This window comes from Mirounga angustirostris, unplaced genomic scaffold, assembly GCF_029215605.1.
Source record: "Mirounga angustirostris isolate CCGP_5_RB_7025 unplaced genomic scaffold, mMirAng1.0.hap1 SCAF_9, whole genome shotgun sequence".
NCBI lineage: Eukaryota > Metazoa > Chordata > Mammalia > Carnivora > Phocidae > Mirounga > Mirounga angustirostris.
Window position 1 is genome coordinate 31580795 of NW_026991717.1, and position 128304 is coordinate 31709098.

The window sequence follows — 128304 nt, forward strand, 5'->3', positions numbered from 1 at the left end:
AGGGACGTGGGTTTCTGCACAAGCCCTACCTCTGTGCCCATGTATGTTGGGTCAGTGTGTCTCTCAGGCAGGGCCCCTGTTGCTCCTGGCCCAGGGCCACCCACCATCCTCCCAGCTCCTGGGAGGCAGAGAGACAATTGGCACTCAGGGTCTCTCCAGCAACAACAGAGTGACAGAGAACGAGACCCCCAGCCAGGGTCCGGGAGAGTCATGTGACTGTAGTTTTACCACCAGACCCTGGCAGGGGTGACCCATGGAGGCCAGGCTTCTCCCTTCCCCCGGAGAGAAGGGAGGGAGCTCTGGTGGGCACCCTGCCATTCGCTGGACCCTCATCAACCCTCCGCTGTCTGCTCATGGCTGGAGAGAGCTGCTTCTCATCCTCCCATGAGCCACTCTCTGAACACCTGGGGGTATGGCTGGCCTTCACCGTCTTTTGGTGCTCCCAGGTGCAGCCAGAGCCTGGCATAGGGCAGGAGCTCAGCAAAAGTCTACTGAATGAATGAACCATCATGTCTGTGTGAGTCATGGGCCAGGCTCCAGGGCCCAAGTACCTGAGGGCACAGGTTTAAGTCCTCTGAGAATTCAGACCAGGGCTTCCCACCAGGTCAAGGGTGCCCCGGCCCCGCTCCGAGTCAGAAGGGATGGGGTCAGCACTCAGCCAGGCCTGGGAGGCCGTGCCCACCACCCTTCTGCAGGTCACCTACCCAGTCACCACCACAAAGGAGGCAAGGCCAAGAGAGGGGGACTGCTTTGCCAAAAGGTCAATCCCAAGCTAAATGACCCTGTCATTCTGTGGGCTGAGGCACAAGGGAAGTCCCATTCATCTTCCACAGAGGCCGCATCCCCTTCTTAGCGGGGCCATCTCTCTTCCAAACATCTTCATCCCCCAAAGACTCATTCTGAGTCCTCCAGCCTCCTCTCCTTCCCTTGGGATCACAAACCAAGGGTTACTTCTAGCTTTGGGGCTAATACCCAGTCCCTACCCATATCTGGCGGCAGCTGGAGCCTGTCAAGCTGAGGGTCTGTCCCAGACTGAGCCCTGACTCTAGTCACAGACTGACCCCAACCTAGCTGCACACTGAGCGGGTCACACAATGAGCCTAGATCTTTATTTAGAGACAGGCCATTCATTATTTCCCTGGCTCTGGGCCTTAGCTTCCTCATTTTTCCAGTGGAGGGCCTTGGAATGGGATAGGCACTAAATCCAAAAAACATGATTCAGAGGCTGGCCTATAGCTTCCCTGACCCGGCGACACAGGACAGCAGTAGGTGCTGCCACCCGCCAGCCCCCACCCCCACCCAGTACTTCCGGCCAAGCATCCCTAATTTTTGTAGCCACCGTGATAAATGGCATTGTCGGCAAAATGACATCTTTCTAATCTGCTGCAAGACAGATGGGTCCCCAAGCTCACTGGCTCTCTCTCGAGCCTGCCCAGACCAGCCTCGCTGAGGAGTGGGGAGGACAGGACAGACATATACCCCAGGCCTGGGGGCTAGCGCGGTGGGGGAGGGGGCAGGGGATTTCGGGGCCCAGAGTCAGGTATGATCCCAGCGGGCTTTCCTACAAGTCCCTATTTGTGACTGTTGTTTTAATATTCCAAAGATATTCTCTGATTCTATCCAAAGTTAGGTCTTCAGTTCAACTTTCATTTTCAGTTAAAACCTGAATATTGCTCCAACTCGGCCCCAGCCTCCACAGAGACCCGCAGGAGAGCGGGCACCTACCTTCCCCAAAGCGGCAGAGCTGGAAGGGGTGGGGTGGGGCAGGGTGCGCCAGGCTTGGACTCATGAGTAAGGCAACACTGCCCCCTCCTGGCTAGTGGGGGGCTCCTCCTCTCCTCCTCTAACCTGCACTGCAGGGCCAGGGCGAGGTTGCTGAGTCGGGGGAAAGTCAAGCAGCTCTCCAAAGACAACATGCGGCAAGCAGTCTGCTTGGCCTCCTTTGCCTCCTCCTAGGCTGTCTGCGGCCTCCAGGCTCTGCCCATTCTGTCCAACGTTCTCTCACTGCCCAAAGAATCCTGAAAATCACGCATCTTAACTAGCCCTATCACGCTGAGGACAAAGCCTGAGTGCCCTCCAGTGGCCCACAACCTGGTCCTCTTATTGGCCAACCTGCTGCAGCCCAGGCTCCTGCCCTCAGAGCTTACCCCAGGGTCCTGTCCCGCGCACTTCGGTCCCGGGTGCCTGTCTTTGCTCTCATCTTTACAGACACCAAGAGTACCCCCCGCTACACACCATCTCCACTTGTCTTCTTGTGTCCTTCTGCCAGGAAAAACCCCCTGGACCCCTGTCCCTGACCAGACGACCCCTCCCTCCTCTGCCCTGCTCCTCACGCATGCTGACCCCTGTCAGGGACCACAGTCACACCGTTGTGGAGCTGGAGGGAACTTGGACATGCTCCAGGCCTACGCTTCCCCCCTCACTGTCCCAAGGGCAGCCCTGAGGGGCCCAGAGGACAGGAGCTGCACAAGGCCACATTGCACGTTAGTGGCAGAGTTCAGACTAGAACATAGCTGGCCAGAGTCTCTGCCCAGGGCTCCTGGCTGCCTCCCCTGCTGAGCCGGGACAGACCTTTTTCCAGACAGGGACCCCTACAATGCCTCCCAGGATCCCAGCCCCTCACCCAGGGCAGGCCCCAAAGGAAGCAACCATGTTTGCAAAACAAAAAACTGAATAAGTGAAAATATTTATCTAATGCCTTCTGTGCGCTAGACACACCAGGCACCAGCCCTACTACTTGAAACCTTGGTAAATTGCTCAGTTCAGTATAGAAAAATAACTTCTGTGGGGAGTGGGGGGTGAGTGCCCCAGGAGGGGGCTTAGTCGGGAATGTCGATGACCAGTGGGCATAGGTGGAGTGAGTGCTTGATGCCCATGGTGAAAGCAGGCGGGCGGGGCTTGTGCACTGTGACCTGCTGGACGTCGTGCGAGCCTGGGCCAGGCCGAGGTGTGTGGTCCATCGGGTAGGCGAATCGCTTGGCCATGTTGTAGACGGGGCTGCGGTTCTGGTAAACGGAGGGCTCAGGCCGGGCATGCACGGCCGGCCCAGGGCCTCCTGCCACATTCTCCTTGTAGAACCAGTTCTTGTGCCCCGAGGCAAAACTATAGCAAGGAGCCGCTCGGCTGACGGGGTTGCTGGGCCCCAGCAAGAGTGGCAGCTGGTACTGATTGGGGGCTGGATTGGGGTCCATTACTCTGTACGGGCACCGGTAGCCAAAAGCACACTGGGGAGCCCTGCGTTCCCCAGGTGGGTGGGTCTTCTCCAAGTGGTAATGGCAGGGGGCTGGGTTGGGGCTCAGGCCTGAAAGTGGATAAATGGAGGGGAAGGGTCTCAGGGTGGGAGCCAGGCCACATCTCCTGGTGTCCAACTGATGGGTCCAGGTAGAGAGGTAAGAGGTCTTGGTGAGCCTGCTTGATGTTACTATAACCACTTTATCGTCGGGCAGGGACATCACCACCCCTGCACAGGGCTATGGGCAGGGGGAGGGACTTAGGTCACAGTGACATCAGGATTGACACTGTTATAAGATAAAAATCACAAGTGTCGTCAGAACGTCACCCTTGGGATGTCGGCATCCTGATATCATCCCCGTGACAGCACCCAGAAAACATCCTGAAATCACTACAGTCTGTGAGCTCATTAGCATGGCAATATCCCTGGTGCACCATGAGCCCCCATGACATTTTTATCATAACCTTGCCTGCTGCCACACATGCATAACATTGGCTTCAAGACCTAAGTATTGTGACACTGACATGGTGACATCAGAGTCTTGATATAAGCTTGCAGGGAGATGCCAGGATCCAAAGACACACCTGGCAAAGGGGAGTCATGACCCTTTGTCCCTGCTCAGGTCCTAAGGGTGGACCCCCGCTCCCCATCCTCCCAACCCCCACACCCCTCTCCCGTCCCATCTTACGCAGGTTAGAGATGCGTTCCTCCATGGGAACCTGTGGGCAGCTGGACATTCCAAACCGGGTTATTTTGGGATCCAAGAAATAGCAAGGCCCAGGGCTGCAAACGTCCATGACCCCTGCAGGCAGCCACAGAGAGGCCCAGTCAGCCCCAGAGGACGCCCTAGGGTGAGCCTGGCCTGCCACCGGGTGAAGATCCCCTCTGCCCAGTAGATAAGTGAGGGCTCGCATCCGATTCCTTGGGCTCTTGGGTGTTTCCCGACCCTTGATTTCCTTGTCTGCAAAATGGGGCTTTTAATGCATGACCTACCAGTCTTGAGAACTTGCTCGGAGAAGCAGATAAAATAACAGCTGTGTAGCAGCTTGGTCAGCTCCCATCGGGGATTGGTGCCAAGGGGTAATAATAGGCACAGTGGCTATTGTTAGTACTAAGAAGGGGTCCAGCCCTGGACAGGCGGTTCCCCTGCTGAGGAGGCCATGTCACGCCAGGGAGGGACCCAGCAGGCCTCTAGATCTCAGAGCCCCAGAGATACTGCTCAACACCCCTGCCCACCCTCTCCTCTCACTGGCCTTGACCAGCAGCCAGAGTTCTTCTGCGGCTTTCTGCTCTTGCTCTTCCAGGGGGTTCTAAGCCAACTGCGAAGCTTGGGGGGGCCACCATTCCCACCAGAGTCCCCCCTCCCCAGCTATTTCTGCCCAACTTCTGTGACAAGTGAACCCACAGCAGCCAGAGCTGAGGGGCCCTGGCCCAAGACGAGACAGAGGAGACTCCCCTGCCCACTGGACAGCCCCAGCCGCCCTTCAGAGCTCCCGCAGGAGGTCCAGCTGGGAGCTCCCCACGGAGCGGCCTTTGGAGGTGTGGGTCACCTGGGCATCCCTGCTGGCTTCCTTCAGGACCCAGTGAGCCACCTGGGTGTCCTCTGCAGGGCAGGCCTGGGTTCCCAGGGTCCCGTGGCTACAGGTAATGGCTCCCTACTTCTCACTGCCACCCCAAACATCCAACAATAGTAATCCTGAGCCCGAGGGGATGACGGGCGTGGCGAGCACTCACGCTTCTCCGAGTGTCTCGTGTGCAGAGTATAGGCTGGCTCCTGGAACATGGAGATGTCGTGGTGGAAGTAGCCGGTGCCAGATGGTCGGAGGTACTTGGCCGGGCCCGGACCTGCGAGGATGGACAGGGCAGCCCTCAGCCTCGGCGCACGGGATCAGAGGCAAGGGAAGCCCCGAACCCAGTGTGCCATGAGAACATTGGGATCTTTGCTTCTGCTGACGTCACACTGCCGCAAATCCCACCATCGAGCTTCCTTTGGGGGAAAGACAATGTTCCCAGATAAAATGCAATGTGTCTTAGACAGGCAACAGGTAATATGAAAGATAATAGTTACAATTAACCAAGAACTTACTCTGCACCAAGCACTACACTAAGTATTAACACGGATTATTTCAGCTAAGCCTCCCAACAACTCCATAAAATTGATACTATTGTGTTTCCCATCTTACAGATGAGAAAAATGAGACTTAGAAATATCAGTTTGCTCAAAGTCACACAAGCCTGGTAATGTGAAAATTCTGAGACAATCAGCCAAGAGACCGCAATCATATAATCACATACTAAACCACCTCCCACATAGACCAACAATCAGTCATTAACAATGTAGTAAGAATTAGTTTGTCTGGGCGCCTGGGTGGCTCAGTCGTTAAGCGTCTGCCTTCGGCTCAGGTCGTGATCCCAGGGTCCTGGGATCGAGTCCCACATCGGGCTACCTGCTCGGCAGGAAGCCTGCTTCTCGCTCTCCCACTCCCCCTGCTTGTGTTCCTGCTCTCGCTATCTCTCTCTCTGTCAAATAAATAAATAAAATCTTTAAAAAAAAAAAAAAAGAATTAGTTTGTCTGCTTTCAGTGTAGGGTAAGATTCAAGGGAAGTGAGGAAAGCTAAGGGTGGGCTAAAACCTCCTTCGAATCCCTAGCTTTTTTCCAAAACTGGAAAATCATACACCGTGCTCCCTTCCACTCCTACCCCCATGAAAAGTCCCAGCAGCTAATACTGCCTCTGGGGTTCAGCTTGAAGGTGCAGATCTTCTGTGGGCTTGGAGGAGAATCCTCAAGAGCTTTGCGGGAGGCAGGGCTGGAAGGCTGGGGCACCTTCCGCAGCCCTGTAGAGAGAGGAATCCAAGCTCAGGACAGGGGCCTGCTCTCACCTTTGATCATTGCCATGATCACAGGGGTCTGCTTTACCTCCCGCCATGAGGGCACCTGAACTTTCTCCTCTGGGCCCTGCCCATTGAACACAGAGTTCCTGGCCCCCTTGGGCAGTTTCATGGCTGGGGCCCAAGAGGGGGCAAATAGCTACTGAGAGATCCAAGTGGTGGGCAAGGGGCTAGGCCTGTGTGGAGCCTGTTCCAGATGCCCTTGCTCAAGCCCCTGTGTCCACTCTCTCCCCAACTCGAGAAGCTGCTTGGGGGTTGGGAAGGAAGTCAATCCTCTGGCTTGAGCAGCTGAGGCCGCCTGGGGTGCAGCCAGCCACAGGACCTAGCAGGCTAGAGCTAGGGATGACATCACCGCAGAACTTGGGCCGTGAAACTCGGAGTGTTTATTTCCCCCAGTTACCATGGCAGCTCAGCTATAGAACCCTGAAAACTAGGCCCCACCGCCCCCTACTCCCAACCAGGCTACATGGCCTGAGGGTGCCCAGAACCCCGAGTCAAGGAAGGAAAAGGGAGAGGGGGAGTGACAGAGCCAGCTCTTCTCTACTAGTGGGTGCCCTGAAGTCAGAGAAAGGAATGGAAAGTGTGGGTGGATCCTGGGGGAAATGTTCCCGCATCCTGGAAAGTCCCCTGGGGTGGCCCTCTATCCCCTGCCCCTCCCATCTATCCCTGCAGGTTCTGGACACGCCCTCCCTTCTGTCTGTTTCTCCTTGGAAAATGATCAAACCGATTATTTCACACTAAGGTGTAACTGTGTGATAGCTTCCCGGACTCCTATCCCTGGGCACAGTGTCTTTAGAGATCCATGTCTAGCTCAGGGAATGCTTGCTTGCCCGCTGCTGGCATTTCAGGCAGGGAATGGGGAGCAAATAAGGAGGATGGAGGGATGGCATTGAAGCCTTAAGAAGCAAGGCACTTCCTGTGCCTGTGGTCCAGAGTACCCCCTGGGGTAGGGGCAGTGTGAGAGGGAACATTGAGGGTAGAGAAGACACCCAACTGCCAAATGATTGATTGATGAGCCCCAGGGCGGAGGAAATGCTGGGGATGCCTTCACTCCCTAAAACCCAGGAGGTTTGGGGGCCCTAGGGCCTGCCTGCACCCACCAGTTCATAGCTCAGACTGGGGATTTGATCCAAACCAGCTAAGAGGGGTTTCTGTCTTGGGAACAGATGACCCCTGGCTTTAGAGAGGGTGTCTGTCACAGCCCTGGTACGTAAATAAAGAAGCTGAGTCCCCCAAAGGGGCAAGGACTTACCCAAAGTCTCCCATTGTATCAGCAGCAGAGACAGAACCAGGACACAAACCCAGGGCTCTCTTTGGCTCACAGCCTCTGATCTAATGGAAACCAAACCCCGCTCTGAGCTCATTCCAGCCAGCAGGCACGATGAGGACTCGGAGCAGACAGGCCAGATGTGCTGGGCACTCCAGAAGCCCTTGCAGGACTGACTGGCTCAGAACAGAGGGCAGGGTCCCACCCAGTGGCCGCAGACACCCCCCTTTGTCCCTCACATCACCCAGGGGGCCGCCAAGCCTCTGATTCCTCTGATTTCTGGAGAGAGAGGGCTGCGCAAGGCTAGGATTGGCCTGGCCTCAACTGGCCTTGGGCCACGGGCAGTGCCGCCTCCTCACCCCCATCCTTGTCAGCTTTTCCTGGAGGAAGCTGCGGGCCTGCTGGGCTCAAGCCCTGATGGTCCCCTCATGCTGACAGGGGCCAGATGTGGGGCTGAGACCTCTACCTTCCTGATCTGGGGCGGCAGGCGGGGTGGAGTTTCCAAGTATTTCAGACCTAGGGAGGCTGCCTACAATACGCGCCCCCCCCCCCCCCCGGCCACCCGGCCCCGGACTGCTCCCGTCTGTCGCCTGTGTGCCTGGCTCTCTGGGGGCAGCTGAGCCACCCTACACCCCAGCCCATCACAAGCCACCCTACTTCTGCTCCAAATGCTCCCTTCTTTCCAGCTTTAACAGAAACCTAGCTCACCCTGGAGACAGCCTTGGTCCTCTCCAAAGCTGCTTGTTCTGTCTCTCACACTCCCGCCCCTCAGAGTCCAAGGTGGAGCAGATCCCTGGTCTCCTTGCTACTCACCCGGGGGCAGTGTCCCCTCCCTTTAAAAAGTACCACCCCTCAAGGGCTTCAGTGTCCAGGGTGCCCCCCTCATCTGCTCAGGGTGGCCATCTGTCCTGACTCGTAAACCTGGCGGCCCTGGCTCATGACCTTCTTCCCCACCCACCCTGCCCCTGCCATCACCCAGGGGACTGAGGCTTTCCGAAGGACAACCCGTCCCTTGGCCTCCCAGTTCCCAGACCTCCTCCTCTCCAAGTACCTCCCCTCCACTCCCTCACAGCCCCCTCTCCCCAGCACATCCTGAGCTGCTCACCGTGGCCCACGGCACTGACCTTATGCCTCCCTTTGGAACACCACCTTGGCTGACATCCTGTCACTCTGCTAGTCTGGATGCACAAATCGCCTGCTAGCGCCGAGACCCCATTGCTCACTGCGCTCCTTCTCCCTCTCCCTCGGTCCCCTCCTGCTTTCACTGCCCTCCTTGTGCGGCTGCTGAGTCCCCAGGTCCAACTGTCTGCCTGCACCAGGCAGTGAAAAGCTGTTGGGATTAGTATCACGGCCTCCGAACCCTGGACTTGTCACCATGCCGCCAACTGTCCATGTCCACGCTGGTCAGCTTGCTCTCGTCCTCTCCCCGAGGTCGTTTCCAGCGTGGCTCATTCCCCTCTGCATGTCCTGTCAGCCCCCTGCACCCCCTCCTTCCCAACAGTGGAAACAGGCCAGCAGACGGGACTCTGACCCAAACCCGCCCCACCACACCATCGGGACCCCCGGCTCCCACTGCCTCCTGCGGCCCAGGAGGACTCACCAACACCTTCTTCCATTCCCTCTGCCTAATCAAAGACGATTGACCTTTCACATGGGCCCCTCCCCTCACGCTCTCCATACCCTACGTCCCTTCCATGTATTAGAAACCATCTACTTGACCCCCCAACACACATACACACACACACACACACACACACGTCGCCTCCAGGGCCTGTATCTCTCTGCCCCGTCCAGACCAACCTCCCCTGAGAAGCATTTTTCCTGTTGTCTCTATTCTCTGCAGGCTGGTTTCAAGGCATCGCTACCCCTAGATGACAACCTGCCTGGGGAAGCTGCAGCCAGGGGACACTTCACCCCTGCCGGACTGGCCTCCCGCCTGCCCCGGACCCAATAACCAACCACTCCCTTCCTTCGGCGCCTCTTCCCAGCTCCGAGCTGTTTTGGTCTTGATCCCATGTCCCCACTGCCCTTCACAAGCTTTCCTCCTGGCTCTTCCTCCTCAACCTGACCTTTCAACGTTGGCTTAAGTTTATTCATTGCAAAGGGGAAAACAGTAACTTTACAGGGAGGATCCTGGCAGGCATCACCTCAACCAAGTGATGTAAATTAACATCACCAACAGTGGGCCAGAGAAACGTGGTATACCTCCAAGAGGATGCACTGAGAGAGCACAGCATCACTTCTGGGCTATTCCGGCCACAGATGCATGACCCGAACCCAATTATGAAGAAACCACATAAACTCAAATCAAGATTCACTTCACCAAAAACTGGTCTGTACTTGCTGAAAAGGGCAATGTCATGAAAGACAAAGAAACACTTAAGGAAAGAACTTTCCCAGATCAATAGAAATCGAGAGGGAGGACAACTCAACGCAATACAGCAACTGGGATTCTCCTTTGCTATCAAGGATACTACTGGGGAAATTGGCAAAACGGAACGAAGGTCTGTAGCTGGTTAAAAATAGGGTAGCAATGTTAACTTCCTGATTTTGATCATTGCTGTCTGGTTATGAAAGAGAAGGTCCTTGTTCTTAGGAAAGAGCTACCAGATGGGGCGCCTGGGTGGCTCAGTCGGTTCAGCCTCCGCCTTTCTGCTCAGGTCATGATCTCAGGTCCTGGGATCGAGCCCCATATTGGGTTCCCTGCTTAGCAGGGAGCTTGCTCCTCTCTCCTGCTTGTGCTCTCTCTCACTGTCACTCTCAAATAAATAAATAAAATCTTAAAAAAAAAAGAAAGAAAGAGCCACTGGAGTGTATAAGGATGAAGGAGAGCCATGTCTGCAGCTCACTGTGGATTAGCTCAGGAAAAAATATGTATATACATAGAAAAGAATTTAAGATCTGATAAAATATTGACATTTGGGAAATCTAGGTGAAGAGTATGTGGAAAATATTTGTAATGGCCTCACTGCTTTTCTGTAAGTCTGAAATTATGTCAAAACAAAAAGTTGAAAGAAAAACCGTTAGTGTCTCAGGGTTTAGTCCTGGGCCTTCTGTCATTTTACCCCACCCCTCCTCTTGCCTGGGTAGCCTGCCCTCTCTTTGCTTCAGTCCCACTGTCTGTACTGCCATGGTTCCCAAACAGACGTGCCTCTGGCTGGGGCCTTCCCAGGGGCTTTCAGCCCTCATACCTGACAGCCCACACAGTGTCACTGGATTTCTCACAAACACCTCAAAATCAACATACCCAAAGCTTCTCTCCTGAGATGTCGCCTGTCCCCCATTTATCTCAGTGAATGACGCCACCAGCCATCCGTGTGCCCAGACTGGAAAACTGGGCTTGTCACGGACATCTCCCTTGTCCTCCCATCTCCATATCCAACAGGCACTGCATCACTGTGGGGAGCCTGTGAGCTCCCCCAGGAAGGACCCTGCCATTGAGTCTTGTGTCCCCAGTGCCCAGCATAGTGCCTGACATATATGGTAAGTACTTAAGAAGTATTTGTTGAGGGGCTCCTGGGTGGCCCAGTCAGTGAAGTGTCCAACTCTTGATTTCAGTTCAGGTCATGATCTCAGGGTCCTGGAATCGAGCCCCGCATCGGGCTCCGCACTCAGCGGGGCTTCTGTTTGTCTCTCTCTCCCTCTGCCCCTCCTCCCATTTGCTCTCTCTCTCGCTCTCTCTCTAAAATAAATAAATAAATCTTAAAAAAAAAAAGATCTGTTGAATGAATAAATGAGTCGATCCATTGATTGATCAAGGAAAGGTCTCTCCTCGCGGCAGCAGAGTCCTACTTTCAGAGTCCCAGCCAGGCTCTCTGGACTATCACTTACACTTGCACAGATTTGCATCAGTTATCTGCTACTGCATAACAAATTATCCCCCAAACCTAAGAGCTTAACATAGCAATAAACCTTTACTATCGCACATAGTTTCTATGGATCGAGAGTTCACAAGCAGCTCAGCGGGACAGTGTGGGCTCCCAGTCTCTCAAGAGACAGTAGTCAAGAGGTCAGTGAGGGCCGAGGTCATCTGAAGCTTTGACGGGTGCTGGCAGACCCACTTCCAAGATGAGCGGTGAGCTGGGGCTGGCTGTGGGCAGGAGGCCTCAGTTCCTCCCTTATAGGGCCTCCAGGGGCCCCTCAGGCATGGTGGCCAGCTTGCCCCAAAGCAAGCAGTCAGAAGCTGCCGTAGCTTTTAAAGATTTTATTTATTTGTCAGAGAGAGGCACAGCAGGAGAGGGAACACAAGCAGGGGGAGTGGGAGAGGGAGAAGCAGGCTTCCCGCGGAGCAGGGAGCCTGATGCGGGGCTCGATCCCAGGACCCTGGGATCATGACCTGAGCCAAAGGCAGACGCTGAACCGACTGAACCATCCAGGTGCCCCGGAAGCTGCCATATCTTTTATGGACCTCGCCTTGGAGGTCCCACTCAGTCACTGCCGCAGTTCTTAGTGGCCTCGCAGCTCAGCCCTGTTCCGTGTGGGAGGTAGCTAAAGGAGGGTTGAATGCCAGAAGGTGGGGACCATGGAGGGCCATCTTGGAGGCTGGCTACCGCGGGTTTTTCACTACAGCAGGACAACAAGCCAATGGGGCCCGAAGAGGCTGAACTCCAAGCTGTCTGTTCTCGTGTAAGGTGGCGCATGCACTGAGCCCCACACAAGCTGAAGACACCCTGCAAGCTCCCTCTGGCTGTCTCTTGGGTGTCAGTCTTGCCTTTCCTTCAAGGGACTCCTGGGAGTCATGCAGAGGGCAGGACCCTGGCATCAACAATTGTCATCCTCATAACCACCAGGCACTGCCCCTCCAGCCCCTCTGTCGGAAAACCTCATCAGACACCATGGTGGTTCTACAATTTACAGGTGAGAGAAGAGGCACAGAGACCTGAAGGGACTCGCCTGAGGCCACACAGGAGAGGCTTGGCAGAACCGGACCTCTGGCTCCTAACCCGACAGTCTTTCCACCGCCCTGCCCAGCTGCCGGCTCAGATCCACATCTCCTAACGCCCGTCACAAGCCTCGTTTCTGTCCTGAGCAGGTACTTCTCCGCCCTCTTTCAGGAGCCCTGCCCTAGCCCCCAAAGGCCAGACTCTGAGCACGTATGTTCACAAATTTTCCATCCGAACAGGAACTCTTCATCCCCCTTCCAGACGCGCTCTCTGCAGGCAGCCAGGTCTACTGCGGGGCACAGCAGGGTTAATAGCATGAACCAATATTTAGAAACAGCACAACCCCAGGGGCGTCAGCTGCGGCCAGCTGCCCATAGCCACTGAAGCCACAGGCTTTTATGGACATGGTGTGGCCTGCCCCGGGGACCGGAGACTGAGGGGGTCCTACACCACCCCTCAGCCCTGTCTCCCCGATCCAGCTTGGACGTGGCACAGAGCCCGCTCCCACTCCCAATCAGCGCCAAGCCCCACCACTAACCTCCCATCCAGGGCTGGCTCCTGGGGACAGCAAACACAACTTTTCAGCTCCCGAATTGTGTAATTGTTGGGAATGGCTGCCTCCGCCCCTCCTGGGCCTGGCTGCCTGCACTTACAGGAGCCCCACGGACACCTCCAGCCAGGAAAGGAAGCAAGACCACTCCTAGCAGAGGCCGCTGGTTGGAAGCCCAGGCCTGGGAGCCCCTGGCCATGAGACTACAGGGCCATGGAACTGGGGCCAAAAACCTGTGACCCTTGCACAGTAGCGGCCTGGGTTCTGTGTCCCTCACGGCAGAAGGCCAATTTCCTAAGGGCAGGACCTGGGCAGCTAGAGTACACCCCAATGCAGACAGCACCCCATCTTGGGCAGAAGCACCCGCCATTTACCAGCAGGCTGGCTTTGGCCACGGACTCCCTGGGTGGAGGCCATGTGGTCAGAGTGTAAAACACAGAGGCACCCAGAGGGCCCGGCGTGGGCCAGGGGCAGGACCGAGTCATAGCTGCTGCCAGAGCTGGCACTGAGTCCGGGAAGCGTGCAGGGTAAGACGGACCAGGCGTGCCTGGCCAGCATCACGGCTGAACCCTGGGGGCTGGCAAGCGGGTGATGCTGGGTTCGCTGTTGTTTTGTTCTCGCGGAGGCCGATCACTTAGAGAAACTGAGGCAGCACATACCACAGGTCCCTGAAGCTTCAGAACACTCTGAATCCTTCTTCATCCTTCAAGTGTATTCTGAGTTTCCCTCAACCCTGCTCCGAGTGCTATCCCCATGCTTTGCTGAGAAGGAGTTAGTCGAGGGGCAGGGGAGACATTGTGTCACACCTCCTGACCTGGCTAGGCTTGCCCTGGGAGGCACTAGGAGTATTCAGGGATCATTATTCCAGGGAGTCCGTGGAAAAGCAGGAAGGACTGGGAGGGCTTCCTGGAGGAGGGTGAGATGTGGCCAGGGAGGCAGGGGCAGTCAGGGATGGCCACCAAGGGCAGCTGGCCAGCCCAAGCCAGAGGACTTCATGGCAAAGGTTGGAAGGCAGAGGGAGAAGGTCTGAGCCAGGGAGGATGCCAGGGAGGCCCTGGTCCGCTCTGCTCGGGACCCGGCCTTCAGGGACCCAGGCGGGCATGCACCTCCCGTGCCTAGCCCAGGGGCTAGCATGCAGCAGGCGCTCCACAAACACTTGTCTCTTCCTTCTCTGTAGCCCTCACATGCTCCTGCCCTTCACAGGAGGAGGCCAGGGATGAGACAAATGAGGAGCAGGCACTGCCAGGTCCAACAACCTTTGCTCTTGAGACAGTAGGAGGTGGTCAGGGAGCAGCTCCAAGGCCACATGGGGCCTCAACTTTCTGCCAGTCTGCTGGCATGACGTCACTCAGCGCGACCCGGGTTCCGGCCCTGGGTACCGGCTGGACAAAGGCCAACCTGCGTATGCCGGAGCCCCAGCGCCCGTGTCCACTGGGGCCTCAGTGTCCTCATCAGTGCAAAGGGAAGGCTAGCCCCCATCACGCACAATTCCCAGGGTTGTCAAGAGACCAGGTGCGGGTTTTGTAACTGCGAAGCCCCAGCAGAGAAGCAAGCGCAGGTTACGACTGCTGCGCTGGTTGCCACTATTTGCCCGGGCCCCTGTCTCTCTCCCTCGCTGGCAGCAGGCAGAGGGGCACTGCGAGCTAGTCCTGACTTGAACCTTGGCTGCGGGCTGCAGGCTGCGGGCTGCGGGCTGCGGGCTGCGGGCGGGAACTCCATCCGGAGGCTCCACAGACAAAGGGCTCCTGGTAGTGGTGGGTAAATCTGCATGGGGGGGTGGGATTGGGGAGAGAGAGAAGATGAGGAGAGGGAAGGGAAGGAGGAGAAGGGAGGGGAGGGCGATGGGGTGGGTAGAAATCTTCACCCAAGTTCTTGATTCTTCAAGAAGCAGAAGCCACCTCTTCTGTTTTCATTCCTAAAAAGAAAGCTCTTTTCCTCCAAACACAGTGTTCCCAGAAGTGCCCCCAACCCTAGGCCCACACTTGGCCAGTTATTAACCCCTAACAAGGACCAGGTGCCTTGCTGACTGGGGGTGGGTACAGGGACAAGTTGTGGAATCAATGGCTTTATTGCCACTGGAGACCAGCTGACCACAGCCCCGCCCCAGGCCTCCTAGGGTGAACCAGATGCGAGTTCTTCCATTTGCCAAAGTCCCCACATAACAGCAGCACTGGCTTCTTAGTCAGCGTCAGTGCACATTTATTGAGCACCTACTGTATGCAGCTGCCTCTGGTGGGGAAAGTTCAGCCCTCAAGGGGCTGACTTTTCATCAGGGGAGGTGATGAGTGTGGAGCTGTGTACAAACTGTGAAGGGCAGGAGCATGTGAGGGCTACAGAGAAGGAAGAGACAAGTGTTTGTGGAGCGCCTGCTGCATGCTAGCCCCCGGGCTAGGCACAGGAGGTGCATGAATGCATTTAATCGTCACTAACCCAGTTCTACAAATGAGAAAACTGAGCCACAGGAGAGGTGAAGCAACTTGTTCAAAGTTGGACAGCCAAGTAGGAGAGCTGGGATTCAAACTCAGGGCCTGGGTTCAAGATCAGCTCTCACAACCAGCACACAGACACGGCGCCAGCACATTGTGCTGTGTGGTAAGAGCACCAGGTTTGCCGTCAAAGACCTCGTTCCACCTCTTCGCAGCTGTGTAGACTTGCTCAAGGCCCTCGATCTTTCTCAGCCTCAGTTTCTTCATCTGAAAAATGGGGCTCAATTTTGTGGCAAACTATGAAGTGTTGTACACATGGTGGGATAGTCGCTAGTCAAGGAGAGGGCCTGAATGCTCTGGAAAACAGTGTGGTCTCCTCAAAAAACAAAATAGAAGTACCATATGATCCAGTATTTCCACTTCTAGGTATTCAGCTGTGCAGAACCACAGAACCTCTGAGATCCAGTCTTTCCACTGCCAGAAAGAAGAAAACAGAAACATGAATTCAAAAGGATACATGCACCACCAGCAGAACAGTGTTCACTGCTGCATTGTAGCTGCAAGATATGGAGGCAGCCTGGATGCCCAACAACTGATGAGTGGATGAAGAAGATGTGGTATATACATACAGTGGAATAATACTCAGCCATCAAAAGGAACAAAATCTTGCCATTCGCAACAACATGGATGGAGCTAGAGGGTATTATGCTAAATGAAATCAGCCCGAGAAAGACAAATACCATACGATTTCACTCATATGTGGAATTTAAGGAACAGAAACACATTTAAGAAGCAACTGAGCAAAGGGAAAGAGAGAAAGGCAAACCAAGAAACAGACTCTTAACTATAGAGAACAAACTGAAGGTCACCAGCGAGGAGGTGGGTGGGGAATGAGTTAAACATGTGATGAGGATTAAGGAACGTGTGTGCTGTGATGAGCACCAGCTGTGTATCGAAGTGTTGACTCACTAGATTGTACACCTGAAATTAATATTACACTGTAATTAATTATAAAAAAATTTTAAGGTGAGGAGGGTCTGGGAAGAGAGTGCTGATGGGGTGGGTTGGGGGTGGGTTGGGGGTGGGCCGAAGCAGGCAGGTGTGAAAGAGGGATTCTTTTTTTCTTTTTTTAAGATTTTATTTATTTGAGAGAGAGAGCATGAGCTGGGGGAGGGGGAGCAGAGGGAGAGGGAGAAGCAGGCTCCCCGCTGTGAGCAGGGAGCCCGATGTGGGGCTCGATCCCAGGACCCTGGGATCATGACCTGAGCCGAAGGCAGACGCTTAATGACTGAGCCACCCAGGCGTCCCTGAAAGAGGGATTCTGAGGAAAGAAGGGAGGGGAAAAGTCCTGTGGGGTGATCTTCTACCCATTTGCTGAGTGGAGAAGCCAAGGCCAGGCAGTGCCGATGCTGGGGCTCGGCACAGAGCAGGCAGGGCCTCTGCAGGCTGGAAGTTCTGCGTTAGTATCGCCCTTTCTCCTCCTGTTTGGGGTGAGGCTGATGTTGTTGCCTCAGAGGGAGTCCAGAGGAGCAGGACAGCAGCCTGAAGCTGTTAGGTAGGAGTTAATGCAGGGCCAGATTTCCCGCAGGCAGCCCCAGGAAGTTGAAACACCCAGATTCAGGAGTTAGGAGGCCTGGGGTCCTTGTCCCAAAGGGCCAGGGACCTACACTCCACCTGGGGCCTTGCAAGAACCACTTCCAGTTCTGAGCCAGTTTTCTCCTCCATAAAATGGGGCGGGGGGGGTAGGGAGGGAGTGGTTCTCACCCACCTTGTAGGGTTATTTTGAGGCAAATGATACTGCCTTGTGGGAGAGTCTAGAACATCTCTCCTTTATAGACTGGAAAACGGAGGCTATGCAGGGCAGAGAAGGCCAAGGTCACAATGCCAGGGGACACAGAGCAGAACCTCAGGCTGGTGCCTCTCTGTCCAAATGGAGTCCCGAGGAGACCTGAGAGGAAAGCAGCCCAAAAGCAGTCTGGGTGGGGGTAGGCGTCTGTCCTCCTAGGCCTGGAGCTTACACGCACGCAGGCGCGCGCACACACACACACACATACACACACACCACACACCAATCCTTGCAAGGGCAGGAGAAAGAGAAGTGAGGGGGCTAGCCCAGCTCAGGTCTCCTCCCAGAGGAGGTCTCCTGGAGCCCTTGGGTCAAAGCTCTGGGGGTCTAGGCTCCTCTGGGACTTTGTCCCAAATCTGCAGGGCGGGGCCTGGGTCTAACAGAGCTGTAAAGGTCTCCTCAGCCCTGCACGGGGAGGAGCAGCCCAGCACGGGCCCTTTAAGAAAGTTGGGGGTGAGGGGGGCCAACGGGGGAGCCCTGTCCTGAAACCGGAGAGGGCTGGCGCCTGCCCCGCCCCCAGAGCTAAGTGAGGCGGCTCCAGAGCCCCAGCCGGAGGCAGTTGAGCCAGCCTTCCAGGCTTCTCTCAGCTCCCGCCTTTCCTCTGGTGTCCAGGCTCGGACTCTGCTTGTCTCCTCGAAAATCCCGCAGCACAGCCCACCGCGATGCGCTCGGGCCAGCAGCCTGTGCCTCCGGCCCCTGCCCTGGCCCTGGCTTTGACCTTGGCTATGTTGGCCAGATTCTCATCCGCAGGTGAGTAAGGTGCCCGAGACCACCGGCCTGGCCGGAGCTGGGGGGGGGGGGGGGGCTCCTTGGGTAGAAAAATGGGACAGGAGGGCCCAGAAGTCACCCCCAGACTGGGAGACAAGGGGGCTGCACTTCTGCTCCAGGCTGGGCTCTCTGGGAGTTCCACTCTGGGGTCGAAGCAGGATCCCCAGTGAGAGCTCTCCAGCTTGGGGCTTCTGTGGGCTCTGGCTATTTGAGTGTGGCCCCAGTCAGATTGTCTAGGGTGTGGCTTTGTGCAGGACTGTCCGCTAAACCAGTGGGGCCACCCAATGCTGTCTGGGCCCCCTGAGCCCAGCAGGCTTTTGGTGACTGCACTGGTCCCAAAGGACACTCCGTGACAGCCAGAAGCCAGTACTCCGGCCTCCGCGGCCCAGGCCAGGAACGGGGCTTGCGCTGCAAGGCGAGAAATGGGGAGGGGGCCGCCCTGCCCCACCCTGTATGGGGCCCCACATGTGCCTCAGCCTCCACAGCCTGCAGCCTCCTCCAACAGTTCCGGCCCCCTTCCTTGCCCCCGGGTAAACTTGTACAGCCTCTTCACCACCAACTGCCTCCTGCCTTCCTCTCTAGCTCCTATCTCCTCACCCCCCTCTCCTAACTCAGAAGGCCTGGTTAGTGACAGATGGGACCACCCACTCCTCAGCCTCCCTTCAGATACCCCACAGCCCCACAGGGGCCTGTCCCCCAGACAACCCTGGGCAACCCCGCCACATTTCCCTCTCCCGGGCTTTGGTGCTTGACCCCAGCAGAGACTGAGTGACAGTTCACCTTCTGAGGGGCACTAGGATGCATCTCCTCTCTGTTACATGCCAGAAATCCTACCATGACGGCATTCTTCCTTGAGTCAAGGCATGGTCTAGTTATGCCATAAGAACCATGGCCTCAGGGCCCATCAGTCATTACTACCCATGTATGAATCAGTGCTTCAGCCTGCATCGTTCGGGACCATTCCCAAAAGCAGCTCTGAGCAGTGGAAGAGGCTGATTCTCCCTTCCAGGGGCCCAGGCCACACCCTCCTCCCCATCAGATGGGGAAGCCTGCTCTAATGGACAGCATCATGAGGCACCCAGAGGGAAATGAGTCAGGGGAGGACCCCCCACTGGGGTGAGTCAGAGCTGGATCCCCAGGCTCTCTGCTCCTATTCCCAGGGACCCCCTCCTTCAAAGTCTCAGGGCCCCGGTGATGGGCTGGGCCTCTGGAGAGGTGTGAAAGGGCCATCTGGGGTGACTGGAGTGGGCGGCTTATCCAGCCTGAAGCCTCCAGCCAAGAGAGTCTAGCACCCCCATCTCCTTGGCCTTCGACTGAGAGCCATCCTCAAATACCTTCTCAGTATCAAAAATGTGCAAGCATTGTGCTGGGCAATAAGGAGTACACAGAAATGGATGGGCTGAACTTGAACTCATTCAGAAGGCAGAAAAGTAAATTAAAACTCAAACAGCAATTCCTATCATGTCTGCAAAGATCCAGATGAAGAATATGGTGAAGAGAAATTGCCAGGCAAGCTGGGGCAGGCCAGAGGTGATCCTGGAGCCAAGCTTTGGAGGATGGGAAGGGGGTCAGTACTCTAGGCAGGAGCTCAGCCTGAGCAAAGGCACTGAGGTGGATGTGAGAAAAGCATGTTGAGACAGGAAGACCAGCAGCCTGGTTAGAAGGCATATTTTGAGCACCAGCCAGGAAGAGCCATTGGGCTGGGGCACAGAATCCTTAAATGGCAGAATACAGCCCACAGCCTATGCCCTGTTGGCAATGGGGAGCCAACGAAGATTTTAAGGCAGGCGTGTAGCATGGCAGTGGTGGGGTTTTATAATGTTAAGCCAATCTCTGCCTGTAGGAAGAATTTGGAAATGGGAGGGGGTTGGAGAGCTAGAATCTTCTCCCCCTCCCAGGCAGAGTTCCCCTTCAACAATCCATCTCTGTCACCAAGCCTGGCTCAGCACCCTCTCCTGGTCTCTGCAGAGGGTCAGCCCATACCTGAGGAAGGCATCATTCCCATCCCTCCTGGACACCCTGAGCCCCAAAGGCCCTCGAGGTCTCAGGTACCAGAGTGAGGCGCCCTGGGACACTTTCCCTGCATTCATCAACATTCCGGGACATCTAGGTCATGAGGCCTGAGAGTCAAGCACCCTTGGAGACCATCTGGGCCAAGCTTCTAGTTGTACAGACTGGGAAACTGAGACCCCAGGGAGGAAGCAAAGTGCTCTAGGTCCCACAGAGAAGTGCAGCAGCGCAGGAAGAGCCCCCAGCCCTGCTTTGAGGGAGTGCTCCGCCTGTGTGGGAGCTTAGGCTAGGGCCACTCTGCCAGTGCGGGGTCTAGCTCCTTCTGAGCCCCGTGGGAGGCGTTCGGCAGTGGGGGAGACTGGGTTTGAGCTGATGTGGACTTGGTATTCCAGTCAGGGGAACAGCATGAGTAAAACTGAGAGGTCAGAGTGAGCACAGAGCCTGCAGGACCAGTGGCTCCCATACCTCTTACCTGGCCTGGCACCCGCTAAAGGTGGGTGGTTGAAGTAGGACTGAGGGTGGGGCAGGAGTACCCCGAAGGGAGGACTCCTGCATTACCCAGGTGAGGACTCTGACCTGACGGGGTGTTTTAGAGAACAGGACCATGGAGCCATCAAGTGCAAGGAGTTGAGTCGGAGTAGATTCTTCTGCCTCTAGGGATCCTCTGGGGAACAATGGTGCTGGAGACGTGTGTGTTTGCGTCCGTGCGCACTGCCCCGGGGCCTCTGGAGCAGGGCAGAGGCCAGCCCCTTGGCCCGGCCCACCCAGGCTCTGGAAAAGTTGTTCAAAAACCAAGTATAACTGAGCCTGCCCCCACCCGAGGTCCGCCTGCCCTCCGGGGCAGGACAAGGAGAGTCTTTCAGTGCTGTCCGCCTGGGGGCTGTGGAGGGGGCTGCCAGGTGGGCCAGGCAGCGGGCAGTGATGGCAGGAGGGGAGCGGGCTGTGCATGGAGCTCTCAGAGGAAGTGTATAGGCTGCTTCTGGGAACTGGGCGTGCTGCCCAGGAGGGGGCAGGCAGGGGAGGGGGAGTTGGAAATAGCCCTGACGTACACACTCACTGGCGCACACAGATGTGGGTGTGCACACGAGTATGAACAGCTCTGTCCACAGCCGGCCGCGCTCACAGACCTGGGCTGGGTGGGGCCCAGGAGAAGGAGGTGGGCAGGATGGGCGCAGGGGCTACCCGGCTGTTCTGCGGCTCCTGTTCAGTACCAGGAGCAATCAAACAAGGGGCCTTCAGACTTTGGCCTGCTCCCCTCCTGGTCCCTCTGCTCCTTCATAACCTCTCCCCCAACTCCGGACCCCACCCAGCTCCTTGCTGGCCCCCAACATGCCCCCTGCCCCGGCATGTGCCCAGTTCTGTAGAGCTTTCTAGAGTTAAGACTCTCTCCAGGTGCAAGCTTCGGGTGGGTTTCCAAAGTGCCACGTTATCATTATTACTGAATGTAGATGAGTGATTTTGGAACAAACTGAGTTTGAACAATTTCGTACTTGGATTCTTTCTGGGGTAGAGGCGCCTAGCTCTCTCGCTTCTCAGAGGGGCGCATCATTCCAAACAGGGGAGAGGGTAGAGCTGTCTTCTAATTGGGCCCTCACCTCCAGAGACATCCCACGGTGGGGGGGGGGGGTGCTACCCGTGTCCTGCGTAGCCTCACAGCAGCCCTGCAAGTCAGGGAACGTTCCCATTTTAGAGATGAGGAAACTGAGGCTCAGAGAAATGCAGGGACTGGGCTCGGTCCCTCTCCGGGCACACAGGCCACAGTGTTATCACTCCCCTCAACAACAGCCCACATGGGGCTAGGTGGGTCCAGGCCCCCGCAGCAGGGGGGAGAGACAGGTCTTCAGGGGCGAGACAGCTCCCCGAGGACCCCAGAACTCTGCTCCTGTGTCCCCATACCCCACCTCTCCGACCCTCCCTCCTTTGTCACAGCAGAAGCAAATCCTCTTCAGGAAAGTCCCCCACCCCCTTCGACGGCTGGGGTAGCAAATGAAGCCACGTTCGTCCTAGGGCAGTGCAGGGCAGTGGCACTGAGGGCTGCCATCGAGGTGGCCTGGTGGCACGGCTCCCCGAGCTCCGGACAGTGCCTATCCTGTTGACCTTTCCTTCCTCCCGCTCCGCTCCTGCCCGCCCCCAGCCGCTCCCAACCTGCAGACGAGCCAGCTGTGCCGGCTCTGAGGCCCCTTAGCCAGGCCTCCGCCCCTGCTTGCGCCTACCCACGTCAGTGTGTCTCTCTCGTGGCTTTAGCCACGCGCTGGGTCAGTGAGGCTGCCTCCCGTCCCAGACCTTACTGCAGAGGCTCCGCACCCCAGACCCATCTCCCCATGGTTCATAGGGAACCTGGGGCCCAGAGAGGGGTAGCTACTTTCTCAGCATCACACACCAAGTCCTCAGCAGGAGGGGGCGAAGCCTCCCTGCTCTTTGTCCTTGCATCCTGCCTCGGGTGGTGGCCTTGCCCACAGGACCAGCAGCTCCCTGCAGGCAGACCTCCCATCTGCTTTCCTCGGGGGTCTCCACCGTCTTGCTCCAGACAGGGCTGAGCCCACAGAGGGGCATGTTGATCCCTGAGTCAACCAGTGTTTTTCAGACTGTGCCCGGGATGCCCCAGGGCTTTACATCCAGAGGGGGCTGAGCCTGGCAGTGTGGGAGGCCAGCCCCACCCTCAGCCACACATAGCAGCTCCACGAGCAGGCTTATAGATTTGAGTTTTATGTAAGATGTGGTTTGGGTAATGTGTTTTGCGACTTGAAAAAAAAGAAAAAAGACGTGAAAACCAAGCAATTGCTTTGAGTTGAAACAGAGAGCAGCGAAGACTCAGGTCAGATACAAGGAAGAACTTCTTGGCTTTCAAAGAATCCAAATCAAGACTGATACCAAGAGCCCCTGGAAGGTATCCTTTCCCAGGTAGAGCAAGGTCCGGGGGCCTGAAGGCAGGGAACAGCACACAATCCCAGCTTCCTCCCAGCCAAGCCTGGGGACCTAGCCCCTCCTGCCCCAGCATCCCATTCCTGCCACTCTTGGAACCAAACGGGACATTCCCGAGCATCCAGGTAGGCAGGAGCCGCCCGGGGGCCACCTGCCTGCAGGCCCAAAGACACCGTGACTATGCTGGGCCCTCTCTCCCCCTCTGATCTATCAGCCTCTACATTCAAGGTGATCCTGTGTCCCAATGGGTGGCTGATGAGCCCGGCCATCAGATGATAATCCATGATCCCTGGGGCCCTTCCACCTTTCTTCAAGCTGTTCCCTGCAACTGGTCTTTTCATCGTTCAAGGCCCAGCTCCAGCTCCACCACCACCACCCCTGTGGGTCTTTCCCAACCCTTGATTGCTGAGGTCCACAGCCTGTCTTCCCCCTTCCTGGGGCCTGCCCTCCTTCTCTGTGGGGCTACAGGCCTTTTTGCCCCCTGCTCCACGACCTCCATCTGTATGATGCCCAGGAGGTACGTGTACACACATGCGTGCACACATGTACACACACATACAGTGTTGCTCAGCAGCCTGGCTCAGGGCCTAGCAAGGAGTGTCCAGCCCTCAGCCAGCGGCCCTGGGAGAAACCCCCGACTCAGGATTCACAGCCCCCAGCCCCCAGCTCCACAGCCGAAGCAGGGCCTCTGGCTGGGACCAGCCTCCTCTCTGGGGAGATGGAGGGGGCTGGAGAGAGGAAACCAACTTCCTTTCCCACCTAAGAGCAGCCCTCCCCGCCCACATTTCAGGAGGGGCCAGCTATAAATATCAGTGGGCCCAGGATGCTGGTTCCCACGACTCCAGCCCCTCCCTGCCTCTTCCCTGCACACAGCAGCTGGGGCCATCCCCCCTCTCCTGCAGCTGGAGGCTAGCCAGGCAGGCCTCAGGCCCAGAAACACACACACACTTCCCACCATGGTCAGGGAAGGAACAAATCACCCTTTTTGGGTGCCTTGGAGCAGCTAAGAGCGAGCCCCCTCCCGCTCCTCAGTCCTGACTCAGGCCCCACCTCTCCCTCTTCTGAGTCCTCAGCTCCGGGAACTTCTGCCTGGCTGGGGGAGGCGGGAGGTCAGGCACGCCGTGGTAAGGAACATGGCGTTAGAGAGCCGAGGATTTCATTCCAGCCCTACCCCTTGATGTGTGACCTTTCTGAGCGTCAGTCTTCTCTCTAAAATGGGGATAAATGATTCCTACCTCCTATGCTGTCAAGGATCAAAGCCCTTTGCCAGAGTAAACACTCAGCAGGTGCCTGCTCCTGAGTTTGCTGTCTTTCTGTTGTTCCCATTGTTTTCTGGACCAGGGGCAGACCCAGCAATAAGGGGAATCTTTGAGCAAAGTTCTAAGGTGGGGGAGTGCATGAGGGGGTCCTGTGAGCGGGTCTGCATGGGACTCAGAGACACGGAAAAGGGGAGGTGGGTCCCCAAGGTAGTGAGCAGCCAGCTGCAGCCCAGGATACTTCAGAAAGGGGGAGGGGGTCCTGCATCTGACTGACTCGCTGGGCTGAGGTCCACACACCTCTCCCACCATGAGGAGAAGCAGGACAGCCCTCCCCACCCCCACCCCAAAGCCTAATGGCCCCTTGGACGGAGATCTTTGGTCCTGGGTACAACACAATCAGTATGTGTTGAAAGAATCACCAAATGAAACTCAGACCCTGTCCAGAGAGCAGATGGGTGGGGACGAAGAGAATGAACAGGCACCGGGAACTTTTGTAGGATGGGGAGCCTAGACACCCATCTTTGCCCTGCCTACTGCCCACACCTGGGGCCCCTCTGGAGGTGGGGGTGGGAGGCAGGGCCTATGATGCGAAATGCCCTCCAGGGCTCCCATGAGGCTGTTAAGGAGTGGTGACTCCTTAAGCAGGAGGACCTGCATCACGACAAGCAGAATCCAGATGGAGGGAGTGAAGCACCCTCTCCGTCCCGAGCTGCTTGGACCCATCGGGGATGTTGGTGATGCCCGAGTCTGTGTGTGTGAGAGATCAGAGCTGGGGGAGGCGAGGGCAAGTGAGTCTTGGGAACGGACTGCAGAGCGGGATGAGCAGCAGGGGCCGTGCCTGCTGGAGGAGCTCTCTGGGTGAGAGGCTGGGCAGAGTCTGGGCCCTCATCTTCTGCCTTCACCCCCATAGAAGTAACTCGCCTCAGCAGACCACTGGGCAGAGCTCAACCAGCTCCCCGGATGTGTGCTAAGCACATCCAGGCGCCTGCCCCCGGCTGAGGCTCCGTGTCTCGGCAGCTGGTGAGGCCCAGCTGAGCTCTTCCAGGGCCAGATACTCAGATGAGAGCCTGTCCCTCCAACTGTTGACAGCCCTGAGGCAGGAGAAATGTTGTAGGGACTGGAGCCAGCTGCGCAACCACAGCCTTGGGATACTTGGCCCTGCTGTGTGGCCTCGGGCAGACTCTCCCTCTCTGGGCCTCTGGGTAGGATATTCAGTCCCCGAGGTCAGCTGTAAAAGTGTGAGCTCAAGACCCTTGAGAATAGGACAGGGGGCTCTCCTCTGTCCAGAGAGAGCCAGCTGCCTGTCTGGGGCCAAACAGCAAAGCGGCCTGGGCCTGGATGGGGGCGAAGAGGCAGCCCAGCCTGCCTGAGCTCCCTGGCACCTAGACACCACTTCCCAGTGGGCACGAAGCCCCGGGGCTCTCCCCAGATGAGACTAGTGGCTCCGCTCCACCCCCTTGCTCTAGCCTCACCCTACCAAAAATAAACCCAGACCACCCCATCTTGTACCAGCCGGACCCACCCAGCTCCTCCAGAGCCAGTTGAGTCACCGCTCCAAGCTGCTCCTTTTTTTAACTGTCTGAGTCACAGGCTGTGGCTAGGGCTTCAGGACACATGCCCCCAGCTCCAGCCACGCCACAGCCTCCAACGGCTCACCCAAGGGGGGCCTGGCTAGAGGCTGGCAGCAGGCGTGAGCCCAGGCCACAGCCTCCCCCTGCAACACCTCGAGGCCGGGGGCACACGCCCCCCTGGCAAGCCAGAGCCCACACCTGTCCCCAGCGGCCCTGGCACCCCCTCGCCTCATCTGCCCGGGGAAGTTTTTCAGGGATCTTGGTGACAAAGCCCATCTGTGTCGGCGCTGACCCCACAGCATTTCTTTGCCTCCAAAGAGGTCTGGGCCTCCCACCCTGGGACGCAGGGTCTCCAGGCCCTGGGCCCTGCCATGATGGGAGTGGGCCAGGCCACAGAGACCTGATTCCTGCCCCTCCTCACTGGCTCCAACTTAGACTCTGACCCCTCTGCCCAGAGCTCCATGAAGACTTTCTATGGCACGGAGGCCTCCACCTCAGGTCTGTCCCGGCTTCCTCTATCCGCTCGCCTCACAGGGTCAACCAAGCTCCAGTCTCTCTTGCCCCATCCCTCCGTCTCTTCCCCATGACTGTCTGTCTCTGTCTCTGGCGGCCCCGTGTCTCTGGCCCTGCTCTGTTCCTTTTCCTCCACCCAGTCCCTGTGGTGCCTCTCCATCCGGCACTTCACACGCGCAGGTCCTTCCCCGGCCATCCCAGCAGACACAACACACCCTCACCTCCGCCCATTCCCAGAAGGGGCTCCGGGCCCCAGGGACCAATCCTGAGAGAAATTTTCCATCCCCTCACCCAAGTCCCCTCGTTCCCCTGCCCTGAAGCACAAGCTACATCCTGTCATCCTGTCGTAGGGGATGTCAAGATCCCACAGGCACTTCCGTGGAGGCTGAGACAGAGGGGCAGGGGGCCTGGGAATGGCCCCACCCCCAGCCCCTGCCTGAGTGGGAGCCCCCACAGCCTCAGCCCCAGCCATCTCCTGTCTGTGGCCATGGCCTCCATCTATAAATAGGGGCTCTGATGCTATTTTCTTTAAAAACAAGCACCAGACTCAGTCACCATAGACCCAGAAAAGCATTCCCTGGCTGAGGCAGTGTCCCACCCCACCCCAGCCATGGCCCAGCTCCCCCCTCCCCCCACCCGCCTGGGCACTGGAGTCCTGAAGGGAGAGGAGGACTGAAGAGAAACCTGGAGGTGAGACTAGGTCGGGGAGAGCGGGGGCCAGCTTCCAGATGCGGCCCCTGCCCGCCGGGTCAGCTAGAGAACGCAGCCGCCCCCCTCGCCCTCCCTGCCTCCGGTCTCCCTTCACCAAGCCGCGCCGGTCTCGTTTCTGAGACACCAGTGTTAACAGAGAGGTGACAGTAGCTCAACTCCCCAAGCCACGGTTGAGTGTCTTGGCACCCCAAACGCAGAGAAGGAACTTTGGGCTGTGGAGAAGGGTGGGGGAAGACTTCCTTCCTGAAGGAGCAGGAGGGCATTCTGCAGGCAGGAAAGAAAGAAGAGCTGGCCTGAGCAAAAGGCTGGGAGTGGGGACCCATCAGGTGCAGATGGAAAACAGCCCAAGGTCTAGTGAGGCTGACATGTGGGGTGTTCACGGGAGGTGAACAGGAAAGCCTGGCAGGGCTGTGACAGGGTGACCCAACACCTTCAGTGCCACACTAGGGTTGGGGCTGGATAGAGGGGCAATGGGGAGCCATCGAAGGCTTTCAGACAAGGGAGGATGACAGAGCGACTTCCAGTTTGGGTTAACAGTGGTTGCTATTAGCAAAACAAGGCAGGAAATTCATTAAGCCAAGCAGGGGATGGTGACCATCTGCCTTGTGGGATGGCACAGAGGAGCAAGAGGGGGAGATGAATTTGAAAGAGAATTTAGGGGCAGGATGGCTGGAACATGGGGAGAGAGGAGAGAGAATGTCCAAAATGACTTTCAGATTTCTACCCAGCCATGGGTGGGTGGGGAGGCCTTCTCTGGAAGGCAAGCAGGTTTGGGGAGAAATGACACTAAGTCTGGCTTGACATGGGTGGGCTGGGGCTTGGAGGTCCCTCTGGGTGTTTCTGGTGCAGATGTCTCAGGAGGCATTGGCAGGTGGGCCCAGAGCCCCGGAGCGTTGGTGCTGGAGACAGAGATGTGGGTGCCATGGTAAAGAGCCAGTGCCTGAGCCCAGGCAAGAAGAGGTGGCCTGGAGAGAGCACAGCGGTGGGCACAGCTCAGCGGTACTGGGCGTCTGGGGCATCCGCAGGCCTGGAAGGTGGGGAGTGGTAGGCAGGCGCCTATTCCAAGGGAAATAGGGGCCTGCCCATGGGGAGAGGTCTCAGGCCTCTGGGGGACCTGGGTAGCACAGAGGCTATTAGCAAGGACTCTGGGTTCTCCTGGTCCCCCCTGCCAGGCCATGGCTCCCGCAGGCATCCCACTCATGCTAGAAGCTTGCTTCTTGGCCTGTCTATGGTCGGCTGATAGAAAACCCCTCACAGGGGCCAAGGGCCACATGCATTTGATCCCTGTATTCCCTTACGTGCTCATGTTTCCGACATCAGCACACGTGTATGGGCCTCCTGGCTGGCAGATGCCGTGCGCAGGGGATGTGCGCCCTCCGTCCTGTCCTCAGGAGCCTCCAGTCTGGCTCCACGGTAGCCCCTGTAGTGACCACAGCCCTCCACCAGCCACTTCCTGAGGAGCTGGGCTGGGCTGGGCAAGCCGGGTTTGCATTAGTCTCCCCAGCCAGGTCCCCTTTGCACAGACGGGAAAACTGAAGCCAAAGAAGAGCACAGCAGCATGTGGTTGGGGGGCGGGAGGGCTGGCCCAAGCCCCTGCTTCCCCCAGCCTCCTGGACAGGGGCCTGCCATCTGTGAGGTTATCCCGCCTCTCTTCCCTGTATTTTGGATGGAAGGACTAAGGCAGGGTAACGGTGGCTTCCGCAAGGCGCACAAACTCTTGAGCACAAGCTGGGCCAAATTGTCCAGGCCTGTGTCCAGATCAACAGTCATGGCTTCCGCCAACCCCCCATCCCAACTCACACACTCACTGTCTCCAAGCCCAGTCTGCCAGGCTGGGGGAAGCCCCAAGACACCTCCCCAAGGGCCCTGCCCTTAGCGGTTTCTCATCCCAGAGCTGAAGGGGAGCTCAGAGATGAGCAACGCTTCCGTCTGCTTCCTGGCTCTGGATTCAGCCCCAGAGAGGGGGTGGCCCCACAGCGTCCCCGTCCCCAGGGCAAGCTTCTCACCCAGGCCCCTTGCCCCTCCTCCCTCTTCCCTGATCTCCAAGACCCCAGTGGGCACGACCAGCATTTATCACTGGCTGTAGGAACGTGCCATCCTTAGCCAGCCCCAAAGAAGTTCCCTCCTGGATGGAGCCAGACCCGTCCAGCCACACCAGGAGAGGCCAGCTGCCAAACCAGCCACAGAAAGCAGATGCTCTCCCCTCCCCTCCTCACCCCCGTCCCCCCACCCCCCAGGGAGCCCCTGAGGACAGGAAGGGAAAAAGTGTGTCTCCAGGGCACGGGGCCAGCTCTCACACCCTCCTCCTGCTGGAGCCAGTGACAGATGCCCCACTTCCGAGTTACACACACACACACACACACACACACACATGCAACAACAACCCCCCACTGCTTCTGTGTGCACCCGTCCCTCCCGGAAACCTCAGAGCTCAGCCCAGGGGCTCCGATCCAGCCCTGCTGCTCCTCTTGAGGCCTCAGCACAGGCAGTGTCTTCTTTGACCCTCGTCGCCTCAACTGTAGCAGGGGAGCTAGGTCCCAGAGACCCTGTTGGGGGAAGGGGCTGCTGAGCAGGCCCAGCGCAGAGCAAGGAGGGTCTCCCGCTCTGTTTCTTCTCTGCCAGATCCCCTACCTCAACCTGGGCCCACTAAGACAAGGGTCCCCCCCACCCTACCCCCCCGCCCAGGGCCAGGAAAGCCAGGAAGAAGGGATGTGGAGAAGGGCCTGGAAATCCACCCATCTCCCTGCACAAGGAGGAAAATTATAAGACGAGGAAAAGCCTCTCAGGATTGCTCCACACACAGCAGCCCCGCCCCTCTGCGCCTGGGGCTGGGGAGCAGCAGGCCCGCCGCAAAGACTCCATTGAGGCCCTGCTTCCTCCCCGCCCCAGCCCTCCAGCTTGGGTGGACTCTTGAGCTGCTTCTGGAGCAAACCTCTCATTTTCCCTCCTGCTTCCTCTGTACCACACATGGCCCCAAGGTCGGCAGACATGGCTGAGAGCCCAGGGTACCAATCCTTTTAGGTAATCACCTTTTAGAGGAGGTCCCTAAATTGGAAATGTTCCCCAGTATATGCCCCATATGCCCCAGTATATGCCTGGGTGGCCTCCAAGCTCCGGGTTAGAGAACCGGTAGCTGAGGCCAGTGACAAGGGTCAGGATTCAGCCAATAGCTGAGGAAACTTGTACCATCCTGGCCTCCTTGGTCTCGCAAGAACCAGAAAGGCAACCAAACCCTCTCAGGGCCCTGAGAGTGAGTCTTATGGCTCAAGAGTTGCTGGAGTGAAGGGAGACGGGCCAACCTTAACCCCAGCTGAGGTCTCCCTAGCGCTGAGACAGGGAGACCGGCTGCCGTGAGCACAGAGCCTGATATCCCGCACTGGGAAGCTACTGTCTGCCAAGAGGAACGGCTCCCTTTTTAAGTTCTGTGTGACTTTGAACTAAACTACTGTTGTTCTTGTGGCCGTGGCTTGTGGGGCAAGAGAGGAGCAGGTCATCAGCGGGTCTCTGGGATGGCCCTGGGTTACGGACTCTCAGACTGGAGTCAGGGAGGTAGGAGAGTCAGGGTGTGCAGGTGTGTGAGCATCTCCCAGGCAGCTAGCCCCAGCAGGTGGTAAGCATCTAGGCTTGGCTCTTGGGATCCTGTTGTCACCACCATGAGCAGGGTATGTTGTCCCTTTGGTCTGACGTAAAGTCTATCCCTGTAACCTTCCCCCTTGTTACCTTCGGAGGTAACAGGCTAGGGGGAAGGTGACAGCTCAGTGGACAGGGATGAGCCTTGGGACATGCTGGGGGGCCTGACACCAGAGTAGGCACAGCGTCAGGCACGGCCAGGGCAGGTCGTGTCCAGTGTCTAGAGCCAGACTGGACCCCCCACACCACATCGTCACCTGCCCCGCACTCACCTCAGAACGCTGTGACATGTGCCACGGACCTGCACTCCGTCACACTCATGGCTATGTGCCACCCACGGTGGCCGTGCATGGGTCTTCGGGGCTTTGTGTGACTGAGTTCCCACACCAGCTCCTGGCACTGCTTTCCCAGCTTGGAAAAGGGAGTGGGCACTGTGGGGAGCTTCAGCCCCATTGGCCTTGGGGTCTGTCGCTCTGGTTCTAAAGAAGTTTCCACCCCTCCCAGCCTCCTCAGAAGTTCCCTGGCTTGGGGGGCAGAAAGCTGGTAAAGAAAAAGCACATCCCTTGGAGGCCCGAGGGGAGGGGGTCTGGCCTGAGTTCTGGAGGGCCTGGGTGACCTCAGGGAGGGCCTGGCTGCAGGAGCAGGGCACCTGGCCCGTGCCTGCCCTCACGCAGGGCCACCCACATACATACCCACATACGCACCCACAAGGGAAACAGAGAGCCCTTCATCCCTGCCTTAGCCGTCCTAGAGCACTCCCTCACGGCCCTCCTCAGACTTCTCAGGAGAAGGGCTCTCCCAGCCTCACCCCTGCCTGCCTAGGATGTGGATCTCCGAGTCTCTCTTGGTTTCTCCTCCTTCATCTCCTTCATCAGGCCTCTGTCTGGACCCCTGAGTGCAGTTTCTGTGGAGGAGGGAGGTCTTCATTTCTCATTCTCGGTTTTAACATCTTTCTCAGGCTTTCTCTCTCCCCCAGGTGGGTTCTTCTTTTCCATGACTGTGTTACTGTGCTTATGATTGAATGAGTGAGTGAGTGAATGAATGAACAAATATGGATCCCCCTGCTCTCACCTCCTGCTCCATCTCAGTACCGCTAGGTACACCTCCGCAGCACACGCATGTCCAAGTCTCCCACTGCCCCCCTTTGCCCCTGGGACCTGGGCGTGCCCCCGGGCCATCCTGCCCAGCAGCTCCGACTCCCAAACTTCCTCCCTTATAAAGTCAGGCAGCAGCAGACACCCAGGAATCCCGCTGCCTGTGACGCATGCTGGCTGTGGGGCCGCCTGGCTGCCCTCAGGCAACCAGGAATGTGGCGGGAGCGGGGCACGCAGGGATTGATTGCCTGGGAGTAGGGTGGGCTGGGGGTGCCTGGGCTGGGGAAGCAAGAGGCCCCAGGCCTAGCTCTCTAGACTGTTCTGGGGCAAGGGTGGTGCTCCCAGTGACAGCCAGGATAGGGCAGGGGGAAGAGGGAGCCAAAGGCAAAGAAAGACAGGGAGAGGCGGAGATAAGGCAGCAAGGTGGCCAAGTGGCCAAGACAGAGACAGAGGAGATAAGGGACAGGGACAGAGAGAGACAGTGTGGCTAGCCCTAGGCATTGTGAGGACTCAGAAGGATCAGGGTCTGCAGCAACCCCCACCCCCGGTGACTAGAAAAGGGACCCATGCTTGAGAACCTGCCCCTGGTGAGCCCAGGAGAGCATGGTGGGGGCCTGATGGGCAGAGATAATCCCTACAAGGAGACCCCTTGTCCCAAGCCACTGACAGATAAAAGTAGAGCATCGTGGGGCAAGTAAGCCTCAGGCTTGGGGCCCCCTAGGGGCAGGCTTCAGGTCCCCATTTATACACACACTAGGAGTGCCCCAGGGAGACCAGAGATGCCAGCACAACCTGGGGCCGGCCAGACGGTGGCTTGCTAGGGACACTCGGCTAAGCTTTGTCTCCCGTCTGAGAAGAGGCTTGGCGGGGAAGGACATAGGCTCTTTCTGTGCCCCCAAGCCTCGTCTCAGGAAGAGGGATGGAGCCACTCTGCCTTGGCCCAGACAGAACGCCCAGTCCGTGGTCAGGAAGGGCGGGAAGCTGAGGGATGCTCCACCTTCGGCAAACCTCTGGGATGGATGGGCGCCGGGCGGGAGGGGTGGGTGCCCTCCAGGAACACATGGCCCCTTTCATGGAGCCTGGCCCAGCCGAGTCACGGCGGGCGGCACCGAGGGGCAGGACAGGCCTGGGCACAATCACGGCTCTGTCCCGGCGGCTTCCAGCCCACACGCACACACATGCACAAACACACAGCCTTACGCAAACCCAAAACACACCCCCGAGCAGCCACCCACACACTTGAACACACACGCAAATAGGCATCTATGCAGTCCTGGACACCCACCCATGAACTGTCTTACAGGTAGAGAAACCCAGACATTCGGCATTCTTTCAGCCCTCCCACTCACCCCAGACCCCTTGTGGCACCTGCCCCCCACACTGAACGCTTGGCACCACCCAGACAGCCCACACCATTAACCCTCTGCATATCCCTCTCTGAGAGCAGACTCAGCACCAGAAAGGGACCTTTGGGACTAATCCCCACAGACAGGAGGGGGAGAGACTGGGAAGGAGCACCCATTTTACAAAATGCTGACTGGGAGGCCAGACGGGGCCCCTTCTCCTGGCCCAAAGGGCAGCCCACATAGCTGCTACAGGCCTGAGCTGGTGTTTGGATGAATCATGGGTCTTCTTGACCCAGGAGAGTCAAGGGCAAGTCTCCAAGCCCTGATCTCCTGCCTTCTCTCCACCACCCCACTGCCCTGGGACCCCAGTCAGGCCACTGAGGCTGGCTTGGTTCCTGCTACTTTTCCCTCTCCTCCTCTATCTTCAACTTTCCCAGAGCCTTGCTGCCCTTTGAAACTACGCAGTTCCCTCCCTCTCTCCTCTATACCACCCTCACCTCCTCCAGGAAACCTTCTGGAACTGACTCCTAACTCACTTCTTTATCCTGCACTGCCTCCCCATTTGCAGCCTCTCCCACTGTCTCCCAGGACAGGGATGCTGGGTCCTTGCAACTGTGGCCCATCAGAGCCGGTAAGGGGCAGCAGAAGGAGACCAGGAGGTGGGGGGACTGGCGCTGTCAGAGTTTCCAAAACGCTGGCCAGCAAAGCCTCCGAGGCCTCTGTTGGGATGAGGGGGCTGCCCAGCCCGCACACTTCCAGCCGCACAAGGCAGCTTGTGTGAGTGCTTCCCTACCCAGCCCCACAGGAAGCAGCAGGGCCCAGCCCCTCAATAGGCTCATTCAGACCCCAGCTCTCTGGAAAGTACCTCTACTTCCTGCCGCCCTCCCACTCTGGCCTGGAGAACGAGGCTAAATGGGCTGCCCCTCCTCTTATGGGAGGGGGCTAGAGGCAGGTGGTTAGGTGGGCAGAGCCAGCCATCTCCTTCCCTTCCTGCTGCACGCTGGACCGACCATCCCCACATCCACCTTTGACAAAAGGGAGTGTGAATGGGTGTGAGCTTATTCCCCACCCCCCACCCCAGAGCTGGCCCCTTCCCCATGCATGCTAAACAGGTAAATGTTGAGCAACAGCCTTTCTGGGGGAGAGGGAACGAAGATCTGTAGCCTTTGCCTCTTCCGTGGTGTAACATCACCTGGCTGGCAGAATTCCTACAAACTTAACAGTCAGCTCTTACCAGCTGCTGTGAGCTCCAACCTGCAGGGGCCCCACCTTCTGTGCAGGGGCTGCCCTCAGTGCTGTGTGCTGCCTTTTGTTCTTAAGAATCAATGCTCTTGAGGCGCCTGGGTGGCTCAGTCTTTGGGCACCTGCCTTAGGCTCAGGTCGTGATCTCGGGGTCCTGGGGTCTAGCCCCACATGGGGCTCCCTGCTCAGTGGGGAGTCTGCTTCTCCCTCTCCCTCTGCCCCTCTTCCGCATTCATTCTCTCTCTCTCTCTCAAATAAATAAATAAAATGTTAAAAAAAAAAAAAAAGAATCAATGTTATTGCGGATGAGGTGCCCACCCCCTGTCAGTTCTCCCAGGGAGGGTCTGCCCCTCGCCAGCACCAGGGTGTGCTGACTCTGCTGGGCCATAGCCACGCAGATGGTTTTGTAGCCCTCAGCTGATCCCTTTAGCCCCTCAGACAAGGTTCTGGTGTTGCCCACAAGTGCTGGCAAGAGGGGATCCCTGGAGGGATTTCAGCTCCGCCCAAGAGGAAGAACGTTATCTTTCTTGGACATCCCTGTGGACTCCTCCAGTGGCTGATGCCACCTCCTCAGGTCAGGAACCAGCATGTATGTGGCTGGTGCCACATCATCCCTATCAAGGCCATCAGAAGCCCCAGAGAGATGAATCGCCTTTTTAAACCATTCCTGTCCCCGCCGCCCCCTCTGCCGCCACCCTGCCTTCCCTAGCCCTGGACCTCTGGGGGACAGAGTCAAAGTTATACTTGGCCTTAATCTCTGCAAAAAGAATAAACCAGAAATCATTGCAGCTGGTTGGAGGTCAAGGGAGGCTAATTTTAGGAAACAGTCTGGAGAAGGTGGCAACTTAAAAAGAGGAGGTATCTCAGTGTGGGACCAAAGGGGCCCTGCACAGTGACCACCAGCCTTGGGAAACCCCAGATATGGCCTGCTCAGGCCATCTGGACTTGGGCCCTCTGGCCTGCTCAGCAAACCTTCAGCCTTCCCAAGCCCTGTCTTTAGCCACAGACCCAGGCTCAGAAAAGCCAGCTGTAGTCATCAACGGCTCCCCAGCCATGGTGGAAACAATAGGGCCGGATCTGACCACTCACCAGGGACTATCAATAGCTCTGCAGCAGGAAGCAATATGGGGTGATGCAGGAAGTTTTAGCCCATTTGGGGTCCAGCACTGCACGTGGTCTCCATCTGGCCTCAGAGCCTTTGCTCCCAGTGGACTCAGTCTGACGAGTTGCCACCCCCACCCCCAAAGACATCTGGAAGCATGGCCCAAGAGAGAAGCCGGGATGGGTGGGCTGCCTTCTGAGCACCACAGTGGGAGGGCATGGCATGGAAAGCATTGCCCAAGAACCAAAGCATAGGGCATTTAGGAGAAGGAATTTGAGCAGGGATCAGTGTGGGGTAGGGATGGTTCTCCTGGAACTCCATTTCGGGGGCTATGACCATCAGGCCAGGTTACCCAGTCAAGGATGGTTTTCCTTTAGGCCCGAGAGGGACTAGACCCAGGATGGAGAATCCTCTAGGGCCCAGGGGAGGAGAGTTAGAGCTGGCCGAGGCCCCTGGCCCCAGGAACCTCTGAGGAGGAAACGTGAGTTGCTTGGAATGGGTCTGGCCTCCTTTGGAGCCAAGGTCTGGGCTGGACACAAGGTGAGGCTGTGCCTTCTGGTGCCAGGACCAAGCAGGTGATGGGCCACACAGAACCACGAAGCTGCACCAGCATGAAGTCCCTCCTGCAGCCTACTCATCCTCTGCAGCCCCTCTCCTCCTCCAGGCACGAGTCCGCACTTTGACCCCAGCCCCCTCTCTCACACAGCCTCCTTCTTCGGGGAGAACCACCTGGAGGTGCCTGTGGCCACGATTCTGACCGATATAGACCTCCAGCTACAATTCTCCACGTCCCAGCCTGAAGCCCTGCTTCTCCTCGCAGCAGGCCAAGCGGACCACCTCCTCCTGCAGCTCCACTCTGGATACCTAGAGGTCAGTGATGCCTCCCTGCTGGCCTCCTCCTCCAGCCCTGAATGGCCCCCCAACCAGCTGGGTGACCTTGTGTGAGCCACTTTCGCCCCGGGGTCTCTAGGTCTCCACTGTGAGGTGAACAACAGCACAGCCAAAAGCGTGGCTCCCTCGTGACCTGGCTGCGCCCTGCAGCCGTCCCCCCCACACTCCCACCGGAACCCCCCGGCCAGCCCTTTCCCTCGCTGCGGGCCTGTGCCCCAGGCCAGATGGCCGTCTCTGACCTCTCGCTGCCAGGCCCTCGCTCACCACACACCCTGGGCCTGGCCCTGCCCCACCCCCGTCTCAGCGCGTCCCCTAGCACTGCCCTGGGCTGGGTGCCCTCTCCTGGGGCTCAGCAACCCTGTGAGCACCCCTGCCAAGCACCAGTCACCCCGCCGTGCCGCTGTCTGTCCGTGACAGAAACAACCAGTATGCCAAGGCTTCTCCGTTTTCCCGTTTCATCCTGCCAGTCACCACAAGCTTTAGTAGCAAAGAGTCCTCTGGAGCTCTCTCTTGAGGCTCCCCCCTAACCATGAAGAGTTTGAGAACCTGAGGTCTTAGTCCAAATTTGGGAAAGCCATCAGCTTCCACACCCCAGTGGGGAGAGGACAAGGACGGTCAGAGCACCTGCTGCTGCCATTGCTTCTCACTGCCACAAGGTGTCACTGTTGAGCGAAGGCCAGGTACAGCCCAGGCCTGATGCTCTCGCTCTCGGCCAGGTACAGCCCTGTCTGTGGAGGTGCTCCGTACTTGGACTCGCAAGGCCACAGTTCTTAGTGCTCTGCTCTTCCAGTTCCCATACTCTGCCACCACCCATTCTACCATCCGGTCGTGGGAACACCACACCAGAGCCAGTTCTGGTGCCAATGTTGGAGAGACAGAACTGCGTTCTCCTCTCCCCAAGGATCCCTCATCCCAGATCCAGGAGCTTTTCTTTACGTAACCTTCAACACAGAGAGCACCCAGAATTGGGCTCTCCATCCCTGAGCAGTGAGCCTGGCTGCCCCTGTGGCCCCAAGGTGTTCAGGGGATTCCCAGGTGCTCATTATTCCAGGGGTGAATCTTCTGGATGCCAAGGTGATTTTCTGGTGGATCTCCCCCATAGGAAAGTTGGGGAGAGTAAAAAATGCAGACTGAATCTCTAGGAAAGCATCGTGCTATATGCCAGTTCTCTGATTCCCATCAGGAACCCCAGAGCCCATCTAGACCTGACTCAGAGATCACTTTGGTGAGTGTTTGGGGGATGAGTAGAGGTGGCAGGAAGGAGACAGTGGTGGCCTGAGAAGCCCCTGTCCCAGGACCTCCACTCTGGGCACTTTGCTGTGGCAGACCCGCTATGTTCTAACAGTAGAAGCAGATGAACTCAAAGTGCTGCCCCCACTCCCATTCCTCCATCTTTCCCCAGGTCAGACTCACCCTGGGCCAGGAGGAGCTGAGGCTGCAGACCCCAGCTGAGACTCTGCTGAGCAACTCCGCCCTCCACACCGTGGAGCTGACCGTTTCAGACAGCGAGGCCTTGATGTCCGTCGATGGGCTCCTGAACACCTCAGCCCCCATCCTGGGGGCTCCCCTGGAGGTCCCCTATGGGATCTTCCTGGGGGGCCCTGGGAGCCTTAGCCTGTCCTACCTGAAGGGAGCTAGCAGGCCCCTGAGGGGTTGTCTCCACGCTGCTACCCTCAATGGCCGCAACCTGCTGCGACCACTGACCCCAGGCGTGCACGAGGGCTGCGCTGAAGAGTTTTCCGCTGATGACAGTGTGGCTCTGGGCTTCTCTGGGCCCCACTCACTGGCTGCCTTCCCTGCCTGGAGCACTCGGGAGGAAGGCACCCTGGAGTTTATACTCACCACTCGGAGCCAACAGGCACCCCTGGCCTTCCAGGCAGGGGGCCGGCATGGGGATTTCATCTACGTGGACATATTTGAGGGCCACCTGCGGGCTGTGGTGGAGAAGGGCCAGGGCACGGTATTGCTCCACAACAGCGTGCCTGTGGCCGATGGGCAACCCCATGAGGTCAGCGTCCACGTGGATGCTCACCAGCTGGAAATCTCCGTGGACCAGTACCCCACACGGACTTCCAACCGTGGGGTCTTCAGCTATCTGGACCCACGTGGCAGTCTCCTCCTGGGGGGGCTGGACACTGACTCCTCTCGCCATCTCCAGGAACACCGCCTGGGCCTGGCCCCAGGGGCCGTCAATGCCTCGCTGCTGGGTTGCATGGAGGACCTCAGCATCAATGGCCAGAGGCAGGGACTCCGGGAAGCCTTGCTGACGCGCGGCATGGCGGCCGGCTGCAGGCTGGAGGAAGACGAGTATGAGGAGGACCCCTATGGCCCGTATGAAGCTTTCTCCACCTTGGCACCTGACGCTTGGCTGGCCGTGGAGCTGCCTGAGCCCTGCGTCCCTGAACCAGGGCTGCCTCCTATCTTTGCCAATTTCACCCAGCTGCTGACCGTCAGCCCGCTGGTGGTGGCCGAGGGTGGCACGGCCTGGCTCGAATGGCGGCACGTGCAGCCCACGCTGGACCTGAGCGAGGCCGAGCTCCGCAAATCTCAGGTGCTGTTCAGCGTGAGCCGCGGGGCACGCCACGGTGAGCTCGAGCTAGACATCCCCGGTGCCCAGGTGCGGAAAATGTTTACCCTCCTGGACGTGGTGAACCGCAAGGCCCGCTTCGTCCACGATGGCTCTGAGGACACCTCCGACCAGTTGATGCTGGAGGTGTCCGTGACAGCCAGGGGGCCCGTGCCCTCCTGCCTTCGGAGGGGCCAAACTTACATCCTGCCCATCCAGATAAACCCCGTCAACGACCCACCCCGTATCATCTTCCCACACGGCAGCCTCATGGTGATCCTGGAGCACACACAGAAGCCACTGGGGCCCGACGTTTTCCAGGCTTACGACCCAGACTCTGCCTGCGAGGGCCTCACCTTCCAGCTCCTTGGCACCCCCACCGGCCTCCCCGTGGAGCGCCGAGACCAGCCTGGGGAGCCAGCAACGGAGTTCTCCTGCCGGGAGCTGGAGGCGGGCAGCCTCGTCTATGTCCACCGAAGTGGGCCAGCCCAGGACCTGACGTTCCGGGTCAGTGACGGGCTGCAGGCCAGCCCTCCCGCCACACTGAAGGTGGTGGCTGTCCGGCCCACCATTCAGATCCGCCACAACACAGGGCTGCGCCTGGCCCAGGGCTCCGCTGCCCCTGTCTTGCCCGCCAACCTGTCAGTGGAGACCAACGCCGTGGGGCAGGATGTGAGCGTGCTGGTCCGAGTCACCGAGGCCCTGCAGTTCGGGGAGCTGCAGAAGCAGGGGGCAGGTGGGGCCGAGGGTGCCGAGTGGCGGGCCACACAGGCATTCCAGCAGCGGGATGTGGAGCAGGGCCGCGTGAGATACCTGAGCACTGACCCGCAGCATCGCACCGAGGACACCACGGAGAAGCTGGCCCTGGAGGTGCAGGTGGGCCAGGAGACCCTGAGCAATCTGTCCTTCCCAGTGACAATCCAGAGAGCCACAGTGCGGCTGCTGCGGCTGGAGCCGCTGCGCACTCAGAACACCCAGCAGGAGGCGCTCACCACAGCCCACCTGGAGGCCACCCTGGAGGAGGAGGCAAGCTCCAGCCCCACCACCTTCCACTATGAGGTGGTCCAGGCCCCCAGGAAGGGCAATCTTCGGCTACAGGGCACACGGCTCTCTGACGGGCAGGGCTTCACCCAGGATGACCTGCAGGCCGGCCGGGTGACCTATGGGGCCACGGCCCGCACCTCAGAGACAGTCGAGGACAACTTCCGCTTCCGTGTCACAGCCCCGCCGCACTTCTCCCCACTCTACACCTTCCCCATCCACATTGGTGGTGACCCGGACGCTCCCGTCCTCACCAACATCCTCCTCTCGGTGCCGGAGGGTGGCGAGGGCACCCTCTCTGCTGACCACCTCTTCGTCAAGAGTCTCAACAGTGCCAACTACCTCTACGAGGTCATGGAGCGGCCCCGCCATGGGAGGCTGGTTTGGAGGGGGGCACAAGACAAGGCCACCGCGGTGACATCCTTCACCAACGAGGACCTGCTGCAGGGCCGGCTGGTCTACCAGCACGACAACTCCGAGACCACAGAAGACGATATCCCCTTTGTGGCGACCCGCCAGAGTGAGGGCAGTGGTGGCATGGCGTGGGAGGAGGTGCGGGGCGTCTTCCGCGTGGCCATCCAGCCCATAAACGACCATGCTCCCGTGCAGACCATCAGCCGCATCTTCCACGTGGCCCGGGCTGGGCAGCGGCTGCTGACGACAGACGACGTGGCCTTCAGTGATGCCGACTCCGGCTTTGCTGACGCTCAGCTGGTACTGACCCGCAAGGACCTCCTCTTTGGCAGTATCGTGGCCGTGGATGAGCCAACGCGGCCCATCTACCGCTTCACCCAGGAGGACCTCAGGAAGAGGCGAGTCCTGTTTGTGCACTCGGGGGCCGACCGCGGCTGGATCCAGCTGCAGGTGTCTGATGGGCAGCACCAGGCCACCGCGCTGCTCGAGGTGCAGGCCTCAGAGCCCTACCTCCACGTGGCCAATGGCTCCAGCCTTGTGGTCCCTCAAGGAGGCCAGGGCACCATTGACACCGCTGTGCTCCACCTGGACACCAACCTCGACATCCGCAGTGGGGATGAGGTCCGCTACCGTGTCACAGCCGGCCCACACTGGGGGCAGCTGCTCCGGGCCGGCCAGCCAGCCACGGCCTTCTCCCAACAGGACCTGCTGGACGGGGCCATTCTCTACAGCCACGACGGCAGCCTCAGCCCTCGAGACACCCTGGCCTTCTCTGTGGAGGCAGGGCCTGTGCACACAGACGCCACCCTGCAAGTGACCATTGCCCTAGAGGGGCCATTGGCCCCACTGCATCTGGTCCAGCACAAGAAGATCTACGTCTTCCAGGGGGAGGCGGCTGAGATCAGAAAGGATCAGCTGGAGGTAAAGGGCCGGGGGACGGGCAGAGGTGAGAGGCCTGATGAAGGGGGCCCTTCTGACGAGCCCTCCTGCCAGGTGTGCTTGGCTGTTCGGGGATGAGCCTGAGGTGACTGCCAGGTCAGGCGTCTGTCCGTGCCCTGGGTCTGCACCTGCACACGTGCACTGGGGCGTGCCTGAGAGTCTCTGGGGGCGTTTGCGCGTCTGCCCACGAGCTATGTGTGCCTCCACACGTCAGGTGCACACACGCACATGCTGTGCTGACCGTGCGGGTTCCCGGGCCCCACCCAGACCGAGGAATCTCTGAAGTGGAGCCCGAGAATATGCATTCTAATAATAAGTTCCCTGGGAGATTTTCATGGGTACAGACTTTGAGGACCAGAGGCCTTGGAGACAGACTTCTTTGATCTCCAGGCTCCCGTGTCCTCAGCTCTTTTCCCAGACCCCAGTCCAGGCTAAGGACCTGGAGAGCTGCTGACCATCCAGGAACCTCACAGAGCAACCACAGGCCTTCCAGCAGGCCTACTGACCCAGTGTGTGACCTCAGGCCAGTCCTTGCCCTCTCTGCCACACTGCCTATTTCTGAGCCCTTCTGAGTGGTTCCGGCTGTCCGGATTTGGGGGCAGACTGTGACTAAACATGTCTGGCATCAGAAAGGCTTTGCCCTGAAGGAGGCATCATTTGAGCCAGGCTTTGAAGAGTCTGGGGTTTCAGTAGCAGGGAATGAGGGGACAGTATTCCCGGCAGAGAGAACAGAATTCTGGAATACAGACAGTATTCCAGGCAAAGGCACCGGATCAGGAGTGTGAGTTGGGGGTGACGTGTAGCCTTCTGTAGCTGGCCCATCAGGTGAGGGAGCCCGCAGTGGCCCTTGGGCGGGACCTGGGTCTTCTCGCCCCGTAAAGCCTGTACTGTGTGGCGCCCGTCCCTCTCAGAAGGATGGCACGCCCTCTGGTGGTGAAGAGTAGCAATAGCGGGGGCAGGGGCTGCCTCTGTGTATGTGTGTGTGCATGCGTGTTACAAGGGCGTGTTACGTGTGAGATGTACGTGTGTGTCTGTGTCCACACATCAGTGTGTGCTGACATTGCACATCTGTGTCACTGAATCTGGGGGCATGTGACAGGGTGGGGCAGCACGAGGGTACAGCCCCCACCCCCCTACCCCACCCCCAACCCCCGTGACCAGCTGCATGTCTGGGTGCTGTGTGTGTGAGCCTGAGAGCGCGTCTGTGCGTCTAAGCAAGCGGTGGTGTCTGCAGCCCTCCCCGGGAGATCGAGCCTGTTCTGGCCACCTAGGGACCATGACAGCCTCCCTCTGTGACCCTCCATTAACCAGGCAGCCCAGGAGGCAGTGGCACCCGCTGACATTGTGTTCTCGGTGAAGACCCCCCCGCGGGCCGGCTACCTGGTGATGCTGTCCCACAGCGCCTCGGCGGCCGGGCCGCCCAGCTTGGACCCGGTGCAGAGCTTCTCTCAGGAGGCGGTGGATGCCGGCAGGGTCCTGTACCTGCACTCCCGCCCGGAGGCCTGGAGGGACGCCTTCTCCCTGGATGTGGCCTCAGGCCTGGGTGCGCCCCTGGAGGGTGTCCGCGTGGAGCTGGAGGTGCTGCCTGCTGCCATCCCCCTGCAGACGCAGAACTTCAGCGTCCCTGAGGGCGGCGCCCGCACGCTGGCCCCTCCGCTGCTCCGAGTCACCGGGCCTTACTTCCCCGCGCTGCCAGGCCTGGAGCTGCAGGTGCTAGAGCCACCCCAGCACGGGGCCCTGCGGAGAGAGGACGGTCCCCGAGACGGGACCCTCAGCGCTTTCTCCTGGAAAGAGGTACAGCTCTCAGGGAGGCCCTGGGCGTGCAGCTCGGCTCTGGGCGCAGGGCTGGGGGGAAGCCGTGGGCACTCCCCGTCTGGGCGAGTGGCCCACAGGAGACAGGGCGTTCCCACGGAGGGAAGGCCTCTGCTTTAGATCCCTTACGTCACTCCCTCCTCTCTGGGCAACTGGAAATGACTGTCCCATCTCCCTGACTCCTTCGGTCCTTCACTCTGGGAGAAATGGCTGTCCCCATTTCCACCTGCAGGAACGGAAGCTCTGAAGGAGTCAGGCTCCCCCCACACCCAAAGGCAGAGCAAGAAAGGTGCTCAGCTTGAGACTCACCCTGCTCTCGGGCCTGCTGGGGCCTGACCTTCAGCCTTGGGCCTGCCTGCAGGTGGAACAGCAGCTGATCCGCTATGTGCACGATGGGAGTGAGACGCTGACAGACAGCTTCGTCCTGGTGGCTAATGCCTCAGAGATGGACCGCCAGAGCCATCCTGTGGCCTTCACTGTCACCATCCTGCCCGTCAACGACCAACCCCCCATCCTCACCAAAAACACAGGCCTGAAGGTGAGAGCAGCCTGGGGTTACCTCCTACATCTCTTCCCAAAGAGAGGCCCAGCACATAGCTTCCCCTCTCTGAGCCTCAGTTTCCTTCTCTGAAGGAAACATGCCTCACTAGGTTGTTGGGAAGAGAGAAGAGTTATTGCACTGAAAATAGAACACAGGTATGAGACTTTGTTATTGAAGACTTATAAGTGCAGCAGGCAGCCTTGTGAATGGCCATCCTTGGCCCTGCTGTTCCCTGGACTCACCTTCAGCAGGAGGCTTTTTCTATGGCTCAGGACCAGAACTCTTGAAGAAAGTTCTTTCAAGCCCTTAAGGGTGGACTCCAGGTAGAGAGTGGTTAAGCTCCTCACTTGCACCCACAGCCGGTGAAGGCCACACCTTGGCTTCCCGAGCTCCTGCCCCTTACATCCCCACAGAACAGCAGTGCCCTCACTCAGCAGAGGTCAAAGCTGGGGCCCAGGCAGGTCACAACATTTCTCCACGATCACAGAGGTAGTTACTGGTGGAACAGAAAGGGCATGGCTTGACCAAGATCACACAACATAGTGGATGGGCAGGGCCTTGATGCCAGCTTCTAGGGTCAACAGGAGCCATGGAAGGATTCAGAAGAGAGCTGACTTGGGCTGTCTGTGATATGAGGCACTGGACACCTTTGATGGTAGAGGATGTACCTGAGGGAGCAGTGCAGCGGTGGGGAGGCCAGCAGAGTGGTGGGCAAACGGGCTAACGGCTGCCCTGGAACCACAGGCAGATGGTGCTGTGTGGCATCTTGGCCAGCAGGTGATGCTGTCCACCGTGTTTGTGCCAGGAGCCCGGCACTCCACGCGGTGGTCCCCCCTCCGGAGCTTGGCCTGGGGGTAGCCTGGGGCTGGGAGGAGGTGCCCTGGAATCCCAGAGGGCTCGGTTTTCCCTGTATGGGAGCCCCTCCCCGAGGCTGCCCAAGTTGCTGACCCAGCCAGAGTCACGTAACAGGATCCCAGAAATGGGATCCTGCCCTGCTGGCAGGCGGGAGGCCGAGGGGGGCTGCTCTTCGCTCTGAGCATGGGGAGGGGCTGCCCACACCCCTCCCCGACCTGGTTGGGCCTCGGGACTGCACTGAAAACACCTGAGCCCTCATGGCAATGCTGCTTCCATGCCAAGGGACAGGGGCCAACCCTCAGCCCCTCCAGCCTCTGTGCCTCCCATGCCCTCCCTCACCTGGAAGGGGAGCCCATTCATAAGCATCCTGGAGAGGCAAACTCACCATTCCCAGAGTGTGCCCAGCCCATGCCCAGACTCACTATGGAGGGTCTAAATGGAGACCCCCGCCCTGCCAGTGAGAAAGAGCCACTCAATGATAGCGGCACAGTCAGTAAGGGCTGGGGTGGGGGTAGTTCTCGGAAGGGAGAGAACTTGGTGAGGGTAAGAGCTGGGGGCTTCCTGACATCGGGGACATGAGCTGGCCTTGCAGGACAAGCAGGATTAGGGCAGAGAGAAGGGAGCCTGGGCCCTGGGGTGACAGGGGAAGGTGAATGGGGTGGAGGGCCCTTTGTGAGGGGGAGCCCAGCATGGCCCGGGCCTGAGCTGCAGTGTGATGGTGGTGGCCTCGGAGCCAGGGAGGAGCAAGGTGGGAGAGCGTGGGGGGGACAGAACCTTCACAGGCCTGTGTCCCCAGATGTGGGAGGGGGCCACGGTGCCCTTCCTTCCAGAGGCCCTTAGGGGCACAGACAGCGACTCAGGACCGGAGGACCTGGTCTACACCATCGAGCAGCCCAGCAACGGGCGGGTGGTGCTGAGGGCGGCGCCAGGCACCGAGGTCCACAGCTTCACCCAGGCCCAGCTAGACGGCGGGCTCGTGCTGTTCTCGCACACAGGTGGGTACTCAGAGGTGCGGTGCCCTGAGGATGGGGAGGCACCATGGGCCAGTGAGACCCAACTCCACCCCCATCCGCAGGCGCCCTGGACGGCGGCTTCCACTTCAGCCTCTCCGACGGGGAGCACACTTCCCCCGGACACTTCTTCCGAGTGACGGCCCAGAAGCAGCTGCTTCTCTCCCTGGAGGGCAGCCGGACGCTGACCGTGTGCCCAGGTGGGTCTGCCAAGCACGGCATGCCTTGTAGGCCAGGTGACACGCCAGGGTTACGCTGTTTCACCAGCAGTCGCAGACCTCGCCCTGGCTCCTGGTCCAAAGCCAACAGGCCCCTTCTGCCTCTCACAGGGTCGGTCCAGCCGCTCAGCAGCCAGAGCCTGAGAGCCAGCTCCAGTGCAGGCACCGACCCCCGGCACCTGCTCTACCGTGTGGTGCAGGGCCCCCGGCTGGGCCGGCTGTTCCATGCCCAGCAGGGCAGCACTGGGGAGGCCCTGGTGAGCTTCACTCAAGCCGAGGTAAGGGCCCAGCTCTCTATAGCCACCACGTAGACTCCATTCAGCCCCAGGTGGCCCACTCTGCCTGTGGACGTGGACACCGCTCCCACATCGTGGGTAGCAGACACTCCCTGGCCCCACCATGGCCCAGGCTGTGCCTGCCTTGCCCTGCGGGAGCCACCAGTCCAGTAGGCAGAGGGTGCGAGAGATCCCGGCCCAGAGCAGGGAGAGGGTCCTGGGGCATGGCTTCCAGAAGCCGCAGGTGGACCTTAGGAGCTGGAGAGGGTGCTCTGAGTCAGGGACACTAGGATACCCCCGTGGCTAGTGAGGGGCCGTACTTGGTTCAGGGGTGGAATTTGACATGAAGGCAGCTGTTGGGCTTGTGAGAGATGTGAGCCTAGGGCTCAGGTCAGAAGGCTGCAAGAAGTTGAGCGGATCCTGGGAGCAGATGAGTGGACAGAAGGCAGCCGAAGAGGTTGAAGTGGGAGTGAAGCTGCCATCTCTCTTCAGGGCCTAGCTGTCCAGAGCATGCCAGAGGCCACCGGTTAAACACTAGAACTCTTAGCCATGGGAAGAGGTATACTGCTAGGTTGCTGGGAGCCTCTGCGCCAACTGTGCAGGGGAGGGGGGGCGGGGGGGGCGGGCAGCCATCGCTAAAATTAACACCCCTTCCAAGTGCAGGAGGTACTTACTGTGAGTGCCTGGCAGCCTTGGCTCTCTCCAAAGGTAGCGCAGGTGGGGAACTTTCAGGCATCAGTGAAAGAGGTGGCTCTAACAAGGGGTACACAGCAAAAGGTCTCACGTCGGCATCCCCCGGGCCCAGGTTTTCTGTTCTCATGAACCCCTGGCTTCTGCCCAGATCGCCTTCCCACAATGAGGGATTCAGCAGGGTGGTGGCTGCAGCAGCTAAGCACCCTGAGTCCCTGGGAGCCACTGTCATCGGATGCCCAGGAAGGGGGAGGGAAGAGGACCAGGCCCTCAGGGTCCCGCCCCCACCCACAGTGCTTTCCCCACACCCCAGCAATACGTGGGATGAACGTGAATGGCCACCAGGGGGGCAGGATGACAGTGCCACCCTGGGAAGCTGGGAAGAGGCTTCGTGGCAGAGACTTTGTCCTGGCTTTGGGGCAGGGGCAGGGCAGGACTGGGTCGTGTCTTGACAGCACCATTGTCCTGCAATACTGAGTTGGGTGGGGCAGGGATCAGGTGTCCCGTTTTGCAGACAAGGAAACTGAGGCTTACGGAGATCAGGTGACTATTCAGAGCACACGGCTAGTAAGAGGCAAAACCAGGATTATGGCTTCTGACTGCTAGTCCAAGATTTCTCTCACCAGAGGACACCGCTTGCTCCCAGAGCTCAGAGACCCCTCCCCATCTTGCCTGTGATTTGCCTCACCCCCAATCAGACACCTCCCATCCACAGAAGTTCCTGCAGGCATCCATCCTCCCACCCCACTCCTGGGGGTCTCCACTTCCTGCCACCCTTCAGCCTGGGCCAGAGGTTACAGCTGACAGTCCCTGCGGGCCACATCTGGCCCACAGATGTGTTTTATTTGGCCTGCACAAGGCATTTAATATTTTTAAATTAATGGTCAACATATAACCTTTGGGGGATTTCACACATACACACACATACACACACAAACACACACAAAAGCCTGATTTCCAGTTTCTTTTTTTTTTTTTTTAAGATTTTATTTATTCATTTGAGAGAGTGAGTGCAAATAGGGGGGAGGGGCAGAGGGAGAAGCAGACTCCCCGCTGATTGGGGAGCCCAACATGGGGCTCGATCCCAGGCCCCTGGGATCATGACCTGAGCTGAAGGCAGATGCTTAACCATCTGAGCCACCCAGGCGCCTGTGATTTCCAGTTTTTTAAAAGGCTCTGTTCCCTCCTACAGCAATCAGCTGAGGAGTAGCCACCCCTTTCACCCAGGCTCTGCTCCCCCTTTAGAACCAAGGTGATCCCCCTTCAGCATGTGGGTGGCTCCCGTGTTACATGGGGAACTGCTCACCAGGTCATCACTACCCTGCAGTCCTAGAGTCTCCCACACGCTGGGACCCTGGGTTCCATCTCAGTATTGCACAGCCCTGTTTTCTGAGAAGAAGAAATAGATAAGCCACGAGGACACATTTGGATTAGCAGGGGGAGGGAGCATAAGTGAGGAATATCCCCAGGTGTTTACCAGGCATACAGCCCTGGAGAACAGCAGGTATGGTGGCAGTGGGTAGGAGGCGAGGTCGCAGGGTAAGGGGTCAGAGTGGGATCTTTGTGGTCAAAGGAGGAGCCGCTGTACTATCTGAGCAAGAAGGACAGTAACCTTAACTTACACTTTAAAAGTCTCACTCTGGCTTCAATGTTAAGAACAACTGTAGGGGAGGGATCAGGGGCCAAAGCTGGGACACAGGAGGCCATGGCAATAATCCAGGCCAGAAGTGATGGCATGGGAGAGAGGGAGGAGTCAGGGATGACTCCAGGGTTTTGGGCCCGAGCCACTGCAAGAACAGAGCTGCCATCATGTGAAGCGGGAGGACGAGCAGGGGTACACAGGTCAGGAGTGGGTCTGCTGCAGGCCACCTTTGAGCCAGCCCTTAGACATCCACACCGAGCTGCCGGAAAGCAAGTGGAAATGTGAGTCTGGAGTTTGGCAGAGAGCAGTCTGGGATGGAGATAGAAGTAAGGGGGTCATCTGCAGAGCTGACCTAGGAGGACACGTGGGATGTGCCTGTAGATGGAGAAGACTCTAAAGGCCAAGCTATACACAGTGGAGAGAAGAGGGGGGAGAACGGAGTCTGTGAAGGAGCAATTAACGAGGCAGGAGGAAAACATGAGAGTGGGACACGCTGGAAGCCAGCGGATGGTAGAGGAAGGAATGCACAATTATATCCAATGCTGCCAAGCAGGTGAGTAACACGAGGCCCATGAACCCACCATTGGATCTAACAATGCAGATGCTGTGGGCACCTTTGGGTGAGAACAGGAGGAAAGGCCTGGGTAGACTGCACTCAGGACAGCATGCGGGAGATTATAGACTATTCTTTTTGGAGTTTTGCTGTAATGGAGAGCAAAATGGAGGAGAGGGGTGACAAATTTGGTGGAAAAAGTGAAGTCATGAGTCTTTTCTTTAAGAGGGAAGAAAGGGGGTGCCTGGCAGGCATGGTCAATTAAGCATCTGAGTCAGTTTCGGCTCAGGTCACGATCTCAGGGTCGTGATCTCAGGGTTGTGATCTCAGGGTCATGGGATCGAGCCCTGCGTTGGGCTCTGTGCTCAGCGCAGAGCTTGCTGGAGTTTCTCTCTCTGCCCCTCTCCCCTGCACGCGCACAGGCTCTTGCTCTCTCTCTCAAAAAATAAATAAGTACAACTTTAAAAGAAAAAAAATGGAAGTGGAAGAGAGAATAACATGGTTGAGTAATGATGGGAATGTTCCCTTTTGGGGGGAAATTGTTGCCATAGGAGAAAGAAGGAAGATGGTAAACTGGTGTCTTCAGTGGGGAAGAGGGGCAGGGACCCAGGGCAGAAGTGGAAGGACCAGCTGTCAACAGAAGCGATAGAATACTGCTTTCCCTGGGGGCTCAGAGAGGTGAGGTGATTTGCCTGAGGTGGCAGAGCCCAGATAAGGCATCGGGCTCCAGGGCCAGTCCCCTCACTGCCACATGACTGCCCATGTGACCCACTGGTGAGGGAGAGCACGGGTTACAGACATGGGCCAGGGAGAGCCAGGAGAGCCGAGAGTGAGGCTGGGCACGGAGGGCTCGTCAAGGAGCCTGGAAGGGGCTCCTGGGCACCACGGGCTCAACCTGCCTCTCATCCCAAAATGGGGTGCCCCCACAGGTGTATGCTGGGAATGTTCTATATGAGCACGCGATGCCTCCTGAGCCCTTCTGGGAGGTCCACGATACCCTGCAGCTCCAGCTGTCGTCACCCCCTGCCCCCGATGTGGCCACCACCCTTGTTGTGGCTGTGTCTTTTGAGGCTGCCTGTCCCCGGCGTCCCAGCCGCCTCTGGAGGAACCAAGGTGAACCGCATGATGGGCTGGCACAGTTGGGGGGACCCTGGGCGGGTCCAGAGAGGAGGGGACACAAGACCGGGGTCAACAGCTCCCATGTCAGTCCCCAGGACCTGGGAAGTTAAGGGAGGGTGAGAAGGTGGGGACACTTTGAGGTCAGAGAGAAGACATGATCCTCATCCTCCAGGGGACCCTGAACCCCACCCTGGGGTACCTGGTCTGAGGGAAAAGGCACAACCTTGCCGTGGAGGTCCTGGTCTGAGGCTCTGAGGCCTTTCTTCAGTGGACAGGACCTTCATAGCCTCCGTCCCACCCCCAGGTCTCTGGGTCCCCGAAGGCCAGAGGGCTGAGATCACCACGGCCGCCCTCGATGCCTCCAACCTCCTGGCCAGCGTTCCATCACCCCAGCGCCCAGAGCATGACGTACTCTTCCAAATCACACAGTTCCCCACCCGGGGCCAGCTGTTGGTGTCTGAGGAGCCCCTCCACGCCGGCCGGCCCCACTTCCTGCAGTCCGAGCTGGCTGCAGGGCAGCTGGCCTACGCCCACGGCGGCGGGGGCACCCAGCAGGATGGCTTCCGATTCCGTGCCCACCTCCAGGGGCCGGCGGGGGCCTCCGTGGCGGGACCCCAAACCTCAGAGGCCTTCGCCATCACCGTGCGGGACGTGAACGAGCAGCCACCTCGGCCACAGGCGTCCGTGCCGCTCCAGCTCACCCGGGGCTCCCGCGCGTCCGTCTCGCGGGCCCAGCTCAGCGTGGTGGACCCGGACTCAGCGCCCGGGGAGATAGAGTACGAGGTGCAGCGCGCCCCCCTCAACGGCTTCCTGAGTCTGGCGGGGGCCGGCCCAGGGCCCGTGACCCGCTTCACACAGGCTGACGTGGACGCCGGGCGGCTGGCCTTCGTGGCCAACGGGAGCAGCGTGGCCGGCATCTTGCAGCTGAGCGCATCCGACGGGGCCAGCCCTCCCGTGCTCGTGTCCCTGGCCGTGGATGTCTTGCCGTCGGCCATCGAGGTGCAGCTGCGTGCGCCCCTAGAGGTGCCACAGGCCCTGGGGCGCTCCTCACTGAGCCGGCAGCAGCTGCGGGTAGTGTCAGACCGGGACGAGCCGGATGCTGCCTACCACCTCTCCCAGGGGCCCCGGTTCGGGCAGCTCCTTGTGGCCGGGCAGCCCGCCGCCACCTTCAGCCAGCTCCAGGTAGACCAGGGGGAGGTGGTCTTCGCCTTCACCAACTTCTCCTCCTCTCGCGACCACTTCAGCATCCTGGCGCTGGCCCGAGGTGCCAACGCGTCAGCCACAGTGAACGTCACCGTCAGGGCTCTGCTGCGCATGGGAGCGGGTGGGCCGTGGCCCCAGGGGGCCACCCTGCGCCTGGACTCCACTGTCCTAGATGCTGGCGAGCTGGCCAACCGCACGGGTAGTCTGCCCCGTTTCCGGCTCCTGGCAGGACCCCGGCATGGCTACGTGGTCCGCGTGCCCCGGGCCAGGACGGAGCCCAGGGACAGCCAGCTTGTGGAGCAATTCACCCAGCGGGACCTTGAGGATGGAAGGCTGGGGCTGGAGGTAGGCAGGCCGGAAGGTCGGTCCCCTGGCCCCACGCGCGACAGTCTCACTCTGGAGCTCTGGGCGCAGGGTGTCCCCCCCGCCGTGGCCTCGCTGGACTTTGACACTGAGCCTTACAATGCAGCCCGACCCTACAGCGTGGCCCTGCTCAGTCTCCCCGAGCCTGCTCAGACAGAAGCAAGGAAGCCAGAGAGCAGCACCCCCACGGGGGAGCCAGGCCCATTCACCTCCAGCCCCATGCCCACCGTGGCCAGTGGGGGCTTCCTGGGCTTCCTGGAGGCCAATATGTTCAGTGTCATCATTCCCGTGTGCCTGGTCCTCCTGCTCCTGGCACTCATTCTGCCCCTGCTCTTCTACCTCCGCAAACGCAACAAGACGGGCAAGCACGACGTCCAGGTCCTGACTGCCAAGCCCCGCAATGGCCTAGCCGGCGACACCGAGACCTTCCGCAAGGTAGAGCCGGGCCAAGCCATCCCGCTTACAGCAGTGCCCAGCCAGGGGCCCCCAGCAGGGGGCCAGCCCGACCCCGAGCTGCTGCAGTTCGGCCGGACACCCCACCCTGCTCTCAAGAACGGCCAGTACTGGGTGTGAGGCCTGGCCCGGGCCCAGATGCTGATCAGGCCGGGGACAGGCTTGCTCGGGCCCCGGCCCCATTGCTCCCATGCCCTGGCGCTGAGTATCCCGAGAGCCAGAGATACCTGGGGACATGTGCAGTGGAGGGTGCTGGGAGGAAGTCCCAGGGGTCCGGGACCAAACAGAGTCAAGAGCTGGACTCCCCCCAGCTTTCTCCATGCCTGGAGAAATGCAAGGGGGCGGGCCAAGGTCAGAGGCATGCTTGGAGTCAGTCCCCCTGCCCTGGAGCTAGTTTGGGCTGTCAAAACCAGAGTGACCTCCTAGATACGTCAGGATTCTGGATCCTGGGTCTGTGATCTTGGGTAAGTCACAGCTGACCCATGCTGCTAAAAGGGCAAGGAGAGGAGAGGGTCGGGGAGATAGACGGGGATTCCTGGCTTTTCCACTCCAAGACAGGCCTCCCTTTGTCTCTGTCCCAGAGTTGATGGGAAAACTTTTTCCCCTGGTTTTTTAGGGAGATGGTATTCCCTGGAGTAGAGGGCAGGAGGAGGGAGCCCCTCCACTCTCTAGGAGACATAAGCCAGTAGAATAACATATTCAGGGTGCGAGATGGGGTGGGTTGCTCTGGGGATGGGTTTATTTAAGGGGGATTGCGAGGAAGCTATTTAACACAGTGTCGAGCTAGCCCAGACTGATGGAGCCCCTGAGAGTGTGGGATGGAGGAAAGTCTGAGGCCACTTCATACCCAGAGCCCCACCTTGACAGGCTGAGGGCTAGGTAGGCAGTATGAGTCTGTGGCCCCGGACCAGGCTGGGCTGTGGAGGGGGCAGGGCCTCAGGCCGGGGGCCGCTGCAATGTCTGTGCTCGCCCAAGGACTGGGGGGTGAGCAGCTGGGGGCACTCAACTCCATGGGGCCTGGATAAATGGTGCTGTGGAGGTTCTGGACAGCTGTGTGTTATTTGTCTGACCATGCACTGGGCCCTTGTCCACACCGGCCTGCACTCCCCAGGGGCAGGCTGTCCCACCAGGCCCCAGCCTGCACGCTGGACAAGGCCACATGAGCCCTAAATTACCACCTCCAGGGGCCTTTCAAATCTCCTCTGTCCCTACCTGTGTAGGCAGGTGGGCCAGTCTTTGTGGGATGGGACCAAAGCCCTTTAGTTTAGTAGAGATAGGCTAGGCCCCCTCCAAGGAGCTCAAAGAAACAATGAAATCAGGAGATGTATTCAGTGTCCCAGCCATAGATTTCTTAGCCTGAGTTTTGGCCTCCACAGCCTCATCCCTCTGCACCTACCTCTCAAGCGGTTGGAGTGGCAAAGGTCAGGAGACGGGAACGTAGGGATCCCAAGGCTGGGACCTGGTGCTTCGGGGGAGACGAGGGGACCACCACTGGTGCCTTCCCTTGACTCCCTGGAGATTTTCACAAGGAAGATTTCTATTGGTCTCCACCCCCCAACAAGAAGACCAAGGAAGGGTGCTCCTCCTCGAAGGCAGGGTAAGCAGCAAGGATTCTGAAAAGCCAGCTGTCCCGAAAGGCTGTCCTCTGGTTAGAGAGGGATTTGAGATACAGGGTCTCCAGAAGACCCTCTATGAGCTACTAAGGAGTCACCACCTTCTGCCCCTCTCCCTTTTGAGGGTTATGGGCAATGAGGACAGATTCTGGGTCCCAGGTGACCCTGCCTGGCAGTAAGCTGAAGTCCTCAGAGGAAACGCAGCGTGGGAGGTGTGCAAGCTCTGGGGTGTCAGAGCCCGGGGCCCGAGCACAGCTAGATTGGGGGTGGAGAGCCCCAGCCAGCACTTGACAGCTGACCGGTGTCTGGGGAGCAGAATCACCTCTTCCCTGTGTCTCCATATCGGTAACATCTGACCCAGGAACTAGGGCAAGAGAGGAAACTCCCTCCTCCCCACTGTGCTGTCCCTAGAGTACCTGCCAGGACGCCTCTCAGCAGCCCCTTCCCATCTCGGCATCCCCCAGATCCTCCTCCACTCACAAGACTGGGGCAGGTCACCTGGAATCCTGGCATATCACTGCTGAAAGGGCCCCCAGGGGACCAAGGGCCGGCTGAGAAGAGAGAGGGTGCTGTCCAGTCACACACAGCCAGGCAGCATTAGAATAGACCAGACCCCAAGGCCCAACCAGCTCTTTTTGCCACACTGAAGAGCCTGCACCCAAGGCCCGTCTCCAGGGCCCATAGATGAGGACCCCCACAGAGATCCCTCTACACCAGAAGCTCAAAATCCTGGCCTGGCTTCCTGCTACAGCCTAGTCTCTCTGGCACCCCTCGGGCCAGCCTCATACAAGGGGCCCTGCCAAGGGTGTCTCCACACCACATCCCATGCGCTCTGCCCTGCCTCTTCCTGGAGCTCGGGGCCGGATCCTCAGGGCCCTAATATCTGGCGCCAGTCTCCACCCAGGGCGACCAGTTTCCCTGGGAGTGTAAGCTGAGACAAGGGTGACAGACCCGCCAGGCAGGATCTGGCCTCATCTCCTATTTCCCTCCCCCCGCCCCCAAGACTGACGACACCCTCTCCGTTCACTCAGCCCAGCCTGCCCTGCCCACCCCCCACCCCCCTAGGGAGCTGGCACAGGCTGACACTGCTCCAGCTCCTTTCAGCCCATGCTGGACAGTGGGCTAGTACCCAGGGCATTGTGCACACAGCACCATGAGGACCTGGGAGAGGGTCTTCCACTGGAACGCCAAACTTGGAACCCACTCTAAATGTAGGGCCTCGATTTATGTAAATCCCTTGCAGATTTCAGATAGGCACCCAAGGCTTAAGGGGATTGCTATCCACTTTGCAAAATAACTCACTATCCCCTTACTTAAGAAGCTAGCTCCTCCCAGGCACTGAGATAGAAGCGAACCTGTGCACAAGAGTTTAGGAATATCTGGGAGCACTCTGACCCTCTTCTTCACACACACACGCACGCACACACACACACACACACACACACTGCACTTACGCACACAGCTGTGTACCTTTAGACCTTCAGACACACAGCACACACCTGCCTATGTAATACATCCACCCACACAGAGATACAGGTGCACGCACAAGCTTCGGAGCTAAGTACTCCTCACCTGCGGGCCCCCTACAGTCCTCAGAGCTGGCCATGTGGAGCCAAGGGCTAGGACTCCCTGACCATCCAGAGACCCAAACTGACATCAGCAGAGCCAGGAAGTGGAACCACAGCAGGCGGGGGTGTGGGGAACAGGGGGATGGCCAGAGGGCCCAGTTCTTGGGGTCCCCAGCTTGGAAGTCCTGCCCACCACCCAAAATGCTTTAGCCTCTTAGATGCTAAAGAAGGGGCTCCCTTAAGCCCCTCTCCTCATGCTAGGAGCTGGCCCCTCAAGTGGAGCTGCTATGGCAGCTGTGGACCCCACAGAGCTGGAACCATCATCCCCCAAGAGGAAGCACGAGGCATGGATCTGCACCCCCTCAACTCCACCTCTCCCGTTGGGGGTGGGAACTGCCAGGGATGCTGGCATCTTCTTCTGGGCCCCGAAGATTCAGGATCTTAAAGGAATGGAGGTACTTCAGCAGCTCCCAGAATGCTCCGGTTAGGTCTCCCATTCCTTGCCAGAACAGGTGAGGAAGCCCTGGCAAAGGATTGGAGCCAGGATGGGAACCAGACCTGCTGGAGGCCTCTCTCCACAGCCCCTCTCCTTCCTCGTTAGTATAGTGGTGAGTATCCCCGCCTGTCACAGCCCCTCTCCTACCCAAGGTTCCCTTGGAGTTAACACCATCCCTGTCACTAAACCACTAGGATTAGTGGGGCATTGGCAAGGGCATTTTGTGCCAAAAATGTTGTGGGAGATGCCCATAGGAGTCCACCCAGCCCTTCCGAAGAGTCCCAGACATGCCACTGAGTAACTACCACACCATGACGTGTGCCCTAACCCAAGGCGTGTCAACAGGCTGCTGAGGGAAGCCCATCGTGGGAAGGCAGCTGGCTCTGCCTGCTTCCCTCTTTCCTGAGAGAGTGTGGGATCTTTCCACAGAAGGGACAGCCATGCGGCTGCTAAAGCTGAGCATGCCCAGCTACCTCGTGGTCTCATTGCCCTTCTCGGTGTCATGAGGTACAGTACTTATGATAGCTGCTGTCCTCAATAAGGATACCAGCTCCTCAGGGCACCCCGGGGAGCTCAGCCGGTTAAGCGTCCAACTCTTGATTTTGGCTTGGGTCATGATCTCAGGGTGGTGAGACTGAGCCCTGTGCTGGGTGTGGAGCCTGCTTAAAATACTCTCTCCCTCTGCCTCTTTGCCCCTCCCATCATGCACGTGCTCTCTTAAAAAAAAAAAAAATGCCACCTCCTCAGAGGGCCGCCAGGATAACTGGTGGGTTGTTGTGCCGTGTTCCTTCACAATGCAGATGTCCTAAGACCCCCCGAAGACAAAAGTAACCCTTGGTCAAATCATCCTATGGCCAAGAAGGGACTTTTCTACCCAAACATAGCCTCAGCTGGGGGCTCAAGGAGTTCCCATGCCCCTCAACCTGAGCACTGCCAGCTCTGTTAGCCCAAAGCCTAGAGCTAATCCAAGGCTTCCTTTGGATGCCTTGTGAGGTCACAGAGGGCTCAAGTGACCCTGGGTCCTGAAGGCCCAAGCTGCACGGACTAAGTCTTTGTTGCTCAAAGTGCGGTCCATGGACCAGGAGCACCAGAAGCATGTGGGAGCTTGTTAGAAATAAGAACTCCTGGAACGCCTGGCTGGCTCAGTCAGAAGAGCGAGCGTGCGACTCTTGATCTCAGGGTTGTGAGTTCGAGCCCCACGTTGAGTGGAGAGATTACTTAAAAATAAAATCTTCAAAAAAGAAAAAAAAAAAAGAGGACTCTAAGGCCTCACCCCAGATCAGCTGAAACAGACTCTGCATTTTAACAAATACTAAAGTTTAAGACACTTTGACTTAGGTCCTTCACCTCCAAATGGAGAAACAGAGCTGAGAGAGGCAGGGACCAGGCCAAGATCATAGTAAGTCAATGACAGAGCTAGAAAGAAGTCAGACCCCATGATCCAGTTCCCGAGTTTTGTCTTTCAACTCAAGCTGTCCATCCTTCTTCCCCACACTCTTCTGAAGTCCCTATGTCCCCTGCAGATTTGGGCGGACAGGGTTCTGTTGTGGGGATTCCTGCTCAGGGGCCTCCACTGAGGACAAAAGGGAAGCACAGGAGGACGAGGCTGGTAGCCAGGCCTGATCCATTGGGGAGGGTCTGCAGAAGAAGCCCACTTCCACCTCACCTCCCAAAGACAGGTTCCCTGGAAAGTGCAGCAGCCCCCTACCACCCTGCCTTCTGCAGTCCAGCTAGTCCCTCCCTCCCCACCTGTCCGGGTTCCACCTGCAGAGGGAGGGACAGAAGGAGGGGTCTGGCCAAGGCCCCCCAGTCAGTGCATTGGGTCTCCCCCACAGTAGAGCATCAACAGGCAGCAGAGGAAGGACAAAGAAGCTACCTGTCAGGCCACTGCGTGGGCCCGGTCAAGAAGGAGGGCATGGGCCTCCCATAGCACTCTGTCCTGTCCTGCAGAGGGAGACTGGACCACTACCTGTCCCTTCTGGACCCCAGAACAAATGCTTGGCCCCCCAGCCAGCATGCTGTCTTGGTGCTGTGCATGCCTTTGGGACCCCCAACTGCCCTCCCCCGCCCAGGCTGCTGAGGCCCCCAGCCCCCTGTCCTTGCAGTAAACATAGGTCAAGGCTGTGTGCCCACGGGGGGCAATGTCCAGCCGGGCCCGGGGCTAGGTACATAGCTGATGCTCGGTAAACATCTACTGCCAGCATATAGCCCCTCCTTTCCCACTGTCCAAAAGGTCTCTAACCATGATCCCACCCAGACCCCATATCCTGACTTCCCATCTGGTTCCCCTGGCTTCCCTCATCTCTAGGAGTGCTAGCAGGGCTCCCAACCACTGCTCTGGCCCCCAGACCCCTCCCAGAGCCCAGGCAGACCTGGCCCCAGGTCCTAAGTTTCTAAGGAGCAGGTTTAATCTGTCCCTGCCAGACCCTTGAGCACTCACTTCTCTCTTCCTCCATACGCACCAGCGGCTCCCTCCTACCAGATACCTGGGGTCTAGCTGCTCAGAAGCACATGGGCAGAACACTTTGACCAAATCATATGTGGGAGCCTACCACCGATGGACTCAAACTGATTAAATGGGACAGGAGGAGGAGACAACCCAGAACCGCCTTACACTTGCCTTCCCCTGCCGCTACACGTCCTCCTCAGAGCTCCAGGAGCCACTGGCCACTGTGCCCGCTGTTCTAACCACTGTAGGGCTCACCTGATCCCAACCTTCAGAGACCAGCCAAGGGTGCCCCCACCTTTACCTGACCCAGAAGACCCTGCATTCAGTTCAGGTCTCAGAGTCCCAGCCTACCTCCTGGAGGCTCAAAACCCTTCCAGATGCCAAAGATGCATCTTTCAGCAGTGGGATTCCCAGCACCTAGAGATGCCTCAGGGCAAGTGTGAGTGAGCCAGGGATGCTGGACATGCTGGCCAGAGCAGAGACCTCCAAGCACCAGAGAGCAGCAGGGAGAACCCTGCTGGGTCTTGTTGGGGAAGGTGGAGCCTTTTCTAAAGGGCTGTTGGTTGAGCAAGCAGGCAGGTGGGTGAGGCTGGCGGAGCCTGAGCACTCCTGGAAGGCTGTGAGTCAGGGCGGAAGGGCTCCTCCTGAGTCAGCCCTGCTAAAAGGTTGCCCTGTGGGCGTCGCTCCTGAGCTAGGCAACTGGGGCGTGACTGGTGGACCCAAGAAGGTTCCAGGCCCTGGGAATTCAGCCCCTCTGCCCCATGAGCTGCCTGAGAAGCTCAGTCTGGGGATAGAAGCCATGAACTAAAGGAGGGAGGGCAGCGATGGTGACTGTGCCTGCCCAGTGAACTTGTACAAGTCCACCCACCTGTGGATGGGATGTGTGACCCTAGCAAGTACCGACCCAGGCCTGGGAGAGCTTGCTACCTGCTTTCTGCCTACGGCCCTGCCTCCTGTCTTCGTTTCTGCCCAGTTCCCAGTTCCTACTGCCAGGAACGGTACGTGATTAGCCAGAGGCCCCACCCCCTGCCTGAATTAGAACCTCTCGAAGCAGTGCAACTGACCAAGGCTGCTTTTCCAAGTGTTGTGGCAAAGCTCTTAGAACAGCACCAGGCACATAGAAAATGCTCAATAAATGTTGACTATTATTATCAGTGCTGTTATGATGGTGGTTATTACTGAATCGCCTAGCATATGGGTCTGGCATATTGTAGAAGTTTAACAAATGGTCAAATTGACATTATTGTTACTACTATAATTTATTACAGCCATCACAGTGCCTGGCGCAGAGTAAGTGCTAAACAAATGCTCAGTCCTGGAGCATTTGGAAATTCCCCATTTGGAAAAGAGGGACATCAAGGCAGGGAGAGTGAGGTGTGCAGAAGGGGTCAAGTTCTGCCTAGAAGCTGGCAGCCATGCTGACCTCCCTTCCTCCATCCCACCCCATTGATCCAGAAGACCTCGGAGGAGGCTTGACCCCAGGGACCCAAGAGGGAGGAGTTGCACCTGAACCTGCCTGGCCGGTGGAGGAGGGCAGGGTGGGGGAGAGGGTGGGCCCAGGGAAGGCCAGAACACAGGGGCTTCCCGGAGAGGGGAGACTGGGCTATGCCTGAGGGACAGAGTGCCAAGCTTAAAGCGGAACACAAGGACAGGGGCCAGATGATGTGGAACCAAATGGCCGAGAAGACCGGCCCCGGAGCAGACAGGGGCTCTGGGGATCAGGCTTAGAGAAGCTCCTGTGGAACTCCCAGTCTGATAGGGAGTAGCCCCCCAGAGTCAAGCTGGTGCCGGGCTGGAAGCTTGTTCTTTCCCACTGCCCTCCTGCCAGGGCTGACCCTTTAAGATGCAGAACTGGGGTGGGGAGCAGGGGACTGCTGGGCCCCTGGGCCAGAACCCAGTTTGAGTGACCTCGGCTGCCCAACTTCCCAGGGGTCACCCTGGGAGCCTTAGGAGTCAGCCAGGTTGGAATACCACCACCCCTCCTACATAGCTAGCCACCCCCACCCAGCTGATGCCACCCCAGCCCAGGGAGGGAGGAGGCTGTCTGCTCGGCCACCTGGGATGGCACAGCCTCCTACTAGTCAGAGAAGGACAAGGAGTGGCTCTCCGGGCCACCCTGGCCTCAGACCCAGCCCTCCAGAGGAACGAGCAGGGACTGGTGCGTACATCCTTCCCACCCTTTCACATGCCATGCCTTGCTGAGAAAGGGGGGGATACTCCCCAGAGCAAGTCCCTGGATTCTGGGGGATGTGGGAGATGATGTCAGGAGGAAGCCCGCTTTCAGCCACCAGCTGCTGCAGCAACGCACGCCCACGTACGCACACACATGTTCACAGGGCTGCCCCACATGGCAGCGCACACAGGCGTGTGCAGATGCACTCCCTGACAGCAGCCGACCTGTGCAAACCACAAGCCACACACCTACCCTCCCCAGAGATCTGAGGCACAGCCCTGCAGACAACCCAAGTTGCCTGCCGTGAGCGGGGCACTGCGCTAGGCACTGGGGCTATGGCAGTGAGCAAGACGAACCCAGCTCCCCCCAAGGCTGCCTTCTAACAAACAGATATATTTAAAGTCTAACTTTTGCAAAGAAGTATTTATTTGCAGATGAGAATGTGTAATGTCTGGAGTTCGCTGGAAGCAAGGGATGTGGGGGAGTAAAATCTTGGCCCAGGGTGATCATGGCTGAAGCTGACATATGGGCACATGGGGATCTATTATATTGGTTTCTCTTTTTTGTATATGTTTGAGACATACATGTATATAGTTGGCTGTTGATAAATAAAATGAAGAACAGTAAGGCAGGGCAAGGGGACAGAGGACTAGGACTAGGAAGACTCTTTAGATGATCAGAAAAGGCTTCTCCAAAGAGGTAACATTTTAAGCAACGACTTGAATTAACTGAGGTTCAAACCACACAAACATCTGAGAGGAAGAACATTCCAAACAGAGGGGGCCAGCAAATGCAAAGGCCCTGGGGTACAAGCATGCTGGGCTTATGTGAGGAATAGCCAAGAGTACAGTGGGTCTGGAATTCTGTGACCAAAGGACAGGGGTCCAAGGCGCCATCAGAAAGGAGCCTTGTGGGCTGTGGTAGCAGCTTGGAAGCTGGAGTCAGAATGGCAGGAAGCCCTAGAGGTTGAAAGCAGGGTCAGATATGATTGGATTTTTTTTTTTTAAGATTCTATTTATTTATTTGAGAGAGAGAATGTGTGCGTACATGCATGAGTTGGGGGGAAGGGCAGAGGGAGAAGCAGGCTCCCCGCTGAGCAGGGAGCCACACGTGGGGCTGGATCTCAGGACTCTGAGATCCTGACCTAAGTCGAAGGCAGACACTTAACCACTTAACCGACTGAGCCACCCGGCGCCCCTAGAGTACGGTCTTAAGAGATCACCCCGACTTCTTAAGAGATCACTCTGACTCGAGCTGGACCATCAGGAAGTAGTCGAGAAAGCAGAACAGCTTGGAAGCTACTGCAATTGTCTACGCAGGTGGTGGCTTGGGACAGGCAGTGAAATGGTGACACGGGTCAGATCTGGGATCTCTTCTGAGGAGCTAACAAGGCTTTGCTCATGGGTGGATGTGGAGTGTGCAAGAAAGAGAGGAGCTAAGCCTGCCTGCGTGTCTGGGCCTGAGCTTCAGGGTGAGAGGTGTTGCCTCTTCCAGGCTGGGGAGCACAGGGGAAAGCATGTGTGGCCAAATGACTACAGGCAGAGTGCCAGCAGGGGACCCTCACACGAGCGCAGGTGCACACACTGACGGGCACTCAGCAACCCCACGGGTGGACGCACACACTCCGGGTGCCAGGCGCGGGCACACACCCCATTCCCCTCTGCCTGCCTACCCTACCCCCCACGGAAGCCCCAGGGCCAGAGCACCGCCCCCACCCTCTCCAGCTCAGCCTCGGCACTCACAAGAACCCAGTCCTAGCATTCCCTACCAACCCTCACTCTCACCCCCATGGGGGCCCCTCGGGTAAGGAGGCTCCCGACCCAGTTCCTTCCCAGACACCTGAGTCTTGCCCCTGACCCCTACCCTGCCTTCATCTGCCCAGCCCACTCTTCCATGGCCAGGTCCTGCTCCCACACTCCAGCCTGAGGCCCCACAGAAAATTATCAGTCGACAAATATTTGCTTGGTGCTTTCTGTGGGCCCAGCCTTCTGCCCTTCTGCCTGCTACCTTGAAGGCACGCAGCCACTCGCCGCCCACCTCCCTGCTCCCCTCCATTCCCAGCACGCGTGCATTCACTCCACAGCAGGACAGCTGTCCCCGGGCTGCCCGGCCTGGGAAGGGCACAGCTCGGTGCCCGGACAGCCCTCAGCCTCAGTGGGATGCACTGAAGAGCGGCACGACCTGGCACAGCTGACGCCGTGCCTCTGAGCCCCGGTCCGCTGGGACACGTTGGCAATCATTCTCACCTTCCGGGCAGTTGCGGACAACGAGGTAACTCAAGGGAGGCACTGAGCCCGGTGCCCAGCACGCAGCAGCCATTCAGCGTGAGTCGCTGTGCCCTTGGGCCACTCCCCCGGCCCCCCGCCTGGCCGGCCTGTGCAGCCCTGAGGCTGCGGCACACCGAAGCAGTGACAGGCCCACACTCGTGAACGCATGCCCGGTGTAACTGTGACAAACCGAGACTGAGGAGTGGCTTTGCCTGAGGTCCCCCGAGTCTACCCAGGGAAGGCCTGACACGAGCCTGCATCTCTTAACTCTTGGGCCCCACTCTCCTGTGTGTGACGGTGTGTGGGACAGCCAATGAATGGCCCAGGGGACACCTCCTGTCCTGGGCTGGCGAGTACTGTGACAGCCAGGAAGCCCCACGGAGTCTGCTCCCCGTGAAGACATGGCGGCAACACGGGGCAAGGCTCAAGGTCTGGAGGTGGTCAGGGGCCTAGTCTCAGGCCCAGCCCTGCCATCTACCTACTGTGTGGCCTTAGAGGGCTCGCTCAGTCAGTTTTCTCACTTATGAAGTGGGGTGACAATATTCTTGGCCCAGCCTCTCTCTAGGGCTGCTCTAGGGCTCTGCTCAGAGGCTGGTTATCCCAGCTACCCTTACTGAACACTTGCTATGTGCAGGCACTGTCCAGTTGACGCGTTTTGCTCATGTAATCCTCCTAACAGCCATCTGGAACTCCCGTTATAAATAGAGAAATGGAAGCATGAAGCAATGAAGAAACATCCCCAGAACAAGTCCGTGTAGGGTAGGATTCGCATAGGGCTCAGCCACTGCAGCCAATACCAGGGCCCTGCCTCTGGGTGGTGGAGAGAGAGGAAACAGGGGGCCTGTGGCTATCCGGGGGCAGCAGGGCTGTCTGGCGGAGCTTCATACTACCCCGCCCGTTACATTCCTGCCAAAATAGCAGCAAGGGGGACCAGGTCAGCCCAGCAGAGGCTCCAGGTACCTCCAGGAGGCCAACTCCCACCTCAGGCACCAACGATTTGCCTCCCAGCCCAGGTGACCCAGACCTGGGGACCATTTCACACCCACTCGGCTACTCCAGCACCTCCTTCCCTGGGCCCCCCTTCCTGGTCTGTAGAATGACGCCGGTCATCTCTTGCACGCAGGGTGGTTGAGAAATCCTGGCCAGCCAACATCTGCTGTGGTGCTGCCTGCACTGGGGGAGGGTAGGAGCCCCGAAGTTGGGCGATCCAGGAGCAGCAGGGACTTGGCCCCTTCCCAGGTAGAGCCCCAAGGTGGCAGCCAGACCCCAGATGACAAAGGGTTGCATAGGATCTCTAGTGCCTCCCAGAGCTTCTTGTGCTTGAGTGTGTGCTGGGGAGCTGTGGAATGCTGACCAGGAGCCCCAGAGGGGACCACAGGCCACAGAAGGGACTTTTGCCAGCCCCCTGAGGTCCCTTGAGGTCCACAGGTATACAAGGGAGGGAGGGAGCCCTAAGTGCTCAAAACAGGCCAAAGGCCAGACCCACAGAGGCCTCAGGATGGGGATCAAAGGAGCAGGTGGTGGGGGCAGATGACCAGAGGATCCAATGCTAACCTAGGACCACGGTGGGCACTACAGGCCCAGCGCCATGGTCCAGGAGTCTGCAAGCACCCACAACAACGTTAGCAGGGAAAAAAAAAAAAAAAGCAGGACACAAAAAGAAAAGAAAAAGACAAAATCAACATTAATAAAGTTTAAATAAATATCTGTAAGACAAGGCATTGCCAAGTAACAAACTGAACCCAACTGAAACAGGTGTATATGAATGATCTTTAATGTGGAAGGCAGGCAAATTTTCATATGTGTGATAGGGTGTGGGATTCAGTCTCTAAAATTCAAAGTGCCAGAGGCCTGCCCACTGTCTTCCAATGTGCCATCCCCAAATCTTTGAAAGGAGGGGTCCGCAAATTGATTTGCAATTCCTTTTCTACCATGTGAGGGAATGAGAATGCAACAAAGAAATTCTGGTCAGTTGCAGAGAAATGAGGCGATGCTCCTCACACACATTCATGTGTAAGGGGAGATCCTGGGTCAAGGCCGTGGCCACTGTGCAGGGCTGTGGTCAGCCTCTTCGTCCCTGGGAGCTGGTGGGACTCACCCTACCCACCAGCCCCTTCACATTTCAGCAGTTGGGTCTGCCAGCCTCCCGTTCTTTCACCTCTGGAATGGAGCTCTGCCAGACCCTTTTCCTTCAGACTTAAGTGAGTCAATCAAGACTTTGAGGAAAGACGTCAGGGAACTGGGTTCGAGTCCAGCTCCACCTGGGTCTCACTGTGATCCCAGGCCGGGCCCATCTTCGCTCTAGACAAGCCTCAGTCCCTTCGTCTGTGAAATGGAACAATGCCGCCTACCTGGGCTGCTGTGAGGACCAAGGAGGCCACAGCTATGTGAGACTCGCTTTTTCAACAGCCCGGACTGCACTGGGGTTTGACTAACAAAACAAAACCAAAGGAAAAAAGGTTTGCGCTAAACTCTCCTGAAACCTGGGACTGGGTTTCACAATCAGAGCGCTCTGCTGAGCGCCATCTGGGGGAGGTGAATTTTCATTTCTCTCCGTGGTTTTTGCCAGGGCTCCTCGTCTCCTACCCCAGCCCACGGAGCCCTACTGGAGCTGAACTGGAAGGGAAGCAGGTTGGGGGTTGGGGGGGGGGGGAGGACAAGCGGGCTTGGCTCCTGGAGGCCTGAGTCAGCGGGCAGGCAGGCAGGCAGGGCGGGCCCAGTCCTCACATGCTTGGGGAGGAGATGGTGCAGGAATGTTCCTCCCGCCCAGGCCTGGGCCCTGCCCACTGCGTCCCTGCCCTGGCTCACATGCACGCTGCGGCCTCAACTCTGGCTGGACAGATAGGAGAGGCCTGGAGCTCTGTTGGGTGGGTTCAGCCAGGGGCCTATGAGGCAGGAGGGACTGGCCCTGGGGACCGGCCACAGAGCTACCCGGGGCTGGGCTCAAGCCCTTGAACACCCTCGGGCCAGTGGCATGGGGTGACACAGCCGGCTGCCACCCCTCACCAGACCTCAAGTTCCCCATCTGGACAGCGCCGGTGTCAGATGACAGGTGATGCCACTGGCTCCCCCAGGAGGTGGCGCGGGTGCAGTCTAGAAGCAGCGACACGCGTGACACCTTTGCTCTGAGCATGTGTGGCTTGTGGCCGTGTGTCTGAGTGTGTCGCTCTGTGCGGGTAGGACTGCGGTACGGCTATGCGTGGGGACACAATGTGACCAGTGCTGGGAAGAGATGATGCGTGTGCAGCCACGGCCATGAACATGTGCCGTGGGTGGCGCCGTGGCTGGGAGTGCCCCTGGACGAGCACGTGACTGTGCATCTGTGTGCGGACGGCCAGGGCTGGCCCATGTCCCCGTGGGCAGGGTGTGTGGCTGCACGTGGCTGTGGCTGCTTGGGCTTGGGCAGCTCTACCTGTGACTTCGTGGACGTGTGGATGACAGCGCGGCTGTGCCACGGGATGGAGGAGAGGTGCTGAGTGGGCTCTGGAGCCACCCGTCTGCCTACCTCCCCTCCAGGCGTGGCACAGCTGTGGCAGAGCTGTGGCATGGCGGCTTGTGGCCCTCCTGTGTGTCCGGGAGGCAACAGATGCAGGATCTGAGGGCTGCCTCCATCCCCAACCCCCACATGTGGCCACAAAGCTGACTCCTTTCGTGGACTGGACCAAGACTGGGGATCAGAGATTCAGATCCCCCCTACCCCCAGGTCCTGACAGCTGCCCAGGGCAGAAAGAGGGGCCTTGTTTTCCACCCCCTCAGAGCAAAGTGAGGGAGGGTATTGGAGGTAGCCGGGCCCAGCTCTGTCTGGAACATCTGCCTGGCAAGTGACTGAGGCCAGCAGCAGGCCCTGCCACCACCAGGATGCTCCCACGCCTTCCCCAACTGGTCCCCCAGGGCCCTCCTTCGAGGGGCTCCGGTCAACCCAGACCGATCTCAAACTGCCCCCCCCAATACCCCAACCCACAGAGAGAAAGAAACCTGAGGGAATGGCTGTGACATCCTCACTCCCCATTACATAGAAGCCTGCCCCAGCCTAGATATCTCAGGATGCCCACAGTAGACCTGGCCCATCCCAACACTTCACTTCTGGACTCTTCTCCCAGGTCCAAGCCCTCCTGAGTAAAGTCTCAGACCACCTCCCTCATGCTGAGGATGGGACACAAGAGGGTAATACTATTCCCAGGGCAGGAAGCATAAACAGGGGACTTTCCAGGCACTGTGGGTTAAGAAAGGCATTTCCACCACCCCTCCCCAGACTGACCTCAGTAAGGAGCCTCCCCCACTGTGCTCAAGAGCACTGTCTACAGAGGCGGCCTGGAGGTCAAAGCTGCGAAGGGGTTAAGGCAGGAAGGTCCCTGGGTGGGTTGGAAAATGAAGGAAGGAGGGCAGGGAGGAGGGAGGGGAAAATTCCACAGAAAGTCCCAAATCTGACCTAATTTTGACCCAGGGCCAGGGGCCCATTCCAGAAGTTCCTCTGAGGAAGCTCTGCCCTGAACGGGGAGCCTTTGCTGCCCCTTCCCCACTGCACCCGCCATTCCTTACCCCTCTCACTGCTATAAGCTCCCTGGGTCCCTGGCCTGGTCAAAGCCCCCCGAGGCCCAGACCCTGCCAGCCCTATTCTCCCACCAAGACCCCCTTGCCCCGAAAGAGAACCGTGGTTTGACTAGCACCCCTCCTTCCCACATGGAAACTGATTCCTGCTCATCCTAACTGGGACACCACTGAGGGCCCGGCTGGGGGTGGGGGGGGCAGCTCTCCTCAGTTCCCAACACAGAAGCCGCTACAGGACTGGGTGCCCTGGACTGCTTGCCCCACCTCTCCTGGACCAGGGCTTTCCTGGGGGCTAGGCTGGGGCATGCTTCCCTGGGGAGAAGAACCCCGTCAATTAGACTGTCCTGGAGCAGGTCTCCTCTCCCTCACTCATGCAAGTTCAGCCCTAGATTACTGAGCAGCACAGCCTAACCCCAGCAGGACTCCGGCTGTTTGAGAGATTGGGAGAGTGAGGTCTGGGAAGGATGTGTGTCCAGCTGGGGTCCACGGCCACCTCTAGCTCCCAGCTAGCACCTGCCATCAGCACAGTCCTCCCCCCAGCTTTAGAGGTTTTGTGCCCACCATGACCTCACAGTCTAAGAGCTCCCAGGGACACTTAGGGTTTCATCTTTCCCCCACCCTCAATCCCTTTGGGATCCAAACAAAAAAAAAAGCCATGCTTTTGTTGTCTTCATTGCAAAAGGTTTATCAAGAAAATAAGAAAGAAAAAAGACTCAGGCAGCAGGAGCCAGGAGTGGCCATGACCTCCTGGGGAGGCCAGCAGTGGGACCTGTCAGTTCCCCCAACCCGCCGGCCCACACCCTGGCCTGGGCGGAGGGAGTAGCCCCCCCTGAGGATGTAAACATGGGTGGGAGACAGCACAACCTGGCTGGGGAGGGAGCCGGGGCTGGCATCACAGTGAGGCTGGCCATGGACATGCGGGCCCAGGACTTCTGGGGCAGTGGGCAAGCCCGCCCCCGTCTTTCTTCCCCTTGGCCTTCCCTCTGTGCAATAGGAAGGATTCTGAGATTCACTGGGGCCCGAGCCTGTTTGGAATGTGGAGAGCCGTTGCTGGTGAACTCAAATATCTGGTAACTTCTGGGTGTCCTCTCCAGGAAGGTGCCACCAAGGTCCTGGGGTCAGTGGCTTGTCTCAGCACCTTGAGCCCAGGGAAAAGATGCGGCATGGTCCCCTAACCAAGGGGTAATGGAGGCTCAGCAGGTGGAGGGGAGTCAGGAGGGAGTTGGCCTGCAGCTCCTCCTAAGGGGACAAGGTGAGGCAGGGACAGGGACATGGGAGGAAGAGCCCTCCCCTCTGTCACACAGGCCAAAATCCCCACCAAGGGGGCACCAACTTACTTGGGAAAAGTAAGGGAGAGAAGATGGGCGTTTTCATGTCTTCTCACCTTTGCCCATGCTATTCGTCTCTTCTGAATGTGCCCCCCACCCCTGGCCCCATCTACTGTCTGGCAGGTCCTTGTCATTCTCCAAAACACTACTCAAATGTCACCTACTCTATGGAGCCTTCCCTGACCAGCAGAATGAGTGGTTCTTTCTTTAAGCTTCCAGGAAGCCCTTATTTACCATCAGTCACCCTCCGGTGCCCTTGTCTGTTTCTCTGTCTGACCCCACTTCAACTGGGGACTCCCTGAGGGCAGGCATGTCGCAGCCCTGGGACCCAGCAAGCATCTGACACGGGGCCACAGCAGGCCCCGGTGCCTGCTGAATGAACGCGGGGGTGGTGGCCAGGTGAGCGAGTTCTGTAGGTTCTAGCAGAGGCTAAGACCATGGCCTGACCTCAAACGACTGACCCGGAGCCCAGGCCTCGGCCTAGAAGATTCCTGACCCCAAATCTCACCCCTGCTGTACCCCTACCTCTAAGAGCTGGGGGTCTTCCCCAGGGGGACCCATGACTCCTCCAAAGCCCACCCCAACCCTCCCAGCCACTACTGGTGCAGGTAGGTCTAGAGAGCAGAGCGCACTGCAGCGACCAGACCCAGGCACAGGGTGGGGGCCAGGGACACATGATCAGAGGCTGTCATACATGCGCAGCGTCTTCTCCAGCTGCTGGCCTACCCGCTGGTAGAAGAGGATCTGCTGGCGCAGGTAGTTCTGCATCATGTGCTTGAAGTCGAGTTCGCGGCGCTGGTGGAAGTGGTTCATTTCGGCCTGCAGGGCGAAGCCCACCACGCGGCAGCGCCTACGAATGCCATCTGCCTCGTCCTGCGCCATGCGGCCCTCGTCACTCATGCGTTGGCTCTCCTTCACCTTGGCGAAGGCGCCTGGCACGGGCACAGTGGAGGAGGACAAGGGAATTAGGGCTCTGGTCTCCCCCCTTTGCTCCCTATGCCCTCCACGAGCCCCCTCAGGGACAGCCACCTACGTGTCTCCCCCAGGACCATCCCAAAGCCCTCACCGTTGGCACATCTTCCCTCCGAAGCTGGGGCACTGTCAGCAGCCCACGGCACCCAGCCTGTCACAACCCTGCTGGCTGTATCGAGTTCCAGGACAGGGCTGTCCTTACCCAACACAGGCATCGATCACCTCTCACACTGGCTCCTAATCAGCTCAGACATCACCTCCTCCAGAAAGCCTTCCCTGAGCCCCCACGGCATCAGGTGCCTCCCAAAGTTCCCGGGGCTTCCATCAGCCACAGCTCTTACCACCCTGTGCTCACTCTGCCTGCCTCCCTCTGGTCTGTGAGCTCAATGTCTCCAGCGCCCGGGGCCAGGTCTGGCCCCCAGGAGAGCTTGGTACATGTCTGCTGAGCTGATTCAATCTGTTCCTCGCTGAACTACTACAACAGGCTCCTAAGGGGCTCCCACCTCGGGCCCAGTGTCTGAGAGGTTCTCCACAGTACCTGAAGAACAGCCAAGATGGGCATCCAAAGCTCCAGACCTCTCCCAGCTCCCCTCTGCCTGCACACGAAGGTCCCTGCCCATTTGCCTAGCCGGGAGGCACCCATTCCACACTGACCCCATGTTCATCAAACTCACCCTGCTCTTTCCTACCTCCACATCTCTGCCTGCTAGATCTTTCTGCATAATTTAAGGCCCCTGATCAGGCTCAGGCACCACCTCCATACCAGAGCCTCCCACAGTGCCCCCAGGTGCAATGCCTCCTGACCCCTCTCCAGGGCGCTCCCCACCCCATCACAATGTTGATTCTAAAACAGCACCTCGAAGGCCACCTGGTATTTTCCTTTGTGTGTGTCTCCCCACAAACAGGCCCTGCCCCTCCTCACACCAGCCTAGAGGGACCAGAGGAGGCCCTGTAATAACCAGGTGACAGATGGGGGACGGGGGACGAACCTGGGCAGGGGACCCAATTTAGAAGAATCTGAATGAATCAGCAAGCAGTTGGTGAATGAATTCCAGTTCTGAATTAACAGACACTTGACTAATTGTGCACTTGAACCGTGTGCACCGTGGGGCCAGTGGCCGGAAGGAGGAGGCAGTTTGCCTGTGCCTGGCCCTCAGCCCTCGCAGGGCTGCAGGGAATCCACTGTGCGAAGCAGAGGAAGGGTGTAGGAAGGCTTGGCATGCAGGACAGCAGCCCCCGCCCCGCCCCCAAGCACTTCAGAAGCATCCAATGCGCACCAACAGCACACTGAGGGCCTCCAAGATGTGTTCTTTTGACTCTTCACTCAAGATATCTGATGCATTCAAGATCCTTTTTTCGGTCATTTACTCTATGTCAGGCCCAAGGCTCTACATGCTGGAAGTAACTGCAGAGGCCTTTAGAAGGAGCAGCACCCGTATAAGCAGGCAAGTGCATGGCTAACTGGCTAACGGGGGCATCTGGGGTGGACAGACACGAGTTTGGAGAATCTCCAGGGCCACTCACACAGCACTTGAAAGAACTCTGCAGGCACCAGCTCCCAACCCACTCAGTCTTTCTGCCACCCTCCCTGAGCCCCTCCTGCCTCCTATTCCATCCCAACTGCCCAGGTGTGGGCAATGGAAGAGGGCTCAGCCCAAGGCCCAGCATGAGGACCCAATAAGACACTTCAGAGCGAAAGAGATCATAGAGGCCAGCTGCCCACCCCTGACCTTGTACAGAGGAAACTGAGGCCCTGCCGGGGAGGACTTGCCCAGGGGCTCCCAGCCTCCTTCGTGCCCCATATAAGGGGGCTCAGGGGTACCCCTCCATGGCTGGGGGGTTGGACACCACGTATCCTGCAGAGAGCCCATGCCAGGTCACCCAAGTCACCCCATCTGTGTGGGGACCCAGATAACAGACAAGGAACCTACTTGAAGACGAGACACTAACTAGCCTGGATTCCAGATGCCTGAAAAAATCTGGGTGCAGTAAGGGTGGACCTGTATTCCAGAAGGCTTTTCTGGCCTTGGAGGAAGGAAAGCTTCCTTTTGTTGATGAGAAGACAGAGGCCCAAGTAATAGAAACATATCTATTGAAATTGCTAGGTATCCACAGAGAGGGAGGGGGCCAGGGACGGGGGACAAAAACTGTGGGGGGGGGGCAGGCAGAGGTCCCACTCTGCTCTCTGTCACCTCTCCACCCTGTGACTCAGATCTGGGGCTGCCCAGCTAACACTAACATACCCCAGAGACAGGCTGGGAGTTGGGGCTCAGGCCTGTCCGGCATCCCCACTACATTCTGTGTAGGCCTCAACCCTAGAGCTCAGGACCTAGGGGAGCCTCCTGCCCTGGCAGGTGTCCTGTGGGCTGGATCCCAGGAACCAGGAAAGGGGGTGGAAGCTTCAGAGCCCCAGGGTCCCAGGCATACTCCTTAAGCTCCCAACATAATGCGTCCTGTCCCCACCTCTCCGAGGTAATTACCCACCCCCCCTCCTCAGGTCAGGGAAGGAGTTCCGAGTCCTAGTCCCAGCTGTGTCACCTCCAGCAAGCCACTGCTCTTGCCTGGGCTGGAGGTCTCCCAGCTGTCAAACGGGACAGGCTGAACCAGGTCTGATGCTGCTGACAACTGTTCTCAGGGGCACAGTGATTTTGAGTTTCCAGATCTGAAAAACGGGATAATATCTGTGCCCGCCCTATAGCGTAGTTAAGGTTTAACTGAACTTGTCTGTACAAAGGCCAGCACCCGACAGAGTCAGAGCTCAGGATGCTACGTGCAACCGTGTGCAGACTGCTTTTCAGTCATGGCAAGAACCAGTTGGTGGTGGCTGGTAGCAAGAGGCTTCTCTTCGTTTACGGAACCCTAGGAGGGAAGGGTTTAGAGGTGGCCAGGTGATGATGGCCTGGAACACAGAGGTTGGACCCACCCATCCCCCAGACAAGCACTAGGTCCTGCAGGGGACATGCTGCCTTGGCCAACCTGAGTCCCATGGCCACGTTCGCTCTGTGGTCCTGGGCCTGCTTCCAGCCCACTAAGCATGCAGCTGAGTTCATGGTACTAGAGCACCCAGCCTCCCTCATCCCTCCCCCTCTGGCTCATCTACCCACGCACCCATCCCTTGGGGAGCTCCTTCACCCATCTGTCTGGCACAGGGGAAACAGCCTGGGCTGTGCGGTGACACCCCTGGGCCCCAATTCCTGCTCTGCGTATCATCCCACCTTGCTACACCTCATCTGAAAAATGCAGGGGACCACAGTAACTTCCCTGCCCCGGCTGGCTCACAGGGACGGGCCCTGCACAGGTACTATTTCCCCTTGTCCCAGCCTAGCTATGACCGGGGCGCCCTTCACCCCCCCGACTGCCCGGGGTTTAGATGGTTAGTTACATGGTTCCTCTTCGCTTAGAAGACCCCTGGACTGAGCTCCAGGGGCTGGGCCAGGGGGCAGGCAGACTGGTGGGCTTCAACTCAGTGCCAAGCAGGCTCCGCGATCCATTTTACTAAGGGGGACACTGAGGGCAGAAAAACACCCTCACAGTCATCTCAGAAGCAATATTTGTCCAGACCCTGGCCTCCTGACCCCACCTAAGCCTCCTGTCTCCTTCCTTCCACGGCCTCTGCCACACGCTTGCCATCTTTCAGATGTCCGGGTAGACTAGACAGAATTCTGGAGACCTGAGGCCCAACTTTCCTGCTCCTTTCTCTGAAAAAGGGTCCCAGCCACAGGGCCAGCAGGGAACTCCTCCTCCCCCCATCATCCCCCAAACCTGTCCAATTCCGTCTCAGCCAGATCCCAAGCCCCCCTCCCTAACTTGCCCGACCACAGCCCAGAAGGAGGAAGAGTAGGCCCAAATGGGTCGGTCCACTGGGGAGGGCTCCTCAGGGTGAGGGAAGGCGGGTGAGCCTCTGCCTAACGTTGAAAGCATCAGCCCAGAGGACTGCCGGGCCCCCACTCTCAGAAAAGCCTCAAGTAGAAAAACTCAGAAATGTCCTCTCTCAGCTCTGTGTCCCTGCCCCGGAGTCAGAAAGGCCAGTGTGGCTTCACCTCTTCCTGCTTCAGTGCAGCCTGGCAGCCCTGGCTGGGTAAGGGGCTGCCTCCCTGCCTGCCCCCAGCTCTGCCCTGGGGGACTGACCGCAGCCACTGCCCACACAGAAACATGCTCACCAAGGAGCTGGTTGAACCAGCTTGCCCAGGCCCGAGCGCAGCAGTGACCATGCCTCCACTTCCGCCCAGGGAGACACCTGCCCCACAGGGCCCCGGCCGGCCCCCTCTGCCACATCCCTGCCCCAGAGCTCAGAGATCCGCTCTAAGGCATCACTCTGTTCTCGACCAGATCCTCCCCAGGAGTCTCCCTTCCTGAGAGCTCAGTGGCTCGACCCTCCCTTGTTTTCTAGATCAGGAAACTAAGGTCCAGAGAGGAGGAGGCACGTCCCAGGAATACCCAGCAAAGTGGCAACACAGCCAAAACGAGAAGTCAGGGCTCATGTCTCCTGAGGCTCAAAGAAGAGGGAAGGAGAAGGACAGGAATGTGAAGGTGAGAAAAAAGGGCAGGGAAAGGAAGGAGGATGAGAAAGTGAGGAGAGAAAGGAGCCTGGGAGATGGAGAAGCTCTAGAAGTCTATCTCCTGGTAAAGTAGAGCAGGGCTGGCTTACTCCCGACTCTCCAGGATACTGAGGCGGAGGGTGGTGTTTGCTGTCCCCCAGGCTCAGTCCAGAGGTCTGCCTCGGGGCCCCACCCAGAGGAAAACTCTGCACCAAGCCAGGCCTGACCTCAGGGCCTAGGGGCCAAGGAGCCAGCCCCACGCCCTGCAGACGTTCTTCCTGAGTTACCAAGCAGCCCCAGGGAGGACCACACCTCTCTCCTGACGTCTGCCTTGCCTGTTGTCCCAGGACTCAGCCACCTGCCAAGTCAGCCCCTGACTCACTGCTCAGGCAAGAGAAGCCAGGTTAAGGAAGAGGGAGTTGGATGGGCCATGTGGGTAGTGCCCTGAACCCCTGTTGCTCCCCTGGACCAGCCCGGGTGCCCCTAGGTGACCTGGGATGAGTCACTTCCCTGGCAGTTCCTTGACGGCCCAACAGTAACAGACAGGAGCCCATCCTGTCCCTCCCCCACGGAGGGGGGCCATGAGAACTGAAAACACAGCTGGGCTTGGGAACTGGCCAACATGGACGTGTCCTTGGGGAGGCGCAGAAGGAAGGGACAGTCTCAGCTGGGCCACGGACTCCCTGTGCAACCAGCCTTCTGTGGACACCAGCTTCTTCATCTGCAAAATGGGGACAGCGAGCCTCCCGCACACAGACAGGGAGCTCACAGATAGGGTATGCGGTGGAAAGCACAGGCTCTGAAGCCACAGGGGCAGGGAGTGGAGCTTGAGAGGAGTGGGAAGACAGGCCACACTCTGTGCTCTTGTTATCTGTGTCCCTGTCCCCCACGAGCCTGTGGGCTCCTCAAGGGCAAGGCCTGGGCCCCAGTCATCTCCGTGTTCCCAGACTCAGCCTGATACCTTGATCAGCCTGATACCTGATACCTAGGCTCAGCACAAAATGGATAGATGAGCAAATGAGACAGAAACAGAAAAAAAGGAATGCACGAGCAAACAATTGGACAATACAAGGTAAACAGCGAGCTCCATGAGGTCAGAGACCAGAGCTGTCTACAATAATATCCCTGCACCTAGACTAGCACCTGCCCTGTAGCAGGTGCTCGACATACTGTGGAATGAATGAATGAGACTGAAAGACCAGATGGCCTGCTCCATTCCCCTAGGCCATCCTCAGATCCCCAGTGCCCAGCAGAGCGCAGACTCAGCAGGGGTCTCCTGCCCACTCTGGCTCTTACCTTTCTGCAGGTGGATGATGTCAGGGAAGTTTGAGAGCAGGCCCTGGTAAAGAGACAGCGTGTCGAGCATCTGGAAGAGGTCGTTCTTGGGCTGCTCAGCGAACATCTCACCAATAGCTTCATAGGTACGGCCCGTGTGAGAAATGGCACTGTTGAGGGCCTCGGAGCTAAAGGGGGGGTCCATCTGGAAAGCATGACTGATGGCCTGAAAGGCATTGCCCAGCTTCTGGAACTCCTTGCGGAAGCCTCCCACATGCTTGCGCACCAGCTCGGATGCTACAGTGCTGAGCTGCAGGACGCTGTCGTCCATCTTCTTGCTGAAGGCCTTGAAGGTGTCCACACGGTCCTCCACATCCTGCAGGTCCTGGTGCTCCGTGGGGATCTGGAAGGTGAGCAGGAAGCTGGCACCCACCATCTCATCCTTCTCTGCCCTGCGTTTGCCCATCTTCCACTGCTTGTCATCCAGGCAGCTGAGGAAATGCTGGAAGCCCTCATACTGGGACAGCACAGGGTGGCTGGTCATGTGGTCCATCCAGAGGATGAGCCGACGCTTCCGCTTCTCAATAAAGTCTTCCTCGAAGCGACCTGTGGCCTGCTTCTCTGGCAGGTGGGGCACCGAGATGACAGTGAACTTGTGCAGCAGGCGGTTATAGAGCCAGTCAAAGTGTTTGTAGCGCCGGTAGACTGGCGAGCCAGCGTGGGTAGGTGTGAGCTTGTAGGAGATATAGCTTTTGATGCCCTTGAATTTGGTCTGTTTGGTGGGGTCCTCCACTGAACAGGCAAACGGGTGGGGGTTGGCCTTCCACTGGGGGCCACGAGGGCCCATTTCGATGGAGTACGTCTCAGCAATCTTGGCCATCATGGGCACATCACCCAAGATAAAGGCCTCCACTCCAGAGCGCACGAAGCACGAGAAACGGTTGAGGTTGCGCCCCACCACGCTGCCACGCTTGGCAGATGCCAGGCTGTCCTGCCGTTCCAGGGCTGGCTTGGGCCGAAAAGCCATGTGCTGGCTGGGGTAGGCACCAGGGTAGGAGAGGTTGAGAGGGGGGTGCCCGTTGGTGCCCAGCCCACCAGCCCGAGGCTCCTCCACCACTGTGCATCCATCGTCCCAGTCATCCCAGTCATCGTCATCGTCCTCCTCGAAGCTGCCCTGGTGTGAGAGGAAGCCACTGCCCCCACCACTCCTGGAAGGGCTGGCCGCGTCATACGAGCTCACCTGGGTGCCCAGAGAGCCTGGGCTGCTGGAGGAGTCGGCATGGTTGGAGGTGGGACCAGCCCGGATGATCTCCACGTAAGAGGCAGGGAAGAGCCCTGTCTCACCTCGGCTATTCTGGCCCTGCAGCCAGCCATCCAGCGAGGTCTCACTGAAGATGACTAGGTCCTCATCCTGATGGATGCTGATCTCCTCCTTGTTCTCGCTGCGGAAGTCATAGAGGGCTCGGCCTTTCAGCGCCATGGCTGGGCCAGTCGTAGAGAGAGAGGAGACACGGTCCTACCCAGAACTGAGAATGCACTAGCAGCTCAAGGCCTGTCACAGCAACTCAGTCTCTCAGCCCCTAAACTGGGGCCTAAGCACCCACAGATGCTATCCAGCCTCCCACTACTCAAAGCAATGTCCTCGGCCCATTAACTGCCCTATTATTATTAGGTCTCCAGCACACTGCTGTGAGCAGGGAGGGATCATGTCCATAATCTGCCTCCCTTCCCCTGGCAGCCCCAGAACGGGTAGTCTCTCCTTCCTTCCACTCCCAAAAGAAAAGTCAAGTGACTTGGAGAAATCAGCTCTGAAAGGGCAAGAATTTGTTTGACACTTTCCACTGGAACAATGTTCTGAAATAGAAAAGAATCACTCAGAAACCACCGATCCAGAAATCTGGGCAGCTCTGGCTCCCAGCTCCTTCTGGCTTCTCTCACATTCCTCTGCAGATCTGCTCCTTCCTCCTCCTCCTGGGCCACTGGGTTTTCAAAAATCCAGAAAATCCAAGAGGGGCATGGAGAAAAGCAGCAGCCTCTTGAATCCAGTCCAAGGGTGGATGTGTCCGGCTTCCCAACCAGCCAGGCCGGGGAAAACAAGGACTGAGGCTTACACAACAGGCCGCCAACTCCGCGACCCCAGCGGCCCAGCCCGGTCTGGCCTGGCCCCCAGCCCCCGGGCCCCCGGGGCCCCCGGCCCCCAAGCCTTCAGCCGGCTCAGGAGGCTTCCCCCACCCCGCCTCCCGACTGGCCAGCCCCCACCCTAGGGAAGGAGGGGGTGCGACGAGGCGCTCTGGCGACTTCTGGCCACTAGCTGAGTGGCCTCTTTTGTTTGCCTAGCTCCTCAGCAGTTTCTGAGCCTGAAGCTAACCCTGATCTGAGTCCAAGGACCCCATCCAAAGGTAACCTCCGCGGTCCCCGGTCCCGGCGCGCAGGTCGTACAGACCCCCAGCCCTGGCGTGCCCGCACACACTCAACAGGAGTTTGGAGAGTGCGCTCCGGCGAGCAGATGGCGCGCCCGGCCGGCTGGCGGTCCGTCGTCCACTCGGCCCCGCGGTGTCCGGCCGGTGGGCGGCGAGCCCTCGTCCAGCACTCGCAGCCCCTCTGCGCCGCCAGCGAGAAGCTAGCTCCAAAACAACAGAAAAAAGGGATTCCGGGAGGTGGCGTCCGGAGAAAGGAGGGAAGAGCCGAGGGGGAGGTGAGGGGTGGGGAGAGGGAGGGAGGGAGGAAAAGCAGGCTGGGGAATTGGGCAAACTCCACAGCACTTCCGTGCGTCCTGGCTGGGCAGGGATGGCCCAGCTCCGCCCTCCCGCGGCCTGGGGCGCTGCAGCCCGCGCCCCCGCCCACTCCCCGCCCGCTTTCCTTCTGGCGCTCCGGGATGGGCTTGAGGGAAGGCGCCGGGACCCCCCGCCCGTCCACCCTCGCGGGGAGACACCTCTTACCCGAGGGGCTTGAGCGCCGCCGCCGCCTCGCCTCCTGGGTTCTGTCACCCTCCTGCCTTTCCCATGACGCAAGTGGAGGAAAACTCCGAAAGTTCGCAAAGTGAGGGCTTGTGACGGGGGCGCCAGAGCCGAGACCCGGGGCAGGGGGTTGAAGAAGGGTGCTGGGAGAGCCGCAGACAGCCGTTTCCCATTCCCGTGCCCCTCCACCCCACTCTGGCGAGACTGGATGAAACTGGGCCGTGGCGCAGCCTGGGGATTGTTCTCCGGAGGGGGCCCCAGGGCGGGCCCCAATGCCAGCAGCGCCCTCTGGGAAGAAGCCTGAGAGGTCTGGGATACTGGCCGCTGCAGGTCCTGGTACCTTAGCCAGACAGGGCCAGAAGCACCCCTGCCCTGGGAGACTTCCTTCAGAGGGAAAGACAAGACCCTACATATGTAGCAACAGGGAACAAAGCTTAGGCACGACCCGGCGCGGCCTCGGGGACTAGATTTTAATCGGCCGGCCGTCAGCAGCGAGGAGAGAGGGGTGGTCCGCTTAGGCTTGCACGAACAGGCAAGGGGGATCTGACCCTTGGTCAGCCCATCTGGGACACTCTGGGCACCGACTGCCAGGCACTGTGCCAGGCACTGGGGATTACATCACAACAGGCAGTAGGTGTTGTGCCCTCTTGGGTTTACAGTCCACCATCTTGTCCTTAATTCATCTATCATAATGTGTCTGTCTCACTCATTCAATCATGCAATCAAGGAAACATTAACTGAGTAATCATTCTGTTATCAGGCCCCCTGGGCTACAAAGATAAATAAGACACTGTCCTAACCTTCCAGAAGCTCAGGTAAGTCAGGAGAAGTAGACCGGTAACTCCCTACCCAGTGTCACCAGGGCCATGAAATGTGCATGGGAGGGCACCTATCTATCCCATGGGTGGAGTAAGGATCAAGGCAGGCTTCCTGGAGGAGGAGGGGCCTAAGGTGGGACCAAGACTTTAGCCCGACTCCTCTTCTAGCTATGCCCTGGAGCCTTGCCTACCCCTTCTAGCTAGAACTTCCTTCCTCCTCATTCTGACTCTTCCTAATTGCTGCAGATTAATTGGCCCAAAGTAGATCTGCTAAAAGTGGGCACCTTTGATGTTTTGAGGGGTGTAGGGTGCAGGCCTCTGGCTCCAAAACCCACTTTCATCGGTGCAGTGAGTAGATCCAATTCCCTATACAGGGATGGCATATGACCTGAATAAAGGCTTATATACAAACCCCAGAAGGCCAGGTGTTTTTTTTTTTTTTAATTTTTATTTGTCACTGTAGTTGACATATAATATTACATTAGTTTTGGGTGTACAACATAGTGATTCAACAATTATATACATTACCAAAGGCTCACGGTGGTAAGTGTAATTACCAGCCCAGGGATTAAATTGCACAGAGAAATACAATTAGTCAGGCAGACCTGAACTTTTGCATCAACAGCGCAAGGCAGTCTGAGCTGCTCCTTAGGAAGCCCAGTTATCAGGTTAGCTCAGAACCTGGAAACCCCATGATAGGAAGAGATGGTGTGACAAGTCTTTCAGCCAAAAAGCCTTGAGATCTTGTCCCCCACAATAGGGCCAGCCCTTGATTCTAAGGATTCGGGTCATCCTACTCTTGCTACAACCAGAGCTGGAGTATGTTTCCTCCAGCTACTTTTGGGACACCCCTTCTCTGGGATCTCTCTTCAGTTCACACAGCCTCTCTCCAAGCTGAGCCTAACAACAGCAATTACTTCATTAGTGCCACATACTGTGATAAACATTTTATCTTTATTAGCTCCCTTAATACAATCGATGGGATTTCTGCTCACCCGAGCAGGATCCTAGTCCAGCTACCACTCTATGGCTTTTAGTTGGTTCCCAAACACCTCAGACACAGTCATAGACCAAGCATCTTAGACTTACTCCCACATCTGTTCTGGGTGGGTTTTTCTAACTCTCAGGGGCCACCCTTATTTCCAGGTTCTTGGGGAAAATTCTCTTGAGCCTCACAGAGATTTCCATCCAGTACTGATATCTTCCATTCCCTCCCTTTCAGTGACCCTCTTCAAGCCTAGGGACAACACAGCGCGAGCGCGCGCGCGCACACACACACACACACACACCCCGCCGCCAGGTGCTAGTCTCAGAAAACTGCACTAACCTCTGTGGTTTCCCTACACCCTGCCCATTCCCTTGAGACAAAGTCCCTTTATTCAATTCTCCTCACATTATTCTAATTGGAGTGTGTTCTCTCTTTCCTGCTGGGGCCCTGACTCATGCTCGACAAATAACATCCATTCCCCATCCAAGCACCCAACTTTCCTCCTTTAGGAAAGAAGTCAGCAAGGGAGAACTGCAGCCAGTGGTTTCCAGGCTGACCCCCCTGGTGGCAGTGTGGGTACACTGGACTACACTGTAACAACGCACACAAGAGGACAACAGCCTGAGATAATGCAAGGGTACCGGGCTAGGGAGAAGTAAATCTGGGAGTTTATGCAAGTAGAATGGACTGGAATGGCATCCAACAAGCTGTGGGTATTGAAGAAAAAGTCAACCCACATCTTTAAAAAATAGATTCTCCACTCTACTTCCCCCACCAGCTACTGTCCCATTTCTCTGCACGCATGAGCAAAATTCCTCAAAATAGCCATCTATACTAGCTGCCTGCAATTTCTTTCCTCTTCTTAAACACCTCTAGCCAGTCTTTCACCGGCAGATTCCACTGAAACTATTCTTGTCAAGGTCAAAGTCATCAATGACCTAATGGTTATTTTCAGTTCCCCTCTTACTCCCCTCTTACTCAACCTCTCCATAGCATTTGACCAGGTTGATACACTTTCTTCACTTGCATCGGGAAGACCATACTCTCCTGGTTTCCCTTCTACCTCACTGGTTCATCCTCCTCTCTCCAATAATTCTTAATACTAGAGTGACTACAGAAAGCAGTCCTCTTGTCTTTTCTATCATATTCACTCCTTTGATGACCTCGTCCAGGCTCATGGATGGATACATCATCTATCTGCCAATAACATCGCAATTTTTTAATCTCCAGCCTAGGCCTTTCTCTAGAATTCCAGACTCAAAAGTCTTTCACCTTGACATCTCCCCTGGGATGACTACTAGACACCTCCAACCCAACATGTCCCAAACAGTATCAGGCATTGCACCCTAAACCTGTTCTACTTGGCAGCCTTCCCGATCTCAAGTGATGAGTAGTTTCTTCACTTGCTCAGGAGAAAAACTGGAGCCATCCTTGACTCTCCTCATCATCCTGGGATTCCTTTCACATCAGATTCTCACTACTGCTCTCCTGGTCCCAGCCACCATCTTTCTCACCCAGATCACTGCAATAGCTTCCTAATGATCTGCTTCCATCCTTGCCTTCTAACAATCTGTTCTCAACACGGCAGTTGGAGTGATCCATTTAAAACATAAGTTAGATGTCAATCCTCTGCTCTAAACCATTCAGTGTCCTCATCTCACAAACATAAAAGCCAAAGTCCTTACTTACTTGAAGGCCTATGAGCCTGTCATCTGAACCCTCTTTCCTCCCCTCCTAGCCCACTGCTCCTTCGAGGATGGCTATTACTCCTCTTCTGGCTTGCCAGGAGCATTCCTGTCTTAAGGCATTTGCAGACTGTGTCCTCTTCCTCAAATACTCTTCCCCTAGATATCCATATGGCTAAATCCCTATAAAATATCACCTTCTCAATAAGACCTACTCTGACATGCCCTATATAAAATTACAGCCCTTCCTCACCCCAAGTTCTCCTATATCCTGCTCAGTTTTGTTTCATAATGCTTATCACTTGCTAACACATATAGTTTAGTTTTTACTATGTTTATTGTCTGGGGAGAAGGAAGTTAACGAAGAGTCCTACTGCAGATATGCTGAGCAAGGGCTGAGGATGGGAGTAAGGTTGGGGGAATATGAAGGGCAAGGATGCAGTGCAAACTAGGAGAAGATATTTGTTCCATATATAACTGGTTAAGGCTTAATATCCATAATACATAAAGAACATCTTCAAATCAATTAGAAAAAAAGAAAAAAAAGCAAACTGTATTAGTTTTCTATTGCAGCTACTACAAGTTACCACAGACTTGGTGGCTCAAAGCAACCCAGTTTTATTCTTTTACAGAAATCCAAACTGGGATCTCAATGGGCTAAAATTAAAGTGTCAGCAGGGCTGTGTTCCTTCTGGAAGCTCTAAGGAAAAATTTGTTTCCTTGCCTTTCCAGCTTCTAGAGGCTGCCCACAGTCCCCTGCTCTTGGATCCCTTTCATCTTCAAAGCCTGCTATCACGTCACTCAGACTTCTGCTTTCATCATCCTATCTCCTGACTCTTCTGCCTCCCTCTTTCACTTATAAGGACCCTTATGATAACATGGGACCCACCCAGGTAATTGAGAATATTCTCACCATCTAAAAATCTTTCATTTAACCACATTTGCAAAATCAGTGTGTATACAAATTACCTGGGGACCTTGTTAAATGCAGACTCTGATTCTGTAGGTCAGGAATGGGCCTAAAATACTGCATTTCCAACAAGCTCTTTGCTGGTCCACTGGCTCCACTTTGAATAAGAAGGTTCTCAATGTATTTAGAGATTCATGTGTAATGATAAAACTGTTTTTTTCTTTTTAAGCGAAAAGGAAAAATAAACACAAAACTCAGTATAGATACCATTACCTCTGGCTGGAGGAGTGGCTGGAAGAAGTAGATGAAATGGTCCTGGTGACATTTTCTTAAACTGGGTGTCCGGTTCGAAAGTATTCATTATACTTTGTAACTTACGTATATTACATATATTATTTTCCACATATCAAGTATTATACTTAAAAGTACATGAAAACCATACAAAAATAAGACAAAATGATCAGCGAAGAAGCTAGGTGGCGTCAAAGGCCTGGGCAAATAAAGTGGTTAGTCTATATAACTTACAGATATAACTAGCCTAACAGCGTTTAATTTATTAAACTCAGTACTGGCTGACCAGAAGTCCACCCAGTCGGGCTAATTTATATGAGCTCAACTAAGGAGTTAAGTTTCGTATTTAATATCCAAATTTCTCAGACTTGCTGGGTTTTATGAACCGCCTAGCATTCCTGCTAACAATACAGATTTCCAGGAGACTCCCGTGTAAATCTCGATTCTGTGCGTGTAAGGAAACAGCCGGGAAATCAATATTTTATATGTTCGCCGGCGTCCAGCCCCACTAAACAGGGAGGGACCACTTGCCCGCCTGGTGAAGGGCCTCGCGGTAGCGAGCGACCGGGACTACCCGGTCAGCCCCCGGCCCGCTGGCTTCGGAAAGCTCCCCACCAGGTGGGAGGAACCCGACGAGAGGTTAGCACGGTAAACCCCATCAAACAAGCACGGACGGCGGTCACCCGTCTTCCCCAGGATTGTCCTCAGCTTCTCCGAGCAGACTCACCTGGAAGTCCCTAAAAGACGTAAGTCTGCATGAGAGGAAACGATTACCGCACTAGGGGATATATTTTTGGTAACTGAAAACCTCGCGAAAATTTAAAACAAAAAAACGAAAACAAAAACACCTCCCAGTGTCGTGTCCCCGCCCGCCGCCCCACCTCCAGCCTTTCTTCGCTACTTCTTCCCGGTTCCTTCCGCCAACGCGAAAGGAAACGCGAGAAGAGACGTGGGGCGTGGCTCCACTCTGACCAATGGAAATCGAGGGCGTGGCCCTGAGCCTTTCTCTCATTGGCCCAGGGTCCCCCGGCCTGATCTTCGCGCTCGGAGACGACGGAAGTCGCCCAGCCGCTAGTACGCGCTCTTAGCCTGGGGTTTTGCCGCCCCGGGAGCCACCATCATGGTGCGGAAGCTTAAGTTCCACGAGCAGAAGCTGCTGAAGCAGGTGGATTTCCTGAACTGGGAGGTCACTGACCACAACCTGCACGAGCTGCGCGTGTTGCGGCGTTATCGGCTGCAGCGGCGGGAGGACTACACGCGCTACAACCAGCTGAGCCGGGCCGTGCGCGAGCTGGCGCGGCGCCTGCGCGACCTACCCGAGCGCGACCCGTTTCGCGTGCGCGCCTCGGCCGCACTGCTGGACAAGTTGTACGCTCTCGGCCTGGTGCCCACGCGCGGCTCGCTCGAGCTCTGCGACTTCGTCACGGCCTCGTCCTTCTGCCGCCGCCGACTGCCCACCGTGCTCCTGAGGCTGCGTATGGCGCAGCACCTCCAGGCCGCCGTGGCCTTCGTGGAACAGGGCCACGTGCGCGTGGGCCCCGACGTGGTCACCGACCCCGCCTTCCTTGTCACGCGCAGCATGGAGGACTTCGTCACCTGGGTTGACTCGTCCAAGATCAAGCGCCACGTACTGGAATACAATGAGGAGCGCGATGACTTCGATCTGGAGGCCTAGCGGGTCGTCCCAGCCACGGCTGTATTTCATAGATGGGAAAGCTGAGACCTGGTGTTTGAGATACTGAGAGGGCGCTCTCCCCGAGAGTGTGTCAGCCAGGCTTTGGTTCTTAAGAACTTGGCCCCTCAGCCGCAGGCCACGCACAGAGCCAAAGGGTACGGCCGTTTTCCATGAACTTTTGTTAGTCCTTGGACTATTGATAATTAAATGACTTATTTAAGAGACACTGGGAAGCAGTTTTGTGCTGCACTACGGAATTGTTAGATTATGTGCCTGAAACATGGTAGTGTGAAGGAACTTTGCTCCCCACCCCTTCCCCTTGGCTTTCTCTTTATTTTATAGCAGGATGGTTTGGGTCAGTGTGTTTAATTCGAATACTTGCTCTGGTTTTGTGATTACGCTGTGTACAGACGATGGAGAATTTGGTCTCAAGTTTTCATAAAATGGGTGAGACTGTAGTGTTGTGGGTGCCCTCCCTTGCCTAAAGGAAGACTTCCTAATGCCAGTAAATGGTCCAGCTGCTTTGTATGTGCAAATTTTTGTCTGTCTGGTTTTCTCATATAGGTTCACATCTGGGCTCCTTGGCCCAAGAACCCAGTAGAAAAGAATAAGGTCAGGAGCGACCTGCCTGTGGGTGAGGCCTGCCACAGGGGGGCATGTGGAGGTTGCAGGATGTTGTACAGGGCTGGGCAAATTAGTCAGTTTACCAATCCCTTCCTCGGAATGAGTGTTTTGGCAGAGCTCTTCCCCACAGGACTTCCTGTTGACATTCCAGCCCCAGGAAATACCATATTAGAGGGCTGAAGTGTTTGCTGTTTGCTAGCCTAAGGAAATAATCACCCTGTAGCTTGGCCATCTAGCGGTTGGAAGTGGCCCAGGAGGTTCCTGGAAACATGTTCGTGGTAGGCAATTGGGAGAATAGGGAGACTACCTCTTTTTACACAAGGAGAAAAAGTAGGATGCCAAGACCAATGGATTGGCTTTTACATGTGCCTTCTCCATTACCCCAGGTGAAAGGCAGCATCTGGTAGAGAAACAAGGGAAGGGGACACTGGATGGTAATAGCAAATGCCTCTACTATATGTCTGGCACAGTTATAAGTGCATTAATCTGTTTAATCCTCCCAACAATGCTAAGAAGTGGGGAATCCAATTATCCTCTGCTTTTCAGATGAGGGAACTGAGGCAGAGATGGATCAAACTGCCCAAGATTGCATAGCCAATAAGTGGCGGAGCTGGTATCATGCTCCCTTTAAGAGACTGTCAGCATTGGCACAGACAGCCCTTGAGATATGTAGGGCTTTAGAGAGAATCCCTGAATTTGAGTTTCTAACCCAGCAGAGAAGTAGCACCAAGCAATGGCATTGGTCCCCAGCAAGATGCTATATAAAGGTTGAGCAAGGAGCAGGCTTTGAGCTGCCAAGGCTTAACACTCACTGAGACCCTACGTGTTAGGCTGCCATTTGCTCTTCCCAACAACTCTGCAAGGTAGGTGGTGTTATCCCTGTCTTTTCAGTTTGGGAAATAACTGAAACAAGAACTTTGTCCAAGGTTGAGGTTCAAGTCCAGGCTTATGTGGCTCTAAAGGCCATGTTCTTTTTTTTTTTTTTTAAAGATTTTTTATCTATTTGACAGACACAGTGAGAGAGGGAACACAAGCAGGGGAGTGGGAGAGGGAGAAGCAGGCTTCCTGCCAAGCAGGGAGCCCGATGAGGGGCTCGATCCTAGGACCCTGGGATCATGACCTGAGCCAAAGGCAGGCGCTTAATGACTGAGCCACCCAGGCGCCCCAAGGCCATGTTCTTTTCAATGCCGTTCCTTTAGAAGTGGAAGGAGAGAAAATTCTACTCCTCAGCTCTGGTGGCTGGGCACATTCTCTGCCCATTTGAGGAATGTTCTCAGGGCTCCCAGGATTGGGGATTTCATGGAGAAGTTGGTGCTCTAAAAGCCACCTCTGGCTCCTACCCAGATCCCACAGGGCAAGGCAGGTAGATTGGCCCTTTGGAGTAGTTGGAGCCTGCATCGATAGACCAAACATACAACTTCAAAGTTCTCTTGAAGGAAACTGGGTTTAGGAACTTGGGAATAAAATCCAAGATTCGTTAGAAAAGTCTGTCTTTCTTTGGGAGTAAGGTATGAAAGAAATAACTTACCAAAAGTTATTTAAAAACTTGGGCGCCTCGGTGGCTCAGTCGGTTAAGCGTCTGCCTTTGGCTCAGGTCATGATCCTGGGATTGAGCCCCGCGTCTGGCTCCCTGCTTAGTGGGGAGTCTGCTTCTCTCTCCCTCTGCCTCCCCTCCCACTCACTCTTGCTGTCTCTTGCATGAACGCTCTGCACTCTGAAAATCTTTAAAAAAACTTTTTTAAAAACTTAAAAAACAAAAACAAAACCTATGCAAGATTCAGAAGGCAAGTTCTAGAACTAGACTATGTGCTCTGAATCAGGACTTCTAGGCTTAACTAGCTGTGTAATATTGACCATTTTTCTTAGCCTCTTATGTGCCTCCATTTTCTATATTACAAATATCTGGTAATATAGAGTAGGGGAAAAGAATGGGGAACTATTGCTCAACAGGTACAGAATTTCCATTTGGGGTGAGAAAAAAATTTTGGAAATAGATTATGGTAATGGTTGTACAACGTTGTGAATGTAATTAACACCACTCAGTTGTGCACTTAAAAATGGCTAAAATGGGGGTGCCTAGGTGGCTCAGTCAGCTGGGCATCTGCCTTTGGCTCAGGTCATGATCCCAGAGTCCTGGGATCAAGACCCACGTTGGGCTCCCTGCCCAGGGGGAGTCTGCTTCTCCCTCTCCCTCTCCCGTTCCCCCTGCTTGTGCTTGTGCTCTGTCTCTCAAATAAATAGATAAAATCTTAAAAATAAAATAAATTAATTTTTTAAATAGCTAAAATCGCAAATTTTATGTTACACATTTTTTTTTAAAGATTTTATTTATGTATTTGACAGAGAGAGAGACAGCAAGAGAGGGAACACAAGCAGGGGGAGTGGGAGAGGAAGAAGCAGGCCTCCCGCAGAGTAGGGATCCCCAAGGCAGATGCCCAACGACTGAGCCACCCAGGCGTTACACATATTTTACCACAATTTTTTTTTAAGTTTTATTTAGTGATTTAAGTAATCTCTACACCCAGCGTGGGGCTCAAACTCACAACTCTTGAGATCAAGAGTCAAGCCCTACTGACTGAGCTGGCCTGGTGCCCCCACAATTTTTTTTTTTTTTTAAAGATTATATTTATTTGGTAGAGAGAGACACAGTGAGAGACACAGCGAGAGAGGGAACACAAGCAGGGGGAGTGGGAGAGGGAGAAGCAGGCTTCCTGCCAAGCAGGGAGCCCGATGTGGGGCTCGATCCCAGGACCCTGGGATCATGACCTGAGCCGAAGGCAGACGCTTAACGACTGAGCCACCCAGGCACCCCGCCCCCACAATTTTTAAAAAGTGAAAAAAATGGGAGTGGGTAATAATAGTACTGACATTAAAAATTAAGAAAAGGATTAAATGGTTTAATTCCTACAAAGCTTAGAGGAGCTCCCGGCATGTGTTAAAACCTTAAAGCTTAGCTCCTCCTTCCCCTCCCTCCTCAGGCCACAAAAGAAAGTCAGGGAGCTAGACATGTTACAACAAAAAAGCCTAATATGAAAAAAATGTGTATACACAGGGGCAAGAAAGAAAATTGGTGCGACCTCTCAGAGCAATTTTACAATGTGTATCAAGAACCTTAGGGGCTCCTGGGTGGCTCAGTCAGTTGAGTGTCTGCCTTCCACTCAGGTCATGATCTCGGTGTCCTGGGATTGAGCCCCGCATCGGGCTCTCTGCTCAGCAGGAGTCTGCTTCTCCCTCTCACTCTCCCTCTGTGCTCTCCCCATGCACCCTCTCAAATAAATAAAAATAAAAAGAACCCTAAAAACATACATTATATATGGGGCACCTGGGTGGCTCAGTCAGGTCATGATCCCAGCATCCTGAGATGGAGCCCTGTGTCGTGCTCTCTGCTCATCAGGGAGTCTGCTTGTCCCTCTGCCCCTCCTGCTCGTGCTCTCTCTCTCTCTCTCTCTCTCTCTCTCTCTCTCAAATAAATAAATAAAATCTTTTTTAAAAAAATACATTGGGGCGCCTGGGTGGCTCAGTCGTTAAGCGTCTGCCTCGGCTCAGGTCACAATCCCGGGGTCCTGGGATCGAGCCCTGCCTGCATCAGGCTCCTTGCTCGCTGGGGAGCCTGCTTCTCCCTCTCCCACTCCTCCTGCTTGTGTTCCCTCTCTCTCTGTCTGTCAAATAAATGGATAAAATCTTAAAAAAAAAAAACATTTATATACCCTCTGACATAGAAATGTCACTTTTAAGAGTTTAGCATAATTATTGGTCTTTGCAGAAAATTAACTACGGGGATCTTCATCACAGTATTTTTAATACAGAATAATAGGGAAAAATTGAAAATGTGTCCCAAGTGGACTGGTTAAATTATTGGATAGCCTTATGAGGAAACACAACCATTAAAAATTGTAGGGGCGGGGCGCCTGGGTGGCTCAGATGATTAAGCGTCTGCCTTCGGCTCAGGTCATGATCCCAGGGTCCTGGAATCAAGTCCCGCATCGGGCTCCCTGCTAGGCGGGGAGCCTGCTTCTCCCTCTGCCTCTGCCTCTCTCTCTCTCTCTCTCTCTGACTCTCATGAATAAATAAATAAAACATTTAAAATTTTTTTAAAAAATTGTAGGGGCGTCTGGGTGGCACAGTCGGTTAAGTGTCAGACTCTTGGTTTCGGCTCAGGTCATGATCTCAGGGTCGTGAGATGGAGCCCTGAGTGGAGCTCCGCACTCAATAGGGAGTCTAAGATTCCCCTCTCTCTCTCCCTTTCTCTCCCTCTGGCCCTCCCCCACCTCACGCATGTGTGTGTGTGCACACATGTGCACACACACACACTCTCTCTCTCAAATAAATCTTTAAAAAATAACATTATTATAGCAAGATAGCCCATCCCCTCCAGGTTTCTGACTCAAGTCTGGAGTGGGCCTGAGGTGCTGCTGGTCACATTTTTTTTTTAATTTTTTATTGTTAACCACCATACATTGCATCATTAGTTTTTGATGTAGTGTTCCATGATTCATTGTTTGTGTATAACACCCAGTGCTCCATGCAGGACGTGCCCTCTTTAATACCCATCACCAGGCTAACCCATCCCCCACCCCCCTCCCCTCTAGAACCCTCAGTTTGTTTTTCAGAGTCCATCGTCTCTCATGGTTCATCTCCCCCTCTGATTCCCCCCCTTCATTCTTCCTGTCCTGCTCTTTTTTTTTTAAACATGTAACATATATTGTATTATTTGTTTCAGAGGTACAGATCTGTGATTCAACAGTATTGCACAATTCACAGCGCTCACCATAGCACATACCCTCCCCAGTGTCTTTCACCCAGCCACCCCAGCCCTCCCAACCCCCACCACTCCAGCAACCCTCAGTTTGTTTCCTGAGATTAAGAATTCCTCATATCAGTGAGGTCATATGATACATGTCTTTCTCTGATTGATTTATTTTGCTCAGCATAACACCCTCCAGTTCCATCCACGTCGTTGCAAATGGCAAAAATCTCATTCCTTTTGATGGCTGCATAATATCCCATTGTATATATATACCACATCTTTTTTTTTTTTTAAGATTTTATTTATTTATTTGACAGAGAGAGAGAGACAGCGAGAGAGGGAACACAAGCAGGGGGGAGTGGGAGAAGGAGAAGCAGGCTCCCCGCAGAGCAGGGAGCCTGACGAGAGGCTCGATCCCAGGACCCTGGGATCATGATCTGAGCTGAAGGCAGACGCTTAACGACTGAGCCACCCAGGCACCCCTATACCACATCTTCTTTATCCATTCTTCTGTCGATGGACATCTTGGCTCTTTCCAAAATTTGGCTTTTGTGGACATTGCTGCTATAAACATCAGGGTGCACGTACCACTCTGGATCCCTACATTTGTATCTTTGGGATAAATACCCAGTAGTGCACTTGCTGGATCGTATGGTGCTGTTGGTCACATTTTGAGAAGCACGAGCCTTGTGCCTAGTCCAGTGCTTGGCATACAGCAAGCACTGGGACAATGTGAAATCATCTCCCCAAAACTGAGGGGGCAGAGGCTGGACTGGCTGCACGCAAGCATGGGCAGAAAGCAAGAGAAGCAGGGGCCAGCTCTGCTGATGACTTAAAGCATGACTTGGGGCATATCCTCCTGGGCTGGACCTCACTCCCTCTCCTGTCTGTAATAGGAGGAGGCGGAACCAGGTGGCCCCTAGTTTCTGCTCTGAAAGTTTTTGATTTGGAGGAGAGGATATGAAAGAGTGCAGTCAACATTTAAAAAGAGGCAGAGAAGAAATTAGAGGCTCTGTCTGGCCCAGTAATCCCCAGTCCTGACTCAAGTTGAAAGCTGTGCTAGCTTCAGGACAAATCTGAGAATGGGCCCCCACTGTCTGGCCCCGGGGAAGTTTCCAAGGGATATCTTCCCCGCCCCCCCAACACCATCCAGGGCTGGGACTCTTCCCAGCCTGGGAGGTGAGAGGGCAACGTGGAGATGAACCAAGTCACCCATTCAGTTCACCAGCTGAAAATCAGGAGCAAAACGAGACCCCCTTAAAATACAGAGCAGGCAACATCTCATGGGCTAAAGATAAGGAACTTTGGACTCACTAGGCCTGGATTAAAATCATGGCCCATCACCTTCTGACTGTACGTGACCTGGGCAAGCACTTTTATCTACAAGGAAGAGACTCTTGGGCTTACCTAATTAGAAATTGACATACTTATGATTAAGTAAATCAGTAAGGGAAAGGTTATCTTATAACAAGAAGTTATGTACTAATAAAACAAGATTTTTGAGGATTTACTCTGTGCCAGGTACTATCCTAATCACCTTACCTGGATTATGTCACTTAACTATAACCATCTTGGGAGGTAGGTGCTATTATTAGCCACATGGGGGAGGAAACTGAGGCATATGTAGGTGAAATAAGTCACATAGGCCACAGAGCCAGCCGGTAGGTGAGTCTGGATTTGGACCCAAGCCATCCAGCTCCAGAACACAAGACCTGAACCACTCTGACATGCTTCCTCTCACCCAGAGCTGGGCCCTAGGGACCTTGTGGGAGTGGGGGAGAAAAGGTTTGGCCCCTTTGAGCTTTAGGGTCTCCTGTGCCTGCAGTTTCTGCACCCTGGCTCACACAACACCTGTTAATACATGACTTTGCCACCCTCTCATGTCAGAGTCTCCCTCCTCCCACAACTGGCTGAAGAAAGCCTCTTACATGGTCACCAAGTGGGTGGTGAGAAGCACTGGTCCTCAAGATGGCTTAGATGGTACAGGGCCTAGGCCTTAAATCATATTAAATTACATGGGGAGAAAGCTGTTCCCTTTTCAATTCTCTTTCAGTTCCAATAACTTCAGGGGAAGGTCTTGGCTAGGGGGCTAGACTTGAACACTGTATAATTCTTGCTACCTCCTCCCCTGCTTTGAGAACAGTAAGCCCTCTCAGTTTTTTTTCTGGGTATATCCCAAAGGCAGCCCTGCCTGCCACAACTTGAGTGCAAGCCCCGCTCACTGGCCTCCTGATCACCACGGGGACTTCAGTTCTCCACTGAGTAGCCAGGATGAGCTCTTTCAAGCTCAAATTTCGTTATCTCATAACTTTAAAAACCTCCATCTGCAATGCAGATAAAATCCAAACTCCTGGCTACGGCCTACAGGCTTCTGCATCCCACCTGCCTCTGTGACCTCATCTCCCCACTGCCTCCCCTTCCTCCTACGCCTCCTGTCCACCCCTTCACACAAAGCCTCTCTGGAAATGCATTCAATCTCCCTGTCCTCAGGGATGGCTCCTTTCCATTATTCAGGTCTTGACGCAAATGTCACCTCCTGAGAAGAGTTCCCTGAATACTGGCCCCAGCAGCCCCACCCCACTCCCTCTCAACCCAGCCACCTGAGCTCCTTAACACTGGTCTGCACCCAACTATAGCACCTATCTCTTGGCTTTCTCTACCGCACAACTGGGCTATAAGGTCCTGGAGGGTGGGGACTAGGTCAGTCTTGGTCATTTTGGTATTTCCTGTGCTTGGCTCAGTACCTAACCAACAGCAGACATTAAACACATATCTGTTAATTGACCGATGACAGAGTGACACTCGGGGGTCCTCCTGAGAGCCTCTTCTTTTGGAAATGCCTGGCAACCTTCCTGCTCTTGAGGTCCTCTTTTTTAGGTAGGGATTCTCCCACCAGTGGGCACTTACCAGATGATTTTAGGGGGCGCACAGATTCCACCTTAAATAACATTGAATCATGGAGAAAGGGAAACTTCCCTCTTCTGTTCTCTTTGAATTTTCCTGATTATACAAGAGAAAAATTCTGTTAGTGTTACTCTTTATCACTTCTCCAACACTTGTTAATCTCAGATTCTTACAAAGTCCTCAGTTTCACAGTTTTCTGCACATACTGGTATTTAGCTAGATTATAACATTATACTATTTTCACTGTGTATATATTTTATAGATACTTTGTTAAAGTGGGAAGTGATTTAAGGTAATGGTATGCCGTACCTCTTTTAAATAAATGTATTTAGGTTTTTTTAAATAGCAAATTGATTTAAAGACTTCAAACACAGGTGTATGTGTCTGTGGCCAGTATTGTGAAGGTGGGGTGCCATTGGTGATAGTTGGGGGACCTCTCACTGTTCCAGGCAGAGCAGGCCCTTTTGGAACACAGGGCTCCAAAGAGCCCCTGGGCCAAGTGCCATTTAGTTTGTTCATTGATATGAGAAGTTATTCGGCTGAATATGAATGAACTTTTTTCCCTGGACCTCAAGGCATTAATTTGGGGGACCTCTTTGTCAATCTCAGTCTATTTTGCTTTAATGTGTAGGGCCTCTGTTCTTCTCTGTGCAGTTCTGACCACTTGGTATGACCTCCATGGTCATGAGTAGAGAATGGTGGCTCTGGGACACAAAATACTTAATATCCTGATATCAAAGTTCCCTAGTGAAGACAGGCCCTGGGCTTTTCTTTGTCCATCATATAAACCAGGCAAACATGAGCTATTATTTGTGGATGCACCAAATAAATAACCTAGTGCACAGCTTTGCTCAACCCAACTCTTGATAGATAGAACTCAGCTACATAAATTCTGAGGTCCAAAAAATTGGACCTTCCAGGGCCCTAAACACCTTTTACCCTCTGTGTCAGTCAGATCTCCTGTTCTTCTTAGTCCAAATGGATGGTGTTAGGTATTTAAAATATGCAGCAAGTATACATCTTGGCATTCCTTGGACTCAAAATGTGCCAGCTTTGTGTATTTTTTGTAGTATACTAATATCCAACTTCTAAGTCAAACATTCAGCAAATTCAAATGTTTGGCTTGAAAGCTGTGTGACTTTGGCCAAGTACTTACCCTCTCTGAGCTTCAGTCTACTTCCTTGTGTTATTTGAAGATTAAAGGAGATAATGCATGTGAAGCAGTGGCATCAATAAATGGCTGTCGTATTTTTAGTTTGCATCTCATCAGTCCCCTCCGTCGAAGAGGCTGCACTCTAATTTGATTAGCTCTCCTAACTAAATCTCTCGGCTGCTTCCCCTCGACCCCTTGCAGTTATTCAGTCATTGCTTTACCAAGATCTACTGAGTGCCATGTTTTGTGCTGGACGCTGCCTACGTAAGCAGGAATCAAGCCAGGTCCCCGCCATTGCCAAGCCCACAGCCGAGTAAGAAAGAGACTCCCAAACGGAGCAAATGGCCTGTAATCGAGGTATGTCGCCAGTGTAGTCAGAGCGAATGCGGCGGGAATGTCTAATTGAGACTTAGGGGTGCGAGGTGTCGATGGAGAGGGGGATGTCATTCAGGTAACTGGCACTGTCCGTACAAAAAGCACAAGCACAGGAGAGGGAGCGGACGGCTGGTGTACCCCTAAAGCCCGGGTGGATCTGGCGCAAGCTTCAGGACCCGGGGCCCGGAGGGTTTTGAATGCTCGGCCCCGAGATCGGGGTTCCTCCCACTGGCAAAAGAAGCCCCGAGGAGCTTGTGCTCAGGAGTGAAGCCTCGGTGCGGCCAAGTCATCTTGCAGGATTGGTTCCGGACAGTGCATCACAAGAGCCAGGACCCCTGCTCCCGCCCACAGATAAAACGCCAGCCATTGAAGGCGGAAATAACGGCCCGCGAACTACCGGACAGCGACTGCACTACCGGCATTCACGACGGTGGGCGGAACCGGAAACTCCGGGCGCGTGGCGGGTGGGCCCGGCGGTGCGGCTGCGGCCGAGGGGGCGGGCCCGGCTCCCCCTGGGCCACTGATTGGTCGGCCCCCGGCAGCGGCGGCCGCGGCTCCTGGAACTGTCATCTCCGCCTGTGAGTCCTGGGTTCGAGCCTGGGCCCTGCTGGCTCCCGAATTGCTCTTCGGCGCCCGGCTGTGACTCCCTCTGGCCGGCTAGCACTGATCCAGCCGGCTTTTCGGATCCAGACTATCGGGCCAGGACCCCTCAGGTAGTTTTGGGGGGGGGGGGGCGAATCATGAGTGGCCTACGGGACCTCGTCCCTAGAGAAAGGTAATGCGGCGCTGTGGCGGGGAGGAAGACCGAGTGGAGCAGGTAGAGGCCAGGAGGCTGAAGCCCGGCGGAAGCCGCAGAGGAGGCCTCGATCCCGGACTGAGGGGTGGGAGGGGGAGGAGGCGGTGGCAGAGGCGGCAGGGGACGCGCGTGGGTCTGGACGAGACCACCCAGGATAAGGTCCGAACCCTTGGAAGCAGGACCATCCGAGGAATTGACTGAAAGCTCAGGAGCCAGCCAAGAACAGCCGTAAAGGTACAGAGGGCCGTCCCAGTATCCAAGGCGTGTTTATTGATTTTGTGATTCTTGGCAGAACGGAGGCCACACCGAGATAAAGCGTGATACGACCTAATAAGTGTATTTTATTTGGGGCATTACTTTGGTAAGCCAAAGACATAATTAATTTTTTAAAAGAGTGTATTATGGAAGTGTTTAGACGTATACAAAAGTCAGTAAAACACGGGAAATAGCATACCATTATGGATCCCAAGTACTCATCACCCAGCCTCAATCACAAATGGCCACCCTGGTTGCGTTACAAATATGTTAAGATTCGCCTCAAATCCATACCGATAATATGTCAATCTTAAGTTAAAAAAAAAAGTTCCTTTTGGGGCGCCTGGGTGGCTCAGTCTTTAAGCGTCTGCCTTCGGCTCAGGTCATGATCCCAGGGTCCTGGGATCGAGCCCCGCCTTGGGCTCCCTGCTCGGTGGAAAGCCTGCTTCTCCCTCTCCCACTCCCCCTGCTTGTGTTCCTTCTCTCGCTATCTCTCTGTCAAATAAATAAATAAAATCTTTAAAAGAAAAAAAAGTTCCTTTCATTTTAATGGGTATAGAGGTTCAGTTTTGCAAGATGAGAAGAGTTCTGGAAATTGGTTGCACAGCAACTACTGAACTGTAACTTAAAAATGGCTAAGATGGTAAATTTTATGTCATGGGTTTTAACCACAATTTTATTTAAATTCCTTTCAAATTAAAAAAAAAGTGCTGCAAATTAGGGAAAAAATCCGACTTCAAACGTGCAATGGAAAGTAACTCATTGCCAAGGAGAGGCCCATAGAATTGTTTTTAACTATGGAGGCTCTGGAATGAACCTGTTGGTTTTGGTGCTTAAAGCAGGGGGACCAGGCCTGGGGTGGAGTTTAAGCCTTGGTGGTGCTTTCTGGTTTATTCTAGACCTGAAGGGTTAGGCCAGCCTGGCTTTGCCAGTTGGATTTCTCCCATATGTTCCTGTTTCTTACACTCTGAGGCACACCTTTAACCCTTAGCTAAGCTCCTATGCCACTTCGTACCTTCATTCACAGGAGAATGAGTGAAGTGTGAATTCACCTTTTTCTCTCCATTCTCATTCGTTAGGGCACACCTGGGTACTCTGTCTCCAATCTACTCCATCTCCCCAAATGTACCACAGGTCGGTCTTTCACACTCCTTGGTGTTAACTGGTAGGCAGCCTTCTACATTCTAGCTCTTTTCCAAGTTAGTCCTGCATGGATAGCCCTGTAACCTTCCTTTTGTCCACCCCAAACAAATAAAACAAACTATAAAATGAGAAAGCAACTGCCAGGTTTGGGTTTTGGGCTCCCCTTGTCTTGCTCTGGGGCTCCAGGACCAGCTAAATTTTCTTACTGTAAGTTGGCTTTTCTTAGAGAGTCAAACAACAATTGGATAAAATTTGCAACAGAAAGTTGTATTAGAGGGTTGCCTGACTGGCTCAGTTGGTGGAGCATGTGACTCTTGATCTCAGGGTTGTGAGTTCAAGCCCCACATTAGGTACAGAGCTTTAAAAAATAAAATACAGGCACCTGGGTGGCTCAGTTGAGCGCCTGCCTTCAGCTCAGGTCATGATCCCAGGGTCCTGGGATCGAGCCCCATATTAGGTTCCCTGCTCAGCAGGAAGCCTGCTTCTCGCTCTCCCTCTCTCTCTGCCTGCCACTCCCCATACTTGTGTTCTCTCTCTCTGTGTGTCAAATACATAAAATCTTTTATTTATTTTTTAAAGATTTTATTTATTTATTTGACAGAGAGACACAGCGAGAGAGGGAACACAAGCAGGGGGAGTGGGAGAGGGAGAAGCAGCCCCCATGGAGCAGGGAGCCCGATGCAGAGCTTGATCCCAGAACCCCGAGATTGTGACCCGAGCCGAAGGCAGACACCCAATGACTGAGCCACCCAGGCGCTCATACATAAAATCTTTTATTTATTTATTTTTTTTCATAAAATCTTTTAAAAAATAAAATAAGGAGCCTGTTTCTCCCTCTGCCTGCCCCTCCCTCAGCTTGTACTCTCTCTCCTTCTCTAACAAATAAATAAATAAAATCTTAAAAAAAATAATAAAAAAATAAGGGATGCCTGGGTGGCTCAGTCAGTTAGGTGTCTGCCTTTGGCTCAGGTCATGATCCCAGGGTCCTGGGATCGAGTCCCGCAACGGGCTCCTTGGTTGGTGGGGAGCCTGCTTCTCCCTCTGCTTGCCTCTCCCTCTGCTTGTACTCGCTCTCTCTCTCTTCCTCTCTAACAAATAAATAAATAAAATCTTTAAAAACAATTAAATAAATAAAATAAAATGTATGCATTAAAAATAAGTTATATTATTGAGTAATGGCTATTTAGAACTACTCAGGAAAAAATCAGGCGCTTGATCACATCAGTAGATGTTAATGATGGAAAGAAGGAATTAGTGACAGGGCTGCTGGTAATGAATGACAGAGCAAAAGCTAGATTCAGTCACAGGGTGAACTTGCTTAGTGTACGATGTGTACATTTATATCTGTTCACTGAGAGCTCTTAAGATGATCATTATTAAAATATCTGCAGGAAATAATGCTGTTGCTCATATATAACTCATTTACCTTTAACTTCCTTTTTCCCCATAGAAACAGTTGTGATTTTGGATTAAGTGAGTTTTTGTTAGGAATGTAGCCATCATGTTACATCATAACTGCCTGTACACAGGAAGTGATATGAAATCAATGAACTGTTTTCTTATGTTTTCCTTTGTAGGGAAGATGGAAGAGCTGAGTCAAGCCCTGGCTAGTAGCTTTTCTGTGTCTCAAGATCTGAACAGCACAGCTGCCCCACACCCCCGCCTGTCCCAGTACAAGTCCAAGCACAGTTCCTTGGAGCAGAGTGAGCGGCGCCGCCGGTTATTGGAACTGCAGAAATCGTAAGGGATGCTTTAACTCTTTGGCCTCTTTCTTCAGGCTGGGAGCTGTGAACCAATCAGGAGGCTCTAGGTCTGTCTCTCTCTTTTTTTTTTTTTTTTAAGATTTTATTTATTTATTTGAGAGAGAGAATGAGAGAGAGAGAGCACATGAGAGGGGGGAGGGTCAGAGGGAGAAGCAGACCCCCTGCCGAGCAGGGAGCCCGATGCGGGACTCGATGCGGGCGGGACTCGATGCGGGACTCGATGCGGGACTCGATGCGGGACTCGATGCGGGACTCGATGCGGGACTCGATCCCGGGACTCCAGGATCATGACCTGAGCCGAAGGCAGTCGCTTAACCAGCTGAGCCACCCAGGCGCCCCACTAGGTCTGTCTCTTCAAGTAGACCCTTTATAGGTACATCTTGCCCATGAGATTGGGAGGGGTAAATCCTGGCAGAGGTAGACATCCTTTACACCGAAAGCTTAGGAAAAGATGGAAACGTAGGGAGAGACTGAAGTTTGAAAGCAAAAGCTGTTATTTGGTTAAGTTTTTCTTTTTTTCCTGGCAGCAGTACTGAGCTTTGCGATTTAGGGACTTGTGAAAGCCACGCCCAGTCTTCCACTCCCCACATTCCCTGTGTGGCTTCTGCACTCTGAAGCCTGGCATTGGTGTGGTCTTCCTGTCTGCCTTCAGCCCAGATGTTTCTGTGGAGCCCTTGAGAGCTCAATACAAATAATTCCACAGGGAAGCTGAGGAAATGTCTTCCATACACTGAATTCTCAATGCCAAGATGAGCAAGCAGGGGGAGAGGGCAGGATAGGAGTGTTTGAGGCTGGGCTGCTCTGAAGGCAGGGCCTGTCCATTTACCCTGAGTACAACATGGGCCTCTTCTTGGTCACAGGAATTGAGGATTCGAAGGAACTATTAACAGCTACACAGTTTCTCTACGGTCTGCATTCTGCCCAGTGCTCCATCATTGGATGTGTTTAGCAGAAATGGTTCCCTGTGGCCTCTGGGTTGCTTGCAGATTACATTCTCAGATCACCTCCCCCGCTCCACAACCCCACCTCTGTTGTTTAAAAGTTATTTTGGAATAGGTAACACATTAATTGTATGTATTCACATTCAAAATTCAAAATTTGTAAGAATATATGGTGAAAGTCTCCATCCCAGTATGATGCTAAGTGAAATAAGTCAGACTAAAAAAGAAATACCATGATTTCACTCATATGTCGACTCTGAATAATAAAACAAATAAATAAACAAACAAAAAGTAGAATCAGACCATAAATACAGAGAACAAATTGGTGGTTGCCAGAGGGGCGGGGGTAGGAGAATGGGCAAAATGTGCGAAGGGGAGTGGGAGATGCAGGCCTCCAGTTACGGAATGAATGAGTCACGGGAATAAAAGGCACAGTGTGGGGAATACAGTCAGTGATATTTAATAGTGTTGTAGTAGCTACACTTGTGGTGAGCACAGGATAACATAGAGAAGTTGCATCAGTGTATGTACACCTGAAACTAATGTAACATTGTATGTCAGCTATACTAAAAAAAAAAAATTTTTTTTTTAAAGGAAATAAAGTCTCCCTCTCAATTCTGTCCTCTGGCTGTTCAGTTCCTCTCCCATATTATTAGTTTCTTTTGTATCTTTCCAAAGATATTCTGTGCAGACATGAGCAAGTGTGTGGTTGTACGTATGTATACCATTTTTTTAAACAATTAGTGTACAAACACTGTTATGCACATTTTATTTAACAGCAGATTTTGGAGAGATTCTATATCAGTACCATCTCATTCCTTTATTATGGTGCCAGGTATTGTATTGAATGGGTATTTCATAATGTAATCTAACCAATCCCCTACTGATGGGCATCTGGGTAGTTTCTTCTCTTGTGAATACAAACAATACATGGGAAAGAACCATGGGTATGCACCCTGTGCACATGTACAAGTACACCAGCTCTTCTTCATTCTTGAAATAAAAGACCACTGTGCTCGCACGTGCTCTCTGTGGTGTGCACCATCATGGGAATGTGCATGAGCTCGTGTGTATGTTTGAGAGGAAACCACTGAGCTGGTCTCATTGCCTCAGTGGTGGATCTTGCCTTAGCATTGAGGAAACCAAGTGCAGGCAGTTACCTGGTATCTACAAATCACAATCAGATTCTAAACAGTTCTTATTCTTTCTTTTTTATTTTTTTAAGATTTTACTTATTTATGAGAGAGAGCATGAGCTTGGGGAGGATGGAGTGGGAGGGAGAGGAAGAGAGAGAATCTCAAACCAGACTCCACATTGAGCACTCAATCCAACGACCTCGAGACCACAACCTGAGCCAAAACCAAGAGTCAGACGCTCAACAAACTGAGCCACCCAAGCACCCCAGTTCTTATTCTTTTTTAATCAATTGCCCAAGCTTTCTAGAATATGTAGTTTGTTTGTTTGTTTGTTTTTTTGAGGAGGGTAAAAATAAAGGGAAATAAGTAAAAAGATATATTAAACTGAAGGGCGCCTGGGCCCCCCCCCCACTTGTTCCAGCTTTCTCTCTCTCTCTCAAATAAATAACATTTTTTTTCAAAGATTTTATTTATTTATTTGAGAGAGAGGGAGAGCACAGAGGGAGAGGGAGAAGCAGACTCCCTGCTGAGGAGAGAGCCCAACTTGGGGCTCGATACCAGGACCCTGAGATCATGACCTGAGCTGAGGGCAGACGCTTAACCGACTGAGCCACCCAGGTGCCCCAAATAAAGAAAATCTTAAAAAAAAGAAAGAAAAAAGAAATGGAAGAAGGCCTGGCTGCTCCTCAGAAAGCCTTATAAATTAGGGGCACCTGGGTGACTCAGGCAGTTAAGCATCCCACTCTTGATTTCGGCTCCGGTCATTATCTAATGGTTGGGCTCCACGTTCAGTGGGGGGTCTACTTGAGATTCTCTCTTCCTCTGCCCCTCCCACCCCACATGCCCACACATGCTCTCTCTCTCTCTCTCTCTCAGATAAATAAATACATCTTTAAAAAAATAAAGAAAGAGGGGCACCTGGGTGGCTCAGTCAGTTAAGTGTCTGCCTTCTGCTCAGGTCATGATCCCAGGGTCCTGGGATCAAGCCCCGCATCAGGTTCCCTGCTCAGCAGAGAGCCTGCTTCTCTCTCCATCTCCTGCTCCCCCTGCTTGTGCTCTCTCTCTCTCTGTCAAATAAATTAATTAATTAAATATTTTTAAAAATAAAGAAAGGAAACTGTATAAATTGGAGAGTCCCAGAAGTGGTCCTTGTTTTAAACTCCTCCCCACATCTCAGTGATTCCTCTCTTCAATCACTGGGGGCCTTTGGATGAGATGCCTGCCAGGCAGGAAAGTGTCAGCTCTAAGAGGGGGTAGAGATGCGAATCTGGAATGGGGTGGCGGGAGCGGGGTCAGCCTTTCCAGCTAGTGAACCTTGAAGATTCCTTTCAATATGTTAATCTGCCTTTTTTTAGGAAACTGAGGAAGGCTGAGTGTGTTCAGAGGAAGCTTCCTACCTAGGACCAGTGAGGGGGCCATCACTATGTTAGCCTTACATAGGAAATTCTACCATCTCTTCCACTAGAATCCCTAGGGTACTCCTGAACTTGAAGCATCTGAGTTAAAGTAAACTTGTCACATTGTAGGGGGTCTTCCTAGGAGACATAAAGGCCTATCCTTGTGCCTTCTTTTTTCCAGCAAGCGGCTGGATTACGTGAATCATGCCAGAAGACTGGCTGAAGATGACTGGACAGGAATGGAGAGCGAGGAAGAGGAAGATAAGAAAGATGATGAAGAGATGGACGTTGACACTGGCAAGAAGTTACCAAAACGCTATGCTAATCAAGTGAGTAGTCCAGGGAAGGTGAGGCCCAGGTCCAACCCCACTGAAGTAAGTGTTGCCGTAAAGAGAGAAGGAGACAGGAGGAAGGAATGGGGGACTTCACAGAAACTGCTTTACATGCATAAAGTGTATGGACTTAGAGAAGAAATGGCTTACGGTGTCATGTACTGAAGGCGGGGTCACTGAGGGAGGCTGTGGGTGCTGGGTTTGAGAACCTTTACCCCATACTATAACCAAAGGTCACCAGCCTTCTGCAGAAAGCCCCTGAACTATTGCTACACTAAGAGAGTCCCTGCACTTGTCATTTCTTAGTGGTCATTGTAGGGCAACTCTAGGTTGGGCCTGCCCAGGCTAGCACTGCCCCCACCCTACCTCCTAGGTTGGTAGTCTTTCCTGAGCAGTAGACTAACATGTCAGCCTTGGATCTTCACATTCAGATGATGGAAGGTGGGAAGGACAGCTGCCCTTGAATATGGGGCGCCTAGCCAGCCACTCCAGGCCAGCCCATTGGCCTACATGCAGTTGAGGCCATGAAACAATAGACGACTATAACAAACTTGACTAAGTGGCCTATTGGTTGCAGGAAGAAACCAGTGTGGTTTGTGGAGCTATAGGGGAAGCAGGCATGAAGACTGCCAGTGCTTCAGGCAGCCCAGGTATTCCAGAGCAGAGTATGGGTCCAAGTGGGGCCAGGGCTCTAACTGGCTATTATATTCTCTCTATAACCCAAGTGTCTTGTCACCTCAGAATCCTGTCCCACCTTAGGATATGGTTTCTGGGGGTGCCTGGGTGGCTCAGTCGGTTAAGCGTCTGCCTTCAGCTCACGTCATGATCCCAGAGTCCTGGGATCAAGCCCTGCATCAGGTTCTCTGCTCAGCAGGGAGCCTGCTTCTCCCTCTCCCTCTGCCTTCCACTCCCCCTGCTTGTTCTCTCTCTCTCTGCCAAATAAATAAATAAAATCTTAAAAAAAAAATGGTTTCTGGGTATACACACTCCCATCTTCTTTCTGTGCCCCCAATACAGCACAGATAACATCTTCTATGACAAAGTGCAGTTCAGTTCTGTTCAGCAAGCATTCTTGAAAACCCTGCTCTGTAGTAAGCTAGGCTATGTGTGGGAAGATGGACAAGGGTCAGAAATGGCCCTTGTACTCCTGGAATAGTTGGAGATGATGGTTTTTGCTGTAAGAAAGTGAGATTAGCTAATAGCGAGGAAGGAAGTAGGATTGTGAAATCAGGAAAAGGTTAATGAAAGAGGAGGCAGCTTGTTTCTTTTTTAGAGATTTTATTTATTTATTTGCGAGAGGGAGAGAGTATGTGCTTGAGCAGGGGGAGGGGCAGAGGGAGAAGCAGACTCCCCACTGAGCAAGGAAGCCCGATTCGGGCAGGGCTCACCCCAGGACCCCGGAATCATGACCTGAGCCAAAGGCAGCCACTTAACCCACTGAGCCACCCAGGTGCCCCAAGAGGAGGTAGGACATTGACAGGCAGAGGTGCAGAGCATTCCAGGGCCTTCCAGGCAGCAGGAAGAGGCTGAGCAAGAGCCCTATGGTGTGCTGAGAGCAGTGTGCAGGCCAGTGAGGTTGGAGCAACATAGGGCGGGGAGGAGGAATACAGCAGAAACATCTGCGGGAGTGTAGACTGTGTTTTAGATTGTGGGGAACCATCGAGAATTTTTGAGCCAGGGACAGAGCTGGGACTTTGTATGGCATGCACGTCCGTGTATAGAAGGACCTGGAAGAGAGAGGCTGGAGTAGGGAGCTTAGCTTTGCTAAAGCACTCTGCTGCCGGTGCTGAGGACAGTGAGGGTGCGAAGGAAATGAGTGTGAGAAGTGTCGCCAGGATGAATGGACAGAATTTAACAGTGGACCGGATAGAAGAGGCAGTGTGAGAAGTGGTTAAGTGTTTAAGCTCTGAAGTCACGTTGACCTGACGTCAAAGTCCGGCTCTTTGTTGACCTTGAGCAGGTTATTTCATGGCTCTAAGTCTCTGGTTTCTTATCTGTAGAATGGGGATAGTTACAGTACTATTTCACAGGATTGTTAGAAGGATTGAAGCAGATAGTGTACCCTAAATACCTAGCACAGAGCCCGTAATAGATGCCCCACAAATATTAGCTACTATTTTTTTAAACAGCCGTGTTGAGATAAATTCACATACCATACAATTCACACATTTACAGGGTACAATTCAGTGTTTTTTAGTATAGTCACAGGGCTGTGCAGCCATTACCACTCTCTAATTCCAGAATATTTTCATCACCCCCAAAAGGACCCTCATACCCATCAGCAGTCAACTCCCATTCTTTCTTTCCCCCAGCCCTTAACAGTCAGTAATCTACTTTCTGTCTCTCTGGGTTCGCCTCTTCGGGACATGTGCTGTAAGTAGAATCATATGAAATGTGCTCTTTGTGTCTTGTTTCTTTCACTCAGCATAAGGTTTTTTAAGTTCATCTGTGTTGGAGTGTGTGTTAGAACTTCATTTCTTTTTATTCCCAGACAATGTTCTGTTGTCCTGATACCCTGCATTTGGCTGGTCTACCCATCAGGTGGTGGCATTTGAGTTGCTCCCACTTTCTGGCTGTTGTGAATAATAATGCTGCTGTGGATAGTCACGAACAAGTTTTTGTGTGGATATATTTTTATTTCTCTTTGGTATATACCTGGGAATGGAATTACTAGGGCCTATGATCATTCTATGTTTGATGTTTTGAGGGGCTACCAGACTGTTTTCCAAAGTGACTAGAGCATTTTACATTCCCACCAGCAGTGTATGAGGGCTCCAGTGTCTCCACATCTTTGCCAATGCTTTTTATTGTCCATCCTTTTGAGTATAGCCATCCTAGAGGGTATGAAGTGGTGTCTCATGGTTTTGATTTGCATTTCTTTAAGGACTGATGATATCAAGCATCTTTTTATGTGCTTATTAACCATTTGTATATCTTCTTTGGAGAAATGTCTATGCCCATTTTTTTCTTTTGGAGGGGGGAGAGAGAAAGAGACAGAGAGAAAGAAAGAAAGAGAGAAAGAGGAGGGGCAGAGGAAGAGGGAGAGAGAGAATCTCAAGCAGGCTCCACGCCCAGCACAGAGCCTGACAAGGGCTCAATCTCACGACCCTGATCATGACCTGAGCCAAAATCAAGAGTTGGTTGCTTAACTGACTAAGCCACTCAGACACCCCTCTATGCCCATTTAATTGGGTTGTCTTTTATTATTAAGTGGTAAGAGTTCTTTATATATTCTAGATACAAGTCTCTTATCAGGGGGCACCGGGGTGGCTCAGTCAGTTAAGCATCTGCCTTCAGCTAAGGTCATGATCCCAAGGGCCTCGGATCAAACCCCCATCGGGCTCCCTGCTCAGTGGGGAGCCTGCTTCTCCCTCTCCCTCTGCCTGTCACTCCCCCTGCTTGTGCTCTCTCTCTCTCTCTCTCCCTGTCAAATAAATAAATAAAATCTAAAAAAACCACAACACAACAATCTCTTATCAGATACATAATTTGCAATATTTTCTCCCATTCTGTGGGTTGTCTTTTTACTTTCTTGATGGTATTACAGGCAGCACTAAAGTTTTAAATTTTGATGTAGTCTTATTTATCTATCCTTTGTGTTGTCACTTGTGCTTTTGGTGTTGTAACACTAAAATTTCTTTAAGGATGTGTTGATAATGCTTGGTTTAAGATTTGGTAACAGGGCTACAGGGTGCAGAAGGGGAAGTAGGGGGGTTTCAGGGATGGAAGCTACTTGGGCGACCAAAGACCATGAATCCTGTTTTGGGGACCCTGAGTCTAAGGTACAGAGAGAGCAAGCAGAGAAGGAGATACCACGTGGATGGCTGGAAATATAGGTCTGGAGAAAAGGAAAGCAGTCTGGAGATGAAAAGGCAGGAGAATTGGGGCACCTGGCTGGTTCAGTCAGTGGAGTGTGTGACTCTTGATCTCGGGGTTGTGAGTTTGTGCCCTGTGTTGGGTGTAGAACTTACTTAAGAAAAAAAGAAAGGACAGAAAAGAAACAGAAGGAGAATTGGGGGTGTCCTCTCAGAAGCGGCAGGTGAAGCTGCAGAAGTAGATGCGACCTAGCCCTGAGCGGACAGCCTCTGAGAGAAAAGAAAAGGGGAACCTAAAACAGCCTCCTGAAGATTCTCTACATGTTTTGGGGGAGTGTGTGGAGGAGCGTTTGGAGGAAAAAAAAGAATAGCACTGGCTCACATGGGTGGCACGTGCTCACAGGGAACATGTGTCAAGGAGGATGAGGAGGCGGTGACATGAGCAGTGGAGCAAGGGGGATAAGGGGGAGGAGAGGGAAGAGAGACACATGGCAGGGAGCGGGTCCCTGACAGCCTCTGACCGGGCTACGGGGTAGCAAGTCTGGACTGAAGGTGTCAGAGTGGGCAGAGGGCAGCATCTAGAAATAGGAAGTCGTTTTAAGAAGGACAAAGTGGAATACTTTAACAGAAATGCAGAGTGATAAAAGGTTTTCATTTTTGTTTTGTTTTTGAAGATTAGGGCGTGAGCATTTTGTGGGCTAAGGGAAGGAGAGATGAAAGATTCCGTGGGGACTATTTGTTGATAGGCCAGTCTCTGTGTAATGCGAGGAATTGTGAGCCAAGAGTGGAAGAGTTATTCTTTGCAAAATTCATTTCACCACCACCAACAACAAACCCCCCCCCCTTTTTTTTAGTTTAAATTTTGTTAGTTACCATACAGTGCAATATTGGTTTCTGGAGTAGAATTCAGTGATTCGTCACTTCCATACAGCACCCAGTGCTCATCACAAGTGCCCTCCTTAATACCCATCAGCCATCTAGCCCATCCCCCACCCACCTCCCTCCATCACCCCTCAGTTTGTTATCTATCATTAAGAGTCACTTATGGCTTATTTCCCTCTCTCCTTTTTTTATTTTCCCCCTTCCCATATGTTCATCTGTTTTCTTTCTTAAATTCCACATAGGAGTGAGATCATATGGTATTTGTCTTTCTCTAACTGATTTATTTCACTTAGCATAATACACTCTAGTTCCATCCACGTCATTGCAAATGGCAAGATTTCATTCTTTTTTTTTTTAAGATTTTATTTATTTGGGTCGCCTGGGTGGCTCAGTTGGTTAAGCGACTGCCTTCGGCTCAGGTCATGATCCTGGAGTCCCGGGATCGAGTCCCGCATCGGGCTCCCTGCTCGGCAGGGAGTCTGCTTCTCCCTCTGACCCTCCTCCCTCTCATGCTCTCTCTCATTCTCTCTGTCTCAAATAAATAAATAAAATCTTAAAAAAAAAAAAGATTTTATTTATTTGAGAGAGAGAGAATGAGAGAGAGAGAGCATGAGAGAGAGAGAGCATGAGAGGGGCAGAAGGAGAAGCAGACTCCCTGCTGAGCAGGAAGCCCCACACGGGACTCGATCCGGGGACTCCAGGATCATGACCTGAGCCAAAGGCAGTCGCTTAACCAACTGAGCCACCCAGGCGCCCCACAAGATTTCATTCTTCATCCCCCCTTTCTTGAGGCAGATTTCCTAACATCCTTTGTACAGTATTTGGGGTCACCAGTTTGGGAAATGATGATCTAGATTAAGAGCATCTCAACGTCAGGGACCTTATTCATCTCTGAGGTATAGCCCCTGGAATGTAATAGTTATGAGAACAGCAGGTGAATGGACAAAGTAAGAGGAGGAAGGAGGTCCCGTCACCCAGATACAGGAGGCGAGGTGGTAAGAATGTACTATGGATGCAGGAAATGAAGACGAGGAGAGAACTTGAAGCTCACCGTGAGTGGCCTCCATCCCGTCAGCTGAGACAAGTCAACTAAGAGCAAGTGGGGCAGAGGTCTACCATCAGCCTTATATGTATTTTCATTATATATATGTGTGTGTATATATATAGGCTGTGAATTCTTTGTCACTGTAAACATTGCAGCAGCACACCCCTTTTGGTTGTTTTTTAATATTTCACTTTTCTAAGTAATCTCTCCACCCAAGTGGGGCTTGAATTCACAACCCTGAGAGATCAAGAGTTGCGCGCTCTACCAACTGATCAAGCTGGGCACCCCCCACCCCTGTTGATTTTTAATGCCATTTTTTTTGTGTTCCCAGTTGATGCTGTCTGAGTGGTTAATTGACGTCCCTTCAGATCTGGGGCAGGAATGGATTGTGGTCGTGTGCCCTGTTGGAAAAAGAGCCCTGATTGTGGCCTCCAGGGTGAGTCGCTTCCTCCTCCCTATCCCAGCATGCTGGTCTATAGCAGGAGGAATTCTTTGCACTTCGTGTTCCTTTTTTTTTGGTGGGCAGCAAAGCGAGGTTTATTGAGCGATAGCAAAGTGATAGTAAAAGCTCCCAAGGAGGAAGGGGCCCTGAGGGGGTTGCCACCAGGGAGTTTCTAAGTCTAGGGGGTTTTATGGGCTTGTTAGCGGGCTGTTTTCATCTGATGAACCCTCCCTGCACCTGTCATCCAATCAGGTTTTTGTCATCTACCTATCACATGGGAAAGGGTGGAGGGCTCCTTCCAGGCTGATGTAAGATCCTTTCAAGGGTAGTTTCTCTTAGGGCAGGGGCCCCTTGTCCCTACCTGTCTGCCCTCCAACTATCCTTCATCACTGTCCCCCTGAAGAGGTAATCCTAACTGCTGTTAGGGAAGAAGGATGACGACTGTTCATAGCTACCTTCTGCTGGTCAGGGGCATCTCATCCTGATCTATCAAGAGGTCCCCTGTGGCTGTCTAGTTTGACAACCATGTGAGGCTCCATCTGAACCACCATTTGGAGTTTGATGACCTTTATTGGTAGTTGTCCTTAACGATGGTGGAGATCCCGGACGAGCCCCCATAAATGTTTCAGGATTTTTTTTCTCCATCGGTGCCCATGGTTCTTGGTCACATCACTTCGAAAAATGAAGAGGTAGACCAGACAGAGTAGTGGGCAGCAAAGCGAGGTTTATTGAGTGATAGCAAAGTGATAGTACAAAGCTCCTGAGGAGGGAGGGTGCCTGGAATGGTTGCCCACACTTTGCGTTCCATATCTCCTGCAGCAGCTTGCCTGGCGTGGGGGTTGAAATGCTTTCCTTCAGGAGGGATTTGTTGAGAGCCATCTTTGGGCTGATGACACCTCTGCAGATTGTGGAAGCAAGAGGTTAAGGAGACCTTGATGCCTAATGGGAATGCTAACTTTCCACACAGGGTTCTACCAGCGCCTACACCAAGAGTGGTTACTGTGTCAACAGGTTTTCTTCCCTTCTGCCAGGAGGCAACAGGCAAAACTCAACAACAGCAAAAGGTACCTACATAAAATTGTCTATTTATTAAGTTTGTTTGTTTGTTTAGAAATATATATATATATATATTTTTTTTTTTTAAGATTTTATTTTATTTATTTGACAGAGAGAGAGAGAGACAGCTAGAGAGGGAACACAAGCAGGGGGAGTGGGAGAGGGAGAAGCAGGCTCCCGGCCGAGCAGAGAGCCCGATGCGGGGCTCAATCCCAGGACCCTGGGATCATGACCTGAGCCGAAGGCAGACGCTTAACGACTGAGCCACCCAGACGCCCTAGAAATATATATATATTTTTACGTAATCTTTACACCCAACAGGGGTTCAAACTCACCATCCCAAGATCAAGAGTCACATGCTCGGGCGCCTGGGTGGCTCAGTTGGTTAGGCGACTGCCTTCGGCTCAGGTCATGATCCTGGAGTCCCAGGATCAAGTCCCGCATCGGGCTCCCTGCTCGGCGGGGAGTCTGCTTCTCCCTCTGGCCCTCCTCCCTCTCATGCTCTCTGTATCTCATTCTCTCTGTCTCAAATAAATAAATAAAATCTTAAAAAAAAAAAAAAGGAGTCACATGCTCTACCAACTGAGCCTGCCAGGTGCCCCTATTTATTAAGTTTTGTAATTAGTAAAAGACAGTGGAAGGTCCTTGGTTACTTGCTTTAAAGACTCACTTTGAAAGCATACCTTTGAAACTGTACATCTGGATTCGGGCCATCTCCTTCAAGGTCAAGCAAGTCCTGTCCACTGGATTCAGGCCATCTTCTTCAAGGTCAGGCCTCCTCAGTTGCAGAATAGATGCAGCCCTGTGAGGCCTGCTGGGCAACAAATCCCTGAATTAAAGTCGACACACCTTCCCCGTGGACATCCATTACAAGGTGACATGTGCAGTGTTGGGGGGGTAGATTCCTCAGAATGCCGAGTGTAAAGTACAGTGAGCTGTTGCTGGGGCTTCCTGCCAAATTGCCTTTTCTCCTTTATCGTTGTTCTAACCTTAGCCTCTCCTTCCAACCTAGGCTCAGCTGAGGAGACTAAGATCATGGAGGTTAAATCACTTGCCAACAGCCATTCATTGAAGTGGCAGAGCTGGGCCTGAACCCTGTTCTCTTCCCTGCCTGCTCAGGCTCCCTTGGTGGTTCCTTGTGTGCTTGGTACTGAGCCTAGACTTTTAGAGCGCTTTACACGTGAACTTTGGCTCACCCATCCTCATGTCTTTCCCCTACTCCTTATACCCACTCCTAGCTCTATTCAGCTCGCTTGCCTGCTTGTTGCCTACATGTGCCCAGTTCGTTCTAACTGTAGGCCTTTGCTCACGCCACATCAGTATTCTGGCCTGAAATGCCGTTCCACCTCCTCTCTGCTCTGTTGTTTTAATCCTCTGATCCCAGAAGACTATGTTCACGTACCATCTCTTCTGTGAAGCATTTCCTGCTATGCCAATCTCCCTCTTCTGGAATTCCTGTTGCTCTTAGTTTGTGTTGTACAGTTCAGCTCTTGGTTCTTTTCTCTATGATCATCTTATCTCCTTAACTGGATTGTCACTTCCTTAAAGGCAGGGACTACTTATGGTTAATATTCCACACAGAGCACACCACCTATGATAGGAACTCAAAAGTGCATGTAAGGGGCACCTGGGTGGCTCAGTCGTTAGGCATCTGCCTTCGGCTCAGGTCATGATCTCAGGGTCCTGGGATCGAGCCCCGTGTCGGGCTCCCCACTCTGCGGGAAGCCTGCTTCTCCCTCTCCCACTCCCCCTGCTTGTGTTCCCTCTCTCGCTGTGTCTCTCTCTGTCAAATAAATAAATAAAATCTTAAAAAAAAAAAAGTGCATGTAAATTAAAATGGATTACTTGCTTTTGGACTGGAGCTTTTCTAAGGTGAGTAAATGTCACAGCTTATCTAAAAGTTTAGAATTCCCGGGCGCCTGGGTGGCTCAGTTGGTTGAGCGACTGCCTTCGGCTCAGGTCATGATCCTGGAGTCCCCGGATCGAGTCCCGCATCCGGCTCCCTGCTCGCTGGGGAGTCTGCTTCTCCCTCTGACCCTCCCCCCTCTCATGTGCTCTCTCTCTCATTCTCTCTCTCAAATAAGTAAATAAAATCTTTAAAAAAAAAAAAAAAAGTTTAGAATTCCCACCTGGCTTAAGGGTTGCCTTGATCTCTCTCATGCTGTCCTACTCACATCACCCTTAAGCGCACCAGGAGCAACAAAGGGCCATGAAGAACTTTCTCCCTAATGAACTCTGATTGGAAGGGGTACCCTGTACTGACTTTCTCTTCTGTATCCCCAGACTACACCATTCTGGACTGCATTTACAGCGAGGTGAACCAGACCTACTATGTTCTGGATGTGATGTGCTGGCGGGGACACCCTTTTTATGACTGCCAGGTAAGGATTAATGCTCTCCTCATGTCTTCTCCTGTTTTCTCCTCTCCTCCTGGGAATGTGGCTCAGCATGTGGGTTTGATATGTGACCAGCTTCTTGGTGTGCACAGGATGTGGTATATCAAGAACATTATCTAATGTTCCTTGCATCTTTGAGTGTGTTTAAATTAGCTTCATTTAAAAAAAAAGAAGTAGGAGGAACTAAGGGAAGTACAGCAATTCTTGAGGGGAGGAAAGAGTGAAACAGAGCAGAGGGGTAGGCTGGGACTTTGTAGAAGCTGCCACCACCCCCCTGCCTCTCCAGAGTTGGGGAGGATTGCTGGCAGGGGAGATTGTGGGCAACAGGGATGCCACCTTGTGCAGGCAGCACAAGGAAGAGAAGGTGGAGTTAAGTCCCACCGAGAGTCTCCAGCCAGCTCTGCTGCCTCACCAACCACATCCTGACCCTGAAAACAGCAGGGCCTCCTTCGTATGACACAATGTCGCGAATCTCTGAGGGGCCAGCTCTGGAAGGAGATTTTCCAAGTGAGGAGGCGCCCCAATATTCTCCCCTCAAGTTTCACCTTCCCCCAAGGTTTTTCTGAGATCGGTGATTCCTATGAGTGACGGTGGCAGTCATTGGAGTGAGGCTGGGTCAGCCCCTCAGATTCCACTTGTGTTCCCCACACTCCCGCATCATTGTCTCAGTTTTCTAGTGGTGATTTTTTGTCCTCCCTTTCAATTAGCTTATCACAGTTCTCAATGTGGTTAGAAATGCAAATTTCCAGACCTACTGAATCAGAAACTCTGGGGTCAACTCATGTTTTAACAAGCCTCCAGGCGATCCTCATATAGGCCCAAGTGTGAGAATCACTGGTTGTCACTATAGGCTACTGCTTTCTGTAGCCATTAGCCGAAGCGTGATTTTCCAAAGCATTATGTAAGGTGGTGGTGCTGCAGAATTCGAATACACGCCTCGTTCTAACAATATAGCTAAGACTTGCATTGCCAACACTTTCTGAGCACTATCTCATTGAAGCCCTTAAAACAACTCTATAAGGTGAGTACTGTTGTCCTTCCTCATCATATAGGTATGGAAGCTGAGAGCCACAGGTGGTAAGTACCTTGCTCCAGTGCAGAGCCACACCTAAAACTCAGATCTCATAAATTCAATCTAGGACATATTTTTCTTTAATTCTGCTGAAGGATGTTTTATAACATGTATTCACAACTTGTAAATTTGGATACTAAAATTACCTGTATTTCGGGCGCCTGGGTGGTTCAGTGGGTTAAGCGTCTGCCTTCAGCTCAGGTCATGATCCTGGAGTCCTGGGATGGAGCCTCACGTCGGGCTCCCTGCTCAGCGAGGAGTCTGCTTCTCCCTCTGACCTTCTCCCCTCTCATGCTGTTTCTCTCTCTCTCTCTCTCAAATAAATAAATAAAATCTTTAAAAATAAATAAATAAAATTACCTGTGTTTCTATAATATATAGAATAGACTTGGGGCACCTGGGTGGCTCAGTTGGTTAAGCGACTGCCTTCAGCTCAGGTCATGATCCTGGAGTCCTGGGATCGAGTCCCGCATCGGGCTCCCTGCTCAGCAGGGAGTCTGCTTCTCCCTCTGACCCTCCCCCCTCTCATGCTCTCGCTCTATCTCATTCTCTCAAATAAATAAATAAAATCTTTAAAAAAAAAAATAGACTTTATTTTTATTTATTTATTTTTTAAAGATTTTATTTATTTATTTGACAGAGAGAGACACAGCGAGAGAGGGAACACAAGCAGGAGGAGTGGAAGAGGGAGAAGCAGGCTTCCCGCTGAGCAGGGAGCCCGATGTGGGACTCGATCCCAGGACCCTGGGATCATGACCTGAGCCGAAGGCAGACGCTTAACGACTGAGCCACCCAGGCGCCCCTGACATTTTTTTTATTTTTAAAAGCAAAATAATGTACAAGAAACAAGGCACTTAATAGCTACAGAAGTGTACATATCCGTAATTCAGGGAATAAAGTAGTTTATGAGAAGTTACAACTATATAGTAGTTTCTTATCCTCAGAATTAAAATAAAACAAAGGTTGTTTTATTTTTTTTTTATTTTTTTATTTTTTTAATTTTATTTATTTATTTGACAGAGAAAGACACAGCGAGAGAGGGAACACAAGAAGGGGGAGTGGGAGAGGGAGAAGCAGGCTCCCCGCAGAGCAGGGAGCCCGATGCGGGACTCGATCCCAGGACCCTGGGATCATGACCTGAGCTGAAGGCAGTCACTTAACCAACTGAGCCACCCAGGCGCCCAAAGGTTGTTTTATTTTAATGGTAAGTACCAAGAATATATGTTGACTGGACTGCTATTAAAAATCTTAATTGTGGGGGGCGCCTGGGTGGCTCAGTTGGTTGAGCAACTGCCTTCGGCTCAGGTCATGATCCTGGAGTCCCTGGATCGTGTCCCGCATCGGGCTCCCTGCTCGGCGGGGAGTCTGCTTCTCCCTCTGACCCTCCCCCCTCTCATGTACTCTCTCTGTCTGTCTGTCTCTCTCTCTCTCAAATAAATAAATAAATAAATAAATCTTTTAAAAAATTTAAAAAAAATCTTAATTGGGTTTTAAGAAAAAATCTGCAAAGATTTTATAAACATTTTACTGACCTTATGGCAGTGTTTGAAGGGACAATGAGGGTAATGATAGAGGAGCTTAGGTCTCTATAAATTAGGTGGCTATTTAGAATGGGGTGTTTTTGTTCATATTATTGTTTGAAATGAGCAGCATTTCATCTTTCTGTTTCCCTTCTCTGTGGCAGACTGATTTCCGATTCTACTGGATGCATTCAAAGTTACCAGAAGAACAAGGACTGGGAGAGAAATCCAAGCTTAATCCTGTAAGGCCTGGTGTTAGGACTGTAGGATTCTTTAGGGGGATTGGTTTGGTTTGTTCTATTATCTAAATATAATCATTATGAACAAAATTATCTTGTTGTTGAGGCAGCGTGGCACAATGAGAAGGATGTGGACTTAACAGTCATCCAGATCTGAACTAGTTTTGGCTTTAACAATTACTAGCTAAAGTTAATAACCTCATTTGGCCTTAGTTTCTTCATCTCTGTTGTAGGGTTAATAACACCTACTTTACAGGGTTGTTCTAAGAACCAAGTGATACAAATGTGCCAGTTCTCCTAACATGATACTTACGGTAGTCACTCAATAAATAGTGGTTAATATAAAATGCTAATAGCTCTCGTACAGTGGTTCTCAAACTGTAGCATGCGTCAGCAGTATCTGGAAGCTTGGTAAACATAGATGCCTGGGCCTCCTCGCCCAAGTTTCTGATTCAGTAGGTCAGGGTGAGCCTGAGGATTTGCTTTTCTTTTTTTTTAAAGATTTTATTTATTTGACAGCGAGAGAGGGAACACAAGCAGAGAGAGTGGGAGAGGGGGAGAGTGGGAGAGGGAGAAGCAGGCTCCACGCAGAGCAGGGAGCCCGATGCGGGACTCGATCCCAGGACCCTGGGATCATGACCTGAGCTGAGGCAGGCGCTTAACAACTGAGCCACCCAGGCGCCCCTGAGGATTTGCATTTCTAAGAAGTTCCCCAGTGTTGCCCGTACTGCTAGTCCACGGACCACACTTTGAGAGCTTCTGTTCTTGTATCTGAGCTGAGAGTGACCTCATCTAGTCAGCTGCCTCATTTTACAGATGAAGATGTAAGCTCAGAGAGGGGACTGCCTTCCCCAAGGTCCCACAGCCCAGGATGAGAGCCCATGTGTCTTTGCTACCCACTCAGCGATGAGATATGTGACAGCTGTGTTCAGGGCATTTTATTAGCAAAGCCCCATAGATTGGCATTTGCTTGGATTGCTTACAACACTTTTAAAGGCATTCGGATAACCAATTACAGGACAGTAAATGGGGTCAGTATCCAGTGATGTTACCAGGAAAGTCCTGGAAGAACATGTATTGAGGAAGGGAACGTGGGAGCAGCTGGGTCTGAAATGTTCTGAGTGCTCTGCATGTATTATCTCACTGAACCCATGCAACAACCCTATGAGGGAGATACTTTTATTATCCTATTTTATAGATGGGACAGCAGAGGCATATACAGATGAAATGATTGGCAGAGTTGGGAGTCAAACCCAAGCAATCTGACTTTAGAATTTTAGTCCTAATCACTTTGTTACACTGTTCAGTCTAAAAATTCTTGCTGATGTGAAAGGGGCTGCACTAGTCCTTCTTTCACACTGTCATATGGCTTCGAGAATAACATACAGTCCCTAAACCTAGCACAGGACAGTGGTTCTCAGTCCTGGTTGTGTGTCAAAATCAACTGGATAGCTTTAAAAAAAAAATGCCTGGGACCCAGGCCAATTCAGTCAGAATCTCGGGGTGGGGCCTGGGCTTCAGTGATTTTTAAGAGTTCCCCTGGTGATTCTTGTGGATAAAGCAAGGTTGAGGACTACCAATCCAGTAATTCATAGGGTTGAGGAGGGTAGGGAAGGATGAGACTGAACTTTTCTTCTTTGATACAGTTTTTCACTTGCTGGAACCAATATTATTTGTAACATGCACTAATTCTTTGCTCTAATTTATATTTTAGTTTAAATTTGTGGGGCTAAAGAATTTCCCTTGTACTCCTGAGAGCCTGTGTAAGGTGCTGTCTATGGATTTCCCTTTTGAGGTAACAACCATTGTCTTCATTGCTCTGACCCGATTGCAGGATGCAGGGACGCTTGGCTATACAGAGTCTTAGGATATCCTCTGACTTTGCTGTGTCAGAGCATCAGAGAAGGGCTGAAAGCTGATTCCTGGGAAAGGATGTGCCACTGCCCTTCAGAGCCTCAGCCCCACCCTGCTAGAGAAGTCAGAATGCCAGGGCTGGAAGGGCCCTGCAAGAACAGCTCATCTACACCCCTCATTGTACAGATGGAGAGGCAGGGGCACAGGGAGGACCAAGGCTTCCATCCTCAGGTCCTTCTTGGGTGCCTGTTTTCTGCTGCGAGCCTAATAGCCAGGCCCCTTGTTTGACTGCCGTAGCCAATGGTAAAGTTGGGGGCTCCTGTGACTGACAGACCAAGGGGGCACGAACTCCTTATCCTCCCTCCCAAGAGTAGATGGTTCCTGGGGGTGGTGCTGCTTGCTGAGCAGTGGCACAGGAGCAGGGTGACCAACCTGCCCTGGTTTGTCCAAAACTGTCCCAGTTTAGCACTGAAAGTCTCATGTCCCTAGAAGTTCCTCAGTCCTGGGCAGTCTTTTGTCATCCTCAGAACCTGCAGTTACCCTCTCCAGGCTCAGCACACAAACTTTCCTTTGCCCCTCACATCCTTTAAAATTCTGCCTAGTCACCCACAAGTATTTGCTTGAACTCGATATAATTTCGCTAAAAGGATCATAGCTTCCCAAATGAGGAAATGGCAAAGGCCGAGTTGCCTTCATTTCTGGGAGTCAATTAAGAAGGTGGTAAAAACACCATCTTTATTTATAATCCTTATGCCCCAGTGACAATAAATGCTTTTTAGAGATGAGTCACTGAATCATGGAAAAGAAAATGTGGGACCGTAGGAGGTCTTCCCGTTGAGAAAAACTGAGTTTTCCAGAACATAGCTTGCAGATAATTTAGGGGGAGGTTAGGCAGCCAACAATGGCATGGGGAACAGGGCTTCCTGACAGTCTGTTTCCCCTGTGCTCAGCAGTCCAGCGTCTTGGAGGGGCCTGTCCAATTCCCCTGCTTTGTTCCCTGTGTGGAGCACATTCCCTATTACAAAGACGTCTAAGTGGTGGAAAGTGCATGGGATCTGGGGACAGAAAACCTGGGTTCAAGTTGAATTTCTGCTTCATACTGTGTTTTTATTTTTTTTATTTTTTTTATTTTAAAAAGATTTTTATTTATTTACTTGAGAGAGAGAGTGAGCAAGAGAAAGAAAGAGAGCACACGCCAAGGAAGAGGCAGAGGGAGAGGGAGAAGCAGAATCCCCACCAAGTAGGGAGCCCAGTGCGGGGCTTGATCCCAGGACCCTAGGATCATGACCTGAGCCAAAGATAGACGCTTAACCAACTGAGTCACCCAGGTGCCCCTATTTTTTTTTTTTTTTTTTTTAAGATTTATTTATTTGAGAGAGAGAGCCCGAGCAGAAGGGGCAGAGGTAGAGGAAGAGAGAATCTCAAGCAGACATTGTGCTGAGCATGGAGCCCAATGCGGGGCTCGATCTCACGACTCTGAGATCACGACCTGAGCTGAAACCAAGAGTCAGACACTCAACCGACTCTGCCACCCAGGCTCCCCCATACTGTGTTTTTAGGGAGGACCTCAGAACTAGCCCTAGCCCCTTTTCTTAAACACCCTCAGCGGTGGGTAAGAGGATAAAGTAGTGGGTAGCAAGCACCCTGCAAACAAGAAGTGCTATTTATGTTTTTATTTTCTAAAATTTAGTTTTCTAGGCCATTTCTTCATTTAGAGAAATTGCATGTGTGAGAAACAAGGATTCTTTTTCCCCTGGCAGTGATCCAGGAAAGGGAGTTCGCACCCTAGAGCGGCCCCGGTGTGCATAGACTCTCCTGGAACATGGGGCTCCAGAAGTCATTTTGGTCCCTGGTTTCCCCTTTTATAGGTAGATGGACTTCTCTTCTACCACAAGGAGACCCACTATAGCCCTGGAAGCACTCCTCTGGTGGGCTGGCTGCGCCCCTACATGGTGTCTGATGTTCTTGGCTTAGCCGTGCCAGCCGGCCCTCTGACCACCAAGCCAGAATATGCTGGGTACCAGCTCCAGCAGATTATTGAGCACAAGAGGAGCCAGGAAGGCATGAAGGAGAATGTCACACACAAGGCGTCTGAGGATGGACGCTATGAGTTGGAACACCTGTCTACCCCCAAGCTGAAGAGCCCTCCCTATAGCCTGGACCCCCCTGGGAGCCTCATGGAGAACTGAACAGGGTGGCTCCTTGGGGAGTCACAGGATGGTGCTTCATCCCAAAAAGAAGTCTGGGGAGGAAGACAGTGACGACAACAGGTTATTTCGTTTCAGAGTGGCCTTTCCCAAGCCACTCCAGTTGGATACAGCTTATCTCCTATCTGAAATGCTTGCTCACACCATTGAGAGATGTTCCCAGATTGGGTGGTCTTTGGATTTGAGCAGTAATTCCTGTGAAAAGTATATCCCAGATATCCACAATGTAAATATATGTAATTCTTACGAAAGAAGTTGTTTGTGGTTCTTAAACTTTAGATGGTTGTGACCCCCCCCCCCCCCCCCCGCTACCTAAACCATGGCTGTTCAAGTCTTGGCCCATTTCACTGTTTTTAGCACTTAAGCATTCTGCTGAGTTTCCAGTTGCTGCTGTTAGTAACGTCATTTTCTAAAAGGTCTTACCAGGAACTGCAGTTCTTGGTATTTGAATATGTTCCCTCTTCTGAGAAGTGTGAGTTTCTTTGGTTTAGACAATGCCAGAGATAAAATGCAAATGGAGTTCATTCACAACTTCGACAAACAGTGCGCCTTTCAGAAGATAAGCCTTGTGCTAGGCCCCAGTGATGTAGAGGGGGTTATGGGGATAGATAGGACTCAGACCCTGCCCTTGAGGATTAACAGTCCAGTTGAGGAAAGAAACCCACCGGCATGGTGGTGAGAAGATTGCTTTCGGGCTGAAAGATGCAGAGAAGCCTGGGCAGGAAAGCAGAGAGGGAGGCTCCGTAGAGGAGGTTGGAGCTAGACTGAGGCTCAGAGCAGGACAGAAAGGGCTCTGCAGAGGAGGAGAGCAGGAGTTTCTCACAGAGGCAGGAGGGTATGCAGTCGCCCCCTCTGGAGCGGGGTCAGACTCACTCTGGGACCTGAAGCAGGTTCAGCATGCCTCAGGCTTAAATGAGGGTTGGGGAGCTGCCCAGGAGGAGGCTGGAGAGAGAGGTGGGCCTGGGTATTCTGCAGAGGTTTTAGATTTTATGTCATGGAAGAGCTTTGAGCAGGCCAGATCCATTTAGATTTGTAAACTAGGGCTCTTTGGCAGCTGTGGCAGTGGAAGATAGTGTCTAAAACTAACCAATTCATTTCTGCTCTGTGTTCAGGAAATGTGTCCCATTTCCCGTGGCCTCAATCTGCTGCTCTCAATGCTTTCCACCTTTCTAGGATTTCTTTTATCGGACAAAAAGAGTTCACTATTTTACTCCCACAATACTAGCTAGCGTCCTGTGGCAAAATTTTGGAGGCATGCCGGTCGGATCTTGTCTGACTTGCAGTTGGTTCCTTTGGGTTGATTAATTCTGGGAACAGATCTGGGCAGAAGTTGTGGTTAAGTGGAACCTGATTACACAAATTCAGCACATCAGTGGAACTAGCCTCAGTGTTGGGCTTTTACAGAGCTGCTCAAGCTGACTCTGTAAAATCGGAGAAGGAAGACAACCCCCCCCCCCCCCAATAATGATCCTGCTGGCTGCAGATTTAAGCATGCCTACATCAATAAGCTCTTTTCTGAATTTGGGTCAATGCTGCAACAGGAACATTGTATTCCTCTTGCCAAGGAGCATGTTGTCAGCTGCCTACATGCTACATGATCTTCCCAAGGAGAATGCACTAGTCTGTGCTCTTAGCAAGCCAACTGTATCATTTCAGGAGTTGTGCATGCTAGCTAGTATCAGTAGAGACTTGGCTGGGCCCTGCTCAGAAATAAGCATGTCTGGAGAGACTACTTCCACAAAAGGACACTCTTGGGAGACAGATGCGCGAGTCACAGAACATACCAGGCAAACTTATCACCAAGCACAACTTGATATTGTTGAATGATAGCTTGAAGGATGTATTTCAGAGGAGTGCCCCTTCTATTTTTAACTGAGGAGCCAATATTATTAATCACTGAATAGCATGTCCTCTGGTCATATTTCTTGTGAATTGTAAAACCACCTCCTGCCACCTGTTTCAAAGATGGCTGTGTAAATAAGTTGTTGTGATTGGATATTAGTTTTCTGGCCACCCTTCCGAATAGCGACCAGTTTCTTTTTTTGTGGAATTATCTCTTCCTTATGCAGTGTGATCTGATGGGACTGTAATCTGGGGGAACTGCGCTCCTTTAGCCAAACATCAGGCTCATGACTCAAGATGGACCAATCACCTGCTCCTCACCAGGAATCTGTATCCTGAGCAGAGGAACAAAGAAAGTGAATCTGTTGGAATTCATTTATTTTGCCCTCGGAAAGGTAGGGGGTGTTGCTTGTTCTTGCTATTAAACCAACGAGCACCCAGTAAATTCAGTCTTGCTTAAATTAGCCAGAGCTGATTTCTGGACTTGCAACCAAAGAATCCTAGCTGATAGACTATTGCCTGTGGCCTATCCTGCTTGCCTTGGCTAGAGGGCCAGCTTGGCATGAGTTAACTAAGGACTACTAGTTGAGATCACCTATTTCATCTCAAGTGCCATTGGAACCCATACACCTGGAAAAGAGTAGGCTCTTCAAACAGTTGATACAAAGTAAGCAGTCTTGGTTGTTTTACTGTTAACTCAGAAAGCCATGCTAGATTCTAATGCCTGCATCAAAGAGTTGGTGTCATCCTAATTCACTTGTGTTTGATATTAGTTTGCTATAATCACTGTTTTTTCTTTTAAAGATTTTATTTATTTATTTGAGAGATAGAGACAGCAAGAGAGGGAACACAAGCAGGGGGAGTGGGAGAGGAAGAAGCAGGCTTCCGGCGGAGCAGGGAGCCCAATGCGGGGCTTGATCCCAGGACCCTGGGATCATGGCCTGAGCCGAAGGCAGACGCTTAACAACTGAGCCACTCAGGCACCCCTATAATCACTGTTTTTTCACTAGTTCACTTCACACTTACTTGTGTCAGAAATCTGACTTCTGTTCCTACCACTTTTGGGTGCTCTCATCAAGGGACTGGTGGTCTCCTCTTTTCCAAATGTAAGGGGCATTTCCCAGCCTTTCTCTTTCCTGGCTTCACTGCTGTGTATGTGCTGATGCCTGCCCTGCGCTCCAGCCCTATCTATGTATCTAACTCCTTACCAGTCAATCTCCCAGTCACTTCAAACTCGACATGTCCCAAACTGAACTCATTATCTCTCCCCCACAGTCCCTCTCAATCATGCTCTCTTCCTGCGATCCTTGTCTTAGTTAATAGCATTTAGTCACCCCAGCTAGGAACCTAGGTATTATTCTGATGATTCCTGTACATTTCTTACCTTTCACAGCTAGTGAGTCACCACATCCTTTAAACTCCACCTTTCTCTTCTCCATTTCCTCTATGACCTAAAGCCTTAATTCAAGTCTTCATCATCCTGGAGTACTGCCAGAGTTTCTTACCTAGTTTCCCTGCCACCAATCCTCCCCCTGCTGCCATCCACTCCTGCCATAACTGGCAGAGTGATCCTTTCTAAAAATGCATTGCTTCAAGGATTTCCCATTGCCTACAAGCTTCTCAGCCTGCCATGCAAGTTTCTTCATGACCTGGCCTTAGCATGTCTGTCCAGCCTCATAAATTACCTTCCTTCCTTTGCTGCCTCCTCTCCAGTGATGCTGCTTTACAGTTCCTTGTACAAAAACATGTGTTTCATACCACATCCTCCCACCCCCACCACCATGTCCCTCTTCACTCGGACTTCATTCATCTGGTAACTATATCTACTCATCTTTGGAAAACTCCATTCAACAGATACCTGGTTGAACCTTTACCTCTGCAGGTAGAATTAGCCATTCTCATGTTTGTGCCCTCCCCATCCCACTGCATATTATCTCTCTCTCCCAAATTTAGGGATAGTCCTCAAGACCACACTTAGGTTTGATAATTCACCAGAAGAACTCACTGAAAGCTGTTATACTCACGGATAGAGTTTGTCACAGTGTTAGGAAACAGATTAGTCAGTCAAGGGAAGAAATGCATGGGGCAGAGTCCTGAAAGTTCCAAATGTGAATCTTCGTTTTCCTCTCCCAGTGGAATCATGAATAGCATTAACTTCCCTGGGACCTGTGTATGATAGTACTTAGGGAGAACTGCCAACCAGAGAATTTCACCTGAGCCTTGGTGTCCCAAGTTTTTATTGGAGCTTGGTCATTTGGACCCGGTTGGCTGACCTCACTCTCCAGCCTCTCCAGAGGTCTAGCTGATAACACAGGATCCAAAGTCCTCCTTTCCCCCAGTCACAGTGCTAGACTATCTGGTGTGGCCAAAGACCCTCAGGCAAACAAACTTTCTTAGGACATTCCAAAGGCTTAGAGGTTATTTCCTAGGAGCCAAGGGCAAAGGCCAACTTCTCTTTGAGCAAGGTTAAATTCCTTACTACACATTCCCTCTATTAGATGGCAAGCGCTTTTTTTTTTTCAAAGATTTTTATTTATTTATTTGACAGAGAGAGTGAGAGCGTGTGTACACAAGTAGGCAGAGTAGTAGGCAGAGGGAGAGGGAGAGGGAGAAGCAGGCTCCCAGCTGAGCAGAGAGCCCAACTCGGAGCTCGATCCCAAGACCCCAGGAACATGACCTGAGCCAAAGACAGACGCTTAACTGACTGAACCACCCAGGCGCCCCTAGATTGCAAACTCTTTCAGGTCAGAGACCTGGTCTTATTCATCTTTAGCTTCCCAGTGCCTGGCATTTATTAAAATGTTGGTTGGGTGGGGCTGCCTGGGTGGCTCAGTCATTAAACGTCTGCCTTCAGCTTAGGTCATGACCCCAGGGTCCTGGGATCGAGCCCCGCCTCGGGCTGCCTGCTCAGCGGGAAGCCTGCTTCTCCCTCTCCCACTCCCCCTGCTTGTGTTCCCTTTCTCACTGTGTCTCTCTCTGTCAAATAAAATAAAAAATCTTAAAAAAAAAAATGTTGCTTGGGTGAATGAGATGATGAGCTGGAATGAGAAGGCAGTCCCTCTTCTCTTCTGCACAGAGCAGTGACCCTGGAGAGGAGGCTGAGTGGAAGTGTGTGGTGGGCTGCTAATGGGTGGATGGATATGCTGCAGAGTTCTAAAAACAAGAATTATATTTAGTTCTCTAAATGTGCTTAAAAGGACAACCTAAAAACTTCTCATACACTGGAGGAGGGAAAGAAATGATGTTCACAGCTACAGATTTCCTCTCTAGTAAGGAAGTGAGCAAAAACCTCACAATACATATTTTTAAGCAGATGTGGCCATTTGTTTTATGCATTCTGATATGTAAGGCAGGAAAAGTGGACAAAAGCCTTGAGATCTTGGCAAGAGTATGACTGCTTGTTTTGGTAAGATGGGCTGATTTCTGAGTTCCTACCCTGTCTTAGGATTCTGTGATTACACCCAGTGCTTATGTCAAAAAAGAAGAAAATTTATTTTTTTTTAAAGATTTTACTTATTTATTTTAGAGAGAGTGTGTGCACGCACAGGGGAGAAGGGCAGAGGGAGAGGGAGAGTCTTAAGCAGACTCTGCACTGAGCATGGAGCCCATTGCAGGGCTAGATCTCACGACCTTGAGATCACAACCCGAGCCAAAACCAAGAATCCAGCGCTTAAACAACTGTGCCACCCAGGCACCCCGAGAACCAAATTAATTTAAAATTTTTGTTTCCCCACCAAGTCTTGAGAGGTTTGGTCTTGGGTGTTGCTTTGATTGTGACTCACCCTCTACGCCCCTCCCCAGTGGGTCTATGGCAAGGCAGAGGCAAGGAGGAGGGGCCTGGGAGAGCTGGGAGGTTGGCGGTAGTGAAGATGAATCAAGAGTAGCCTCAGGTAGGAAATATCTGAGGGAAGAGACAGAGTCCCTAATCTAGGATGTGTGCATTTGTTTCTCACATCCATTCCCAGTGATAGTGATTATTTTGAAAAGTGGATTTTTGTGTCTGTTTTGAGGAGGCAGAGAAGTGGCCAGAGGCAGCCTGGGAAACTGGGGGGTAGGCCTCACTATGGGGCCCAGCCCAGAGGCATTCTCCTCATCCTCAGAGACAGTATGGAACCAGAAGAGACAAAATTTGAAACCTAGAGAGTTCTTCTGGCCAAGACTTGGCACAGACCACTAGCATTTATAGCAAGCTTCTTTCCAGCTGGCTGGCGGTCCCTTCAAGCCTCTCCCTCTGCTTTTGCCCTGCAGGTTTTCTCCGCTGTCAAACTGGGGAAATAAAAGATGGAACTCGTCTGTCAGTTCTGCTTCTCGCTGGCAACGTTAACAAAAGCTTTTGTAAGGGAGGAAGTTGAAACTGGTTCAGACAAGGTTCTATTTGTGGACTTAACTTATCCCTTCTGTTCTGGACTCCCGTTAACACAGATAAAGTCAAAGTGAGTGAAAGCAGTGTAACTCAGATGGTACCTCCCTCTTACATTGACTGTTTTTTCATAAGCAAAAAAGTATCCAGGGTAACCAAACCAGTTTGGTATTCTTTGATAAAAATTGGACCTCGTTGGCTAGGAAAGGACAGATCCATTCTTTCAGCAAACATTGATTGAGCACCACCTGCTGTGTAAGGTGTATCGCACTAGGTTCTGAAGAAAGAGGAGTGACTAAGACATGGTCCCTGCCCCCAAGGAGCTTGTGGTCTAGTGGGAGAAATGGGCAAGGAAGCAAATAATTGTCCTCAGAGTGTTAGATAAACTCTAGACACAGGTGTCAGATACAAAAGTAACATAGAATAGTGACTGATTAACCCGTGATTTAGGAGTGGTGCATAGGATGTCAGATGAGAAAATCGAATATGGAAAGAGACAGCTTGGGCGCCTGGGTGGCTCAGTTGGTTAAGCGACTGCCTTCGGCTCAGGTCATGATCCTAGAGTCCCGGGATCGAGTCCCGCATCGGGCTCCCTGCTCGGCAGGGAGTCTGCGTCTCCCTCTGACCCTCCTCCCTCTCATTCTCTCTGTCTCAAATAAATAAAAAAAGAAGAAGAAGAAAGAAAGAGACAGCTCATGTTCTAGTTTAAAAAGAAGACAAAAGCAAAAACGGTCAAGAACAGCAACAGGGAAGGATGGTCCCTGGGGCATTTTGGGTAATGGGGGAATGTAATCTACACGGGATAGGGTTTTTCACCTTCCTTGCAAAGCACATTCTAGTGGTGATAGATTTAGCCTATGAGTAAATAAGAAAAAAAGTCCCCCCTAGACATTGGTTAGCAGTATGACCTTATTTAGCCTGTATCTGTTTGCCTTTTAGAAAAAAGGCAGTAAGAATTTTGGGGGGATCTTTTATAGCCAAAACATGTGTGTATAACACAACATATCTTTTCCATAGGCAGTAGTCATTTTGGAGCAATGTTTGAGAGGAGCTTTGGATTTTATTTTATTTTAAGATTTTATTTATTTATTTGACAGAGAGAAAGAGAGAGAGAGGCAGAGGGAGAGGGAGAAGCAGACTCCCTGCTGAGCAGGGAGCCTGATATGGGGCTTGATCACAGGACCCTGGGATCAGGGCCTGAGCCAAAGACAGACAATTAATTGGCTGAGCCACCCGGGCACCACATGAGCTTTGCATTTTATTTTATTTTATTTACTTTACTTATTTTTTTTTTTTAAGATTTTCTTTATTTGACAGAGAGACAGCGAGAGAGGGAACACAAGCAGGGGGAGTGGGAGAGGGAGAAGCAGGCTTCCCGCTGAGCAGAGAGCCCGATGTGGGGCTCGATCCCAGGACCCTGGGATCATGACCTGAGCTGAAGACAGACGCTTAATGACTGAGCCACCCAGGCAGCCCAAGCTTTGGATTTTAGAAGTAAAGGTGTTTTGGGGGAAGGTGTTGTAAAATTCCAATCATAGTTTTGGAAATATCTCTTTTCCAAACAAATATACCTGAGCAAGTATAAGAAAGGCAGGAGAAAATGGCAAGCTAGAGGTCTCAGAGTTAAGGTGGCTATCTTTTTAAATTTTATTTCATTTATTTATTTTTATAAGGTGGCTGTCTTCACTGATTCAGTCATTTAACACATTTATGAAGGGCCTGCCTACTAGGTACCAGGCTCTAGATTCTGAGGGGCCAGGGGCCAACAAGACAGAGGTGGTTCCTGCCTTCCTGGAGCTTATAGTCTAGTAATACAGGCAGAGACTAGGCTGATGGACATGGAAACAAGGGCACAGTTAGAAACTGTGTTCGGCTCTCTGATAAAAAAAAAATAATAAGAGGGAGAGAGAGAGCAACAGGGCGTCTAATTCAGTTTAGGGAGTAGCCAAGAAAGATCTTGCTGAGGAAGTGACTTTTGAGCTGAGACCTTAAGGATGAGTCACATTTGTCTGGTGAAGAAGGTGGGAGGAAGGGGAGGAAAAGCTTTCTAGACAGAGACCTGAAACCTTTGCCTTAAAAGCAAAAGACAGGGCGGCTGGGTAGCTCAGTTGGTTAGGCGACTGCCTTCGGCTTAGGTCATGATCCTGGAGTCCTGGGATCGAGTCCCGCATCGGGCTCCCTGCTCGGCAGGGAGTCTGCTTCTCCCTCTGACCTCCTCCCTCTCATGCTCTCTGTCTCTCATTCTCTCTCTCTCAAATAAATAAATAAACAAATCTTTAAAAAAAAAAAAAAAAGCAAAAGACAAAAGTGCAATTCATAACACCCCTCCCCCCAAGGTTCCCTCTTCGTCATTTATTTTCTACTTTCAGATTTCAGTTCGTGTTAATTTAATAAAAATGTGATTTGAGGGGTGCCCGGTTAGGTCAGTCATTTGAGCGTCTGCCTTCGGCTCCAGTCATGATCCTGGGGTCCTGGGATTGAGCCCCATATTGGGCTCCTTCCTTGGCAGGGAGCCTGCTTCTCCCTCTCCCTCTGCCTGCCACACACTCTCTCTCTCTCTGTCAAATGGATAAATAAAATCTTAAAAAAAAATTTCATTTTGTCTGTCACCTACACTCCCCCAACCCTACCCTCACCTTCCTCCCAAGGCCCTGTAGCCAAGCATTAAAAAATCTGAGGAGGCTATGTCAATATATGTGGATCTACCTTGATTTTTTTTTAAATGAGGATAATTTCAGCTTTCTCAAACTGAGATGGTGAGATTAGATGAATGAAAGTCATGTAGAACAGTGCCTGGCACATGATAGGGACATAATGAATAAATACGAACTTAATATTTCAGTGTATATGTGTACTATAATTTATTTATTGAGTTTTCTACTGATGGGCCACTTTATTGTTTCCAGTCTTTTGCTATTAGAAACCATTTGGCCTCTCTAAGATTTGACTGAGCAGGATGACAGTACCATACTTGATTTTGTTGGTTCGAGCCTGTGGTTAAAGGCAAGACTTTGTACTCCGGTTCTCCTGAGATGACCACTCAGAGCAAATCCAGCCAGCTCCCTTGCACTTAGTTTGGTTACCCATGTGTCTGCTCAGAAACTTCCGAACATTGTCCTGTTAGGACTGTGATAGGCAAGCAGTTCTGGAGAACCGTTCCCTTACACACCCATACACCCACACACACAGCTGTGCCTCCAAAAACACTGCTGAGTTCTCTTTCCTAGCTCACTCTGTGAAACCTTTCCTTTTATTAATCTCTTCACCAGATCCCTGTACTAGGAGTTTGAATGCCTGGACCCAAGTTCTAGCTCAATACTAATCAGCTGTGACTTTGGATAAATCACTGACCCCTGGTGTCCTGAGGATCACTAGGCAAAACCTCTCCTATGTCCACTCAGTGGTGTGCACTGCTCAGGTCCTGCCATTTCCTACTCCAGCTTCATCCTTTTTTTTTTTTTTTAAGATTTTATTTATTTATTTGAGAGAGAGAGAGAGCACAAGCGGTAGTAGAGTATAGGAGAGGGAGAAGTGGTGCTCCATCCTGGGACCCCGGGATCACGACCTGAGCCCAAGGCAGACACTTAACTGACTGAGCCACCCAGGCGCC

General features: G+C 53.9%; 5 protein-coding genes across 15 annotated transcripts; 3 read left to right on the forward strand and 2 right to left on the reverse strand.

Annotated features, from left to right (window-relative positions):
- Positions 1–2385: 2385 nt before the first annotated feature.
- On the reverse strand, positions 2386–6714 carry CIMAP1C (ciliary microtubule associated protein 1C). Its single transcript, XM_045899648.2, has 4 exons — positions 6114–6714; positions 4967–5077; positions 3921–4034; positions 2386–3301 (listed from the first exon to the last, which is right to left on the reverse strand). The coding sequence occupies exons 1-4, from the start codon at positions 6232–6234 to the stop codon at positions 2820–2822; spliced, it is 828 nt and encodes a 275-aa protein (XP_045755604.1). The 5' UTR covers positions 6235–6714; the 3' UTR covers positions 2386–2819.
- Positions 6715–14386: 7672 nt separating this feature from the next.
- Positions 14387–83596, reverse strand: SNX33 (sorting nexin 33). 7 transcript variants are annotated; one of them, XM_045899652.3, is made up of 4 exons: positions 75096–77953; positions 46499–46577; positions 15648–15722; positions 14387–14586 (listed from the first exon to the last, which is right to left on the reverse strand). In XM_045899652.3, exons 1-3 carry the CDS (start codon positions 76552–76554, stop codon positions 15671–15673), a joined length of 1590 nt encoding a protein of 529 aa, XP_045755608.1. In that variant the 5' UTR covers positions 76555–77953; the 3' UTR covers positions 14387–14586; positions 15648–15670. The 7 variants fall into 7 exon arrangements, with proteins under 7 accessions (XP_045755608.1, XP_064426196.1, XP_045755610.1 ...); XM_064570126.1 differs by lacking the exon at positions 46499–46577 and having other exon boundaries at positions 14391–14586; positions 75096–77950; XM_064570125.1 differs by lacking the exons at positions 14387–14586; positions 15648–15722; positions 46499–46577 and adding exons at positions 61854–69221; positions 83451–83596 and having other exon boundaries at positions 75096–76928.
- On the forward strand, positions 17565–59318 carry CSPG4 (chondroitin sulfate proteoglycan 4). Its single transcript, XM_045899650.3, has 10 exons — positions 17565–17844; positions 35969–36132; positions 37556–41095; positions 42425–42907; positions 43287–43463; positions 45118–45316; positions 45397–45531; positions 45661–45827; positions 49639–49822; positions 50133–59318. Exons 1-10 carry the CDS (start codon positions 17757–17759, stop codon positions 51965–51967), a joined length of 6972 nt encoding a protein of 2323 aa, XP_045755606.1. The 5' UTR covers positions 17565–17756; the 3' UTR covers positions 51968–59318.
- A 136-nt stretch (positions 83597–83732) lies between the features above and the next one.
- Positions 83733–84934, forward strand: IMP3 (IMP U3 small nucleolar ribonucleoprotein 3). The gene has a single exon (XM_045899655.2). The coding sequence runs from the start codon at positions 83844–83846 to the stop codon at positions 84396–84398; it is 555 nt and encodes a 184-aa protein (XP_045755611.1). The 5' UTR covers positions 83733–83843; the 3' UTR covers positions 84399–84934.
- A 9717-nt stretch (positions 84935–94651) lies between these two features.
- On the forward strand, positions 94652–118746 carry SNUPN (snurportin 1). 5 transcript variants are annotated; one of them, XM_064570127.1, is made up of 10 exons: positions 94653–94914; positions 95290–95358; positions 97973–98135; positions 101814–101961; positions 108038–108142; positions 109116–109212; positions 111488–111585; positions 114357–114434; positions 116146–116226; positions 118154–118746. In XM_064570127.1, the coding sequence occupies exons 3-10, from the start codon at positions 97978–97980 to the stop codon at positions 118472–118474; spliced, it is 1086 nt and encodes a 361-aa protein (XP_064426197.1). In that variant the 5' UTR covers positions 94653–94914; positions 95290–95358; positions 97973–97977; the 3' UTR covers positions 118475–118746. The 5 variants fall into 5 exon arrangements, with proteins under 5 accessions (XP_045755615.1, XP_064426198.1, XP_064426197.1 ...); XM_045899656.3 differs by lacking the exon at positions 95290–95358 and having other exon boundaries at positions 94654–94914; XM_045899657.3 differs by lacking the exons at positions 94653–94914; positions 95290–95358 and adding an exon at positions 95079–95231.
- The last annotated feature ends 9558 nt before the right edge of the window (positions 118747–128304 follow it).

What these genes read in the sequence shown, in the direction of transcription:
- CIMAP1C (XM_045899648.2), bottom strand. Translation starts at nt 6,234, where the DNA reads ATGAAACTGCCCAAGGGGGCCAGGAACTCTGTGTTCAATGGGCAGGGC. An exon ending in GATCATGGCAATGATCAAAG is followed by an intron (nt 5,078 to 6,113) that starts GTGAGAGCAGGC and finishes CCATCCTCGCAG; the next exon opens with GTCCGGGCCCGGCCAAGTAC. An exon ending in CACGAGACACTCGGAGAAGC is followed by an intron (nt 4,035 to 4,966) that starts GTGAGTGCTCGC and finishes GGCTGCCTGCAG; the next exon opens with GGGTCATGGACGTTTGCAGC.
- CSPG4 (XM_045899650.3), top strand. Translation starts at nt 17,757, where the DNA reads ATGCGCTCGGGCCAGCAGCCTGTGCCTCCGGCCCCTGCCCTGGCCCTG. An exon ending in TCAGAAAGGATCAGCTGGAG is followed by an intron (nt 41,096 to 42,424) that starts GTAAAGGGCCGG and finishes TCCATTAACCAG; the next exon opens with GCAGCCCAGGAGGCAGTGGC. An exon ending in GCGCTTTCTCCTGGAAAGAG is followed by an intron (nt 42,908 to 43,286) that starts GTACAGCTCTCA and finishes GCCTGCCTGCAG; the next exon opens with GTGGAACAGCAGCTGATCCG.
- SNX33 (XM_064570125.1), bottom strand. Translation starts at nt 76,554, where the DNA reads ATGGCGCTGAAAGGCCGAGCCCTCTATGACTTCCGCAGCGAGAACAAG. An exon ending in CATCATCCACCTGCAGAAAG is followed by an intron (nt 69,222 to 75,095) that starts GTAAGAGCCAGA and finishes TGCCCGTGCCAG; the next exon opens with GCGCCTTCGCCAAGGTGAAG.
- IMP3 (XM_045899655.2), top strand. Translation starts at nt 83,844, where the DNA reads ATGGTGCGGAAGCTTAAGTTCCACGAGCAGAAGCTGCTGAAGCAGGTG.
- SNUPN (XM_064570127.1), top strand. Translation starts at nt 97,978, where the DNA reads ATGGAAGAGCTGAGTCAAGCCCTGGCTAGTAGCTTTTCTGTGTCTCAA. An exon ending in TTATTGGAACTGCAGAAATC is followed by an intron (nt 98,136 to 101,813) that starts GTAAGGGATGCT and finishes TCTTTTTTCCAG; the next exon opens with CAAGCGGCTGGATTACGTGA. An exon ending in CTATGGATTTCCCTTTTGAG is followed by an intron (nt 116,227 to 118,153) that starts GTAACAACCATT and finishes CCCCTTTTATAG; the next exon opens with GTAGATGGACTTCTCTTCTA.